At 34.1% G+C, this 142,637-nt stretch overlaps 13 protein-coding genes, 4 long non-coding RNA genes and 1 pseudogene across 29 annotated transcripts; 8 read left to right on the top strand and 10 right to left on the bottom strand.

Annotated features, from left to right (window-relative positions):
• Positions 1-27,416: 27,416 nt before the first annotated feature.
• On the top strand, positions 27,417-39,591 carry LOC144549368 (uncharacterized). Its single transcript, XM_078298070.1, has 4 exons — positions 27,417-27,575; positions 27,685-28,121; positions 28,205-28,215; positions 37,271-39,591. Exons 1-4 carry the CDS (start codon positions 27,417-27,419, stop codon positions 39,589-39,591), a joined length of 2,928 nt encoding a protein of 975 aa, XP_078154196.1.
• Positions 39,592-46,662: 7,071 nt separating this feature from the next.
• On the bottom strand, positions 46,663-48,387 carry LOC144549399 (leucine-rich repeat receptor protein kinase HPCA1-like). 2 transcript variants are annotated; one of them, XM_078298117.1, is made up of 6 exons: positions 47,973-48,387; positions 47,659-47,782; positions 47,305-47,376; positions 47,093-47,171; positions 46,927-46,998; positions 46,663-46,777 (listed from the first exon to the last, which is right to left on the bottom strand). In XM_078298117.1, exons 1-6 carry the CDS (start codon positions 48,061-48,063, stop codon positions 46,769-46,771), a joined length of 447 nt encoding a protein of 148 aa, XP_078154243.1. In that variant the 5' UTR covers positions 48,064-48,387; the 3' UTR covers positions 46,663-46,768. The 2 variants fall into 2 exon arrangements, with proteins under 2 accessions (XP_078154243.1, XP_078154242.1); XM_078298116.1 differs by lacking the exon at positions 46,663-46,777 and having other exon boundaries at positions 46,814-46,998; positions 47,973-48,157.
• An 875-nt stretch (positions 48,388-49,262) lies between these two features.
• On the top strand, positions 49,263-49,603 carry LOC144549689 (uncharacterized). Its single transcript, XR_013509765.1, has 3 exons — positions 49,263-49,308; positions 49,420-49,460; positions 49,553-49,603. It is a non-coding gene; the product is annotated as an uncharacterized LOC144549689 (long non-coding RNA).
• A 12,382-nt stretch (positions 49,604-61,985) lies between these two features.
• On the top strand, positions 61,986-63,341 carry LOC144549612 (uncharacterized). Its single transcript, XR_013509732.1, has 3 exons — positions 61,986-62,118; positions 62,411-62,511; positions 63,110-63,341. It is a non-coding gene; the product is annotated as an uncharacterized LOC144549612 (long non-coding RNA).
• A 1,591-nt stretch (positions 63,342-64,932) lies between these two features.
• On the bottom strand, positions 64,933-66,227 carry LOC144549543 (uncharacterized). The gene is made up of 5 exons (XR_013509706.1): positions 66,213-66,227; positions 65,789-65,904; positions 65,621-65,688; positions 65,268-65,507; positions 64,933-65,012 (listed from the first exon to the last, which is right to left on the bottom strand). It is a non-coding gene; the product is annotated as an uncharacterized LOC144549543 (long non-coding RNA).
• A 3,147-nt stretch (positions 66,228-69,374) lies between these two features.
• On the top strand, positions 69,375-78,409 carry LOC144549254 (uncharacterized). 5 transcript variants are annotated; one of them, XR_013509637.1, is made up of 6 exons: positions 69,375-69,687; positions 74,983-75,048; positions 75,758-75,843; positions 76,157-76,276; positions 76,897-77,528; positions 78,114-78,405. It is a non-coding gene; the product is annotated as an uncharacterized LOC144549254 (long non-coding RNA). The 5 variants fall into 5 exon arrangements; XR_013509635.1 differs by having other exon boundaries at positions 75,758-76,276; positions 78,114-78,409; XR_013509636.1 differs by lacking the exon at positions 75,758-75,843 and having other exon boundaries at positions 78,114-78,403.
• A 416-nt stretch (positions 78,410-78,825) lies between these two features.
• Positions 78,826-82,041, bottom strand: LOC144549507 (Galactosyltransferase family protein). The gene is made up of 12 exons (XM_078298267.1): positions 81,869-82,041; positions 81,728-81,791; positions 81,507-81,556; positions 81,222-81,415; positions 80,884-80,947; positions 80,721-80,793; positions 79,924-80,047; positions 79,756-79,843; positions 79,621-79,671; positions 79,461-79,532; positions 79,232-79,344; positions 78,826-79,149 (listed from the first exon to the last, which is right to left on the bottom strand). The coding sequence occupies exons 1-12, from the start codon at positions 81,979-81,981 to the stop codon at positions 79,127-79,129; spliced, it is 1,029 nt and encodes a 342-aa protein (XP_078154393.1). The 5' UTR covers positions 81,982-82,041; the 3' UTR covers positions 78,826-79,126.
• A 12,257-nt stretch (positions 82,042-94,298) lies between these two features.
• LOC144549656 (Protein kinase superfamily protein) lies at positions 94,299-96,553 on the top strand. Its single transcript, XM_078298428.1, has 5 exons — positions 94,299-94,836; positions 94,913-95,281; positions 95,539-95,709; positions 95,787-96,132; positions 96,240-96,553. The coding sequence occupies exons 1-5, from the start codon at positions 94,379-94,381 to the stop codon at positions 96,345-96,347; spliced, it is 1,452 nt and encodes a 483-aa protein (XP_078154554.1). The 5' UTR covers positions 94,299-94,378; the 3' UTR covers positions 96,348-96,553.
• A 1,984-nt stretch (positions 96,554-98,537) lies between these two features.
• LOC144549522 (DET1 complexing ubiquitin ligase) lies at positions 98,538-99,805 on the bottom strand. The gene is made up of 4 exons (XM_078298287.1): positions 99,645-99,805; positions 99,484-99,544; positions 99,156-99,217; positions 98,538-98,897 (listed from the first exon to the last, which is right to left on the bottom strand). Exons 1-4 carry the CDS (start codon positions 99,732-99,734, stop codon positions 98,808-98,810), a joined length of 303 nt encoding a protein of 100 aa, XP_078154413.1. The 5' UTR covers positions 99,735-99,805; the 3' UTR covers positions 98,538-98,807.
• Positions 99,806-105,771: 5,966 nt separating this feature from the next.
• LOC144549398 (CBS domain protein with a domain protein (DUF21)) lies at positions 105,772-109,960 on the top strand. The gene is made up of 12 exons (XM_078298115.1): positions 105,772-106,044; positions 106,121-106,197; positions 106,312-106,395; positions 106,479-106,592; positions 106,849-106,935; positions 107,288-107,427; positions 107,515-107,602; positions 107,784-107,857; positions 107,993-108,377; positions 108,884-108,930; positions 109,027-109,294; positions 109,681-109,960. The coding sequence occupies exons 1-12, from the start codon at positions 105,870-105,872 to the stop codon at positions 109,729-109,731; spliced, it is 1,590 nt and encodes a 529-aa protein (XP_078154241.1). The 5' UTR covers positions 105,772-105,869; the 3' UTR covers positions 109,732-109,960.
• Positions 109,961-111,149: 1,189 nt separating this feature from the next.
• On the top strand, positions 111,150-112,768 carry LOC144549592 (uncharacterized). Its single transcript, XM_078298369.1, has 2 exons — positions 111,150-111,894; positions 112,383-112,768. The coding sequence occupies exons 1-2, from the start codon at positions 111,410-111,412 to the stop codon at positions 112,546-112,548; spliced, it is 651 nt and encodes a 216-aa protein (XP_078154495.1). The 5' UTR covers positions 111,150-111,409; the 3' UTR covers positions 112,549-112,768.
• Positions 112,769-113,154: 386 nt separating this feature from the next.
• On the bottom strand, positions 113,155-115,748 carry LOC144549367 (anthranilate phosphoribosyltransferase, chloroplastic-like). Its single transcript, XM_078298069.1, has 10 exons — positions 115,548-115,748; positions 115,301-115,447; positions 115,063-115,230; positions 114,902-114,985; positions 114,365-114,553; positions 114,012-114,102; positions 113,821-113,880; positions 113,576-113,694; positions 113,340-113,464; positions 113,155-113,202 (listed from the first exon to the last, which is right to left on the bottom strand). Exons 1-10 carry the CDS (start codon positions 115,746-115,748, stop codon positions 113,166-113,168), a joined length of 1,221 nt encoding a protein of 406 aa, XP_078154195.1. The 3' UTR covers positions 113,155-113,165.
• Positions 115,749-118,781: 3,033 nt separating this feature from the next.
• Positions 118,782-119,629, top strand: LOC144549397 (transmembrane protein, putative (DUF3464)). The gene has a single exon (XM_078298114.1). It carries the CDS (start codon positions 118,858-118,860, stop codon positions 119,422-119,424), a length of 567 nt encoding a protein of 188 aa, XP_078154240.1. The 5' UTR covers positions 118,782-118,857; the 3' UTR covers positions 119,425-119,629.
• An 807-nt stretch (positions 119,630-120,436) lies between these two features.
• AN (NAD(P)-binding Rossmann-fold superfamily protein) lies at positions 120,437-124,232 on the bottom strand. Its single transcript, XM_078298113.1, has 8 exons — positions 123,554-124,232; positions 122,889-123,057; positions 122,666-122,796; positions 122,161-122,557; positions 121,510-121,889; positions 121,360-121,407; positions 120,906-121,022; positions 120,437-120,804 (listed from the first exon to the last, which is right to left on the bottom strand). Exons 1-8 carry the CDS (start codon positions 124,172-124,174, stop codon positions 120,730-120,732), a joined length of 1,938 nt encoding a protein of 645 aa, XP_078154239.1. The 5' UTR covers positions 124,175-124,232; the 3' UTR covers positions 120,437-120,729.
• A 767-nt stretch (positions 124,233-124,999) lies between these two features.
• Positions 125,000-127,486, bottom strand: LOC144549637 (uncharacterized). The gene is made up of 8 exons (XM_078298406.1): positions 127,062-127,486; positions 126,593-126,645; positions 126,393-126,452; positions 126,246-126,323; positions 126,008-126,137; positions 125,848-125,900; positions 125,582-125,764; positions 125,000-125,490 (listed from the first exon to the last, which is right to left on the bottom strand). Exons 1-8 carry the CDS (start codon positions 127,435-127,437, stop codon positions 125,353-125,355), a joined length of 1,071 nt encoding a protein of 356 aa, XP_078154532.1. The 5' UTR covers positions 127,438-127,486; the 3' UTR covers positions 125,000-125,352.
• Positions 127,487-128,652: 1,166 nt separating this feature from the next.
• LOC144549516 (uncharacterized) lies at positions 128,653-129,547 on the bottom strand. Its single transcript, XM_078298279.1, has one exon. The coding sequence runs from the start codon at positions 129,519-129,521 to the stop codon at positions 128,760-128,762; it is 762 nt and encodes a 253-aa protein (XP_078154405.1). The 5' UTR covers positions 129,522-129,547; the 3' UTR covers positions 128,653-128,759.
• A 4,777-nt stretch (positions 129,548-134,324) lies between these two features.
• Positions 134,325-137,122, bottom strand: LOC144549366 (uncharacterized; annotated as a pseudogene). Its single transcript, XR_013509656.1, has 4 exons — positions 137,042-137,122; positions 136,083-136,742; positions 135,621-135,749; positions 134,325-135,139 (listed from the first exon to the last, which is right to left on the bottom strand). The product of XR_013509656.1 is annotated as an uncharacterized LOC144549366 (transcript).
• On the bottom strand, positions 136,742-138,359 carry LOC144549646 (uncharacterized). Of its 7 annotated transcripts, none has more exons than XM_078298413.1 (4): positions 138,095-138,359; positions 137,717-137,808; positions 137,167-137,440; positions 136,742-136,878 (listed from the first exon to the last, which is right to left on the bottom strand). In XM_078298413.1, the coding sequence occupies exons 1-3, from the start codon at positions 138,271-138,273 to the stop codon at positions 137,394-137,396; spliced, it is 318 nt and encodes a 105-aa protein (XP_078154539.1). In that variant the 5' UTR covers positions 138,274-138,359; the 3' UTR covers positions 136,742-136,878; positions 137,167-137,393. The 7 variants fall into 7 exon arrangements, with proteins under 7 accessions (XP_078154539.1, XP_078154543.1, XP_078154537.1 ...); XM_078298417.1 differs by having other exon boundaries at positions 137,167-137,432; XM_078298411.1 differs by having other exon boundaries at positions 137,167-137,340.
• Between the last annotated feature and the right edge of the window lie 4,278 nt (positions 138,360-142,637).

The following is a 142,637-nucleotide window of genomic DNA, read 5'->3' as shown; positions in this document are numbered from 1 at the left end:
CTAAACCCTAAACCCTAAACCCTAAACCCTAAACCCTAAACCCTAAACCCTAAACCCTAAACCCTAAACCCTAAACCCTAAACCCTAAACCCTAAACCCTAAACCCTAAACCCTAAACCCTAAACCCTAAACCCTAAACCCCTAAACCCTAAACCCTAAACCCTAAACCCTAACCCTAAACCCTAAACCCTAAACCCTAAACCCTAAACCCTAAACCCTAAACCCTAAACCCTAAACCCTAAACCCTAAACCCTAAACCCTAAACCCTAAACCCTAAACCCTAAACCCTAAACCCTAAACCCTAAACCCTAAACCCTAAACCCTAAACCCTAAACCCTAAACCCTAAACCCTAAACCCTAAACCCTAAACCCTAAACCCTAAACCCTAAACCCTAAACCCTAAACCCTAAACCCTAAACCCTAAACCCTAAACCCTAAACCCTAAACCCTAAACCCTAAACCCTAAACCCTAAACCCTAAACCCTAAACCCTAAACCCTAAACCCTAAACCCTAAACCCTAAACCCTAAACCCTAAACCCTAAACCCTAAACCCTAAACCCTAAACCCTAAACCCTAAACCCTAAACCCTAAACCCTAAACCCTAAACCCTAAACCCTAAACCCTAAACCCTAAACCCTAAACCCTAAACCCTAAACCCTAAACCCTAAACCCTAAACCCTAAACCCTAAACCCTAAACCCTAAACCCTAAACCCTAAACCCTAAACCCTAAACCCTAAACCCTAAACCCTAAACCCTAAACCCTAAACCCTAAACCCTAAACCCTAAACCCTAAACCCTAAACCCTAAACCCTAAACCCTAAACCCTAAACCCTAAACCCTAAACCCTAAACCCTAAACCCTAAACCCTAAACCCTAAACCCTAAACCCTAAACCCTAAACCCTAAACCCTAAACCCTAAACCCTAAACCCTAAACCCTAAACCCTAAACCCTAAACCCTAAACCCTAAACCCTAAACCCTAAACCCTAAACCCTAAACCCTAAACCCTAAACCCTAAACCCTAAACCCTAAACCCTAAACCCTAAACCCTAAACCCTAAACCCTAAACCCTAAACCCTAAACCCTAAACCCTAAACCCTAAACCCTAAACCCTAAACCCTAAACCCTAAACCCTAAACCCTAAACCCTAAACCCTAAACCCTAAACCCTAAACCCTAAACCCTAAACCCTAAACCCTAAACCCTAAACCCTAAACCCTAAACCCTAAACCCTAAACCCTAAACCCTAAACCCTAAACCCTAAACCCTAAACCCTAAACCCTAAACCCTAAACCCTAAACCCTAAACCCTAAACCCTAAACCCTAAACCCTAAACCCTAAACCCTAAACCCTAAACCCTAAACCCTAAACCCTAAACCCTAAACCCTAAACCCTAAACCCTAAACCCTAAACCCTAAACCCTAAACCCTAAACCCTAAACCCTAAACCCTAAACCCTAAACCCTAAACCCTAAACCCTAAACCCTAAACCCTAAACCCTAAACCCTAAACCCTAAACCCTAAACCCTAAACCCTAAACCCTAAACCCTAAACCCTAAACCCTAAACCCTAAACCCTAAACCCTAAACCCTAAACCCTAAACCCTAAACCCTAAACCCTAAACCCTAAACCCTAAACCCTAAACCCTAAACCCTAAACCCTAAACCCTAAACCCTAAACCCTAAACCCTAAACCCTAAACCCTAAACCCTAAACCCTAAACCCTAAACCCTAAACCCTAAACCCTAAACCCTAAACCCTAAACCCTAAACCCTAAACCCTAAACCCTAAACCCTAAACCCTAAACCCTAAACCCTAAACCCTAAACCCTAAACCCTAAACCCTAAACCCTAAACCCTAAACCCTAAACCCTAAACCCTAAACCCTAAACCCTAAACCCTAAACCCTAAACCCTAAACCCTAAACCCTAAACCCTAAACCCTAAACCCTAAACCCTAAACCCTAAACCCTAAACCCTAAACCCTAAACCCTAAACCCTAAACCCTAAACCCTAAACCCTAAACCCTAAACCCTAAACCCTAAACCCTAAACCCTAAACCCTAAACCCTAAACCCTAAACCCTAAACCCTAAACCCTAAACCCTAAACCCTAAACCCTAAACCCTAAACCCTAAACCCTAAACCCTAAACCCTAAACCCTAAACCCTAAACCCTAAACCCTAAACCCTAAACCCTAAACCCTAAACCCTAAACCCTAAACCCTAAACCCTAAACCCTAAACCCTAAACCCTAAACCCTAAACCCTAAACCCTAAACCCTAAACCCTAAACCCTAAACCCTAAACCCTAAACCCTAAACCCTAAACCCTAAACCCTAAACCCTAAACCCTAAACCCTAAACCCTAAACCCTAAACCCTAAACCCTAAACCCTAAACCCTAAACCCTAAACCCTAAACCCTAAACCCTAAACCCTAAACCCTAAACCCTAAACCCTAAACCCTAAACCCTAAACCCTAAACCCTAAACCCTAAACCCTAAACCCTAAACCCTAAACCCTAAACCCTAAACCCTAAACCCTAAACCCTAAACCCTAAACCCTAAACCCTAAACCCTAAACCCTAAACCCTAAACCCTAAACCCTAAACCCTAAACCCTAAACCCTAAACCCTAAACCCTAAACCCTAAACCCTAAACCCTAAACCCTAAACCCTAAACCCTAAACCCTAAACCCTAAACCCTAAACCCTAAACCCTAAACCCTAAACCCTAAACCCTAAACCCTAAACCCTAAACCCTAAACCCTAAACCCTAAACCCTAAACCCTAAACCCTAAACCCTAAACCCTAAACCCTAAACCCTAAACCCTAAACCCTAAACCCTAAACCCTAAACCCTAAACCCTAAACCCTAAACCCTAAACCCTAAACCCTAAACCCTAAACCCTAAACCCTAAACCCTAAACCCTAAACCCTAAACCCTAAACCCTAAACCCTAAACCCTAAACCCTAAACCCTAAACCCTAAACCCTAAACCCTAAACCCTAAACCCTAAACCCTAAACCCTAAACCCTAAACCCTAAACCCTAAACCCTAAACCCTAAACCCTAAACCCTAAACCCTAAACCCTAAACCCTAAACCCTAAACCCTAAACCCTAAACCCTAAACCCTAAACCCTAAACCCTAAACCCTAAACCCTAAACCCTAAACCCTAAACCCTAAACCCTAAACCCTAAACCCTAAACCCTAAACCCTAAACCCTAAACCCTAAACCCTAAACCCTAAACCCTAAACCCTAAACCCTAAACCCTAAACCCTAAACCCTAAACCCTAAACCCTAAACCCTAAACCCTAAACCCTAAACCCTAAACCCTAAACCCTAAACCCTAAACCCTAAACCCTAAACCCTAAACCCTAAACCCTAAACCCTAAACCCTAAACCCTAAACCCTAAACCCTAAACCCTAAACCCTAAACCCTAAACCCTAAACCCTAAACCCTAAACCCTAAACCCTAAACCCTAAACCCTAAACCCTAAACCCTAAACCCTAAACCCTAAACCCTAAACCCTAAACCCTAAACCCTAAACCCTAAACCCTAAACCCTAAACCCTAAACCCTAAACCCTAAACCCTAAACCCTAAACCCTAAACCCTAAACCCTAAACCCTAAACCCTAAACCCTAAACCCTAAACCCTAAACCCTAAACCCTAAACCCTAAACCCTAAACCCTAAACCCTAAACCCTAAACCCTAAACCCTAAACCCTAAACCCTAAACCCTAAACCCTAAACCCTAAACCCTAAACCCTAAACCCTAAACCCTAAACCCTAAACCCTAAACCCTAAACCCTAAACCCTAAACCCTAAACCCTAAACCCTAAACCCTAAACCCTAAACCCTAAACCCTAAACCCTAAACCCTAAACCCTAAACCCTAAACCCTAAACCCTAAACCCTAAACCCTAAACCCTAAACCCTAAACCCTAAACCCTAAACCCTAAACCCTAAACCCTAAACCCTAAACCCTAAACCCTAAACCCTAAACCCTAAACCCTAAACCCTAAACCCTAAACCCTAAACCCTAAACCCTAAACCCTAAACCCTAAACCCTAAACCCTAAACCCTAAACCCTAAACCCTAAACCCTAAACCCTAAACCCTAAACCCTAAACCCTAAACCCTAAACCCTAAACCCTAAACCCTAAACCCTAAACCCTAAACCCTAAACCCTAAACCCTAAACCCTAAACCCTAAACCCTAAACCCTAAACCCTAAACCCTAAACCCTAAACCCTAAACCCTAAACCCTAAACCCTAAACCCTAAACCCTAAACCCTAAACCCTAAACCCTAAACCCTAAACCCTAAACCCTAAACCCTAAACCCTAAACCCTAAACCCTAAACCCTAAACCCTAAACCCTAAACCCTAAACCCTAAACCCTAAACCCTAAACCCTAAACCCTAAACCCTAAACCCTAAACCCTAAACCCTAAACCCTAAACCCTAAACCCTAAACCCTAAACCCTAAACCCTAAACCCTAAACCCTAAACCCTAAACCCTAAACCCTAAACCCTAAACCCTAAACCCTAAACCCTAAACCCTAAACCCTAAACCCTAAACCCTAAACCCTAAACCCTAAACCCTAAACCCTAAACCCTAAACCCTAAACCCTAAACCCTAAACCCTAAACCCTAAACCCTAAACCCTAAACCCTAAACCCTAAACCCTAAACCCTAAACCCTAAACCCTAAACCCTAAACCCTAAACCCTAAACCCTAAACCCTAAACCCTAAACCCTAAACCCTAAACCCTAAACCCTAAACCCTAAACCCTAAACCCTAAACCCTAAACCCTAAACCCTAAACCCTAAACCCTAAACCCTAAACCCTAAACCCTAAACCCTAAACCCTAAACCCTAAACCCTAAACCCTAAACCCTAAACCCTAAACCCTAAACCCTAAACCCTAAACCCTAAACCCTAAACCCTAAACCCTAAACCCTAAACCCTAAACCCTAAACCCTAAACCCTAAACCCTAAACCCTAAACCCTAAACCCTAAACCCTAAACCCTAAACCCTAAACCCTAAACCCTAAACCCTAAACCCTAAACCCTAAACCCTAAACCCTAAACCCTAAACCCTAAACCCTAAACCCTAAACCCTAAACCCTAAACCCTAAACCCTAAACCCTAAACCCTAAACCCTAAACCCTAAACCCTAAACCCTAAACCCTAAACCCTAAACCCTAAACCCTAAACCCTAAACCCTAAACCCTAAACCCTAAACCCTAAACCCTAAACCCTAAACCCTAAACCCTAAACCCTAAACCCTAAACCCTAAACCCTAAACCCTAAACCCTAAACCCTAAACCCTAAACCCTAAACCCTAAACCCTAAACCCTAAACCCTAAACCCTAAACCCTAAACCCTAAACCCTAAACCCTAAACCCTAAACCCTAAACCCTAAACCCTAAACCCTAAACCCTAAACCCTAAACCCTAAACCCTAAACCCTAAACCCTAAACCCTAAACCCTAAACCCTAAACCCTAAACCCTAAACCCTAAACCCTAAACCCTAAACCCTAAACCCTAAACCCTAAACCCTAAACCCTAAACCCTAAACCCTAAACCCTAAACCCTAAACCCTAAACCCTAAACCCTAAACCCTAAACCCTAAACCCTAAACCCTAAACCCTAAACCCTAAACCCTAAACCCTAAACCCTAAACCCTAAACCCTAAACCCTAAACCCTAAACCCTAAACCCTAAACCCTAAACCCTAAACCCTAAACCCTAAACCCTAAACCCTAAACCCTAAACCCTAAACCCTAAACCCTAAACCCTAAACCCTAAACCCTAAACCCTAAACCCTAAACCCTAAACCCTAAACCCTAAACCCTAAACCCTAAACCCTAAACCCTAAACCCTAAACCCTAAACCCTAAACCCTAAACCCTAAACCCTAAACCCTAAACCCTAAACCCTAAACCCTAAACCCTAAACCCTAAACCCTAAACCCTAAACCCTAAACCCTAAACCCTAAACCCTAAACCCTAAACCCTAAACCCTAAACCCTAAACCCTAAACCCTAAACCCTAAACCCTAAACCCTAAACCCTAAACCCTAAACCCTAAACCCTAAACCCTAAACCCTAAACCCTAAACCCTAAACCCTAAACCCTAAACCCTAAACCCTAAACCCTAAACCCTAAACCCTAAACCCTAAACCCTAAACCCTAAACCCTAAACCCTAAACCCTAAACCCTAAACCCTAAACCCTAAACCCTAAACCCTAAACCCTAAACCCTAAACCCTAAACCCTAAACCCTAAACCCTAAACCCTAAACCCTAAACCCTAAACCCTAAACCCTAAACCCTAAACCCTAAACCCTAAACCCTAAACCCTAAACCCTAAACCCTAAACCCTAAACCCTAAACCCTAAACCCTAAACCCTAAACCCTAAACCCTAAACCCTAAACCCTAAACCCTAAACCCTAAACCCTAAACCCTAAACCCTAAACCCTAAACCCTAAACCCTAAACCCTAAACCCTAAACCCTAAACCCTAAACCCTAAACCCTAAACCCTAAACCCTAAACCCTAAACCCTAAACCCTAAACCCTAAACCCTAAACCCTAAACCCTAAACCCTAAACCCTAAACCCTAAACCCTAAACCCTAAACCCTAAACCCTAAACCCTAAACCCTAAACCCTAAACCCTAAACCCTAAACCCTAAACCCTAAACCCTAAACCCTAAACCCTAAACCCTAAACCCTAAACCCTAAACCCTAAACCCTAAACCCTAAACCCTAAACCCTAAACCCTAAACCCTAAACCCTAAACCCTAAACCCTAAACCCTAAACCCTAAACCCTAAACCCTAAACCCTAAACCCTAAACCCTAAACCCTAAACCCTAAACCCTAAACCCTAAACCCTAAACCCTAAACCCTAAACCCTAAACCCTAAACCCTAAACCCTAAACCCTAAACCCTAAACCCTAAACCCTAAACCCTAAACCCTAAACCCTAAACCCTAAACCCTAAACCCTAAACCCTAAACCCTAAACCCTAAACCCTAAACCCTAAACCCTAAACCCTAAACCCTAAACCCTAAACCCTAAACCCTAAACCCTAAACCCTAAACCCTAAACCCTAAACCCTAAACCCTAAACCCTAAACCCTAAACCCTAAACCCTAAACCCTAAACCCTAAACCCTAAACCCTAAACCCTAAACCCTAAACCCTAAACCCTAAACCCTAAACCCTAAACCCTAAACCCTAAACCCTAAACCCTAAACCCTAAACCCTAAACCCTAAACCCTAAACCCTAAACCCTAAACCCTAAACCCTAAACCCTAAACCCTAAACCCTAAACCCTAAACCCTAAACCCTAAACCCTAAACCCTAAACCCTAAACCCTAAACCCTAAACCCTAAACCCTAAACCCTAAACCCTAAACCCTAAACCCTAAACCCTAAACCCTAAACCCTAAACCCTAAACCCTAAACCCTAAACCCTAAACCCTAAACCCTAAACCCTAAACCCTAAACCCTAAACCCTAAACCCTAAACCCTAAACCCTAAACCCTAAACCCTAAACCCTAAACCCTAAACCCTAAACCCTAAACCCTAAACCCTAAACCCTAAACCCTAAACCCTAAACCCTAAACCCTAAACCCTAAACCCTAAACCCTAAACCCTAAACCCTAAACCCTAAACCCTAAACCCTAAACCCTAAACCCTAAACCCTAAACCCTAAACCCTAAACCCTAAACCCTAAACCCTAAACCCTAAACCCTAAACCCTAAACCCTAAACCCTAAACCCTAAACCCTAAACCCTAAACCCTAAACCCTAAACCCTAAACCCTAAACCCTAAACCCTAAACCCTAAACCCTAAACCCTAAACCCTAAACCCTAAACCCTAAACCCTAAACCCTAAACCCTAAACCCTAAACCCTAAACCCTAAACCCTAAACCCTAAACCCTAAACCCTAAACCCTAAACCCTAAACCCTAAACCCTAAACCCTAAACCCTAAACCCTAAACCCTAAACCCTAAACCCTAAACCCTAAACCCTAAACCCTAAACCCTAAACCCTAAACCCTAAACCCTAAACCCTAAACCCTAAACCCTAAACCCTAAACCCTAAACCCTAAACCCTAAACCCTAAACCCTAAACCCTAAACCCTAAACCCTAAACCCTAAACCCTAAACCCTAAACCCTAAACCCTAAACCCTAAACCCTAAACCCTAAACCCTAAACCCTAAACCCTAAACCCTAAACCCTAAACCCTAAACCCTAAACCCTAAACCCTAAACCCTAAACCCTAAACCCTAAACCCTAAACCCTAAAACCCTAAACCCTAAACCCTAAACCCTAAACCCTAAACCCTAAACCCTAAACCCTAAACCCTAAAACCTAAAACCCTAAAACCCTAAAACCCTAAACCCTAAACCCTAAACCCTAAACCCTAAACCCTAAACCCTAAACCCTAAACCCCAAACCCCAAACGACTGAAGTTGTTTCAATTGTTTTTCAATAAACTTCATTTTTTGGTACATTAATGCTTTCTCCAATACCATCTTCTCCCTGTCCTCTGTAAGTGTCTTAATTTCAAGTGTCAACCTTTGTTTTTGGACTTCTTCTTCCTACAAAGAAAATTAAGGAGTACTGTCAACACAAAAACCTATCTCACATATTTAATCAGGTCTTTTAGTTTCAAAGTGATCATATATATATAATTTTAAGCATCAGATACAATTCTAGTATTTCATTTTAATTATCTCTTTTAAAGTTTAGTGTAACATAATCACTTACCTTAGACATACACTGCTATTCCGCATGATTATTGGGTTCATCTCTTTGAAAGTATAGCTTTTATCATTAATCACTTACCTTTGACAGTTGTTAATTAATTTTAACTCAAAGGCCCTATGAACTTCTTTTTAAACAAAAGCCAAACTACTCTTTTTTTGAAGTATTTGGGTGCTTTAATTTCTTATCCATAGTTACACCTCTATGCAAAGAACAAACTTGAGCATTCTGCAGTGCACACCCTAATATGCTCACTATTTTACCATCACCACCCTCTCCATTGCCTCTACTATATTCCTTACCTTCTCCAACTCTCCAGAACACACAACCTGCACGTCGTACTCCTCTTCCATCTACAACATCCTTTCCTCCTGTTCATCATATGACAACCTGTACCAATCCTCCTATTCATGCATGTGAACAAACAATGGTTTTGAGTTTAAAACGCTAAAACACGGCATTTATTCCATTGACGACAAATCACCAATCTAACAACCTCATATCAACTCTTAAACTTACCAAAATTAATCAAGAAGGAAAGAAAGAATACTAACATGAAGCTGTTCAATGAGATTTTTGTTGCATATCTTCAAATGATCTACTAGCTCAGGTAGGGTTGGATTGCTCGTTGGAGACGGAGGTTGAGGTTGATGTTCAGTCACCAGAAGCGGAGGTTGAGGTACGATCACCGGAAGTTGAGGTTCAGTCGCCGGAGGTTGAGATTCTGTCACCAGAAGCGGAGGCTGAGGTCCGGTCGTCATAGGTTGAGGTTCAGTCACCGGAAGCGGAGGTTGAGATTTGATCGCCAGAGGTTGAGTTTCGGTTGCTAGAGGTTGAGGTTCGGTTACCGAAAGCTAAGGTAAATTATTTTAAAATCTAAACCGATAAATTATAACCTGAAAATTTACAGAAAAGGCCCTGGAATGTTGCAGAATAATGCAGAATTGTGCAGAATGCTGGGATATTACAGAAATGCCCTTAAAAAAACCAAAACAGCATACCAGTACATAAAAGAGACGGGTAATGGTCTGTACCAGTGCTCATAATTCATGAACAACACTTAATTTACTAAGCAAAACACTAATACTCACATAAATTTTTACTATTGCAAATGCTAACGTTGTTACCTCACAATTTAAAGTTATCTAGCCAGTATGTTGTATTATAAATTATTCTAGCGGTTACTGACTGATGCATAACATTAGGGATGTATTTACTACTGATATCTGCAATAAAATTAGGACCTAAATTTAGGACTCTTCAGTAATTAAATTCATAAACACAGGTCAACGGGTAGGTCACCGTCACCTTATCCAGCCACCTTAACAGGTCGGTCTGGCAAATCCATAACAGGTCAAACGCATAAGTTAGCAGCGTCACCTTATCCAGCCACCTAAACAGGTCAGTCTGGCAAATTCTAACAGGTCAAACGCATAAGTCAGCAGCATCACCCTATCCAGCCACCTAAACAGGTCGGCCTGGCAAATTCATAAACACAGGTCAACGGATAGGTCACCGTTACCTTATCCAGCCACCTAAACAGGTCGGCCTGGCAAATTCATTCACAACAAGAACAATTAATAGAACTAAACAAATAATAACCATACCAACATGCCAATCAACCTTAACTAAACAATTCAATCATTCTCATTTATGCAAGAATCAATATGCAGCCTGAATTCCAAAATATGCAACAATTACTCATTCAACATGACAAACGAATAAACAGTTTAATTCCGGAAAATAAAGTATCAAACAAGTCCAAGAATCCCGCACCTTATTATGACGAGCGTACCGCTTAAACTACAAAGAATATAATTACTGAAGAGTCCTAAATTTAGGTCCTAATTTTATTGCAGATATCAGTAGTAAATACATCCCTAATGTTATGCATCAGTCAGTAACCGCTAGAATAATTTATAATACAACATACTGGCTAGATAACTTTAAATTGTGAGGTAACAACGTTAGCATTTGCAATAGTAAAAATTTATGTGAGTATTAGTGTTTTGCTTAGTAAATTAAGTGTTGTTCATGAATTATGAGCACTGGTACAGACCATTACCCGTCTCTTTTATGTACTGGTATGCTGTTTTGGTTTTTTTAAGGGCATTTCTGTAATATCCCAGCATTCTGCACAATTCTGCATTATTCTGCAACATTCCAGGGCCTTTTCTGTAAATTTTCAGGTTATAATTTATCGGTTTAGATTTTAAAATAATTTACCTTAGCTTTCGGTAACCGAACCTCAACCTCTAGCAACCGAAACTCAACCTCTGGCGATCAAATCTCAACCTCCGCTTCCGGTGACTGAACCTCAACCTATGACGACCGGACCTCAGCCTCCGCTTCTGGTGACAGAATCTCAACCTCCGGCGACTGAACCTCAACTTCCGGTGATCGTACCTCAACCTCCGCTTCTGGTGACTGAACATCAACCTCAACCTCCGTCTCCAACGAGCAATCCAACCCTACCTGAGCTAGTAGATCATTTGAAGATATGCAACAAAAATCTCATTGAACAGCTTCATGTTAGTATTCTTTCTTTCCTTCTTGATTAATTTTGGTAAGTTTAAGAGTTGATATGAGGTTGTTAGATTGGTGATTTGTCGTCAATGGAATAAATGCCGTGTTTTAGCGTTTTAAACTCAAAACCATTGTTTGTTCACATGCATGAATAGGAGGATTGGTACAGGTTGTCATATGATGAACAGGAGGAAAGGATGTTGTAGATGGAAGAGGAGTACGACGTGCAGGTTGTGTGTTCTGGAGAGTTGGAGAAGGTAAGGAATATAGTAGAGACAATTGGTATCAGAGCCAGATCGAGTCAGCCCAACCAACTCAAGCCGTGCCGCATACTAGGAAGTCGTGCAGCAAAATGAGAAGGATGGCAACTGAAGTCGATACATTCGATCGAATTGTCTCTGCCTCCTTTGGCCAGTACCCATGTGATCTTCGTGCATGTGACGAGTCAGGTAATATACCAGTACCCATTGTGTGCTTTGATTGCATTACTTTATGGATCTGAGTCCATGGATTTTGTTTAGGATACCATAATTGTCTTAACTTAGACTTTATTTTCAATTGAACATTTTTTTTTCCTGTTATAGACCTCATCACATCTAAAATTTCCAATTTTATTCTGAGAACCAAATGTCCTATTTTATTCTGAGAATCAAATGTCATGTCATCTCTTTATTAGTAATAAAAAAAATTAATACTTTAAGCAAGGTAAAGAAACCTGCAATTGCTTATGGCCTATTAGTGTCGTTTTAATTAATACTGATATAACCTCTTTTTCCATTGCTTAATCCAACTGGTGAAGAAGAACTAGTGCTACGTGGCCCGCTTGATATGGCAAATTGGTGAAGAAGAACTAGTGCTAATTTTACCACCCTTGATAACCCATAACAGAGAATAAAGGATTGAATACAGTTCATGGAGCAAGGACAATCATCTGCATTGCCCGAACGTGAAAATTATTTTGAATTTGAGAGTGAATATGAATTAGGGCTTTTTTTAATGTAATCACTAGTGCTTGTCTTTTGTTGCCAAGTATGTTTCATGTAATTACTAGTTGTTAAGGATGGTATATTGCTTTTTAATCTGTTTTGAGCAAGCTTCTAAATAGCTAGCTATAGCGGTTTTGGACCCAGAAAGCTAAGCTACGGGCTAAAACTGCACTAATCAAGCTACGACCGCTATAGCGGTAATAGCGGTCCGCTATAGCGCGTAGCGGCAATAGCGGTAATAGCGGCCCGCTATGCTACATGGGTTATGATTTTGCAATTTTTTTTTTCTGAAAACATGATTTTGCAATTTTAATGGGCCTTAATATCTAGATTTGTTTTTTTTTTACTTTATTAAGCTATATCAATACAATGGAACATGTGCGGGCTATACCGCTATATCAATTAAATTTTGTATCATGCATTAATATATGGTAGTGGTATATTTTGAATATAAAATATATCGATAGTTTTTGAATTAGGGATATTTTGAATGACAATTTGAACTTTGTATTGGTTTAATATGAATAATATTAGAACTTCTTAATTAATTTGATATTTTTTTTCTTGATGAGACATTTTTACTAGGCAAAGCCTTCTATGGACATAAGGACCTATTTGTAAAATGAACATATTTTTATTTTTAAAGTTCAAACAGTCGATCCGAACCGTTCATCTTGTTCTCCATATTAATATGTGCTTGGAGACCAAATTTTACATTTTTCTGATTTTTTTTTACTATTTATTAAGATGGGTACAAAATTCAATGGTATGAATTTGATATTTTTTATACCCATCTTAATAAATAGTAAATAAATTTAGAAAAATGTAAAATTTGGTCTCCAAAGATATATTAATATGGAGAACAAGATGAACGGTTCAGATCGGCTGTTTGAACTTTGAAAATAAAAATATATTCATTTTACAAATAGGCCCTTATGTCCATAGAAGCATCACTCTTTTTACTATTAGTAGAAATATAAAATATAATTTTTGAAATAAAAAAAATGCTATTTATAATAGCTTTCGCTATAGCTCCGCTATTCGCTAAAGCTTTTTTTTTTTGTCTCCCCGCTACACCGCTATAAACGCTATTTAGAAGCTTGGTTTTGAGACTGGAGTTATTTTCCTGTTAATTTTAATGGTACAAGTAATTGTCATTTTCATCTCAAATTTTATTTTTATGAAGTGATACTGTTGATTGTTGTGGCTTTTCTTTGTTTTTATTAATACTATTTTTTTGCATTTATGTTAATTATGAAAAAAATTCAAATTATTTAATGACTGTGTTAGCTTTTTATTACACATCACTAACTGGAAATTAAACCAAGAAATTTCACTACTGATACAAGTTCAATCCATATGGGTTAAATGTATCTGTTTTTGTTCAATAATTTACAGTTCTCATTTTAATTACCTGACTATGTATAATGCATCTTTTTTTTTTGTTGAATACATGATGCTTTTCTCATTTACATCAATGTATCTGTTTATGCCATGTACCTGTACCAATTTTTTCCATGCAGTAAGTTCACATTTTAAAGAAATATTGTGTTTTTTTGTTGCATTAGATTGACAATTGACAGCAGTAAAAAGTAATTGCTACATTCAAGTTCATACAAGCTGTGATTAACCATTACACTTCAATTGCTGCATTCAAGCTACAATACTAAACCATATTAATGATACATCATCATTACTAAGGTTGAATCCTAAATACAAGCTAAAGCATACTAAGTACAACAATGACACTAAATCTGATTGACTCATATTTTTCATCTTCATTATGTAACCAAAATTTCAACAAAAATATCAAAATAGCCTTCTTCGCCATATAAGTCTGAAGTTTCATCCTTCATGCTTGCTTCAGACACACTTACATTTTCTGCATAAAAAAACCACCAAAATTACCAAAACAATACTTATATAATCTGGATTTGAAGTTGCAGAGTTTTTTTTATTAAGTTTAAATGTTGATTTTACATATCCAAGATAAATGTAACCCATCCTCTCTCTCTAAAAGCATGGACAAACTATCGATATGGTAAATACTATAGAAAATTTGGCCAAAAATTGAAAACCAAAACATACGATCAAAATGCAACTTACAGTGTAGGTGTTCATACAAGGTACTGTTAGATGCATATATGAAATACAACCATTCGGGTAAATCGATTAGATTCTTTGCAATAGCCTTCAAACTTTGCTATATTCTCGTGATTTAGCATGATTTGATTTTCAATAGACTGGGTTATATTGCCGATTTTGCTAGGTTTCAGATTTTTCAGGTTCAGATCAGGATATGTCGGGTCTCATGGGATCGAGCTCATAATCTTATTACTGATTTCTATTACCTTCAAACTGCTAGCGGAGAAGCTTGCGTCACCTTCAAACTGCTAGTGGAGAAGCTTGCGTGAAGGAGGGACTGGCACCGCTGGTGGAGAAAGAACCGACGGAGGAGGAACTGGGGGGGCGAATGAGAGAGAGGCGGGCGGAGGAGGGAGGATCCGTGGTTGTCAGGCGGGCGGAGTAGGGAGGATCCGTGGTTATCTTCTCTTGTCAGGCGGGCGGCAGAGGGTCTGGCCCTGCTCTCTTCGTCTTAGGCAGATCCAACGCAAACAGATCCAAGCAGTCAAAAATTTGATCTACATAATCTTCAGCAGGGGTATTATGGTCACTTTTAAAATTTGTTGTATTTTCAGTAAAATTTAAATAAAAAATCTGAATTATATGTATAGTTGTGGCAATTTTCTTAATTTAATGACTTTGGAGTGGCAAATAACTAATTTCATGTTTTGGGGTGGCAAATAACTAATTTCAATGTTTTGGAGTGGCAAAAAAATAATTTCCCCTATTATTAAGGTTTTTTGAAGCAGGATTAGAGAAGCAATATTGAGATTTAGGTAATCGGGTTAAATTTTTTGTTTGGGTGATCTTGTTCAAGTACCCATTTGCTGCAATTTATGTCTATTTGGATCTGTTTTTTAAGTATAATGTTAGTAGTGAATAGTGTTGAGCTGATTTGACTTTTGAAGGGGTGGACCTTTTTCATGTTTGATATTGCACTTTAATAAATTAGCCCCCAATTTTTGCATTTAATAAATTTTGGATACAAATAAAGATCGTCTAATGTGAGCTTATCTCGCCAAAATAGTAAATTTGTTAGATTAGTTTCAATTGACGAAATTTTTTAATGTGATGATTTAACAGAATTTTAAAAGAAAAATATTTTTATTTAAAATAAAGTTAAAATGTCAAAAAGTGATGAAAAATGAGCATATTAAAATAAACTTTTTAAATTTAATATATTAAAATAAGCGTTTTAATCTTTAATTTCTTTTATGATTTAACTTTATACTTAAAAATATACAAAATTGATATTAGAAATCGTTCGGATTATAACTTAAATTTGTCATTTAAAGTCAATTTTATTATTTATAAAATTTATAAGTGAACAAATTACTGTGGTAAGCTTTTACTTTCCTCTTAAATTATTAAATTAAAAATATCCAACAAATATTCAATGGTGTGTCATTTAGTGTGCACAGGTAGGTTTTTTTTTTTAATCATATTTTCCGGCTATTACTTTACAATATTTCAATTTTAACTCAAATCAAATCTATTTTTTTGACATCTTTTGTTCCAATTTGATCAATATGAGTTTATGATGTAAAAATTTTAATGTTCTAAATAGCGCGCTATAGGAGCGTTATAGTGTTTTTAGGATATAAAAGCTATGGTGCTATTCCACGCTATAGCGGCGCTATTTGGGCATAGCACTGTTTTTTTAATCAGTCCGCTATGACGCGATAAACGCTATTTAAACCTTTGAAAAATTTAATAGCAATTAATATTCAAAATTTGCTAATTATATATGCAACTGGGACGTAAAAAATAAGGCTTATGTGAACTTAATTATTATTACAAAATATTTGTTGGGACACGTACTTTCTTTATGTATAAATAATCAATAAAGTGGAGGGGATTAAATGATTGAATTCAACAAGTACTTCTAACCCAATTAATATGAAAAGACAAATTGGGGCGTGACCCCTATCTCTTTCCTAAAAAAAAAATACCTTGCCATTTGCCAATATAAACCTTGCAATGAGATAAACAATGTCACGGTCCAATTTCGTTCCCTAATCCATGCCATTTGCTCTTCTCCATATGGATACATCCCCTTAATTTAAATTAAATTAATGAGCTCACACTCACCGTCTCAATTTCTAAGGCGACCTTTGAGTGGGCAATATTATTTATTCTATGAATCAAAATCCTATATATATAATAAGACAATGATTTCACCATAGACCATATATACAGAATTATAATCTCTAATCTAACATAACACTCATAATTATAATTTAAGTATGGAGATAGCCTCCACAATTCGAACAGAGACCATATATAAATGGATCACATCTGTTTAAGATTGACGGATATTCTTCTACTAAAGGAATTGGCAAAGGAAAAAGCATTGACTGGATATAAGTGGATACTTCAATTCTATTCTGATGGAGGCAATAAGGATGCCAAAAAAATTATATTCATTTTCCTTCAACTTAAAAGTGAAGGCGCGAACAACTTTCACCATACTTGAACAAAACAATGCCCCCCGAACTCAGAGGCTTTACAGCTGCGGTTTTGACTTTTGAAAGTACCTTTTAATACAGCTTCCATACTTATATTATATATATCTACCTTTTGAAAGTACCTTTTAATACAGCTTCCATACTTATATTATATCTACCTTTTGAAAGTACCTTTTAATACAGCTTCCATACTTATGTAGATGGAAATATTATCTTTGTATATTAATTAATAATATTAATTTATAATACAAATAATATACGCTGGTATATATACACATATATAAAAGAAAATTTATTATGCGACAATAATATATATTAGAAATTATGTCTATTGTATGGATCAACAATTCAATTACAACTAGCGTTGCACATATAATTTCTGAAAATATGAAATCAAGTTATAATTTATTTATACGTTCAATATTATTAATTTGTATTTTATGATTATTTATATATAAAATGTTTATCAAAATAAAATCAACGTGATGAAATATTACAATAAATGATCCCCCACTTACTTTCTTATATACACAAGGCTCTTCATCGCACTTGACAAAATCAAACTTTTTGATCTCTTTGACAAAATGAATGTTCCAACTCCTAGATACTTGCTTCAATCCATATATGCATCGTTGAAGCTTGCATACATTTTCAGCATTGTTTGGATTCACAAAACCCATAGGTTGTGTCATATACACAACCTCCTCTAAATCACCGTTTAGAAATACAGTTTTGACATCCATTTGTCATATTTCATAGTCATAAAATGCGGCCCATGCTAAAAGAATCCTAATAGACTTGAACATAGCAACGGGCGAGAAGGTCTCGTCATAATCAACTCCTTGAATCTGATGGTGCCCTTTCGCAACCAGTCGTGATTTGTAGACAGTCAAGTTTCCATCCATGTCAGTCATCCTCTTGAAGACCCACTTGTTTTTAATGGGTTTGACCCCTTGAGGTGGAACAACCAAGTCCCAAATATGGTTGTCATACATAGATTTCATTTTGGATTTCATGGCTCCTAGTCATTCATCAGAGTTGGACCTATTCATTGCTTCATTGTAGGTCATGGGATCTTTCGGTATCCAACACCGTCACTTCATGAAGACCCATGTACCTCTCAGGTGCACAGACTACCCTTGAGGATCTTCGTAGGACAGGCTCTGGAGCCTCTTGATGAGCTTCTTCTACAACCTCTTGTGGAATAAGCTCTTCTACGGGCTGCGCCTCTAGAGTCTGAGATGGTGGTTAGACTTCTTCCTCAACCACTTGAGGGACAAGTCTTGCCCCCACTCCCACTGTTTCAGTGTCTCCCACTAAAGGCTCATGGTCACTCCCTTGACCCTCTTTAAGGGATATCTCAACCTCACTATTCCTTCTTGAGAGAAACTCTTTCTCCAAGAATACCGCATGCCGAGCAACAATAACCTTGTTCTCTGATGGATAATAGAAGTAGTATCCTCGAGTTTCCTTACGATAACCTATAAAGAAACATTTATCTGATTTTGGTTCAAGCTTGTCGGATATCAACCTCTTGACATACGACTCGCATTCCTAAATTTTTATGCATGTTTTTGCTCCAATATCATTGAAAATCTATAATTCTCTAAACTCAAGTGAAATAACAAAAATGAATCTGATTCTCTATAAAATAAGCAATTGTAACTCATTAAATGACAATAATATAGACTAAGCGATAGAGAAAATAGTGACTTATTTGACCCCTATTAGAATGCTGGTCAAGAGAATTATTTAGGAAATTAAGTTCTTTTCATGAGTACGGGGAGATAACTGTTGCTCAATAACTCTAGATTTTGGACAAGGTTGTCGTTCCACCAGGGTAATCATTCAGACCTGCTCATTTCTGATTTGTCGTTCCACCAGAGTTATCAACATTTTCCTCTTCTTTCTTGCTTCACCCGGAGTAGAAATTGCAAATGATCATCTTTCTAAGCTGTTGTAATCAAGCAGAAAATAAATACTTCTTTTAATATTTTCCTCATATAAATTCACAACAAGATGGCAAGCAACGAAGATTATTCGCAATTAGACATCTCTGTACAGGTTTACACTCTACCTTAAATATTCTCTTCATCGCGTCATGCATTAATTCCTGCACATGACAGTGACCAGACATGTACCAGCTATTGACGTAGGTTTTATCTTTGGTATAAGTTTCTTTGTTTTTCTTTTTCATTGCTTTTATATTGGAGCTCCAATGAATACCACACATTTATTGCTTCTTTGCTGCTAATATCCAATATTTCTCATGTTTGCAATTGTGAAGAAAATTGTACCATTCAACTAAGGTTAAGCAAAAAAAATGACTCCCCATTCTATTTCATATCAAATCAGAAAATCAATTTGGTACGGTGTAATACAGAGGGAATGAACACTTCAACTCACTCTGAGTTAGTTTATGTTGGACTTACTAAAAGAAAGGAGCTTTGTGGGTATAGTGGAAAAGAGTACTTATTTGCCAAATTGAAAGAATGTTGGTATCTATCTGCAAATCTCCTAAAATATGAGGTGTTATTAGCAGAATGAAAGAATGTTCTTCATGGCTCTTCTCTTGTGTCATGTGTGCCTGATTTGTGAAGGTTCATACTTGTGTAAAATGTGTGAAAATTTTAGGAAAAGGACAAGCTGGTGGCAGAGCATTGGAATAAACTACTTATTATTTATTTTATCAATTGTTTTAGTATAATTTAAACTCGATTGAAAAGGTAAAGAGAAAAGGAAAATATTTGTAAACAATTGACTTACTCTATTGAGTGAAGACAATAGCTACAAAGTTCTACTCTAAATTGATTGTTCAGTGAAGACAGCGTCTACAAACATCTCTGTCTCATCTGATTGCAAAGTGAAGGGAAGAAGATTTGCAAATAATGAATTGTGAGCTTACAGAATTCTTATAACTGGATTGTGCTACAAAGGTGAAATTGAGAATTGAGTTGTGCTAGAAAGGTAAAAAAAGCTAAGGAATGATCAGATTTTGTTGATGATAATATGATTTGAAAATCGTACGAGCCTAATGGTGTGCTCTACAGCACGCTTATACCATAGTTGCGCAAGAAAGGTAAATTTGAGAAGAAATTGATTTTTTTCTAAAGTATAGATTTATAAAGGACATTGGTCTAATGTCATGACCTACAGTACTTCAATAATTTGACTATGAAAGAGAGGTGAAAGTGATAAGGAAATGATAAAGAGAGGTACAGATAGGGTTGAAGCTCAAGCCAAAAGGGTGAATGTCATACTTAAGATGAATATGATGAAGACTACACAGAGGATAGGTGTTAAACCGATACAGATTTAAGAGAATAAATTAAATCATTCCAATTTTTCTTAAGAAACCATTGCTTGGCCTTGAAATTCAATGTTAGTGATTTCAATTTACATGTCAATACTCATATCAATTATGCGTGACATAAAACCTCATTTTCTTTTGTGAAGTAAACATATGAATTTTATGAATAAAGAAAAAATACAGTAAGAAAATTTAGAAATCTTAGTAAGATGGCACAGGAGAGTAGAGGTCGGTGACAGTGAAGGAGTTCCTATTTTTTATTGATCCTGATAAGGTGAATGTCAAGAAAAAAAATGAGCATTTAGCAATAGAATAAACACAAATAAGATTAATATCAAGTTGTATATCTCAGCTGAAGGAAATAGGTGTAACCCATACATACTCGAAACAGATCCTTACAATTGCAATTGACTTACCAATATGCAGCAAATACTGGTATCAGTGGAAAGAGAGTTACAGATAGGGTTCAGGCTGAAGTCAAGAGAATAGTTTTCATTCTAAAAAAAAAATATAATTTTCTTGTTACTTTCATTTACTGCAATAACTTCTGAGTTGCCAAGTGTGTCCTTGGTGTCTTGGCTCATAGAATTTAGATCACACCCGATCATAAGTGGGGCCTACAGAGTTCAAATTTAGATAGAAAAAAAATTCTCATAAATTTTTGTTGGTAGTTTTGTGGATTTGGGATTTTATGTACCTTGACCCATGACCAGATGCTAAAATGCGACCGGGTACTCTTCTGTAATCATACCACCATTATCCACGTCAAGCATATCAGGAACTGAAAATAATTGAATAAAGTTAATAATCTATGCCTTCAATATGTATTTTCAATAATTTTACTCAAAATTTTAAAAAATATCCAGAAACTCATAAATTAGTAAGATTTGATTTAAGGGGAAAATTACCATTCCAAGCACTGGGTCCGGCATATGATGCCCATCTGTCATTCTCATCTGCCTGAGATGTGAGACTGCATGAATTGAAAAGAAATTAGTGTTTTTTTATATAAGTGGTTTAAAGAAAAGAAATATGAACATCTCTTTCAAGAAAAGCAATATGAAATAGAACCTGTTCCAGTTGTCCTGGAATCTATCTCCAGTTGTTCCAAATGTTTCCGATACTGCGTGCCCAACACTAGTGGAAAAACTGAAATCAGGATCGGCTGTATGAACCAACCGATACTAATACCTATCTGGATCGGTTTTATCAATAAAACCGATACTAAAAGCTAATGAAAGCACAGCACATGAACTAATTGGATCGGTTCCTAGCTAAGAACCAATCCTGATACTTTTTTTTTCAAAGATGGTTCTGCAAAAAAAAATAAAAAAATAGTATCAGGATCGGTTGTTTATAAACAACCGATCCTCATACTATTTTTTTTTTCAAAGTTGGTTCTGAAAAAAAAAAAAATAGTATCAGGATCAGTTGTTTATAAACAACCGATCCTGATACTATTTTTTTTTCAAAGTTGGTTCTGCAAAAAAAAGAAAAAAAAATAGTATCAGGATCGGTTGTTTATAAACAACCGATCCTAATGATAACTCCCTATATAACCTGCTTAGGGTTCTTCTTATTTTCATTTCGCGCCTCTCATTTTCAACTTAGCGTCTCTCTCTGTCTTTGTATCTCCCTCTCAAAATCCTCATTACTCTTTGTCTCTCTCTCTCTGTGTCTCCATCTCTCCCTCTCCTCCGTGTCTCTCTCTCTCTTTCTCTCCGTCTCTTCCTCTCAAAGCCGAGCCTCTCGCACCTCCGGCTCAATTGTGTCAGTTTTTAATTTTTTGTATTGTTTCAAAAATTTATTAATGGTGTTTGTATATTGTTTTACAGTCTTGAGGACATCTCGCTCAAGTTACTTAATCATCCGGCCGATCAACTATCATGGTATTAGCTTTATCTAATTTTCTCATTATTATACTTTTAAAACACATTTTTTTGTATTTTTTATTGGACAATGTTTTTCCATCTAATTGGTACCTTTGTTTTTGTTTTTAGGGTCTTTTTTAATCTCAAGTGATGTGATTGCAAAAGAGGTAATTATTGATTTTTTTTATTGTTGTGCTTTACATTAATTGCATAAATGTGTGTTAATTGAAGAAATAGCCCAATTAGTCACTTGTATGTTTGTTAATTAATTTTTTTTGGATTTAAATTTCTTGTTATAATATGTAATGCTTCACAAAATGTTGGTTCTTGGAAAAAAAAAAGAATTATGATCGGTTGTTTCAAAGAACTGATCCTAATAGTACTATTAGGTTCGGTTTTTTGAAACAACCGATCCTAATACTATTTTTTTTCAAAGATGGTTCTGCAAAAAAAAAATTTTTAAACAACCGATCCTGATACTATTTTTTTTTTCAAAGATGGTTCTGCAAAAAAAAAAAAAAAAATAGTATCAGGATCGGTTGTTTATAAACAACCGATCCTGATACATTTTTTTTTTTTTGCAGAATCAACTTTGAAAAAAAAATAGTATTATAATCGGTTGTTTAAACAACCGATCCTGATAGTTTCTATTTGGATCGGTTATTTAACCGATCCAGATTATTGTAGTATCAGTATCGCCTTCATCAGAATCGGTTGTATTCCGATACTAATATGCGTATATAACCGATCCTGATTCCATATTTTCCACTAGTGCAAGTAGTCGGATCATTTTGTCCCCTGTATAGATATTCATCTTTGAATTTCTTTTTATAACTTGCTAATTCCAAGGGATATTTTTAATTATTGTGAAGAAAAATGATTATATTTGGAATAGAGAAATTAATGAATCTATATTTGGTAGTTCTGTAGATTTTGGATTTTATGTACCTTGACCAATGACCAGATGGTAAAATGCAACCAATACTCTTCAGTGTTATACTAAGTGCACCTCTAATTGCTTAAAAACTGAAATTAAATTACAATTGAAAGTAAATAGATGAGTTTAGAGAAATTTGACACGCGGAATGTTAACGGAGTTCGGCAAAATAAAGGCCTACATCTCCGGAGCTTCGCAACCTTGAGTGGTGCGTCTTTCTATTACCCAATACGAAAGGATTACAACTTATGAACCATTGAGCCCTTACACACCAAGCGGGAAGTCAAACGGCCAACTCAAAGAGATGAGAACAAGGTATCTTAGTTCAAGCTACTCAAGAGAAACACTCAATAGATCACTCTAACCTAATCTAAGTTGAGATTAGTGAAGTGTGTTTGAGGTTGTTTGAGGGATTTTTGAAATTTTAAGCTCTTACAACAATGAAGTAGGCTAAGCTCTCAGAAAATCGCTTTTTAGAAGATTAGGGTCGGCTGAGTTAATTTGGAAAGAAAGCCCAATCCCCTATTTATAAAGTCAGCTCAAAAATGAGCTAATTGAGCTAAAACGTTACAACGTTTTCCCCTTGCGATTTTTAGGTTTTCAAATTGACTGACAGCTCAACTTAATCGATCCAAAACGTTACATAACGTTTTGCTCTATAAAATCTTGATCAAAAACAGGTATTGTTTGAAGCTCAGTTTTAATTAAAACGTTACAAAGTTTATATTTTGAATTTTAGCTTTAAGACAGCTGTACTTATCATTTTGACAAATTATAAAACGTTACAACGTTTTGTAAAAATGTTACAACGTTTTAATTCGTTTCTGTACAGCTGTGTTTCATCAGCTTTGACAATCCTTAAACGTTATAACGTTTTGTAAAAACGTTACAACGTTTTAAGTTGTTTCTGAGTTTTATCAAGTTGTTTCTTAGTGTTTTTGACAGGGGTAAAACGTTATGACGTTTTACAAACGTTACATAACGTTTGGCTTTGTAAAAACAGCTTCAAACATGCTTTACTAACTACTAAATATTGCAATTTACATTCTTGACGAATATCTTCATGATTTCTTCTGTCCAAGTATTATACATTGCAATTCCAATTCTTCTTGAATCTACATAATCTCAAAGTAGAAGAAATCGTAAAATTTAATAATTGTATGTTTTTGCAAATTAGTCAAATAGACGTAAAAGATTATTGTACGAACAACATTCAGATCCTTTAGATTTGGGATTTTAGTCACAGCATTCCGTGTTCAAACGTGCCGTGATCAAACGTGACTCGCGTGACCATTTGATCATAAATTATGTTAGTTATTAAATATTTATCATTAAAACAAGATTTAACAGTCCTAATCACATGTGACTCGCGTGACTACGTGCCGTGCTGTGTCTTGACTAGATCTTTTGTGTGCCGTGCCGTGCCAAATTTTCTAAAGATTATCACGACACACGAATGTTATGGCACAGGACACAGAGTCACAGCATGTAACTGACACCCGTACCATACCGTACCGTAACTGTGTCGTTCCGTTATGGAACCGGCTTCGTCGTTCCACTCGATACCATCCAATCTGCTCTAAAATATATTTGTTAAAAATCAAAACAGACACAAATTTTAAAATATTACGCACAAATTTTAAATTAAATTATAGTGATTAAATCCATCAAACCAAAGTACGTCCACTAGACATCGAACTAACCCTCAAATCTTGTTGAATTAATCTTCTCTGTACGTATATCAATGGCTAGACCCAGACTACTTCTATGCGCACAATTAATGATCGGGTACGATGGATACTAATTTATGGGCATAGTGTAAATTTTAAATTAAAAATTGATTCCGTGAAGAGGTGGGCAATGTTTAGTTAACTTCTTTCTCCAAATTGATGTCAAATCAAATGAACAAATGAAAAGAATGAATCTCATCTCAGTGCTCTCCAATATTCAGAGCATGCAATGTCAGACATCTGTCATATATATGCAACAGATCACCTTGATTCTAGTTTAATTTTATACAACTCCAGTCTGAGAGTATCCATATATAATCCTATGCCATATGATTTATATATATACAATTTAGACAGTTGAATTTCGTCATTTTGTCAAATAAAAACAAAAAGACAAACAACTAGAATATATATACAAGGGACTTCCATTTTCAAATACAACCCAATCTTTTTCGATACCTCTAAAATATAACCAATTATCCATGGACTAAACTGTAAAAGCTCCTCCAATATGTCATCTCCATAACCATAAGCATTAATAATGTTATAAGAATATCTTAAAAAATACTGTAGATATTGTACATATACTTTGGTATATGCCATACTTTTATGGTTCAGGTTAGTTTCTCAAAAGAAAAATAGCACAATGCTGTACATGCCTTGGTACACTTACCATTTAATGCTAAATTTTGGGATTTGGGAAATTATAAAGCGCTAACCGCTAGGGATTGATTTCTTAATAAAATATTAATGCTAAATCTATGCAAAATCAGATGACAAAACTAAATAAAATAAAAATTAGAACTAAATATCTAAAAATCAAATCTCTCAAAAATTATTTGGCTGAGATTTGTCAAAATGCGCTAAGTGAAAAAATAAGGGTCAATGCCCTCATTTACTTGTAACTACAAGGTAAAAAAAGAAATTAAAATTTTCTTTCCTTAAAATTTAAGTATATAAAAATATGTTATTTTATCTAAATTCTTTTTTTTTTAATCTTGTACATTGTTTAATTTCTAGATTAGATGTAAAATAGAAATAAATATACTGCAATGTTCATTATTTGTATTTCCATAAAACTATATAAAAATTAAAGTTATTCCAAAAACAGAAGATTTTATTATATCATATAAATAAATTGATATTGTATACATTGATTATCGGTCTCCAATTGGTCTTGCATTAAATGTACTCTAGTTTTCTGGTGTCTCCACAAATTTATATTATATTGTTTCATTTTCTGATCACAAGTTGAAATGTTGAATTAATTTGTATTAATTGGTGGAAAACACATCGTAGTATGTAACTTCTGTATAGTCACTGGCATAGTCTGCTGCGGATTGTTGATGAATGGAAACTGTAATTTTGTGCAAAAAGATGATGAATGGAAACTGTGGAACTTCAAAAAAGGTCACAATGATTCTGAGCTAATTTGCGGATTGTTGTGGGAAGAATCATGGTGCTCTAATTTGCTGATTTTTAAATCAACACATCATTATTTAAAAATTGTAATAAATAACAATTTTAGCCTTCTCACTTTCCTAATTTTAACTATTTTCTTTTAAGAATGCCAAATTGAAAATTCACTGACAACATTTTATATTCATTAAATAACTTGTAATTTTAAAATGCAACTTTTGAAATATTATACATATTAAACGCATACGATACCATGAAAATAATGATAGTTGATGCAAGTTCACAGTGACAAGCAACTTAAAGCTTAAGTACGTAACAGGGTATATTAAAAATCATATTTTTGAAATCTGATTACTGATCATGATTGTTTTTATTTTAAACAAGTATCATGTCTTCCGTGTAGTGACGAATATTGTTTTAAAATCTGATTTACAGACTTTGATTTTTATTATTAATTGTGTAAAAAGTGAATCGAATAATATTACATTTTATATCCTAATTTACCTTGAATGCATGTCGGAGTTGATTTATTCTTGACATTTTATAAAACTGGAGTTTAAGAAATTACATTATTGGTTTCATCATATATCTTAATTAATATCTGATATAGAATTCCGATCTTAATTAATTTTGCACACAGAGAAACTAATTATATTTTGAAAGAATATGATGACAGACTAATTAATCTTAAATAGGTCCCATCATGCATCATTTGTGCCAGCGGCTTCCTAAATTGTATGAAATGGCATGATACCATGCTTGTCAGACGTACATATATAACAAATTATCATAACCCATTTTAACGAAGAAATCAGAAGAAGCATTTCAAAAATAGAGAAGCATGTTTAATAAAAATAAAATAAAATTCTCAATATCGATTAGTACATATCTTCTTTTATAATGCAGATGTGAAAAGCATCAGACGTGCTTGATCAAGTTATCGGTTCAGACATTCATTGATCTTTAATTATTTATAAGTAAATTAAATGATATTTTTTTCATGAACCTGCATCACTCACGCATGCATCGAGCAAGATATGTTTGAATTCAAAAATTATCCAAACAATCAGTAAATGCAGAATTTTGAACATTTTGTAAGATAGATCAGTGCAATACTCGGGGAAATCTGAGCTTTTGCAGACATAGCATGATCTCATTCAAACAAATTGAAATTGAGAGGTACTCATATAAACCATTATATATATTTATTTTGTACTATATTTCATACTAAAAAATGAGGTGCTCCGTAATTTCGACATTATAGATACACACGGGCTTTCGTGATGGATCTATTTGGTTCTGTCATGTTCGCTGATTCGAGCGGTGGTTCCATCCCGATTATGTATCTGGAGCTGTTGCGAGACCTTGGGACGTCAAGAAGGTACAACTGGGGTGGGGCTGTCCTAGCACATCTTTACTCCAACTTGTGCCGTGCTTGCAAAGTCAGTATGTTATTGCTGTGTTATTTTGATTATTTAACTTGTCATGTAATTATTTTCTTATTTGAATTATTTAACTTTTTCCTGACGGCTATTATTTTTCAAAATACAGCCTAAAAGTAAGCAGATTTATGGACCGACACTTCTACTGCAGCATTGGTCATGGTCACGTATACCAGTGGCTGTTCCCGTGCCGAATGAGCCCGATGATGCATATCGCCCGGCACTTGCCAAGAAATGGTACGGAGATCACCGCTATGTTAACCAGCCTCACGGAAAGACAGTAGGTATCAGGCTAGTCCGAGGTCAGTTGCAGAGTTTGGGTGACACGCAGGTGAGCTGGACTCCGTACAGTGAGTTATACGATGAGGGGAGGCTGCCGCAGATTGTATCGGATGATGAGGAGATGTGGCTCTACAGGGGTCCGTTGGTTTGCTTCTGGATAGTGGAGCACCACTATCCAGACCGGGTGCTCCGTCAGTTTGGACTTCCTCCACTCATCCCCGCAGATCCAGACATCCCGAGATCTATCATCATGGGACTACACGGGTACGTACAAGTTATGTTTTTCTTGCATTTTGTACTTAATATTAGTTGTTTTCTTTAAATTGAATCTAAAATAATAATTACAGGGTGACCCACGGTAATCATAACGATAGAGATTGGAGTACTTAATATTAGTTATGTTTTTCTTGCATTTTTTTTATAGTTTTATTATGTAGTGTTTTATATTTTATTATGTTTTATGTTTGTGTTTTTAGTTAGCTTATTATGTTTTATATTTTAGTTAGCTTATTATGGTTAGCTTATTATGTTTTATGTTTTATTATGTTTTAGTTTTAGTTTTGGGTTAAACTATGTTTTATGATAGTATTCGTACAATAAAAAAATATTAAACAATTTTGAAAAAAAAACACTAAAAAAATAAGAACACAAAAATACTTCAAAAATAACACTAAAATAAAATAGTACAACAACAAAAATAAGAACAAAAAAACACTAATAAAAATAACCACAAAGTTAAACCCCGGAAGAAAAATTTATCGGTTGGGGCTATTTTTGCGAGCTTATATCTCACGTTTTGTTCAGAGATTCTGAATAAAACTTGGCAGTGCTATTCTAGGATGTTGATACTGTATGTCGGTAAATTTTCATGATTTTTGGAGACGTTTTTCTAAGGAAACCAGAGGTGCAAAGTTGGACCCCGGAAGAAACATTCATCGGTTGGGGTTATTTTTGCGAGCTTATATCTCACGTTTTGTTCAGAAATTCTGAATGAAACTTGGCAGTGCTGTTCTAGGATGTCAAGAATGTATGTCGGTAAATTTTCATGATTTTTGGAGATGTTTTACTAAGAAAACAAGAGGTACAAAGTTGGACCCTGGAAGAAACATTCATCGGTTGGGGCTATTTTTGCGAGTTTATATCTCACGTTTTGTTCAGAAATTATGCATGAAACTTGGCAGTGCTGTTCTAGGATGTCGAGATTATATGTCGGTAAATTTTCATGATTTTTGGAGATTTTTTACCAAGGAAACCAGAAGTGCAAAGTTGGACCCTGGATGAAACATTAATCAGTTGGGGCTATTTTTACGAGCTTATATCTCATGTTCTGTTCAGAGATTCTACATAAACTTGGCAGTGCTGTTCTAGGATGTCGAGACTACATGTCGGTACATTTTCATGATTTTTCAAGCTGTTTTGCTAAGAAAATCAGAGGTACATTTTATTGCAAAAAATCTGAATATATAAAACAATTTGATTTGCAAAAAAAAAAAAAAAAAAAATTCGGACCGCCGAATTTATTGGTGGTTCGGAATTAAAATTCCGGACCGCCGAATTTTGAGGCGGTTTGGGCATTTTTAAAATTTTGTCCGAAACCTGGATATTTTAAATTATTTATTTTTTGTTTTGGGTATTTTTAAAAAAATCGGATCTGCTAGCTAGGAAGGCTAAAAGCTAAAAGCAAAGCCCCATGTAACTGCCTTCAAATGAGGAGTGTTGTCCCCTCTAACTTGGGCAGCAAAAATCGAACATTGAATTATTTGGTTGACTGAACTTTAATTGAATAATCTAATTTGCGAATTTTTCCGAATTATACGAATTATTCCCGAACTTCTTCCGAATTTTTCTAGAACATTTTTTTTATTTTTGCTTCCGACTGAAATCTCTGATTTAGATAATTCTGAATCATTTCCAAATTATACTTGAATTATTTCCGGATCACGAATTTTTGACCCCGTCAAACCGAACCCGAATTATTTAATTGTCACTATCGAAATTCGACTTTCAAGATACGGTCAATCATTTTTTTAGCCAAATCAGACTATAGATAACTGTGAGTATATAGCCAGGGGAGGGGGTCTGAATCTCTTAAAGTAACCCAACTTTTGAGTTTTGAATCGGGACCGTTCGATTTGAATCCGATGCTCGAGATCGTATTGGGATTAGGATTCGTTGCTTGGAATGTGTGCCTCCACTTTGAACAGATTATCATGAATTCGAATCAAACAGTCCTGATCTAAAACTCAAAAGTTAGATTACTCCACTGGATCTGAATTCGGGAGAGGGGGCGGGGTTGTGTGTGTGTGCGGGGTCAAGTTTGATCATTATTTCATTTTTTTCTCAATTTCAGCTCTCAAATGCTAATATTATTTTATTATTCTTTTCAGTGTTGTAAAAAATGTCCGTGACAGCCAATTAGTCGACCGATTAATCAGTGACGGTGGTCAAACCATCACGCATATCCTTAACGGAGGCATGTTTGCGGTGGAAAATGTTTAATCGGCCGTTTTACCGATTAATCGGCCGATTATTCCCGTTTATTCCAATTTATTTCAGTGATTTTTTTGTTCACATTGACTTATTTTTTATGTGATAGTGTGTGATAATAAGTTTTATAAATCATGTATTGCAATTTTGTTTGTGCTTGGACATACATTCGATATTATTTATATATGTTTTTTCTTCTTACTTACTTTAAAATTGATTAATTTTTCTTCTATTTATTTATCATATATTTTTCTTACTAATTACTGATGTAATTTTTTCAATCACTATGACATATTCATTTATGAAACTAAGTTGTTATTATAAACTAAATTTAGTGATATCACGTTGGAATGTTTCATTTCTTTCACATAATATGTTATTAGAATTTAAAAAAAGTTTAAATCTTAAATTTATTATTTCATTAAATAAATGTGCTACTGACACATGTTATGCGTTAAAAAAAAATTAGTGTAGTGTCATGTTATAATAATAAAATTAAGTTAAATTAAATTTATTTGATAAGTTTAATGAGTTAAATAAATTATTTTTAATAAATTATGATATATATACATAAATTTAATAAAAACATTAAATTGTTGGCATAATTCTGATTAATCGACCGCATATCGATTAATCGCTTGGCCGTACTCCGTCCGTCCAACAACTGCATACCGTTATTTACAACACTGATTCTTTTAAACAAACATTTTTCAAGTACAGATCCATGTTGAAACATTGAAAGTTAAATTTACTCGCATTTATTTTCAAAATTTATATACTTATACATAATTTTATATATAATTTAGAGTAAAATATTATATATATTGTAAAATTGATCTCATACTCACATAGAAATTTAGATAATTGATCCCATTATGTAATTGACCTTCATTGCTTCAATGTCTAACATTTGCTCTAATTGTAAAGACTTGATCAGGTACATGGTTATACATAATTTTTATATATAATTTAGAGTAAAATATATTATGTGTATACTGTAAAATTGATTACTTACATAAAAAAAAATTATATGATTGATTTCCAATATGTATTTAATTATGTGATTTGAAAGTCTAGCTCCGTTCTCGATTCCAATTATAGAGTTGGTCATGAGATTATACATAATTTTATATATAGTTTAGAGTAAGATGTTATGTGTACTATAAAATTGATTCCATACTCATATGACAATTTTATATGATTCACTCTTTAAGTGTTGTAAAAACGTCTGTTTAGATCAATTAATCAGCCGATTAGTTATTGGCGGTAATCAAACTGTCACAGATTTTTTGATTAATCGACCGATTATTTCCGATTATAATCAATTATTCTCAATTATTTTCAATTTATTACTTAGCAGTACCATGTCCTTCATCATACTATATTATGTTATTTACAACACTCCATTTGACTCAAATAACTTAGAAAGTATAGACTCCCCTTGAATCCAATCACGGAGTTGATCATGAGATCGTTGGTACCCTGCTGTCACAAGCTTAACCGAACATCACACACACAGCCAACAGCCCAACAGGCAACAGCACCAATCAATTATATAGGGTTGCGCCAATTTGTTCTGTTTTGGTATACGTGTCGGAACTTGGAAGTTACAAACAATTGTTTGTCTATCTACTTATCTAGTATCTACGAACAATTTGGCGTCACGCAACTAGAATTTGAACTTGAGACTTGAGAAGCTAAATGTTGTGAAACTAAAATGAATACATCATGATATGTGTTGGACTCTAAGATTTAAATAAACTAAAATGAATACAGTTGTCTTTCTATGAACAATTTGACTCTTTGAATTTCGTAAAAGAAAGGGACCTCTTTGTAAAAATTTCCTTATAGAATATGTCTACCAAAGAAGAGGACATTGTTTTCGCCTTTTAAAATCTATATATAAAAAAAGAAGTTTTTACAAAATATAAAAAAACACATCTTGCAAAAGGCAAAAATATTACTCACATTCAGGAGCGAAACAAGTATAATGAATATAGTTAATTGATTTCCAATGTTTTTTTTTTAAAATATTCCTAATATCTATATATAATTTTCTATATAATTTAGAATACAGTTGTCTTTGTGCGGCCCTTTGAAACTTTGTAAAAAAAGAACCTCTTAATAAAAACTTCTTTATAGAATGAATATAGTCAATTGATCTTCAATATTTAAAAAAAAAATTCAATATCTAGATATGATTTCTATATAATTTATATAATTTATAATACAGTTATCTTTCTACGAACAATTTGGCCCTTTGAAACTTTGTAATAAAAAAGTCCTCTTTGTAAAAATGTCTTTATCTACCAAACAACATTTAGTTTCAAAGGGCGAGGACATTGTTTTCACTTTTTAAAATATATAAAAAAAATGTTTTTACAAAATATCTGACTGCAGAAAAGAAAAAAAAAAAAAAAAACACATCTTGCAAAAGGCGAACATATTACTCACATAGTTACATTTAGGGGACGAGGCAAGTACAATGAATAGGGTCAATTGATCTCCAATATATATTTTTTTAGTTTTTTAATATCTATATACATTTTTTTATATAATTTAAAATAAAATATCATTAATATTGTAAATTTCGTCCTCATTCTCAACATAAAAACTTTATATAATTAATTTGACTCTTATAATTTGAAAATATAAAACCGCTCCTGATCACATCATAGATGTTCTAAGAAAACAAAAACAATGTTATTGTGATACAAGTTCAATCCTTCAATCATAGATTATATTTTTGCCTTTTTTAGACTGGAATACAAGTTCAATCCTTCAATCATGGATTATATTTTCTAGTAGGTCCAGTTATTTGTTAAAATTCCGGTCTATCCCTCACCGCTCACCGTTACCTCAGTAATCTACCAAAATTTTTATTAATAGAAGAAAATTAATTAAATAAATATCGATAATGGAGAATGAATCTGAGTTTTTTGAGATATAGGGAAAACGTGATAGTTTATAACGTCCTCTGGACATTATGGACTACCACGGTCAGAATTAGCGATAAACTAATTACTGCAATTATTAATTAACTAAAATAAAATAAAATTGCTGGACGTTCTTCATTATCACGTTCAGGCATATTGTGGGTCTCATTTGAACTTTTGTCACAGATCCCTGTGATATGTGTTGGACGTAATTATCAATCATGTCCAGGATTATTATTATTTTTTTAGTTAATTAATAATTGCAGTGATTAGTTTATCGCTAATTCTGGCTATGATAGTCCATAACGTCCAGAGGACGTTATAAACTATATATCACTTTTTTTTCTATATCTTGAAAAAACCCAAATTCATTCTTCATTATCGATATTTATTTAATTAATTTTCTATTGATAAAAATTTCGGCAGTAATCTAAGGAATTTTTTTTTAAATAAAAATTATTTTAATTATTTCAACGGAACAAGCACGCTTTGCGTGGATTTTCGAAAACTAGCCTCCATCGATCCTACGGATTGGTGTAGCAAGAAAAACAAAACCTACATCAGTCCTAGGGACCGGTGGAGCTAATTTCTCACCCCGCCATTATTTCACAATTCTCTCGCCACAGAAGATCCATTGTATACCTCCACCGATCCCTAGGATCGGTGGAGGGTTGATATTAAAATTTGAAGCCCGACGGTTACATTGATTCAATTATTATATATGATTTAGAAAGAGATTTCTAATCTTTATAACTATTGAGATTTATTTTTAAATCTATATATACAAATATAATAATTGTGAGTAAATATGAAAATCAAACATTTATTTCTAACTTTAAACAACGGAATATCTATATTATATGCTTGCTGAAAGTGAACTAAAATATATATATATAAAATATTCTTGATATCGATATTCAATTATTAACATTTACATTATACTAATAAATTCTAGATTTTTGTCTACTAGAAGAAATACTTAATTACAGATTAAAATTTCAGATTATAATATATCTAGATAGAAATATAGAATACTTACTAATAAAAAGAACTTTCAGATTTTTATATAATTGAAGAAAATATGTATTAATAAAGAAAAAAATTCCAGATTTATAATAATCGGAGAAAATACTTATTAATAAGGAATACCTAAAGAAGTATTTAATAATAATCTAAACTTTTCAGATTTTAATTAAAAAAATATTTATTTATAAATTAATGTATACGTTGGTATTTTAATTTAGTACTTCAAATTTGGATATCAACCCTCCACCGATCCTAGGTATAGAACGGATTTTTTGTGGCAAGAAAATGACGGGATAAGAAATTAGCTCCACCGGTCCCTAGGAACGGTGTAGGTTGTGTTTTTCTTGCTACACCGATCCGTAGGATCGGTGGAGGTTAGTAATCCACGCAATGCGTGCTTGTTCAGTTGTAATAATTAAAAGAAATTCTATTTAGAAAAAAAAAATCTAATCTAAGCTGCAAGTTGCTGACACATGTCATACTGTGAGTCTCCACTGGGACTCCATTTTGTTCCCTCTCTCAAATCTCAATGCATGTCATACATGTCCAGCATTTTTTTTTAAAGCATATTTGCGAGATGAATATATATCTATGTAAGAGGCAAATAGATGTAATGTCGGCCTACGGGCTTTGTAACATGCAAAAAAAAAAAAAAAAAAATCCCCACTGCTGCGTGGCTGCGTGATTAAATGATTCAGTTTTTTTTGTTTATATGGTTAGGTTGGATTGAATTACTTCAATTTTTCAGATTTAATTCGATTTAATCTCACTAGTTTTAATTTGACCGGTGTATATCTTGATACTTATTTAAGTATTAAATATATTTTACTATTTGTGCATGTATTGAGCTCTGACCTTTTGAAATTTAATCAATCTTATTTCAATTCAACCAAACAAATCAATATTAATGTTATTCGGATGACAAGTTTAATTCCACTAGTTTGATTAGATTTGAAAACTGAATAAATTTTTATTTGACTATTTTTAACCAAACTGAGAGTTCAAACAGCCCTTGACATTGTTATTACTTCACAAATGAGTTCTTGGTTGGATCGGGTTCGGGCACGGGCATCTGTTGCCCGCATGCAATATTGGTTAGATTAAAGCTCTCCAAAGAAAAAAGAAAGAACAAAATGAAAAAAAAAAACTCTTTACATTTAAAATTAACACAAAATTCCCTCAAGAAATTTACAATTTACTTTGAGTAATACATTTCTTTAAGAACATGGGTTCTTTGTTGCCCTAGATGCCCTTATCTTCAAAATTTTATTATGCGGTTTGTGCGGCCTCCTTGTCTTTTAATTCATTTTTTCTTGATTTCTTATCATCCTCTTGCTTCTTCACCATTAATGGTTGGAACTACAAAAATATTAAAGTACAATAAATTTAATCCATAGTTTTCATGTTTTATGATCTCAATTTGGACTAACTTCAATTTTAACCATTGCATGTACATGTAAGGTGCTGTTCTTGTACCATTCATACACCAAGGATGAATCGCAAGCATTACCAAACCACCTTCACAGGTCCATTTCAGTACCGATTACAATACCATTTGTCACAGATAGATTTCTGTACCAGTTGGTACTCGGTATGTCAACATTGCAGTTGAACCCACAACTTGGAAAAAAAAAAAAAAAAAGGCAATGTTTGAGCCCAAACCAGGTATACTAACAGGGAAAAGATAGTACAGTTCATACCAGTGCTATATATTTCTGAGAACAGGGAAAAGATGCTTGCATCAAATAACACCTGATAAACAACGTAAATAACATTTCTCTGAATCTGCGCCATCATATCCAGAAATAGATTATACCCTTCAAGCTTGTACTCAATAAGTGGGTCCCGCTGTGCATAGCCTCTCAAATAGTCAAACCCACAGCTTGTTGCACGAATTTCAGATCTTGTAAATGTTCTTTCCACAATTTATCAATATTGCTCAAGATCAGGAATCTCTCAACCTCTCTCATCAAACCAGGTGCCTGTTTCTCAATGATCTCCTGAAAATAAAAATTATAAATACCTTTTCAGAATGGCAAGGAAAAAGTATTTCCAAAAAAAAAACCTTGAACTGTTGTAAGGACTTACAGTTTTCTGAAAGTATGCTTCACGCCCCCTGAGACGAAGGTACTGTTGTAATGCCTCGTATGTTGAGCACTTACATGCAATCAACTCAGGCGTCAGGTCATTTAATAGATAGCAATACCTTAATACAATAATGTTCAATTCATCTCAAGACAGTCCACGATAATAAACTAAATGAATATTGCAGAAAAGACTTGCTATTAAAATTATGGAATAGGTAAGGTTTTCAATTTCTTTTACAGCAATACTAAGAACAGGATTGACTAGAATTCAGGTCCTTTTAGAACTTCAAACAGAACCATTGCTAATATTTGCCTAGCTTGCAAAAAAAAAAACTGATTTGTCAGTCTAATAAAACTTTTTGTCAGTCTAAAAAAACTGATTTCAGCTTCTCTAGATCCCAGTTTTCTCTAGGTGTATCAATAGTCAATACCAATATTTGCCTAGCTTGCAAAAAAAAAAATTAACTTTTTAGGCAAGAAATATACATGCCGAAAAACACACAAGGGAAAAAAAGAAAAGAAAAAACCATACAATCCTCATTACAAAACCATAATAATCCTAGATGTCCGTTTGTTTTATATTCTTAAATAAAGAAATTTTAAAATAAATAAAGTAAACAAATCCCTGACTTTAGAAAGACATTGTAGTTTCCTTCTCTTTCAATTATTTGCACAAAAGAAAGTCTGCTTGATTACGTAGTTTTGAGACAATCTTTATGTTTTCTAAGAGTATCCAAGCAAGCTTCGTACAATTTTATATTTTATACATCATTTATGACATTTTACGTATTAATTACCTCTAGAATGCCATCCATGGTAAGCTCTGCATATTCAACAATAAGAGATTGAGACTAACTTCATGTACTTCAATTGTAAGCATTCCTCAACCAATTGCAATCATCCCTAGGCTCCTCTAACCAAGTCTTGAAAGTAAACCTCAAGGCACTGTATCCATCTGAGGAAAACCTGTCTCAGTTGCAGTCACCTTTCACAGTACAGGAGATTGAGACGGCGGTATTTCAGCTGGCAAAAAACAAGTCTTCTGGCCCGAATGAAGTCCCAAATGAATTTATTCAGGCTTACTGGCAGGAGTTGAAGTCCAACATCGTGCAGCTCCTAGCTGACTTCTACAATCATAGTTTGGATCTATCAAAATTCAATCAAGCAGATGTGATCTTGATCCCAAAAGGAGAATGCCCAAAGACGGTAGGAGACTACCGTCCCATAAGTGTACTCAATCTGTTTCCAAAGTTGATATCCAAAATTCTCTTTAACCGTCTCAGAGAGGTACTGCCCGAAATCATTTCCCCTCACCAGACTGCTTTCATTACGGGTAGACAAATCAGTGATAACTTTGTCGCAACAAGGGAGGTCTTACAACACACGGCTGCGTCAAAAAACCAAGCTGTGTTCATACAAATTGATCTTGCAAAAGCTTTTGACACAATTGAGTGGGAGTTCTTACTCAATGTGTTGATTGCTCGGGGTTTCCCAAGAAGATGGGTGGCATGGATTGAATCAATACTCTCAACGGCTCAGTCACGAGTCATTATTAATGGAGTAGCATCGGAATTCATCCCTCACAAGCGAGGGTTGCGTCAGGGCGACCCTCTATCGTCGATGTTATTCAACTTGGTGGTCGACACCTTTCAACAAATGATAAGAGTCATTAACGGGTTCTTAACGGAGCCTATCTCTCAGAAGACAAGGGAATCGGTCTTAGCATTCCAATATGCAGACGATACGGCGGTGATTGCTTCTGCCACGGATACTACACTGGTAACTCTTAAAATGGTAATTAGACTATTTGCAAGCATCTCGGGCTTGAAGGTCAATTACAAGAAAAGCCTATTTGTGCCGATTAACCTGTCCCCGCTGAATATCAGGTGCATAGAGGCCATTTTGGGATGCAAACAGGCTAATTTCCCAATCAGGTACTTAGGCATGCCCCTGACAATTCTAAAACCAACGAGAGATCAGTTCATGCCATTAATAGAGAAGGTTGAAAGAAAGCTAAGTGGTTGGAAAGGAAAATTAATTTCAAGAGGTGGCCGCATGGAATTAGTGCGATCGGTTCTGTCGTCGATTCCAATTTATTTCATGACATGCTTCCGTCTACCTCAGTGGGTTATAAACCGTATTGATCGAATAAGACGTACTTTTCTCTGGGGAAAAAAGGAAGATTCAAGCAGGGGATTCTCGCTCACTAATTGGCAGATGGTCTGTATTCCGAGAAAGTGGGGAGGGATGGGGGTCCTAAACCTACAATTCATGAACGTTGCTCTACTCTTACGTTGGTGGTGGAAGGCATATCATGCTCCAAAATGCTTGTGGACAATAACGGTCACACGATTGAGAACAAGAGGAGGCAGTTCAATCACCCCACTGATATGGCTAATTGGCGGGTCCTTTTTCTGGAAACAGTTGCGCAATATTAAGACCTTGTTTAATTGGTCTGTTAAATGGCATATTGGAAATGGTAATAGAATATCCTACTGGTTTGATATTTGGCTAGATGAGCCGAGAGCAGAGGAGTCTGATAGTACAATCAAACAAAGGAAAATATCTCTAAGCAAGGCATTGCCAATACAGGCCACACTAGAACCAGACAGGCCAATTCAACAATTGATTCAACTGAATAATGAGGAGGATAGATTGGAATGGAAATGGGACAAAACAGGTCAATATACCTCAAGATCTGCTTACCGAAGTCTAACGGGGGGAGGGTCACGATGCCCTTATGTCAGAATATGGAAGGCAAAAATTCCGCCTACGGTAAGGATCTTTGCATATCTCCTACTTAAGGGGAAAATTCTAACTCGAGATATTCTTAGAAGAAGAGGTTTACAGGTGGAAAGGGATTGTGCTATGTGTTCTAATTGCCCGGTAGAGTCTGGGTTGCATCTGTTCTTCCTTTGCCCGTACGCGGTAGAAGTATGGTTCCATACTGGTAACACTCTGAGGAAGCAACTCATGAAGCCGGGTTTAACTGTGCAGGTGATTTGGGAGGGTTCGTGGTCCATGGTTAAAGAATCGGGAGGTTTAAATTATGCTCAATGGATGTCGAGGTTCATATGTGTCATGTGGCACATATGGAAAACAAGGAACAGGTTGATCTTTCAGGCGGAACGACTGCCACCTACAATTCTGGCTGATAGATGTGTACAAGAAATGAGTAATTGGCTAAAATACTGCTGACTGGCTTAGTTACTTAATTGGTTTTCTTTACTGTATGCATAATGGTTTGCGTAGTTGCTTGTAATATGTCTCTTGCTGCTGACCTGATGATGTGTCCATCACAGTGTCAATACTTGTGTAATCCTTTCATGATTAATTCAAATTCCTAGCAGCCTCTGCTAGGCTTCAAAAAAAAGAGATTACCAGTAAACAAACCACAAAGAGGGAGAAGAACAAAGAGCCAAGTAATCACCTCTTTGCACAAACCATAGCTGGTTACAAAGTCCCCAAAGCATACGAACCAGCAAGGGGCAAAAATACAAGAAAATCCCTTCCAAAAAGCAGTACCAGAAAATACTGTTACAAAACCGAAATTACCTTGCAATCATGACATATCAACCTGAAATTCTTCAACAGACAAGAAAGTTGATCGATTTTATAAGAAGAAATCAAAATCATCAAAAGCCTAAAGAGAGGCGGAGAAGAAGAGAGATGTGGTAATTGCAAGAAAATCGGGCACAGGAAGGAGGGTTGTTGGTTTCTACACCCCCATCTGCGACCAGCCCGGAGAGGCGATCGAGCAGACAGAGAAGGGGAGAAGAACGGTGACATCTCAAGTGGAAGAGACAGGAGAAAAGTTTCTTCGCTGGGAGAAACAAGAAAACCCTCAGGGGGAGTAAATGGTGCCTCAGAGGGAGAAAATGAGAAACGTGAGGCGGGTCATGCCAACCCGCTGAAGAAGGAGCAGGATCTGATGCAATTGTTAATTCAATGCCTTTCCATGCTGCTCACCAAACTAAACAATCAAACAAGGACATGTGGTATTGCTTTGAACTCTACTAAATTTATTTCATCTGACAAATTAATCGTTGATACAGGAGCAACTGACCACATGATTTGTAATAAAAAATATTTTTAACAATCTAGATTTGTCCCAAAATAATCAACATATTTTAGTTGCAAATGGAACAAAAGTATCTATTAATGGAGTTGGAACTATTAATTTATTCTCTAAACAAATTTCAAATGTTTTATATTTAGAAACATTTACAGCAAATTTAATTTCGGTAAGTAAAATTACTCAAGAATTAGATTGTGATGTTATCTTTACAAAAACTAATGTAAAATTTCAAAATAGGAAAAATGGAAAAATAATCGGTGAAGGATTTTGTGAAAATGGACTTTATATTTTGAATTATTCAAAAATTAATTTGTGTGCTACAAAAGAAATTAATGAAAGTAAATTATGGCATAAAAGACTTGGGCATCCCTCTGATAAAGTCTTAAAGTCGTTACTAAATTTTTCTAATATAAATTATGATAGTTGTGATATATGTAAATATGCAAAGCAAACTAGACTCCCATTTAAATTATCTAATAGTAAAAGTCAAAAGCCTTTTGAATTAATTCATTCTGATGTGTGGGTTCAAGCTCCTATCATATCATATAATGGATATAGATATTTTGTTCTATTTATAGATGATTTTTCTCGTATCACTAGGTTATATTTACTTAAATCAAAAAATGAAGTTTTTTCATGTTTTCAAGAATATGTTAATTTTGTAGAAAATCAATTTAATGCAAAAATTAAAAATTTTAGATCCGACAACGGCACAGAATTTGTGAATAATAATTTTTCACATTATTTAAAATATAAAGGCATTTCACATCAAACAACTTGTGTAAATACTCCCGGGCAAAATGGAATTTTGGAAAGAAAAAATAGACACCTTTTAGAGAAAACAAAATCACTTTTGTTCCAAAATAATGTTCCAAAGGAATATTGGTCGGATGCAGTACTTACCGCCGTATATTTAATTAATAGACTTCCTAGTGTTTTATTAGGAAATAAAAGTCCAAGAGAAATTCTTTTTCAAAGAAAAATTAATATTGATCATTTAAGGGTTTTTGGGTGTGTTGTCTTTGTTCATAAAAAAAAGAAATGATAAACTTGATTCCAATTCCATTAAAACTATTTTCTTAGGATATTCTTCTCAAAAAAAGGATATAAATGCTATGATCCTATTAATAAAAAAATGTTCATTTCAAGAGATGTTATTTTTAATGAAAATGAACCATATTTTAAAGAAAAAGAAGAAATAGCAAATTCATTTACCATTGATCAAACTAGTATGGTTCTACCCCCAGATACCTACAACAATTTCTTATAACAATGACCAAAATATTATGATTTTACCTCAAACATCTACACTGGAAAATGACAACCTGGAAGCCGAACAACATGAGGTAAATGACCAAACAAGAGAATTAGATAATAATTATATTGAGAATGAAGAGGTGACGGTAAGGAGATCACCAAGAATAACTCAACCGTCTACGAGACTTAAGGACTACATAACATACAATGTACAATATCCAATACAAAATTTTATTTCTTATGACAATATTTCATCTAATTACAATGCCTTTCTAACTTCCATTGAAAAGGAAGAAGAACCGCATAATTACCATGAGGCCAAACAAAATCCAATTTGGTGCAAAGCCATGAAAGGAGAATTAATGGCCCTTGAAAAAAATAATACTTGGAAAATTGTACAATTACCAAAAAATAAAAAAACTGTTGGTTGCAAATGGGTTTACAAAACCAAATACAATTATGATGGAACCGTAGAACGATACAAAGCAAGATTAGTTGCCAAAGGATATACCCAAACATATGGTATAGACTACCATGAAACTTTTGCACCGGTAGCAAAAATGAACACCATTAGAATTTTATTTTCAATTGTGGTAAACAATGGTTGGAACCTTTACCAAATGGACGTTAAAAATGTCTTCCTTCAAGGAACACTTGAAAAGGAGGTGTACATGACATTACCCCCCGGTCATGAAAAAGAAAATATTTCTAACTTGGTATGTAGATTAAACAAGTTAATCTACGGATTAAAGCAATCTCCACGAGCATGGTATGGAAAACTAAGCTCTTATCTATTATCTTGTAATTTTTTAATTAGTAGTGCCGACCACTCATTATTCACCAAAAAAAGTAAAGACTCCATCACTATAGTTTTAGTGTATGTAGATGATATAATAATTACCGGTAATAATTTAGAAGATATCAAAAGTGTTAAAACCAAATAAAAAAATAAATTTGAAATCAAAGATCTTGGACACCTAAAATATTTTTTGGGAATAGAGGTAGCATACTAAAAAAAAGGACTTTTTATTTCCCAAAGAAAATATATTTTGGATCTTTTGAAAGAAACTGGTAAATTAGGTTGCAAACCGGCATCCACTCCAATAGATAACAAATGTAAATTAAATAGTGAAGAAGGTGAGCCTTTAGAAAATATAAATCAATTCCAAAGGCTTGTAGGAAAATTAATTTATCTCACGGTGACCCGTCTGGATATTTCTTTTTCCGTAAGCCAAAATAGTAAATTTATGCACTCACCTAGAACACCACACATAGAGGCCGTAAATAGAGTTTTAAGATACTTAAAGAAAACCCCCGGTAAGGGAATTTGGATGAAAAACAATAATTATAATGCTATATGTGGCTATTCCGATGCAGATTGGGCCGGAAGTTTTGATAGAAAATCGACAACCGGTTTTTGCACATTTGTAGGCGGAAATATAGTCACATGAAAAAAGCAAGAAGCAAAATGTTGTGGCTCGATCTAGCGCGGAAGCAGAGTATCAGGCGATGGCATCAACAACAAGTGAATTGATTTGGATAAAACAATTGTTAGCGGACATGCATATCATAAACCATGAACCGATGAAGATGTTTTGTGATAATCAAGCTGCTCGACATATTGCATCCAATCCGGTATTTCATGAACGAACAAAGCATATAGAGGTGGATTGCCACTTCATTAGAGAAAAGATTCAAGCCAAAGAAATAGAAACACCATTCGTAAAAAGTGAAGAACAATTAGCGGATGTCTTCACCAAAGGATTGGACCCGAGACCATTCGAAGAGATTATTAGCAAGCTAGGATTGATCGACATCTACAATCCTAGCTTGAGGGGAGTGTTGAAAATAAAGTTTGAACTTAGAGACAATCTCATCATTGATCAATGGCTCAGATCGAATCAAGTATAACACTAGATTTAGAATTATATCCAACGTTATCTTGGTATATTCTTTTGTATTAAACATACCAAAAATGAAAAATAGACAACGGTAAAATTAACGGCTATATTAGCCTCTGTAATATAAATAGCGATACACACTGTACAGATTAAAGTATTAATGAAATTCAATCATATTCATCATTCTTGCGCATACTATTCCTCAAAATCTAACAGAGGCTGTCAGAGACAAGAGCCTGCCTCCGGTCAGCATAGACACAGTCTCTCTAGCTGTTGAAAACAAACCTCATCAAATTCAAAGAGCTGCTTAATTTCTGATGTCAAAGAAGTAATTCTTGACTTGTTCTGTGGGACTCATCCAGGGCTTTTGTCAACATCTGTGATTCTATTGGCAGATCTTCTACTCTAAAAGCACGCATTAGACCCTACGTAGTTAATAAAATTAAATATCGTGTACCATTCTCTTCTCCATGTATGTGTTTCGTGTGTGTGACTTGTTCTACGACTCATTATTACTTTCTATGATGATTGGCAGATTATATACAACTGACCATATCTAAGGTGCTACCTAGGTAGCACTGATATATATGCTGAAGTAGGGGTGGAGACCAGTCTGGCCAGGTTGGTAATATTTTAATAAAATCAGGCCAGGTCTAACCCAACCCATGCATCACAATTCACAAGGTAAAAAGAAGTGCAGCACAATCTCAACCTAAAGGGACAGGTCCACATTGTCAATTTAGCAAGCATCTGATACTCGTTAGAGATTTCTTTTCTTTTTCTCATTTATTTATGGATAAATTGGGAAGAAGTTACAATTAAGCATTGATGAGTCAGGATGGACCCCACCCGATACACCAGAAGATTAATAAGATTCCAACCCAATTTAACTTAACCATCCAGGTGAATTTATTGAAGCTTAATTTAGATCGATCGATTGCACACATGCATGTAAACAAATACAATACATAAAGGAGAGGGAAATTTAACAAACCTGAATGCGGTCTGCGGTCTCCACCGAAGATACGGAACATGTAAGAGTAAGAGCTTCTAGGGTCTCCTTCCCTACCGCTTCTACCTCGAAGCTTCGCACAACAACCAAAAAGCAAACTATTAATGGAATATTTCTATAAATTCGATTTTAATTGAATATAGCCATATATCCTATCATTTTAAATTAGGTGCAAATAATTTATTCATTTTACCATAGTTGCTGTATATTTTTTATTATATTGTTATTTTTTTATCATAAGTCAATTGTCATTGACTACGATTATTTGCATTCAGTATATTTTACGGTCAATTCACGTTTAATTTATATAAGTAATAATGTCATTTCCTTTTCTTTAGTGATTTTGTAAAAATAAAGATAAATATTAATTTCCAATTATTTTTTTAAATTCAATTGTCAATAATATTTAAGCATAGATAAAATAAAACAATATACAAAATGTTAATATTTTTTAATAATATAATAAAATAATTATCTGTTTCATTATCTATACAAAAATTAAAGACATGACGAAATAATTAAGGTATGTTGACAACCAAATTTTGTGAAAGGGTTTCAATTGATTTTTTTTTTTTAATTGTAGTGTGGTGTGTTCAGTTTATAACTATCAGGAATTTGAACTGTTTACAAAATGATGGTCGGTGCTTGTACTTTTTATATAAATTTCCTTTGAAGTCACACAATTTGTTCAATATCATAAAAATGTAAAATTCAATCTTTATATGTTTTGCAAATTATTTAATTACTTTTAAAATATATTAAATATATTTTATTAATGAAATGGATAAATTTGTGAGTTTCAAAAGTTTAGAAGGAAAAATACGTAATTTTAAAGTTTAGATTGTTGGGTCATTAGAAGCAAAGAGACCTACAGGGTTAGTAAAGTCTTAGACCCATTGATGTTGGGAATAGGGCCAGCAAAATTATTGTTGTCAAATATCCTACCAAAATAGTTACAATAAAAAAAAGTCAATATGTGAAGTGACGATTTGTTAAAGATTAAAAAACAAAGAAGTCGACTCATCTTAGAGCTAAAAAGGGTGCGCTGATTGTACCAGTTAACTGATTCTTATTGAAATGGCTGTTCATTAATTATTAACAAATTGTGTTAGTTTTTATGAGATAGAAATAATTGATTTAAAGTAATTATGTCACTATTGGTATTTTCTTTGAGAGATAATTGTTAATTAATGTTGTAGGCATGTTTTATCCTCTTTAACAATTATCTCTCAAAGAAAATACCAGTAGTGAACAGCCATTTCAATAAACGTGTAAAGTAGGCTTAGACCTACATCAAAAAAAAAAAATAATATTCTTCTTTCCCAGTTTTTTACAACAAACTCTTTTAATTTTTTTTGTTTAATAAACGTGTAAAGTAGGCTTAGACCCACATTAGTGTTTTAAAATGCGGTTTTGTTCATGCATGCGGAAGGTCACTGCATACCGCATATACGGTATGCAGACGTATATGCGGATTTTCATGCGGATTTTAAAATAAAAATTCACGTATATATATATATATTTATATTAATATATTTGAATTTATTTTCACATAATAACATAACCAACAATAATTTTTTGATTTTTTTAATATAAATTTTAATTAAAATCCAATCAAATTATCAAAACCGCATGAGAAAACTGCATGGCCGCATATTTCAGTCTGCATGGCCGCATATTCAAACCGCATGGCCGTATTTTTAATCCGCATGACCGCATATTCGGACCGCATATGCGGCCGCATGAAAAAACCGCATGAAAAAGCCGCATGAGCATTCTGAGCACGACTGCCGACCGCATACGCATATGCGGCCCATGCGGCCGCATTTTAAAACACTGACCCACATCAAAAAAAAATTATGTCACTAGTAATGAACTCAAACTAGTATGATACAAGAATTAAATTTTAAAATTCATATTTGAACAACTCAATCTAGGAATGGGATTAATGCAAAAAATTAGCATTAAAATTTAGGGGAAAAATTGTAAATTAAAACATAGAAATGTGTTGTCGAGACAGGAGAGATAGGAAGGGGTCCTGTAAGCTGGTTATCAACTAAATCAAGCCAATTCAGATTTACGAGTGAACCAATTGTGGAAGGTATGCTCCCACTGAATTTATTTGAGTTAAGGGCCCTACAATTTTATCATAATTCAAGTCATAATTAAAAGACCAACATGTAAATATGAACTACTGTACCTAAAGTTTCATATTTATTATTTAATAGAAAATTTGAATTGAAATTTCCAATAATAAATCTAAATCAATGGCAAGTAATTCTTACAAAAAGGTTAAATTTTTCAAATTCCCGATTGTAGTCGGTATGGTGCCAGTCAAGTTGCAACCTAGTAGTGAGCTAGACAAGTCAAGAGTATAAATACATAAGACCTTCACCTTTATTTTTTGTCTTTTTGTTCAATTCAAATTGTATTAAAATTATAATTAATTACAGGCTTGTAAGCTTTTGTAGTTGGCCAATGCTTTCTGGCAGCGAGCCAACAATTAAGGTCAGGGTTTGAAGCAAGATCCCTGAAAACCAAAATCGAGTAATTAATTTTGAATTTCTTCATTGTCATTCGATAATAATAATTTTGAAAATTTAACTACAAATCAATGCAATTTCATATGTATATCGATTTCCAGACAAATTTAGTGAACTCACAAGATTGTCAGTTCAGTTAGTAGGCATATGTCAACACTTATCTTGCCTTTGATATTCATACCAGGCAATGACCTGCAAAGTTTACAAAAAAAAAAAAAAATCATATTTTTGAGGGATGTGTGAAAGACTCTATAGAAAGTTAATTGGTAAACAAACCAAACTAAGTACAAAAGTCTATAATAGACTAGATCAAAAAGAGCACACCATACAAAGTTAATACTTAATATTAGTCAAAACTAGATCTAGAGGCTAGTTTGGTGGTTATCTGACAAAAAATTAATAAACAAGGGGAAAATATAGTAGCATTTTTATTTTCTTTGGGAAATGGGAATTGAGATAGTGAGAAGTACATACAGAGATGTTACTCTTCCTTTTGAACATTGAATCACATCCCATTGATTGTCGCATGGATCAGTCGACTCATTCCAACTTAACGGCAAATTTTGCCATTGGCTTATTAATGATTTCAATGCCGAAGCTACGTACAAAAAAAAAAAAAAAAATTTGAAATCTCTGTTATCAATGTGTCTTGGATAATAACTTCAAATTATTTTCCTTGTTCTGCTCAATGAAGTACAAGGAAGATATTCAGAAATATAACAAAAAGTAATTAAACTCAAACTGGTACAAGCAGGTGCCATGATACCAGAAAACCATAAACAACTAACCATCTTGAGAATTGGTTACACCAAACACCACTTGAAGACTAGTTACAAACAAAAACAACATCACGAGGCTAGTTGTACCATTGTCTGCCATGTCAGCACCGGTAAGTTCTCGAGAATCCAACAACAGAAATGGAGAGAGAACGCCAAGCGTATGAATTAGCTCAATATATGTTTTATCAAGAAAAAATATATAAGTATGAGAGAAGATTAGAGGTAGGGATCAAGAGGGGGAGAGTGGCTGTTTGAATAGATCAATATTAAAAAATATTAAGGGTTTTGACTTTTGAAGTTCTTTTTTTTTTTTTTTTTTTTTTTTGACAATTGACTTTTGAAGTTCCAACAACTATAAATGAAACATCTGTACATGACATGATACAACAACAAAGTCTTTAGTCCCAAACAAGTTGGAATAGGCTACAAATGAAACCCAACTGGAAATTCGTGAGGGTTTCATTTCATAAAACATCTGTACATGACATGATACAACAACAAAGTCTTTAGTCCCAAACAAGTTGGAATAGGCTACAAATGAAACCCAACTGGAGATTCACGAGGGTTTCATTTCCATGAAAGGGCTGTATTTTACGTTGGTTCGTCACACCTATCACAACCCTCCTCCTTTATCCTGGCTCGGGACAGACTGTACATGACATGAAGAGTAAATTCATAGCCATTGGACTTGGTCCCCGTTAGGTACTCTTTTTCATGAATTTATTTTTGGCAGCTTGTTTGTAGTGCCGTTGCAAAACTAGCCTTTGTCAGGTATGATCATAAACCAGTGTATTAGTTTCTGTAGAGAAATTGGACATACATACCCTTCATAATGGCCATTGATTCCAGTTCTAGACTACTAGCTGATTTGTACTGAAACAGTCTAGTATATCAATTTTCGCAACAACAATATATCAATGATACAGAAGAGGTTGATGCAAAAATGGGTATTCATAAAATTATTAGCTCAAAAGCTGAGGCTTTGTTTGCAAAAAAAGGACTAAATTGGCCTTGGAAAGGAAATGAAACTGTCATCGGTACAGGGCATGATGCAAAAAGCAAGTTTGTATGGCCTTGGTTGCAAAATGAGCAGGAGAATAACCAAGTTCATTTAGCAGGTCTAGTCTCCAATTCGGATCCTAGTCCAACCTGAAGTTGTGATAATATTATGAAAATGCAAAATTTGCACACACATACGCATAATACAGGGCCGTGGTCATCATGTAATGCGAATAGCACAAGTAGTATTAGCAGTAGTGGGAGTACCAGTGGCAGTGCTGTAAATAAGGTTGATTTGGAGAAATTTTGTGGGAGGATCTCACTATAGGCGAACACATTGGGTAAGGTGATTTATTTTAATTTACTATTGTTCTATTTATCAGGTGTTGTTCATTAAAATCAATTGACAGACTCAGTCAGGTACCAGTTGTTCATTTAACTCTTTGTGATTGTGCAGGTTCTTGTGGTACAGTGTATCATGCTCTATGGTACGTCTCGGTATGTGTTTTTTGAACTGTGAACATGAAGTCTTTCTTATACATTTATTTTGAGCTGTTAGAATATAATATTGATAATTTTGTTTATTACAGGATGTGGCAGTAAAGCTGTTTTCAAGACAGGAATATTCTGATGATGTCAAGAGGTACAGTACAATTTCTAAAATTTACCATAATGTACAGGTAATATGAGTGAGTCTATGGTACTATGCATATCACGGGTTGTTACCGTGCTACGGCTCTATATTCGAGTTTTCAAATCCTAACGGTCGATCCGAACCGTTCATCTTGTTCTCCATATTAATATGTGTTTGGAAACCAAATTTTACATTTTTTGAAATTTGTTTACTATTTGTTTTTATATTTAGAAAATCACTTGATCTGAAAATTATGGACCATCCAAAAATAGTGATTTTCAATAAATCACTTGTGCATATATGGCAAGTATTGTACGGGGGTTCTCGCTCGATCTGAATTAACCAACTGTATATTTCATACATGCACAAGGAAGGAAGTAGGAAGCAGGAACAGTTTTATTTTTCACATTTGTCTAACAAGAAATAAAAGAAAATTATTAAAAAGAATGCATATATGCATGCCCTAAAGATTATTAATAATCTATGTGCTCTTGAAACATCCAACCATAACAGTCCGGATCCACCACAAAACCTATTGCAAAACAAGACCAAGTCAACAACTCTATTTTGAGATTTTAACAGTTGAGGCCAGTAATAAAATGATAGCCTTTAAAATTTTCAAGTTCCTTAGTCAGTGTCTTCTCGGTTTGAATTGAACCTGATAATTAGTAAAATCATTAAAATTAGAGCTCATAATACAAGGATCGAAATCTGAAAGAATGAATATTTAAAGAAAGACAGTAATTTGTCCAAATAGCATCTCATTGAGAAAATGATCTCTTGAGACAAGTGCATATATGGCAAATATGGCATATATGGCTTGTTAATTCAGATCGACCGAGAACCCCCATACAATATATGTCATATATACACAAGAAAGGAACTAGGAAGTAGGAATAGTTTCATTTTTCATAGTTGTCTAACAAGAAGTGAAAGAAAAATATAAAGAGAAAACTTATCTTGAATAAAACATGCTCTAAAGATTATAATAATCTATGTGTTCTTGAGACATGCAACTATGACATTCTGGGTCCACCACAAAACCTGTTGCAAAAGAAGACCAAGTCAACGACTCTATTATGGGATTCCAATAGTTGAGGCCAACAAGAAAATGATATTGAAAAAGAAAAAAAGGAAGATAAAATTCATTACAGTGTTTTTCCGCGTCGAGTGAAAATACCAATGTCTTTCAAAATCTTCAAATTCCTTATTCAGTATGGCATCGCTTTCAATTGAACCTGACAATTGATAAAATCATTAAAAATAGAACTCATAATACAATAATATAATACGAAATTTGGAAGAAAGATTATTTAAAAAAGACGGTAATTTGTCCAAAAAGCATCTCATTGAGAAAATACTATCTTAAAACTTGTGCATATATTTGTAAGTATTGTACGAGGGTTCTCGCTCGATCTGAATTAACAAACTGTATATGCCATATATGCACAAAGAAGGATCTAGGAAGCACGAATAGTTTCATCTTTCACAGTTGTCTAACAAGAAGGGAAAGAAAAATATAAGAAAGAAACTTATCTTGCATATATGCATGTTCTAAAAATTATAATAATCAATGTGCCTTTGAGACATGCCACCATGACAGTTCGGGTCCACCACAAAACCTGTTGCAAAACAAAGACCAAGTGAATTACTCTATTTTGGAATTCTAACAGTTGAGGCCACTAAGAAAGGAATATTGAAAAAGAAAAACGGTAGACAAAATTCATCACAGTGTTTTTCCGCATCGAATGGACATACCGGCGACTTTCAAAAATTTATAATTCCTTATTCAGTATCGCATTGCTTTCAATTAAACCTAACAATTGATAAAATTATTAAAATTAGAACTCACAATACAAGGTTCAAAATCTGGAAGAATGAATGTTTAAAGAAAGACAGTAATTTGTCCAAATAGCATCTAATGGAGAAAATGATCTCTTGAGACGTGTGCATATATGGCTTGTTAATTCAGATCGAGCAAGAATCCCCATACAATACATGCCATATATGCACAAGGAAGGAACTAGGAAGCAGGAACAGTTTCATTATTCATAGTTGTCTAACAAAAAGGAAAAGAAAAATATAAAAAACAAACTTATCTTGCTTATATGCATAATAATCTATGTGCCTTCGAGACATGCAACCATGAAAGTTCGGGTCCACCACAAAACCTGTTACAAAACAAGACCAAGTGAACTACTCTATTTTGAGATTCTAACAGTTGAGCCCAGTAAGAAAAGGATATTGAAAAAGAAAAATGAAAGAGAAAATTAATCAGTGTTTTTCCGAATCGAGTGGAAATACCGACAGCTTTCAAAATCTTCAAGTTCCTTATTTAGTGTCGTATCGCTTTGAATTGAACCTAACAATTGGTAAAATCATTAAAATTAGAACTCATCCAACATTGTTATTATACAAAATCTGGAAGAAGGAACATTTAAAGAAAGACATTAATTTGTCCAAATAGCATCTTATTGAGAAAATGATCTCTTGAGACATGTGCATATATGGCATATATGGCTTATCAATTCAGATTGAGTGAGAACCCTCATACAATACATGTCATATATGCACAAGGAAGGAACTAGGAAGCGGGAATAGTTTTATTTTTCATACTTGTCTAACAAAAAGGAAAAGAAAAATATAAAGAAGAAACTTATCTTGAATATATGCATGCTTTAAAGATTATAATAATCTATGTGCTCGTGAGACATGCAACTATAACAGTCCGAGTCCAACACAAAACCTGTTGCAAAACAAGACCAAGTCAACGATTTTATTTTGAGATTCCAATTGAGGTCAGCAAGAAAATGATGTTAAAAAACAGGAAGATAAAATTCATTACAGTGTTTTTCCGCGTCGAGTGGAAATACTGATGATCTTCAAAATCTTTAAATTCCTTATCGAGTATCGCATCGCTTTTAATTGAACCTGACAATTGGTAAAATTATTAAAATTAGAACTCATAATACAATATTATTATACTAAATCTGAAAGAATAATTATTTAAAGAGAGACATAATTTGTTCAAAAAGCATCTTATTGAGAAAATGGCCTCCGACATGTGATGTCATGCTCAATGCCATCAGAGCTGCTCTTGTTATTTGGCATCAAAAAAGGAATTATGTTATGATCTCATGCTCAATGGAAAAAAGAAGAACAACTAAGTCTCAGTAAGTTTGTGCTTATTTGAATTATGTTATGATCTTTCGTAAATAGAACAAAAAAGGAAAATTGTATGGCATTAATTGTTACAGCAAAGTAGGTTTCAGACTTGTAGTGAATCATTTTTTGACATTTGAATGTTTGATTGAGTTGTTTAATGTTAAATTTATTTAATGAGAAAATCAACTTTTACATATAAATTTATTTATTATCCCTAATGAAAAAAAGAGAAGGGTTTGAATGCCTTCAATTTTTTTGTCTCCATTATTAAAAAAAAATTATAACAAAGTTTCTAAAAAATTATATATCAAAATAAAACCGTTAGTTATGAATATTATTAATATTATTTTCTCCACATGCACATAAAAAAAATCTCACTTTTTGGTTTCGATTTTATATGAATCAATAAGTAGAAAAATTAACGTTCAGAATTTATTCACATCAATGTATTTTTTCCAAGCTCTTTATACTAATCAAAATAAAATCGAAATATTGTGATCTTTTATGTGTGCATAAAGAAAATAATATATATTATATCTAGAGATTTTATTTTGACATTTAAATTTTTAATTTTTAATTATTGTGGCTTTAAATTAAAAGCATGATGAGGCAAAGCATATATATATTTATGTGAACCCTACAAAAAATAATTTTAAAATTTGAACAATCCTGAAACAATTATAATTATTTTTTCCCTATAAAAAATATAGAAGTATAAATATCCCTTTATAAGATTTAAGCATAGTAATCGCATTGAGTGGGTAGGATCTCAAATACGAAAAAAGTTTAGCTATAATTTGATCGATGCTATACTTCTATCGCGGTTATGATTTTTTTTTTTTTTTTGAGAAACAGTCCAGTTGTACAACAAATTTAATCCACGACTATGGTATTTAAATAAGCATTAGAATGAGTAGTAGTAGTTTTGTATTTGTAGTTGCAGTAGTTTGTTGTCATTATTAAATCATGAATATTTTCTTTGTGATAAAATGTGAAGTATATTATTTTAACAAACATATTTGCGTTTTCAGGGCTGGGTTCAATTAATGCACTAAAATAAAATAAAAAATGTATGGAGAAGAGAAAATAAATAATTATGTGTCACACCCCGCGGCCACGGGTCGTAACAGTCCCCCGCCGTAAGCATACAACGCCATGTATGCTTACAAGGCAATTACACAGTTCAAGCACAACAACAAGCAATAGAAACAAGTTTCTAATATATAATCAGAGTACACAGTCTGGACAGAAAATAGTACAACAAAAGTATCACATCCGGATACCAACCCAGAGGCCTACCCTAAATCTATACAACAAAATATATCTAGGGTCATGAAGTGGTAAGCTACTAAAGCCTACTACTCTCGTGCCTCTCCGGAATCAGTCGCACCAGTACCTGTAAAGTAACCCGAAGGGTGGGGGTGAGAATAAATTCTCAGTGCGAAAGTTGCCACAGTTAAATTATTGGACTTGCAATCAAACTCTATATTCAACAATGAAACCCAAACCATAACAGTTCAAACAGATATATATTCATAAATAACAGAATGCCAATGCTAGACAACAATTAATCAGATGAATCACAGTTTACAGAGTTTCCAAGATGAATTTCAAACACAACACAAATGGCTTAACTCGACTCATTAGGGCTTGTAGCAACTACAGATGTTCTTTCGAGCTGGACCCTTTATCAAACCCTCGTCTGTAGGGTTACTGACACCTACAGATGCTCCATCGAGCTGGACCCTTTATCTGACACCCATCTGCAATTGCTTGGCTTAACAGTTATTAAGGTCTGGTTCAAGTCACATAAAGAAAATTATCATTCGAATCGTTTCCAATATTCGCAATATTCAATTAACCGTCCAAATGCATTAACACGTAGGAGAATGCCACCGAGCCACAGACGTTACACACTAGTCACCCACGATTCCAATTCACACATCATAACATAATCACCCTCCCTCGTCCTAACCGGTACTGGGAAACATTGAGGGCCGTTCACCTAAGGCCATTAGGATCCTGGGAATCAAAGTCAGCATACAGCCCGACTTTGCAAATTCATTTTGATCCAAGTGCTTAACTTCGTAAATCCATTCACATACATAGTTCGTGGTGACTTTCAATCAAAATCAGATCATAATAGATCAACACAACCTATAACCATACCAGCATGCAAATCATTCACGTCACATCAATTCGAGTTTAATTTGATTGGGCTATGCAAATGCTTTACACAAATCAATGATGCAATCAATCAGATATTCGACATGACAAACGAATAAACAGTTTAAGTCCTGAAAATAAAGTATCAAACAAGTCCAAGAATCCCGCACCTGATTACGACGAGCGTACCGCTTAATTAAGGATCGGACGTCTCGAATTGCCTCGCGAAGTCTTGCTCGACCGAGGCTACACCTATATTACACGTATACTAGGTTTTTAACCTTGGTTCATGATCGAGGAGTTTACTCGAGTTGTATTAGGGCTCATACCTTAACTAATCTCCTATCATTTGGTACCAATTCGTTCGGTTCATTATTTCTCACCAAAATCCTCTAAAACCTCACACAATCTCATCTAGGTCCTCTGGACCATACAACTCTCAATTGGGGTAACAATTCACTTACTAGTTCACCAATTTGGTTCTCGTAACAATTCGATTTACCGATTGGTTAAACCCTAATTTGGTCAAAACCTCAAATTAACTGTTAAATGTTCTAGAAATTCAAGATCAGGGGGTAACCCTACCGATTACAAGTCTAATCGGTTGGATTAAACAAATCAATTCACGATTATGCCCGATTTCAGTTTTGGCACGAAACCCTAGAAATCAAAATCCACGAATCGGAAGGAAATCGGGAAAAAGATTGACAAATAAACAAGCAAGGAGTGTAGAGGAACTAATCCTCGAGCAATTCGAACACAAATCTCGAGTTTAAAATGAAAATCTGAGAAATCGAGAAAATTCGAGGTTTTGAAAGAGAGAAGGAGAGAAAAAGAATACCGAATCGGAGAGTTAGGAGAGATTCATGGGCGCTTACTCGGTTCCAGCTTCGATTTCTCGCAACAATCGGGTGTTTGAGAGGGACGGGAAACTCTCTCGCTCTTTTTCTCTCTCTTGGGTGAAATTCCACTTAAAATGGGGAAAGGAATGAAGTGGGAGAGAGAGAGAAAGTTGGATTTGAGTTTTAGGGTTAAAATTACCCTGAGTGCGGACGCACCCATCCGCAGTGCGGGTGGCTTCACCCGCACTCGGCACTTAGTCGGTTTTCAGAAAATGAAATTTAACACAGAAATCATCCGCAGTGCGGGTCACTTCACCCGCAGTGAGGATCACTTCACCCGCAGTGAGGGTCACTTCACCCGCACTCGGAACTTAGTAAATTTTCGACAGAATTTTAGAAAAAGTCCTAGCGTAATGCGGACGCACCCACCCGCAGTGCGGGTCAACCCATCGCACTCACAGAAATTTCAAAAGAAATTTTAGGAAAACAGAAGCCAGTGCGGGTCAGTCACCCGCACTCACCACCAGTGCGGACGCACTTGACCTAAAAAGGTTCAGAACTTCGAAATTTCGACGCGGTTTCGATTCACACTTAACTTACTTATTTAGATGAACCTTAATTAAGGTTTAAACTTCCATTTTGTTAGCACGATTTTCGATTCTTGCCTTTAAATCATTAAAAATTATTTGTAAAAGTTTCGTAACGTAACATTATGTTACACGTTTAGAAGGACCGAGATGGAATATTAATATATTATTGATTATTCAGCAATTGTTACAATTGTCAAAAGTAATACATATTATATATATATATATATATATATATATATATATATATATATATATATATATATATATATATATATATATATATATATATTATGGAGATGGCTAAAATGAGCCATGGTATAAAACGCGTTGGTGCTCCATGGCACTATATTTTTATTTTGAAAAGCCAAACAACCGATTCAAATCGCTCAACATGTTCTCCATAGTGAAATGTACTTGGAGACCAAAATTTACATTATTTGGATAAAAATTTACTATTTATTAAGTCACATTGAAAATTGCAGATCCGATGGTCCAGAAATTTTTACTGTTCACAGCAAAACAGCAATTTTCAAAGTGGCTTAATAAGTAGTAAAAAAAATTCAAAAAAATATAAAATTTAGTGTCCAAACACATTTCAATATGGAGAACATGTCGCAAGGTTCGAATCGGTTGTTCGATTTTCAAAATGGAAATATAGCGTGGAGTACAAACGCGTTTTACAGCATGGCTCACCCAAGTCAATCTCTCTCTCTCTCTCTCTCTTTTTGAAAACTTGGTAGTAGCTACCAAGGTTCGTGAGGGGGAATCGAACTCTCGACCTTTGGATATAACAACTCTAGGACATTTTCCTAGCACTAGTGGAAAATATGAAATCAGGATCGGTTATATACACATATCAGTATCGGAATCCAACCGATCCTGTTGAAGGCGATACTGATACTATCAGGATCGGTTTTATATTTTTTAAATAACCGATCCAAATAGAAACTATTAGGATCGGTTTTTTAACAAAACCGATCTTAATAGTTGTTATCTAGATCGGTTTTTGACTAAGAACCGATCCAGATACGTACTATCAAGATCGGTTTTTATATAAAAACCGATCTTGATATTTTTTTTCGAATTTTTTTTAATTAAAAATTACATATCAAGATCGGTTTTTATATAAAAACCGATCTTGATAGTACGTATCTGGATCGGTTTTTATATAAAAACCGATCTTGATAGTTTTTTCGAATTTTTTTTTAATTAAAAATTACATATCAAGATCGGTTTTTATATAAAAACCGATCTTGATAGTACGTATCTGGATCGGTTTTTATATAAAAACCGATCTTGATAGTTTTTTTGAATTTTTTTTAATTAAAAATTACATATCAAGATCGGTTTTTATATAAAAACCAATCCAGATACGTACTATCTAGATCGGTTTTTATATAAAAACCGATCTTAATAGTATTTTCGATTTTTTTTTAAATTACATATCTAGATCGGTTTTTGAATAAAAACCGATCCAGATACGTACTATCAAGATCGGTTTTTATATAAAACCGATCCTGATGTTTTATTGAAGCTAAAAAAAAATTTTTTATTTATTTGACCAGCTTCCATATATATTTTGCTGGCCAGCATCCTAAATTTTTTTTTTTTGCACAATAAGAAGCAATAATCAATTAAATATCATATACACATTCTAAATTAATTATCATACACATCTTAAACTATTACAAAAAATTCATGTACTTCATAGAAAGTTTTGTGAAGCATTACATATTATAACAAGAAATTTAAATCCAAAAAAAAATAATTAACAAACATACAAGTGACTAATTGGGCTATTTCTTCAATTAACACACATTTATGCAATATACACATTTATGCAATTAATGTAAAGCACAACAATAAAAAAATCAATAATTACCTCTTTTGCAATCACATCACTTGAGATTAAAAAAACCCTAAAAACAAAAACAAAGGTAAACAATTAGATGGAAAAACATTTTCCAATAAAAAATACAAAAAAATGTGTTTTAAAAGTATAATAATGAGAAAATTAGATAAAGCTAATACCATGATAGTTGATCGGCCGGATGATTAAGTAACTTGAGAGAGATGTCCTCAAAACTGTAAAACAATATACAAACACCATTAATTAATTTTTGAAACAATAAAAAAAATTAAAAACTGGCACAATTGAGCCAGAGGTGCGAGAGGCTCGGATTTGAGAGGAAGAGACGGAGAGCAAGAGAGAGAGACACGGAGGAGAGGGAGAGACGGAGACAGAGAGAGAGAGAGACAGAGTACTGAGGATTTGAGAGGGAGATACAGAGACAGAGACGCTAAATTGAAAATGAGAGGCGCGAAATGAAAATAAGAAGAACCCTAGCTAAGCTGGTTATATAGGAAGTTATCATTAGGATCGGTTGTTTATAAAGAACCGATCCTAATAGTATCAGGATCGGTTTTTTATTATAAAAAACCGATCCTGATACAATTTTTTTTTCAAATTTGGTTCTGCAAAAAAAATAAAAATAAAAATAAAATAATCAGGGTTGGTTTTTTATAAAAAATCGACCCTGATTTTTTTTTTTTTTTTTTTGCAGAACCAACTTTGAAAAAAAAATTGTATCAGGATCAGTTTTATTGCTAAAAACCGATCCTGATAGTATCTGGATCGGTTTTTAGCAATAAAATCGATCTAGATAGTTTTTTTCTTTTATTTGGAAAATATTTTCATATGGTTATGTTTAAATAAATATAAAAAATTACATATTAGAAATATAAGTTAATTATTTAATAGAAATTTTATTTAATTTTCAAATTCTACTTAAATAATATTAAACAACAGATAGGTACTATTTGACATTGATATTTCATTAATGTAATTTTGATGAAAATTAATATAATTTATATTATTAAAATTTATGTGATAATATAATTAATTATTTGACATTGATATTTCATTTTGAAGTCATTTTGACTATTGAATTTTTTTATACAATCATGCATGATGCATCAATGACTTGTGTCATATAATAATATACATAGGACTTGAACCCTTGTTGTGTGGGGTTGTGAAGGAACGAATACGAACATTAGCATTTGGTCGATCGGAACCGTTAAAATGAAAGAATGTCATATTAATTTCACCATTATAAAATTTGATACAATTCGGGATTCATTTACTAGTTCATCAAAGCAAAACAATATAGCAACATCGCACGGCCGTAAATAGTTTACGTTGGATCAAGACTTACAGTTGTCGGGCCTTCGGCACTTTTACGTTATTAATGTTCCATGTTATATCTTGATCATTTTAAAAATTATTACATGTCATTTAATTATAGACCCACCGTTGGATGATCATGCAGAAATGAACGGTCTGCATTCCATTTAACTATATGGATCAGTTTTATTGCTAAAAACCGATCCAGATACTATCAGGATCGGTTTTTAGAAATAAAACCGATCCTGATACAATTTTTTTTTTCAAAGTTGGTTCTGCAAAAAAAAAAAAAAAAAAAAAAACACAAAATCAGGGTCGGTTTTTTATAAAAAACCGATCCTCATAGTATCAGGATCGGTTTTTATAAAAAACCGACCCTGATTATTTTTTTTTTTTTTTTTTTTTTTGCAGGACCAATTTTGAAAAAAAAATTGTATCAGGATCGGTTTTTTTATAAAATCAATCCTGATAGTATCAGGATCAGTTGTTCTAAACAACCGATCCTAATACTATCATGATCGGTTTTTCTAAACAACCGATCCTAATAGTTTAACTATTAGGATCGGTTTTTTAGAACAACTGATCCTGATAGTTCACAAATTAGGATCGGTTGACTAAAAAACCCGATCTAACTAGTTTTTAGGATCGGTTTTGTTCAGAAAACCAATCCAGATAGGTATTAGTATCGGTTGTTTCATATAACCGATCCAGATAGGCCGATCCTGATTCATGTTTTTCCACTAGTGTAGCCAATTGTGCTACCTCCCCTTTCTTGTCTCTCTCTCTCTCTCTCTATATATATATATATATATATATATATATATATTATGAGTAGGGTTAATACACTATTGATTTTGTGCCCCCACATCTTTATTTATATTCTTAAACTTTAACTTTAAATAGTCGATCAAAACTGTTCTATGTGATTTCCATATTAAAATGTGCTTAGAAACTAAATTTTAATTTTTGTAAATTTCTTACTATATATTTTGTTAGATAGATACAATGATTTTGTACCTATCTATAAAAATAGTTAAAAAGTTCTAAAAATAATATAAAATTTGATCTCTAAGTACCTATTAATATGAATATCGTATTGAACGATTCGGATCAACAGTTGAAAATTTAAAAAACAAAGATAGAATTATAGGGCCGGGTATAGCTGTCATTCTTTTTCTACAGAGTCATGTGAGTATGTAATTTTTTTTTTTTTTTTTTTGAAAATATGCATGCCACCCTGGTAGGGGTGAAAACAGAGCAGATACGGAGCGGATAATGCTGATACTATATTCGCATCCGTCGGATAATGAGCGGATACGAATACGAATACGGATAGTAAACGGATATCAAAATTCGAAACCAAATCCGCCTTAAACGGATACGGATACGGAACGGATAGTCCACGAATTCGGATTCGAATACAGATATAAAACAAATAATTGTCGGATAATTGCCTGTACCCTGTAATCGGTCACAGCTGATAGTCATAGTAGTACTTGCTGAGGTCTTTGCTTTGTTCTAAGATTGGGTATGGTTAGTACGTTTGTACATTTAGTTCTGGTGTATCATGGTAGAGTTTAATCTGGTTTTATTAAAAATGTTAACTACAAATGTTTTTTGTTTTTTTTTTGAAGATTATTAAGTAAATGAATAAAAATACAAATAGTATGCATATGTTCTTGAATTTATGTTCTCATTAAAATAATTAAGTAGAAATTATGCTATATTCTTAGCGTAAAGACTTGTATTTTGTTAATGTTCTTTTTCCTAATTTAACTAACCAATTTAACTACTAGAATTTGGTGTCAACAGGTTAAGTACACCTGAGCTTGTAGTCAATGGCAGCTCTTTGTTACTGTTTTAGTTGAGGTTCTTTCATCAATTACTGTATAATTATATAAGAGGTTCGGTTCGGTTCGGTTCAGTTCGGTTCATTTGCAGGCCTAGATTCATCTATTAAAAAGTTATAGGCAAAGTATAAATAATCCATCAATTTCTAACCCTCACTCAAACCCAAACCCGCTAATTATAACTCAACCCGTTTCTCTTTTGGACAAACGCGTGAAGAAACCCTAGTGAATCTGGCGCGTTTCAATATTCTGAACTCAATTCATGTTGAGGTATTATGTTTCGTGATACTAGGTCTCTTAAAATATTCAATTTGCTTTTGTTCATTGGCTGGTCTGGTAAAATTATCTAATATGACCGAAAGAATGAAATCTTACCTTGATGCGGGTTGCACTCATTCCCACCATATATAACATTCAAAATATCTAAGCCAATGTAAGTTTTCTTTTTCTTTTTCTTTTTTTTCAAACAAAATTATCCTGATCAATTGTAGTTTCAATTATTCAAATATTTAACTGTAGTGCACAATTCAAATCATTTCAAAATTCCATAAAACTGTGACTTTTCTGATACCCTCCTCTTCCCAGCCAAAACATCACTAGACGAGATTGAGTGTCTTGCAGAGGATGCATACAAAGCTGTGATTGAATCAGAACAAAGTACTTCGAGATTCGTACAAGGGCACGTTGACAAACCCTTGATGAATCAAACCGCATCTCCTGAGGTATAACAACCCAATGAAACTTCTAATTCTAGAAACATATATGCTTTTGAAAGGACCCCGCTTCCAAATGAGAAGTATTATTTTCTTTTTCTTTTTCTTTTTCTTTTCTTGTGTAATTGCCTGATGAAGTTGATTACAGTTCATCTGTGTACCTCCATTATCTGTTAAGAAATTAATAAAAATATTTCAATTATGGTGTTTATTATTTGGCCCATTATACTATTTTAAGCTCACAAGTTCCCCATTTTATACTAAATTAGTTGTCTGATTTGCGTAATTCAAATAATGATAGGATGAAGCAGAGGCGTTTGATGTAAAAGAGAAGTCGGTCTCATATGCTACCATGATGACGGTCATCTATATAACATGTTAAAGCTTGATTATACAATGCAGGTTAGATCATTAAATTTATTTTTAGGATCATTTGCAGAGAACATACGGTAGACATTGTTTTTTCAAATAATATAATAACCGGCAGTTTTATATTGTATATTGCAAGTTATAACTTATATTGTGAAGATAACTGCAACAAGATCTACACGACATCTCTTTTTCATCCCTAACTGCATAGTTTTTAAATGATACCATGTCCTAGCTAGCTACCTGTTTCTCACAAAAAAATAAAAATAATAATAATAATTAAATAGATACCAAGTAAAGCATATTTAAAAGTTTGGGCCATTGAATACGTATTAATTAAATTTATTTGTTTGAGTTAGTATGAAAATTTAGGGTTAATTTAGTTAGTTTTACTTCCCGTCACCTTGATTATGTTGTTGGGATTTGGGATAATATTTGAATTTTTCCATAATACTAATAGTGCTAGTTCTAATGTGCAAATGTCGGTTGTTTTGTTCGATGCAAGTCTGGTACATTTTCAGTGTTGTTTAGAAAAGAACTTTGGCGCCTAAGGGCATTTCTCCACCAAAAAAAAGGGACCTTTGGTAAAGTTAAATTAAAGTAATTTGTTTGCACACATATATTATTTCAGGAAAAAATAGTATGGTTCTAAATACTTCATTGTCAGAGCTAGAGACCTACTGTCAAATGTGGAATTTGCGGCCTTATGTTGATGATGATATGATGCACCATGCTTGGAAATCCGTGCCATGATGATGTCATCACTGCAACCAATTTTCCTTTCTCGACTTTGTTGTTGGCCACTGACTTATTTGGTTATATGTGTCATTTATGCTTGTTGTAGCTGCATGTCTTGTATATTGTAAAAAGGCATATATAAATGTTAAATCAAGACACAAGTATCACCTGTTTGCTCATAGTTAGATATATATATATATATATATATATATATATATATATATATATATAAATAATGGGCTGATTGGACGATTGGTATGGTAAGAAAGACCTTGTAATCACCTACTTGGTTTCTCTACTTTCTCCTTGCGTGAAAGTGAAACTTGATTTTTATCTTCTTCTACTTGAGGTTTATGCTTAATGATTTCTGGGGACTCAGAATCATGCCTGGAGTTGTTTCCAGATATGTCTCTCTTTCTCCAAGCAGAGAGGTGCTTCTTTAATATGTTTTTGTTCACAAACTGCTATACTAGCATCATTAGTCTCTGCTTTTCTAGATTCTCCCTTGTTGGCACTATGACCTGTCACTAAATTGATTTAGCTGAATTTCTATTCTCAGTCTTCAGTCTTCTGTTTTAAAGGTGGTATGTAATCTATGGTAGGAAAGGAAAGGAATTCAATTCACTTAAGGATATTTTGATCTGATTACAAAATTTAAATGAGCATATATATATGAACAAGCTATCACTATGTTGTACGTACATTTTATTTTATTTCTCAAGGAAATTAAGCTTGTTAACTCTATAGGAATGACTAAACCAATTTATGACCATCTAATCTAATTCCTCTTGAATGGTGTGTACGTACCTTGCAACTCTTTTTCTCCTATCCTCGATTGTGTTGGTGTTAGTCTTAGAGTAGTAGGATCTTCAAAAGATGCATTTCTCTTGCACTTCTTCTTTTTCTTCTTTAAAGAAGTATTTACAACTTCAGTTGGGCTAGCAAAGTAAACAACTGGTTGGTTATCAGTATCAGTATCAGGCCACACTTGATTTCTATCTTCTACTTGAGGTTTATGCTTAACCTCGGATAGAAGGTCAGAACAGGGGCCCTTTGTCTCTGTCCTGTCCCCTTTGCTTTTTTTTCTTCTCTATCAAAACTACTGTACCAATTGTTTGAGTCACCTCTAACAAAGATCCATCCTTCTTAATTATGTCGCCATCTTTTCTAACTACTTTCTTGTTTGCATCATCATTTTTAGCTTTTTTCTTTGCTGGTCCTTCTATACCACACACACACACACACACACACTTTGGTCAATTAACATCTTTAATCACATCTCATTACTCATCTTCATCCCTTCCTTGATCAGCAATTTGGTTCTACTCATCAATTTGGTTGAATTTGGGTGTATTAATTGTACTAGGATTGCAGAAATCAAAAGGTATTGTGTCTAAAGCGTAATTGGGCTTTAAATGGGATCTGGGCAAAAGTCAAATTGGTAAAAATCAATACCTAACTTTTGATGTAAAATTTCATTACCGGTCAGTGCTTAGAATTCGCATAACAACCACAGACAGGCAATTCAAAATGCTGTTTTAGGCTTTTGGTTGTATCCGGTTCAAAAAAAAAAAAAATTGTGTTTTTTAGATTAATAATTGTAGTTTATAACAATCTTTGACCTAGAATTTCAGACTCAGAATCATGCCTGGACTTCTTTCCAAATATGTCTTTCGCTTTCTTCAAGCAAAGAGGTGCTTCTTTAATATATTCAATATCATTCCCCTCTGCTTTTCTAGATTCGCCCTTCTTGGCATCACAATAGCCATCATTTGATGGTTGCTTTTCACCATGACCTGTCACTATATTGATTTAGCTGAATTTCTATTCTCAGTCTTATGTTTTAAAGGTGGTATGTAATCTATAGTAGGAAAGGAAAGATATTCAATTCACTTAAAAAGTTTTTGATCTGATTACAAAATTTAAATGAGGATATATGAACAAGTATTAAATTGTACACTTAATTTAATTTCTCAAGGAAAGTTAAGTATAAGTCTATAAGAACGACTATATCAATTTATGACCATCTAATTCCTCTTGAATGTGCTTACCTTGAAACTCTTCTCCTCATCCTTTCCTCGATTCTGTTGGTCTTAGAGTACTAGTATCTTCAAAAGATGCAATATTTCTCTTGCGCTTCTTCTTCAAAGAAGTATTTATTTCAGTATGAGGCCCCAGTTGAGTTACCACCAAAGCTTTGAGAAAACGGCCCCCCTCCATTTGAACTTCTGAAGGACAACAGAGATCGACATGGTTTCCGACAAGTGGTACTCTTTTCCTTGCCAAAGTGTCTGCAAAGCCAAGCCAAGCCAAGCCATATGTATATAAATTAAATCAAATTACATCTACAGCACAACATAGCACAGCTTAAAAGGTAAAATAAAATAACATAAATATGACCAACCGTAAGAGCCTTTATGTTGATTTGTCCAACTTCAGGGAAGCAAATTTCATGCTCACTTACAAACTTTCCTGATCAAAACAACACAACAACTTTCTTGTTAGAGATTCTGAGACTGAAATTGGTTTGTTTATAATGAGTAGAGAGATTGTGAGAAGAAGAAGTGGGTACTTTTGACAGAGGCAATGGTGTCATTGGGAGAGACAGCTATGACCGGATGAGTGTCGAGAGAGATATCAACAAAAACCAGGACAAGACCTGGCCTCGCCATCAGCCTTCTTGGAGTGCTATAGAGAGAGAGAGAGAGAGAGGAATTTAGATATATGGCCATCATAACTCAATGATTTAGATATTTCCCCATGAAAACTTTAAAATTAGTCACATATTTTATTTATATACCCAAAATAAATAAATAAAATGTATAGTAATAGAAGTTAAAGTGAGGATTTTGAAACTTAGAATTAGAATTGATGATAATTAGAGAGACATAAGAAAGATGCATGTGTTGAAGGAAGGTGAATTAGAGTTAATAAAGTAGAGCAATATATTGCAGATGGAGTTTGAAAGTGCTAAGTAGAGAGAGAGAGAGAGATACCTTTGTTTGTTTAGGGTTTGGGATAGGAGCAGGAACAGGAGCGGGACGGCGAGGGAGGCGGAGGAAGACCAGCGGAGGCTCGAGCAGGAATTGCGAAAACCCTATTATCGGGTTAAGGGGTTTAAGGGTTTAGCAACTCGGAGATTCGGAATCCGAGAGAGCAAACACGGATCGGTCGGTTGGGGTCCGCATGTAAGAGAGAGAGAGAAAAGGGTTTTATTGGGGGTGGGAGCCAGCTGTAATACAAATAGAGAGAAAGAGAGGTTAATTCCATGGAGTTGCCATTACAATGTACAATTTCATTGATAAAACAAAGATTTTGTGAAAGGATAAAAGAAAAAACTCTTCTTTATTGATGTTATGAATTGAATCAGTGATCTTAATTAATTACTATATCTTTCATCTTTTTAACCGCTTGATTTGATAATAAATAAATTTGAAAATTTAAAAGTTTTATATGAAAACAAAGTTCTCATTAAAGAGACTGGTTTGAACGGTTTAAATTTGTCATTTGAAACCGATTCGATATATTTTAATAGTCGGAAGCATATTGTTGATATATTAGAGGAATTGCGTGCGTTAGCCGTACTCGTAGTTTATATATGTATAATAAATTTTCAGTATCAGAAATTGTTCCGTAGCTGATTTCTCATGAAAATGTTCAATAGATTTAAAATTTTTGCAAAATAAATAAAATTGAAGTTGTGATATTTTACAACATTGTAAAAATTATGATAGTAGAACCCTCATCTTTTTTCAATTGAGTTGTATAAATTGTCATGATCATTTAATTTGTTCAGCTATAGAAATTAATTGTCGATTCCTCTTTCATTGTGAAGTTTGTAGGCAAGCTAAGTTTCAATTAGCCCCAAAATAAAGTGCACGAATTTCCTTAAATTTTTGGTTCCTGACAAGGTCTTCTATTCTAATATAACTGCACAAAAATCAGTTACAATTTTGTAAGCTTCTATGAAGAAATCACAAAAATATAATATTAATCTTTATATAGAATCAACATATGCACACATACATTGCTAATTCATATAAGGACAAAAGTAAATATTTTATTTTAACAGAAATTTCCAAGTGCAAATATATTTAGATTAACTTTCTAAATTATCTTCTTTGAAGAGAGATCAGAATCGTCTTTCCAACTCCCCAAGCACCAATCAGAAAACAAAAATTACCAAACTGTAAAGCAGCATGAATATTAATTTGTTGCTTCTTCACCGTCTCACTTGACGATGATGATAGTGGTTTTACTTTATTTAATATTTTCTTAATTATAAAAAATATAATAGCACAACAGATACATAAATTACAACTTTTTGGTACTGATTATGAACAAAAACTCTTCAGTCAAGGTATCCTCTTCCAATTGTTGTTCAAAATATCCTATTCGAGACAACAAATTGGACTTAGCTCTCTTCTTCTTCCCTCTTAAATTAGAGCTCCATCCTCGTAATTTTTTTCGGAAATGTTGCATTTTATATTTCCAGCTAAATCCAATATCCTCAGTAAAAGGACATTCCAACCACCATTTAACTACCAGATCATAAAAGCCATCAATGGCAAGCCAAGTTTTATCAAACTTTAAAGATTTGAAAGGTAGAATTTGAACAAAATGAGTATCTAAGATGAGGGGGGTATGATCATAATAGGCTCTAGGCAAGGAGGTTACTTTGGCAAAATTGAAATGAGAATTCCAAGAAATAGAACACAATGCTCGATCTAATAAAGCTTGAGAATGAGAGTTTAAAGATCTAGCCCATGTATATTTTTTATCTAATAAAGGAAGTTCTATAAGTGCATTATCTCTAATAAAATTATTAAAACGATTACTAATGACATGATTAAAGGACTGGCCAGATCTTTCAGATCTACGTCTAATCATGTTAAAATCACCAATAAGTAGCCAAGCATCAATTCCCAAATTACCAATATCAGTTAGTTCTGAGAGAAAAGATCTTCTAGTGTGTGTTGATAAAGGTCCATACACAGTTGTTAAACACCATTCAAAATTATCTAATTTATTACACAGATGCAAAGAGATAGAATATGCCTTAATATAGGTGGCATGAACAGTGAACAACAAAATATACTTTGTTCCGGAGAAAAGAAATAATTTGTTTAATATATATAATCAACTAAGGCATCCATTTTGGTGATAATGATAGTTCTATTTTATATTAATTTCTTATTTTTATTCATCAAAATTGGGTCAGAAGAGAAGGCAATTAGTCCCAAAATTTGTGGGATTACGGTTTAACTCTTGATATTTTATGGAACTCTTTAGATATGCAAAGCACGAATCTCAGAGCAATCTATGCGCTCAAGAGCAAACCATGCCATGTTTGATACTGATGCCTCAAGAATTAATTAATTTGATTAATAACTAATACACATAGATATACAAATAATATTCAAATTATGAATTATACTAATAAAAAATAGAAGTGAGAATAATATAATTACTTATTTTTACTATTTTTTATATATAATTTGTTGTTGTTATTGTTTATCATTACTCATTACAGCACAAACAATAGAGACTTAGAGAGAGAGAGAGGAGAATTCAATGCTTGTTTGAAAGCAAAGGGGATAAGATTATGAGTAACCTTTGCAACATCAAGTGGGTTGACGATAATAGCAAAGACAAACGCCGCCCCCGCAGCTGAAAGAGCTCTCTCCCAAACCTAAACCTGAATCCAGCGAGCCTCCGGAACAACTCAGACGGTGGAAGGTCAAGAGATGTTGTCAAAGTCGAGGCATCTGGTCAGGCTCATCCAACCATTGATGCTTCTTCCATCTCTCTCTTTTATGTTTAAAGTTCTTCTTCTTACTATAAATCAAACTTATGGGGCTGTTATTATAATACCTTAATTTTCAATGAGGTGTGACCTCAGCAATGAACAGTGACACCCTCCTTGTCTACCGTCTGATGGGCAATGTACAGCTTCAGATTTGTTTCGCTGACATCAAATGGCGTCATTACATTGCGCGATCCGTCGGATCTATATCTCACACATCTCATGGCTAAAGAGAGCGCCTTCCTCGCACCTACGTGTCTTCCCTCATCCGCTACGTGTTGCTCCTTTTTTCTTTTTTCTTTTTCCTCTGGACACATGTTCCTCATCATCACCGCCTAAATTTTATTATTCTATTTTCATTCTGTCCCACATCGTCCCTCTTCTCCTCTTAGACCGAACCAAACCATTTCTCTCCTCGCTCATTGCTCTGTCTGCCTACTCTATGTCTCCTCCCTCTGCCACCTTCCTCTCCTTCTCCTCTCTCCGTCGAACCCTTCGCACCATCCCCAATTTCAAATCTCAGTCTTTCCGCCTCTCATCCTATCATCCCCCCTCCTACTAAATTCTACCTCTTCCAGAAAACAAAAAAGGATGTGAAAGAATTCAAGTTTGAAGTTCAAGAGGCTCGCCATAATGCAAATTCGACACTTGATGCGCCCATCTAGGTACCGTATTGATTTTCCTGAGATTCTTTCTATTACTTCATTTTTTTTTAAAATGCCAATTATTTGGTTAAATTGTGGTGCCTCCATGTTCGTTTTTTGGGAAGTTCTTTGGTCTGATTTTGCTAAATTTCAGTGCTTTTTAGCACTGTCTCGTCAGTATATTATTTTGGGGCATTGACTTTTACCAAATTCGATCAATGAATTAGATATATTTGGCACTATTCCTGTTGAAAATAAATAGAATAAGTGTTGAAAATAATAAATAGGATTAGATAGGATTAGGGACTCGATTAGCCTCAGCGGACCCTTTTTTAGGGTATAATCATCATAGGCTAAATTAAGGCAATAAAGGGAGCAACTAATTATAAAGTTACTCAACCTTTTTTCCTTTACAAAAAGTTACCGTTACTTTTCTTTCCAACAGCCCTTTTTCACTTTTGACCATATAAATACCCATTGTAACAACTCAGCCAATATTAATAATATACAGAATTTTTCTCTCAATTATTTTATCTCAGAATTACTGAAAAACATCATGGTATCAGAGCAGGATTAAAATCCCGACTCAAGAGAGAAAAATCAGCAACAGCACAAGCAGCTGTAAATCAAAATTTCTGAAATCAAAATTCTCGCAACAGCACAAGCAGCTGTAAATCAATACCAGCAACAGCACCAGTGGCTGTAAACCGAATATCACAATGTCACAAAGTCATGAGAAACTCACAGGGGTAATGCTAGATGGCAGAAATTACCATGTGTGGGCAAGGCAAGTAATTTTCTCCTTAAGTGGCCGAGAAAAGAGTGAGCATATAGATCCTGAGGGCAAGGCTCCTAAACAATCAAATCCCCCAACTGAACCCGAAAAGAGAGCACTTGCAAGATGGAAAGTGAGCGATCATACCGTCATCACTTGGTTACTTGCAACAATGGAACCAAAGGTATCTGAGTTGCTCTCTTTTAAAGATACGGCATTAGAGATATGGCAAAGAGCCGAACAACTATATGGCCATAGAAAAAATTACTCACATATCTACCAAATTCAACGTGATTACCAACAAGCAAAACAGCAACAAGGGCAACCAACAATGGAATTATACGGTTACCTTCAAAAGAAGAAAGATGAACTTAGGGTATACCGGCCTCCCACAACCGATCTCGCTGAAATTCAAAAGCGAGAAGAGCAAGATGATATTTTTCAGTTCCTAGCAAGCCTCGATTCCACATATGAGGCAGTGAGGTCTCAAATTCTGTTACTAGCCGAATTACCAACCCCGGATGAGGTGGCAGCCATGGTAGATAGGGAAGAAATGAGAAGGGCTGTCATGGTGGTTCAATCCCCCGAAAAAATTGAAACCAAGGCATTCTCAGTAATGGCGAGACCAAACCCTAGCCACAGGTCGGAGGTAAGAGGAGACCAAGCACCGGTGAGGTGCGATCATTGCCGAAGAGAGGGACATAGCAGGGACCGATGCTGGTATCTCTACCCTCACCTCCGACCCAAGTGGCACAAGAAAGGCGGAGCCGGAGATCGAAAAGGGGAAAGAGGCGGCTGGGAACGGGGCATAGGCGAAAGAGAGAAGAGAGGGTTTTTAGCGGATGGAGAAGGGAGCGAATGTGTCGCTGGGAGATCTGGACCATCCGCTGAAATCACCACAGCTTCAGACCCACGGGATCCCATGAGGCATTTGATCCAGCAGCTCTCCATGTTGCTAGATCAAAAACAGGAAAAACAAAAGACCTCTGGTATGGTTTGTGTTACAAATCTAACTTATTTTTCAAATAATTCTAAATGGATATTGGATTCGGGTGCCACAGATCACATGACCGGAAATAAGAAATTATTATCCTCTTTTAGGAAATACGAAACCAAAAAATTTGTAACTGTGGCAAATGGTGATGAAATGGAAATTATTGGAGAAGGCTCAATAATTATTTTCTCAAAAATAATACCAAATGTCTTGTATTTAAAAAATTGCTCATCCAATTTATTATCCATTAGTAAAATCACAAATGAGTTAAATTGTGAACTCATTTTTTTGACAAAAAATGTGATTTTTCAGGATCGGATAACCAAGATTATGATTGGTGAAGGATTTCTAGAAAATGGGCTTTATTATTTGAATGAAGAAAAATTCAATCTTAATACTACCAAAAATGAAGAATTAGGCGTACTTTGGCATAGAAGAATTGGGCATCCTTCCGACAAGATTTTAAAGAATGTTTTTAATTTTTCAAAAATAGATAATAGTAATTGTGAGACTTGTAAGCTAGGAAAGCATACTAGATTGCCTTTTAAATTATCAAGTTGTAAAAGCGGGAAACCATTTGATTTAGTCCACTCGGATGTATGGGGACCCGCCCCAATTAACTCTTATAATGGATACAAATATTTTGTCATATTTATTGATGATTTCTCTAAAATAACTTGGTTATATTTATTGAAAGATAAAAGTGAAGTATTCTCACAATTCTTAGATTTTTATAAATTCATAGAAAATCAATATGAAGCTAAACTTAAGATTTTTAGATCCGATAATGGAACGGAATTTGTAAATCAAAATTTTTCAAAATTCTTTAAAGAAAAAGGAATTGCACATCAAACAACATGCGTTTACACACCTCAACAAAATGGTGTTTCCGAGAGAAAAAATAGACATTTACTTGAAATGACTAGAGTACTCTTATTTCAAAATAATGTTCCAAAAACTTATTGGTCGGATGCCGTTCTTACCGCTACATATTTAATAAATAGATTGCCAAGTGTTAACTTAGAATACAAAAGCCCATTAGAAATCCTTTACCAAAGAAAACTTAATATAGAGCATTTGAAAATTTTTGGTTGTACATGCTATGTACACAAAAATAATAAACAAGACAAGTTGGATCACACCTCAATTAAGACCATTTTTTTGGGTTATTCATCACAAAAAAAGGGATACAAATGCTATGACCCTAAGAACAAAAAATTATACATTTCAAGAGATGTAACTTTTGTAGAAAATGAGCCATATTACAAAGAAAAAATACATGAGGAGCCTATTAGAGAATCTTTCGAAGAGAATATTTTACCCTAATCCAATCCTTTGATAGAAGAGGTAAGACCAATTGAAATTGGAACCACAACCGAAAATGAAAATGAAAATGAAAATGAAAATGAAAATGAAAATGACAATGAAAGTGAAAATGAGGAGGAATTAGAAGAAATTTCATCAAGTGAAGAAGGTCAAAATATAGAAGGAACACCTTTGAGAAGGTCCGTCCGAACAAAGAATCCTCCAACAAGGCTAAGAGATTTTATAACGTACAAGGTACAATACCCTATACAAAATTTTATTTCGTATGGTAATGTCTCCTCCAACCATAAAGCCTTCTTGACCTCAATTGAAAAAGAACAAGAACCAAATGTTTAACTTGAAGCCGTTAATAACCCGGTTTGGATCAAAGCTATGAAAGAAGAGCTAAAAGCTCTTGAAAAAAATGAAACATGGGTAATCGTACAATTACCACAAAATAAAAAACCCGTAGGGTGTAAATGGGTATATAAGATTAAATATAATAGTAATGGAACCATAGAACGGTACAAGGCTCGCTTGGTGGCCAAAGGATACACACAAACCTACGGTATAGACTACTATGAGACGTTTGCACCCGTTGCCAAAATGAATACCGTACGAATTTTATTTTCAATTGCGGTAAATCAAAATTGGAAACTATACCAAATGGATGTCAAGAATGTCTTTCTTCAAGGAAGTCTTGAAGAAGAGGTATACATGAACTTACCACCCGGCCATGAAAAAGGAGATGATAAGAGCTTAGTTTGCAAGTTAAACAAGTCAATTTATGGATTAAAACAATCTCCAAGGGCATGGTATGGAAAACTAAGCTCCTATTTAATTTCTTGTAATTTTAAGATGAGTAATGCCGATCATTCCTTATTTGTTAAAATTATAGGTACTAACACTACTGTTGTACTAGTATATGTTGACGACCTTATAATCACCGGAAATAATCAAGAAGAAATTAAAAGAATAAAATTGCAATTAAAATAAAAATTTGACATCAAAGATTTAGGTTATTTAAAATATTTTTTGGGAATAGAAATAGCATATTCAATTCAAGGGCTATTTATCTCGCAAAGGAAATACACCTTAGATTTGTTAGAAGAAACCGGTAAATTGGGTAGTAAACCGGCCTCCATACCAATAGATGGCAAATACAAACTAAATACCGAGGATGGTGAACCATTAGAAGACATAAACCAATTCCAACGACTTGTAGGAAAATTAATTTATCTTACGGTAACTCGTCCGGATATTTCATATTCCGTAAGTCAAATTAGCAAATTCATGCATAATCCAAGAACACCACACTTAGAGGCCATTGAGAGAATATTAAAATATTTAAAAGGAACCCCCGGCAAGGGAATTTTTATGAAATGCAATAATTCTAATGAAGTGTGTGGCTATTCCGATGCAGATTGGGCCGGAAGCTTCGATAGAAAATCGACAACCGGTTTTTGCACCTTTGTATTCGGAAATTTAGTCACATGGAAAAGCAAGAAGCAAAATGTGGTAGCAAGATCAAGTGCCGAAGCGGAATATCGTGCCATGGCATCTACCGCAAGTGAATTAACATGGATCAAACAATTACTTTCGGATGTTGGAATTCAAGCTCAATTGCCAATGCAAATGTTTTGTGACAATCAATCGGCTCGGCATATTGCATCCAACCCGGTGTTTCATGAGAGAACTAAACACATTGAAGTTGATTGCCATTTCATTAGAGAGAAGATTCAATCAAAAGAAATTGAGACTCCATTTGTAAGAAGTGGAGACCAATTAGCGGATGTCTTTACGAAGGGTTTAGATCCTAAACCATTTCAACAAAATATAAACAAGTTAGGGTTAATTGATATTTATACGCCTAACTTGAGGGGGGTGTTGAAAATAAATATAATAAGTGTTGAAAATAATAAATAGGATTAGATAGGATTAGAGACTCGATTAGCCTCAGCGGACCCTTTTTTAGGGTATAATCATCATAGGCTAAATTAAGGCAATAAAGGGAGCAACTAATTATAAAGTTACTCAACCTTTTTTCCTTTACAAAAAGTTACCGTTACTTTTCTTTCCAACAGCCCTTTTTCACTTTTGATCATATAAATACCCATTGTAACAACTCAGCCAATATTAATAATATACAGAATTTTTCTCTCAATTCTATTATCTCAGAATTACTGAAAAACATCAATTCCAAACAATAATATTTGATTTTTAATTTGGATCATTCGTACAGTCTATTTGCTTTTGACCTACCGAGCTTCATGTTTTAAGAAGAACAGCCCCTTCAATGGTATACCAGGTATTCCAAAAAATTTCCATCCGACTACTTTTGAATTTCCAGTAAAAATGGATGATGGGACTATTTGGTGATCTATAATCCTATAAGGCCCTTTCATTCTTTGCTCAGCTCAAATCAGGTTTTAGGAGCAGCTTTATTAGATGTAATTGCTTTCATCCGCTAGTAGGATCTGATGCAAAATTGCTTTGATGCTTTCACCTCTATAGCTGTTTCTGAACCCCAAATATGAATTTGATTTGAGTGAGAGAAGGAAAAGAAGAGAAAGAGATTAAATAAACATGATGGAACAATGACGAATCTGAGCCTTATTCTCTTTTTGCCTTGGTCACCGAATTTTTTTTCTTAAACATATATTCTATTGCTGTCTGTTGATGACCTTTTGGGATTCAGATTGTCAGTCTATTTGAATATGAAAATACCAGCTCCTTAATCCTTCTGTGAGAAATGACACCCAACATGGTAATAAACATAAAACGTGGCCCGGTTGTGATCCGTTAATCTGTTCAATATAAGTTGGATATATGCAGCTTGAGAGAATTATGTATTGTTTAGGGTTCAATATGGTAACAGTTATGTAATTCTATTGAATTAGGTTTACAAATGAGGGTAAAATGTCAACTATTGTATGTACTGTTCAGGGTTTTCATTTTATCAGAATTGCAATTCACATTATAATTTTATCCTTTTAATTTTTTTTCAATACATGCAGTGAGTAAATTGAGAACAAAAGTGCAAAGGGCTTCTTATAGACCTTGCTACTAATGTATTTCAATGAAATTTAGTACACATGAGTAGGTAATAAATTCTTCATTTGTAGTTTGCCAGTAAAGCAACTCAGTACCTTACACGCCATCCACTTGTTCTCAATTTAATGGATATACCAGCTTTATTTGTGCTAGGCCAGCCTTCTATTGGTAAATGAGTAAATTTTTCTCCATTTGAGGTTTTTACAATTGCAGTTTTCCTTTTTTTTCCCTTGGTACATCATACGTACAAAAAATAAACAGAAGAGTCAGTGTACTGGGATTTGGCATCTTGGCACTATTTTTTTTCCAATTATCGTTTCAATTTGTAATATTGCTTAGAGAGTTGGTGTATTTAATTTCAGGGAGGAGGTTTTTCTCCAAAGAAGATTAGAGAGGTGCTTCTTGGTATAGAGAAAAGAAGGAAGAAGAGGAAGAAGAAATTGAGTCCAAAATCACTTTAAAATCAGAAATTGATAACAGTAGTAAGATCTCTTCCCCATCACTGCAAAAAAAAAAAAAATTACAGAGGACAAGAAGAAAATTCTCAGACTTAATTAACTCCAGTAAGGGCTTCTGACCCTATACCATTTCCTGGACACTAATGAGATTAAAATGCAAAAAACTGTCTGTTGTAAATTGGGGTTATCTTTCACTTTAACCTTCGTGTCAACCATTGGTGTCCCTCTTAAAAGAGGCATGGTACTGTACTCCTCTGGGATTTCATAAGGAAATCTATATATCATGTCTTCTTCTACACTTCACTGTATGGTCAATTTCAGGGGCATAAATGAGATTGACAATTTCCAAAAAAATTTAGTCCCTTGCAGCAAAATTTGGTATCCATGTTTTATACATAAGTGGGCTAATACATGGGAAAAATAAATCATTTGGTAAATAACCAAATGAAGGTATGTTTTTCGAGTGAGGCTATGGTACTGTGCATAGCCCAGATTGGTCCGTACTATGGATCAATATCTCCATTTTCAGAGTCCAAACCATACGAATTTGTACTTGCAGTCTAAATTTTAAATATGTTAATATTTTTTTTTAATTAGGTAGAAAATCACTACTTTAATGTGTTGACACCAATAATTTGTTTCAGAAAATTGCAATTAGCTGACACAAAAAGAGGTTTGTATGTGCTTGTCGATTGAATGAGCGATTTACAGTAGCCCTTGGAATTCTTCACAGGTATTTTCCTTCGCTCTTTCTATTCTCTTGGCAATGTGTACAAAGACCTCTCCTTTTTCATTGTTTACTTCAGCTTCATCTTTGTGCCTGGTATGGTATACCAGTACTCCCTGTTTGGGGAGTTGCCTTGCCATAATATTATAATTTCACAAAAAAAAAAAACGAAGGACCGATCTTCAGTTTCAAATTCTAATAGCCATAAAAGGCCAATGATAACAATGCTGGTATGTCTATTCAACTTAGTTTAGTCCTGTTGAATAAGACTTTTTCTAGATCTTTGAATGATTTTACTAGCCACCTCATACTTATTGGAAGGATAGAGGTCATACAATTAACAGAAAGTCAGAGGGTCATTTTGAAAAAAAAAATACTCTTATTTATCTTATTAATTTCAGGGCTTGAAGATCAATTTTTCTATATTACAATGTGTTAGTTAATTTTTGTTAATTAATCAAGCAATTTAGGCTACTAACCAACCTATGATTTTGTTTTATATATCCAAAGAACTGGGAAGGCAAGCTGATCGTCATCTATACATGGCAGGTTAGTGCAATTATTTACATAGTCCTTCATATTTTTCAGCACTACTTTTTCTGATCTCAACGTTCAAGTAGTCTTTTGTGTTTTAACTGTGTGGTTACTGGCACACACACGTCTTCAATAATGACCATCAATTTGTACCTTTATTGTGTGTTTACTGGCACATCAATTCCTGACTATGATATTGCAAACCTCATCAGTATATTGTTGCTAAAAACTATACTTGCATGTATTTAGTATACTTGAACTTCGATTTAATTGTTTATTCAGAGGATATTTACATAGCCACAATGTATTGTTAGTCAATTCGTTTTACCAATCTTAATAGTTTTTCTACTTCAATTTTACTACTGTACTACTCATTGAAAGTAAGGTCAAATTCTAATTTTACACTTATTTTTCAAATTTACATTCTTTTCACAGAGTGAACCCCATTTTGCAAGTGTTAAACAAGTTACCTTCATTATTAGTATTACCTCATGTGACCAAATGCAAAATTCAGTGCTGCTTATTTGTGCTAGCTTGCAAGAACCTTATTTTGAGAAAGCGTAAATGAAATAAATTGAGATAATACTTCTTTATTTACAGGTCTTATGAAGCTTCAATCTCACATACTTTCCGACCCATGAAGGGAGTGAGTGATGGAACAATGTCGATATAACCTTCATGTCATACCAACGAACTCACATCTGTATTGGCCCAATATAACCTTGATTTTCCGAAAGATATGTGCTCATTTGTTGATAGATTTGTAGAGAAGAACATTTTGGATTTGACTCGCTAAATAATTGATGAATTGGATAAACTTGAAAAATAAAATGATATCCTGCAGTTCTTGAAAAATATTCCATCGTATATTTCATTTGGAATCAGAATTTGAAAGAAATCGATGCACCAACTCTATTCCCATTCGAAGGGAATATCTGCTATAGTAAGTGAACATAATAATATAAAAAAAAAGTCACCTATGTACACGAACATTCATAAAGAAATAGTTGCGGCGGAGCCGCAACAATAATGCACCTAGTGAACAATATTATTTTTTACATGACAGGTTCTGGTGCTTTATTTTTTTTTACTGTATGCTACAAGTCAAACTTGCACTTTCTAATTGGAGAGAAGTGAAAGTATTTTCGAAAGATCTGTCAAGGCGTCATCACAATTCTCATGCGAGATCGTTTAAAACGCATACGTGAGTAGTGTGATGACGCCTTTGTTTTTCATAGCATTTTCAACTTGGAAGTCCTTACCTTTCAAAATTCAAACAGTTCTTAAAGGGTAAATAATATAAGTTCTTATATTAGTCAAAAAGCCATCTCATAAAACTATCAGCTAAACAAAGAATCAAGCTATCCCACTACAACTGCAAAAGCCACATCAAAAAAATAATAATAATAAAAAAAAAAAAACACAATGCAAATATTTATACAAGTCGATGAATAGCAAAAAACCGGCACTTGTTAGCTTTTTCGGAGGCAGCTACTGATTTGTTCGAGCATCTTTAAAATAGACAAGGCATTCAATACGCCACCAACACAACTCAAAAACTTCTATTCCAAATTTCAACTCATTGTGTGCAGTAATGCTTCCTTGAGGCCCTGTCACAATGCCGAACACACAGCTCCTACAGGAAATTTGAATTTTGAAAAATCAACACATAGCGGATAAAATAAAAAAATAAATAAAAAATGGGAGAAAAAGTGAACCTGGGGTCCAAGAAGAACAGCAAAGTTTTCCTTCATTGACGTGTTTTATATCAAGACCTATCATCCATGACCCGACGCTGACATCATCATGCGCATAAGTCCGAAGAATTAACCTTTTTATAAGAACCCAAGAAAAATTATCAAATCACAAAAGTGAGGGTTTCTTTGTGCTTTCAATAAACCAGAGGGTATCATCGGAAACTTTCTACCTTTGGATTTCTATTCTTACCTATTTATAGAAATAAACTGTGCTACAGCTCGAGATATAACCACCATTTCACCAGATGCATGCCGAAAGTATCTATAAAGATATCCAAGTATATGAATATACAAATAAATAAAAGATACAAACTTGTTGAAGAAAACCAAATATATGAAGAACTGCTTACGTTTTTCCATCACCAAATTTCCACCAATCAGGCTCGTACCACTTGTGGCTCCTATTTATTTTTTTTAAATAAAATGTTTTTAGCACACTAATAATATAAAACACAAAAACCAAGTTTTGTTAAATAATAACTCACGATTCCGAGAAAACTTCGCCAGATTTCATACACCCCATATATACACGTGGCTTATCCCAATGTGTTGATAGCATTCCTCCTAATGCATCTATAGAATAAATAAATATTCATCTCTTTTTTCCATTATAATATTTTTTTCTGACACAAACATAGATTGAATCTACTTACCGACATTAACATAAACATCATCATTAATCCTAGCATAAAATTCAGCATCAAATGTATCTGCCGCAAGGCCAAAAAATCGTTTTGTCTTTTGAGGTTGCTCCTCAGATCCTTCCACATGGTTTTCCTAAAAGTAACCCCACAACACAAAAAAGAAGAAGAAAAAGAAAAAACAATCAGAAAGAGAAAGACAAAAAAAAAAAAAAAAAAAAGCAAGAACAAAATTTTGTTTAAGTATATTCCACAGATGGTCCTCTATTGGTCCCTAAGAATTTTCATTTGTTGGTATCACTTTAACTTAACCTGTTAAAATATATTTAAAAAAATGTGGGGTGGGGTTTTTGTCCCAAGGGCTTTGGACAAAGCCTCATCCAAAGCCAGGCCTAAGGTCCGATCCATGTAAAAGTTCATGTGAACGGTTTAGATTCATGGAACTGTTTAAAGCTATAAGTTTGAATTCCGTTTGCACAAATCTTGATGCAGATTGGATGGTTTAAGCCCTCCTTGGGATACAATGTGTCCAAAGCCCTTTGGACAAAACCCAATTCCAAACCAGTGGATGGAAAATTGGCAATCCTTGTCAAAACCAGTGGATTTTCGCATCCATATCTAAAGAGTGTTAATTAATAATAGAAGGGCCAATTCGGTAAATGTTGACAATTTTAGACACCAAAACAGGAACTCTGACACTTCACTGAAAAAAATAAGAACACAGTGATACTTATAAGGACCAATTGTGCAATTTACTCTTTTGTTCCATTTCACGGAACCAAAAATAGAGAAAAGAAAAGAGAACTCACTAGAATTAAGAAGTCATTGGTTTTCCTATTTTCATCATCAATTGCTCGGTCAAAATTATCCCCTTTATTTGCACTGACATTAGACTAGAAATCAGTCGTGAAAGTCATATGAGAAATTTTCACTATGAAGAAACTATACAGATAAAGAGAAGAAGAAATGTACCTTCTTCCAATCACAAACCGCACCAAAATGCCTTTCTCTTGTTCAAGTTTCTTTAGTGTAGCTCCTGCTCAAATAAAAGTGGGAAAAGTACATTTCAAAACAATAAATATCAAAATGACACTATCAAGCTTAATTAAATAGATTGCAATCAAATCAAATTTATTTATGCAAAATGCAAAATGCAATATGCAAAGACTGTAACTATCACAGCCAGTAACTGGATTCTTCAAGTTCCTCGTTTAAATAATGTACCGTTACGTATAACTTTTTATTTTATTTTTTCTTTTCTTGTTTGAGTGTGTGTGTGAGAGAGAAGAGAGAGAAGAGAGAGAGAGTACCAGAAGGAAGCCAGGATTTGCGAACAGCATCCCTATAATTTTTTCTTCCAAAGCCAGTCATTATTCCTATCACAGCCAGTAACCTTTTCCCATTGCGGGTCCCATTTGAATATGATGAGTATTTACTAATGTACCCGGCATGCTTTGCATGGGCCAGTTCCATCTCTAGTGCTTCCAATCTCTTATGTTGGTGCCTATGCAATATGCAAAGCAAGTTTTATTAATTTTAGTTTCACAATTTTCAAAGTTTAACATTTTAAAGAAATAACTGTGATTTTTAATTACCTGCATGCTACAACCTTTAGAGTGTCATCAACTGATATAGAAGTGTGCCCCTATAATTGCATCAAAAAACAATATGAATTGAAAAATATGCTGGTAAAATAGATATACCAGTAAATTAAATATACAGATTTGAATTATACAATAAAAGAGAAAAAAATTGTTGAATTGAATTGAATTGAATTGAATTGAATTGAATTGAATTGTAAGGAAGGAAGAATGACCTGTCCTGTTCTACGATCAAGTTCTTTTATCAAATACACCCTTGTTTGAGCATCCTGCCACAACCTAAAGAGAGATTTGAAAAATTAAAGAAAAATGAAGAAAGTGAAGAAGGAAGAAAGTGATCGCAAAGGTTGGTTTACCGGGCAGCGACATAGAAGGAGGACATGCAAGCGAACATGGCGAGGATGAGAGCTGTGACGCGAGATCCCAGTCCGGGCCCGACCTGTCGGTGAGCTGAACCTCGGATCTGCATCACTCTTCTTCTTTCCTCTTTCCTCTTTCCGCTTCTTCTTTTCCTCTCAGCAGTGACCAATTGAGGATTCTTCTGTAGAGAGAGAGAGAGAGAGAGAGAGAGAGAGTTGGTAGTACTTGGTACCAAAATCAATCAATGGAGATTGGAGACATTAATTCTCTATCAGATCTGACAGTGGTGCCCACGCTTTTAATTTGACCAAGGAAGGGATGGTCCCACTTGTCGGTGACTTATATTTTATTAAGATTGGTGAAAAGGAATCTTAATAAAATATCGAATCGAATGACCGTGCTTCTCCAGCCATTTTAGTTGGATTGGACCTGTTCAATTTTACAAGATTAATTGTACCCGGCCCACTGTGTCCACTGAATAGGTGTGTTGTGCACACATGTACTCATGTACTTCTCTAATGTTACATGTCATTTTCTGGCTCTCTCTCTCTAAAATCTAAATTGATATTTCTTTCTTCTTTACATTGTTTTACAGGACGTAATATATACAATTACAATGTTTTTATGACATATTGTTATTCTAGATTATATATATATAGCATTTGTTATAGTGTCTTAATTACATGGTTTATTATTGTTGTTTGCAGATTTTATACAATGGATTTTGACTTAAATTAAGATTTGGGAAGTGATAGTTTGATAACATATATTGGTGCAGTTGATCGAGTCATGAATATGATTTGAATATTATATGTGATAAAGGTAGATGGATTTGAAATTTCTAGATGGGGGAGTTGATCAATCCGGGACAACACTTGAGTTTCAAAGGAGTAAGAAAGTGAGTTTTGGTACAAGGATGAGAACAAGAACAACAATAACAATAGAGCTCCAACAGAGTGAGAGGGAGAGTCATGGATGAAGAAGGTTAGGTGATCATTAACAACTCTTGAGATCTAATGGAGTGAAATGGAGATTAATGGACAAAATAGTTGATCTAGAAAAACAATAGAGCAACCACGGAGTGAAATGAAGAGTTTAATCAACACTCAACACTCAAATAAAATTATACAATGTCATATTTATTTATTTATTTATTTATTTTTGTTCTAACAACAATATATATAGTTCAGAAATGATGAACAAACAAAATAAATTGAACTTCTTTAGCAAAATAATTTTCTTAATACTGACAATGATGATAATTGTTATAAAATATATTTATGTGGATGTTCATTCTATAACTTCCAATATTAATTCTCATTTCATTGCTCACTACCTCCACTACCTCCACTATCTCCACTACCATGGACATTTATTTTCTCTTTTATTATTGTAACATCTCTTTCTAGCCTATAAATAGAGGCTTTGTAAATAGAGAATGGACACAGATATTATACACAATAGTGGAGAATAAAATTATGTTATTGCTCTCTCTATCTCTCTTGTTATTTACTTTACTTTTGCTGCAACTTTATCTTAATTTTACAACACGTTATCAGCACGAATTGCTCGGAAGAAGTTGCAAAGTAATTATGTAAGTAATTTGTGTGATTAATTATTATATCTTTCATTAATTTAAATTTCATTTAATTTTTTGATTATATTTGTTTTAGTTTATAAGAATCATTCCTTGAAGTGAATGATGAAATAATAACCTAAAGTTATTATCACAACTAAAATTTTATCAAGAACCCGAAGTTCGTATTACTTGAATAAAATAATAACCTGAAGTTATTATTAGAATTATTTACAACCTGAAGTTCTATTATAAATTTTAGTATAAAATTAATATAATAACCAGCAGTTATTATGGGCCACTGGATGAATAATAACCTGAAGTTATTCTCAATTAAAAACCTGAAGTTTTATTAGAAATTTTCATATAAAATCAATATAATAACCAGAAGTTATTATAGGTCATCGGATGAAAATATAACCCGAAGTTATTTCAAATTAAATTATACAATTGTGCAGCCAAGCAATTTAATAACTAGAAGTTATTAAATAAAATATTTTATTATAACCTGAAGTTATATAATATTAACCTGAAGTTATTAATACATTTAAATTTATTTATTTATTCATACAATTTACATATTCTTTTATTTATATTTATTTATCTCCCTTTTCATAATATGAAGTTATGATATTAATAACCTGAAGTTATGACATTGATAACCTGAAGTTACGACATTGATAACCTGAAGTTACGACATTGATAACCTGAAGTTACGACATTGATAACCTGAAGTTATGACATTTATAATTCAAAATTATGGCATTCATAACCCGAAGTTATGGCATTCATAACACGAAATTATGGCATTAATAACCTGAAGTTAATGCGTATATATTTTGTAGTGACAAATCTCACAAAGTTTGAATTTATCTCCTTTTTTATTTATCATAACTTGAAGTTATGGTAGTAATAACCTGATGTTGAAAATACATATTAATGAGAAAGAAAAACGTCCTGAAGATGTTTGTTTCAGATGTGGGATGATAAATCATTGGTCGCGTACCTGTCGTACGACAAACATTTTGTAGAGCTATATCAAGCCACAATCAAGAAATAAGGGAAAAATGTGAAAACTAACTTTACTGAATATGACCCCAAAATGAATGCCATATGGATACACATCTTGATGTATCAGATTTCTTCCATAATGTCAATGAAGAAATATATATTATTACTTAGGGAGAAAATATAGTATAAAAATTTATATTTATGTTTAATAAAAGTTTAGTTTACTTTTTAATTTTTTTTATGAAAATGAATAAAAGTAATTTATTTTTGCATTTTAAAGGAAAATGGCTGACGCAATGATAAGTAATGAAGATCCATGTCTGGTAGACAGTGGAACAACTAATACCATATTGAAAAGTAAGAAATACTTTTCACAATTGTATCTTGGTGAGACTATATCTGGCACAAGTAATTTAATAGAAGGCTCCGGAAGAGCTTGTATTTTGTTACCTGAAGGAACAAAATTAATAATAGATGATGCATTATATTCAAGTAGATCCAGAATAAATCTACTAAGCTTTAAAGATATTCGAAAGAATGGTTATCATATTGAAACTATGAATGAGAAAAATTGCGAGTATCTTCATATCACATCTATTAAGAATGGCCAGAAGATCATAATTGAAAAGATGCAAGCAATGTCATCTGGATTATATAGTACTTATATAAGTAAAATAAAATCAAATATGGTTGCTAACCCGAAGTTAACCGTTACTAACCAGAAGTTAGTTGATCCAAAATTATTTACATTATGGCATGACAGATTGGGTCATCCAGGAAATATAATGATGAGGAGAATAATTGAAAGTGCAAATGGGCATCCCCTAAAGGACCTGAAGATCATATTATCAAAAGATATGACATGCGAAGCATGCTCTCTTGGAAAACTAATTATTAGGCCATCTTCAAATAAAGTTGGACCTGAAGCTCCTTCATTTTTAGAAAGAATTCAAGGAGATATATGTGGACCTATTACACCTCCATGTGGACCGTTTAGATATTTTATGGTGTTAATTGATGCATCAACACGCTGGTCACATGTGAGTTTGTTAGCAACAAGAAATGTTGCATTTGCTAGACTATTAGCACAAATTATTCAATTGAGAGCTAATTTTCCGGATTATCAAATCAGAAGAATCCGGCTTGATAATGCAGGTGAGTTCACTTCTCAAACTTTTAATGATTATTGCATGTCTATTGGAATTACGGTAGAACATCCAGTGGCCCATGTTCATACACAAAACGGTCTGGCAGAATCGTTGATTAAAAGATTATAATTAATTGCTAGACCATTACTCATGAGGTCTAGTTTACCGTCTTCCGCATGGGGACATGCCATATTACATGCCGCTGCACTAATTAGATTAAGACCAACTGCTTATCATAAATATTCCCCATTACAATTGGTCTCCAAAAGAGAACCAAATTTGTCCCATCTAAAGGTATTTGGTTGTGCAGTATATGTTCCAATTTCTCCTCCACAACGCACAAAAATGGGACCTCAAAGAAGGTTGAGAATTTATATTGGTTTTAACTCTTCTTCTATTATTAGATATTTAGAACCATTAACAGGAGATGTTTTTACAGCAAGATTTGCTGATTGTCATTTTAATGAATCAATATTTCCAAATTTAGGGGAAGAAAAACAAAAACTGGATAAACAAGTAACTTGGAATTCATCGTTATCTTTTCTTGATCCCCGAAGTGGTCAATGTGAACTCGAAGTTCAAAAGATCATGAATATGCAAAGAATTGCAAATGAATTGCCTGATGCATTCACAGATATGAATAGAGTTACTAAATCACATATTCCAGCTATAAACGCACCTGCTCGAATTGACATTACAAAAATATCTAATGAATCTAATGTGCGTAGAAAATGTGGAAGACCACTTGGTTCTAAGGATGTAAATCCACGTAAAAGGAAAGAGCAGAATAAAGTAGTTGGTCCAATGTCACACCCCAAATCCACGGGGGTCTGACAGCCTGCCGCGTGTATCTATCAGGCGTCACATATACACGCAAGGCAGTGGATCTTTTATATGAATTACCAATATCCTCATCTGCTGCGTCCGAGCAACAAACCTGAAAATAATCGGGAGGGTGGGGGTGAGAATAAATTCTCAGTGCGAAATTTGCCACAGTTTGAATTATTGGACTTGCAATCAAACTCTATATTCAAAAATGAAACCCAAACCAATAACAGTTCAAACAGATATATATTCGTAAACATAAATAACAGAATGCCAATGCACGACAACAGTTAAATCAACCTGTAACACAGTTTACGGAATTTCCAAGATGGTTTTCAACACACAACATATATTTTGGCTTAACTCGATTCCTAACTCAGTTCAATTGGGCTTGTAGCAATTACAGATGTTCTCTCGAGCTGAACCGTTATCAAACCCACATCTGTAGGGTTACAGACGCCTACAGATGGCCAACCGCTGGACCCTTTATCAGACACCCATCTGCAATTGCTGTTTGGCTTAACCATTTCCTAAGGTCCGGTTTACAAGTCACCAATACAGGTCAACTTGACACAAATGCAAACACACGGAATCAAAGTTACCTATACAGGTCAACTTTGCTAAATCTCAAGCAAATATATATATCAAAGCCACACATATAGGTCAGTCTCGCAAAATCATAACAGGTCAAACGCATAAGTCAGCAGCGTCACCCTATCCAGCCACCTAAACAGGTCAGTCTGGCAAATTCTAACAGGTCAAACGCATAAGTCAGCAGCATCACCCTATCCAGCCACCTAAACAGGTCGGCCTGGCAAATTCATAAACACAGGTCAACGGATAGGTCACCGTTACCTTATCCAGCCACCTAAACAGGTCGGCCTGGCGGATTCATTCACATCAAGAACAATTAATAGAACTAATCAAATAATAACCATACCAACATGCCAAGTAATCTTAACCAAACAATTCAAATCATTCTCAGTTATGCAAGAATCAATCTACAACATGAATTCCAAAATATGCAATAATTAATCATTCAACATGACAAACGAATAAACAGTTTAATTCCTGAAAATAAAGTATCAAACAAGTCCAAGAATCCCGCACCTGATTATGACGAGCGTACCGCTTAATTACGGATCGGGCGTCTCGAATTACCTCGCAAGGTCTTGTTCGACCGAATCTACACCTATATTATACGTTTACTTGGTTTAGTTCGGTTACATTATTGAAACCTAAACTTTTAAAAAGCCGTCAATTAACCCCTTAAATTATGCTCCTCAGTTTAAACTGCGTCCACAATTTTTCTTTTAATTTTCTGAATCCGAAATCCTATTTTATTCACATATGCATATCTTGCCATATTCACTCAACTATAGGTCCATTTACACAATTCAACCCAATGCATAATTACAACAATTCATTTCAAGGCCATGTCATGCCAATTAAAAGGCCCATTACTTAAGCAATTCAATTCAAGTCCAATTCCATCTTAATAGACATAGGCCCATTCATAAAATATGTACATGGCCGGCCATAATATCAATCAAGTTAACTCTTTCACTTTGGTCCCCCCCCCTACTTAATGTATTTACATAAACAAGAGTAATTAGCACAACAACCCTTATACTTAATTTATTCGAGCAATTCGATCGAGTCGGGAAAATCAACAACCCGTACTTCGATAATTAGTCAATTCAAGTGCTACGACATTAATCGATTCATCAAAACACAAATCAAGAATTTTAGAAATTAACCGAAAAAGAAAAGGTCGAAACAAGGGATCGGTTCCGAGGGTTTCGTCCCGCCTTGCGGCCACCTCACTCGAGCACTAGGAATCACCATAGCACCCCAAGATAGCACCAATCGAGCACCGAGACAGCACCGAGCCTAAACCCTAGTTCCTAGGGTTTCAAGGGAGGGAAGGAGAGGCAGAAACCGAGAGAGAGAGGGGGCGGCTGTGGCTCTCATGGGCGGAGAGGAGGAGAGGAGAGATCAGAGATGGGTCCGGTGGGGTTCGCCGGCGACGGGAGGGGGCGGAGGGGCGGAGCCCCTCTCCTTTTTTTCTCTTCTTTGGCGTAACAGAGAAGGGGCGGGTGGGGGGGTCTGTTGTGGGTGTCGCCAACAGAAAGGGAAATAGAGGAAAGAGAGTGGGGAGAGGTTTATTTGGGTTGCTTTGAGATTGGTGCTAGATTAGATCCAAGGGTTCACAATTATATGAATTTTCAATATAGTTCCATTTAATTGATTTATGGTATGTTTCTTTTATAAATTTGAATCGAAGTTTCATAATATTTTGCGATTAATTTCGTGTGAATATTTTGTACTTTTATTTCTCTATTCTAATATTCAAATCATTCGGTATTAATTGTACATCTTTATTTATATATATTTATTTAATTAAACTTCTATAATTCATTAATAAACAAGATTTATAAATTTCATAATTTATGTGTACAAATACTTCGTATTGTTATATTTTATTTTATGTTTAAACTCTAAATTTTAATATACATAATTTTATACTTCCTTTATATTTCGAAATTTTAGTTTCGTTTTAGTCGGTCAGAAAATTTTCTGAACGATCGTTAATTTAATTAAACTTTTTATTTAAGCAAATTGATCGGTTTATCCATTTAATCAAGTTTTAAAATTTCTGAATGTAACATCCAACCCCAGAAGAGGTTGATGGTAAAACTCCTGAAGAAGTCAATAAAATCCCAGAAGAGATTGATAGTAAAACTCCTGAAGAAGTATATAAAATCCCAGAAGAGATTAATGGTAGAACTCATGAAGAAGTTGATAAAACCCCAGAAGAGGTTGATGAAGTTCCAGAAAAAACTCAAGTACCAAATGATTATGAGATTTCTATAAATTATGTAATAAATGGTACTATATTAAATATAAATAAAACACATGTTGATGAAATCTTTGCATTCGCTATAGCAAGCGATGTTATAAACGAAGAAGATAATGTGCTAAAAACTCTAGAAGAGTGTAGACATAAAAATGATTGGCCTAAATGGAAAGATGCCATACAAGCATAATTAAGTTCATTAGACAAGCGGCAAGTATTTGGACCTGTAGTCCAAACGCCCAAAGATGTTAACCCTGTAGGTTACAAATGGGTATTTGTCATAAAAAGAAATGAGAAAAATGAGATTGTGAGATATAAAGCAAGGCTAGTGGCACAAGGCTTTACACAAATACCTGGAGTTGATTATGAAGAAATGTATTCACCTGTAGTGGATGCGATAACTCTCAGATTCCTAATAAGTCTCACAGTTGCAGAAAATCTAAAAATGAGACTTATGGATGTCGTAACAGCCTATTTATATGGTTCACTTGACAGTGATATATATATGAAAGTCCCAGAAGGATTGAAAATGCCTGAAGCATATAAGTCAAAACCTAGAGAGATGTACTCTATAAAATTAAGAAGATCTTTATACGGACTAAAACAATCTGGTCGAATGTGGTATAATCGACTGAGTGAGTACCTTCTAAAAGAAGGATATAAAAATAATGTAATTAGTCCGTGTGTTTTTATTAAAAGATCAAATATAGGTTTCACAATCATTGCAGTGTATGTTGATGATTTGAATATTATTGGATCTCCTGAAGAGATTGAGAATACTGCAAAATTAATGAAGAATGAATTTGAGATGAAAGACCTTGGTGTAACAAAATTTTGTCTCGGCCTGCAGATCGAACATCTAAATAATGAAATATTTATCCATCAATTAAATTATGTTGAAAAAATATTAAAGATATTCAATATGGATAAAGCTCATCCTTTGAGCACACCAATGGTCGTACGATCGCTAAATGCAGAAAATGATCATTTTCGCCCACAAGAAAATAATGAAAAAGTGTTTGGTCCTGAAGTACCATACTTAAGTGCAATGCATTATTATATCTTGCAAATAATACGAGACCCGATATCTCATTTGCAGTAAATGTGTTAGCAAGATATAGTTCCAAACCAACCAGAAGACATTGGAATGGAATTAAACAAGTATTTCGGTATCTCTGCGGAACTAGAGATATGGGGTTATACTATAAAAAAGATACAAAATCCAATTTAGTTGGATATGCAGATGCGGGGTATTTATCGGATCCACATAAAGCACGATCTCAATCGGGATATGTATTCACCTATTGTGGAGCTGCAATTTCATGGCGATCGACAAAACAAACTCTTACAGCTACATCTTCAAATCATGCCGAACTGATCGCCTTATATGAGGCGGGTCGAGAATGTGTTTGGTTACGGTCAATGATTCAAAATATTCAAGAAGAATGCGGACTTGAAAATATCAAGGTAAATCCTACTCCGCTATATGAAGATAATGCAGCATGCATTGCACAAATCAAAGAAGGATATATCAAAGGAGACCGAACTAAACATATTGCACCAAAGTTCTTTTCGACACATGACCTACAAAAGGAAGGCGTAATAGATGTTTGCCAAGTCCGATCAATCGAAAATCTGGCAGACCTATTCACAAAATCTTTACCGACAAAGATTTTTGTACAACTCACAAAGAAGATAGGTCTACATCGATTGAAGGATATTCGATGATATCAAAATGAGGGGAAGCATTATACGCACTGTACTCTTTTTCCCTTAACCAAGTTTTTATCCCAATGGGTTTTTCTTGGTAAGGTTTTTAATGAGGCAGTACATGGTCCTGAAGTATCATATTGATCCTGAAGTATCATGTTAATATCGATCCTGCAGTATCATATTAACAGCGTATAATGAAAGATGAACATCCAAGGGGAAGTGTTATAAAATATATTTATGTGGATGTTCATTCTATAACTTTCAATATTAATTCTCATTTCATTGCCCACTACCTCCACTACCTCCACTACTATGGACATTCATTTTCTCCTTTATTATTGTAACATCTCTTTCTAGCCTATAAATAGAGGCTTTGTAAATAGAGAATGGACACAGATATTATACACAATAGTGGAGAATAAAATTATGTTATTGCTCTCTCTATCTCTCTTGTTATTTACTTTACTTTTGCTGCAACTTTATCTTAATTTTACAACAATAATTTAATAATTTTTCTGAAATTAAAAATCTCAATTTTTTAGCTATCTATAGATTTACATGTACAAGAACATACGACCTTGATGATGAGTGCCATCTGACGCTCTTTTATTTCTTTCTTCTTATGCTTTAGCAAAACTACATCTATCAATTAATATATGTTGTCAATACATCAGAGAAATCACGTACTGCTGACTTTTTTGGATTTAGAATGAAGAATTTTTTTTTTTTTATAATTAGTTGATTTACTCTGATATCTAATATTAAAAATTATGATGAATATATCAATTATGGCTAACAATATAACATTAACTGTTTAATTTTCACACACATTTCTTTTAAAAAACTAAAAATATATATTGATATTCTATTATAATTATCATTATAATGTGGATATAATATAAATATTTATCTAGTATTTTAGCTGATAATAATGATAGGAGTAATTTATTACAAATTAAAAGTTCGAAAGACCGAAATTATAAATGAGTGTGGCTGTGTACTTGTTTTTGTAAAATATTTTTGGCAATTAAATAAAAGAAAGATATCAACTGAGAATATATAGGAACCGGAAAAGAAAAAAAAAATCATACAACGTCGGAATGTAGAGTAGTTAAATATTACAATTGATTAATGATTTCATTGAGTTGCGGTTTTCTTTTGTTATAAATTTACGCTAGCTTCTTAATTTGTTTTCTTTTCTTTTGTTGAGTGGACGTTATCAAAAGTAACGTCTAGTGTTCGTTATCATTTTAAAAAATCAAGGGGATATCATTTTTTCGCCAAAGTTATTGTCAATTTTGTAATAGATATTTCAGTTCACAAGAAATTCTTAACATGATACCAATTTGTCATTTTGACCGCTTAACCGTGTAGCAAATGAACTCGAAACATTCAAAATTTTGTATGCACATGCATCACTCGTGAAGCACATGGATTTCAACGGTTTAGATTCGGCATTTGAAGTGGATCCGATGAACTTTTGGAGTTGTGCTCACAAAACTATCTTGGTGAGCACATCACACCCTAGCTTTACTCTATATATATATATATAGAGGAGGGTTCAAATGCCTCCATGTTTTTGTGCCTCCATCATGCGTCCATCTCTCTTCATCATTTTCAAAGTTCAAACAGTAGATCCGAACCGCTCAACCTAACCTCCATACTAAAATATGTTTGGAGACCAAATTTTATATTTTTAGAAATTTTTTTACTATTTTTTTAGATAGGTACAAAATCAGTAAATCTGAACCGTCTAAAAACAGTATTTTTGTACCTATCTAAAAAAATAGTAAAATTTGGTCTCCAAACATATTTTAGTATGGAGGTTAGGTTGAGCGGTTCGGATCAACTGTTTGAACTTTGAAAATGATGGAAAGAGATGGAGGCACAAAAACATGGAGGCATTTGAACCCTCCTCATATATATATATAAATATATATATATATATATATATATATATATTTATATATATATATATATATATATATTTATATATATATATATATATATATATATATATATATAGGGTCTGTCTAAATTGCTGCTGGCAGCAGTTCTGCCCAGGTGCTGCCGGGGCTATTTTTAGCCGTGTGATGTCCAAACAATAAATCCAAACCGTTAGATGTTTAATCTATATTATAATCTACTTGGAGACCAAATTTTATATTTTTTGGAATTTTTTTACTATTTATTAAGCTGGTTTGAAAACCGCTGATTTCAATGCTGCAGAAAATTACTGAAATCAGCGGTTTTCAAACCAGCTTAATAAATAGTAAAAAAATTCCAAAAAATGTAAAATTTGGTCTCCAAGTAGATTATAATATAGATTAAACATCTAACGGTTTGGATTTATTGTTTGGACATCACACGGCTAAAAATAGCCCCGGCAGCACCTGGGCAGAACTGCTGCCAGCAGCAATTTAGCCACAGCCTATATATATATATATATATATATATATATATATATATATATATTATGACTAGAAATAGGGTGTTTCTAAACTCACTATGTTTCTTGTGAACTCAATTTTAAATTCTATCGGATTAACTTCAAATGATAAATTTGAACCGTTGAAATCTGTCTACCTTACGAGTAATGTGTTATGTGTCTATACATAAAAAATTTAAATTTTCAAATTAATTTTATATAGAGTAAAATGGTCAAAAAAATGTTAAAAAAAATAAATGCATTAAAATTAATTTATAAATCTTCTAATTTTGACCACTTGATTCTATACAAAAATAGACAGGTAGACAGTTAATATTGATTACTTGATTCATCACTCGTAAGATAGATGGATTTAAACAATTCAGATATATTGTTTGAAGTTAATCCAATAAATTTTAGATTTGAGTTATACAAAAAAATAGTGAATTTAAAAGAAGACTCTAGTTCTACTCACATATTATTGTATTGTTAATTTGTTATGTTACCAATAGAAAAAAAAAAGTTTTGAGGATTTTGGTGTTTTACCCAGTGGTGAGTGGCGAGTCCCACTTGGATTTCTTTAGAGAAAAGCGGAGTCCAAGCATAATATAAATAAATAAAAGTTAAAAAAGTATAGAAGGACGTAAATAATTATTAATTATAATATAATATACATAAAAGATGGAGTCCCGAAATTGAAAAGCACACCCACCAAGTGACCATCTTTATTCTATTCTTTACATTCTTTGCAGAGGGAGGGAGGGAGGGGCAATGCTATTGCTATTGCTATTGCTATTGCTAACTCTATTCTTTACAAATTATAATTAATCTCTTCTCTTCTCCTCCTCCTCCTCCTCCTCAGACCTCGATCCCTTCCTTCCAATTCATGATCTCAGTCTCTCTCCAAAAAGAATTATATATAGTTACATTAATTAGTAAGTAAGTATGTCAATTTTGTCTGAAGGATTTGTGAACAACTGGCTCTCAAAAAGGACCTCCATTTTTGGCCTGCGCCTTTGGGTCGTCATCGGGATTCTTGTTGGCGCCACCATTGTTCTGCTTCTCTTCCTTCTTTCTCTTTGTTTTACCTCTCGCCGACGCTCTCCTCGACTCGTGTCTCACTCTCCTACACGCACCTCCTCAGCAAAAGGAAAGTCTCTCAAGCTCCATCTAAGGGACCGGACTCCTCCAGTCTCAAAAGATATACGAGAGATTGTACATCACAATACCACTTACCAGTTGCCTCTGCCCCTTCCTCAGGTCCAGATCGTACATCCTCCTCCTCCTCCTCCTCCTCCTCCTCACTCAGGTTCAACAACTGGTACTGTCAGTACTGTGAGCGGTTCAACAACTGGAACTCCATCGAAGACGCCGGAGGTTTCACATCTTGGATGGGGTCATTGGTTAGTAATAATTAATTTATTTATTTATTTATTTTATTAGATTTGTTGAAATGAATGAATTAATGAATTAATTTAGGTACACGCTGAGAGAGTTAGAAGAGGCAACAAATGGATTAGATGAGGAGAATGTGATTGGAGAAGGAGGATATGGGATTGTTTATCGAGGAGTGTTGCCTGATAAAACGATTGTTGCTGTTAAGAATTTGCTGAATAATAGAGGTCAAGCAGAAAAGGAGTTTAAAGTGGAGGTGGAGACAATTGGTCGTGTTAGGCACAAAAATCTGGTTAGATTACTTGGATATTGCATAGAAGGGGCTTATAGGATCCTTGTTTATGAGTATGTAGACAATGGCAATTTAGATCAGTGGTTACATGGCGATGTTGGCCAAGTAAGCCCATTAACTTGGCAAATTAGGATGAATATTATCCTAGGAACTGCTAAAGGGTACGTCATTAATTACCTTTAATTTCAATTTCAATTTCAATTTCAATTCCTTCCTTGAGATCCACTCATTCATTCAGTGCATGGATAGCAAGGCATCTTAATTAATTAATTAACTTCTTCTTCTGCAAACAAGGTTCCTTAATTTAATTTGATTCTGTATAAAAAGAGTACGAATGACTCATGATCAGCTTCCTATGAATTCATTCTGGTATGTATATATGCATTAATTTTAAATATATATTTATATGATTTTGAAGGCTAGCATATCTCCATGAGGGGCTTGAACCGAAGGTTGTACATCGTGATGTGAAATCTAGCAATATACTTGTTGATCGACAATGGAACGCCAAAGTATCAGATTTTGGGCTTGCAAAATTATTGTGCTCTGAGAGAAGCTATGTCACAACACGTGTTATGGGTACATTTGGGTAAGTAAGTAATTAAAGATAAAGATAAAGATAAAATTAATAAAAAAATGAATGCATGATTGATTGCGTGTACGTAGGTATGTGGCTCCAGAGTATGCGAGCACTGGGATGCTTAATGAGAGAAGTGATGTGTACAGTTTTGGTGTTCTTATAATGGAAATTATTACTGGTAGATCTCCAGTAGATTATTCAAGACCACCAAGTGAGGTGAACTTGATAGAGTGGCTGAAGAAGATGGTGGCAGAAAGAAAGGCAGAAATGGTGGTGGATCCAAAAATAGGAGAAGGAGAGAAGCCATCTTCCAAGGCATTAAAGCGTGCACTTCTTGTGGCATTGCGATGCGTTGATCCCGATGCTCACAAAAGACCCAAAATGGGCCATGTCATCCACATGCTCGAAATGGAGGACCTCATTTTCAAAGACGTATGTGTATGTGTATGTTTATGTTTATGTTTATGTTTATGTTTATGCTTAATTACTTTATTCTTGTTTGTTAGGATTCCTACTTATTGACTATTAATTAATTTTAGGAACGACAAATGGGACGAGATGCATCTTCTCTCTCGTCAGATCGGTACAGCACCAAATTAGAAGAAGGGAGCTTCAGAAGCCGTGACAACCAAACGAGATGGAGGTAGACTAGACTAGACTAGATTAATGGGTTCCATCAGTTAATTATATTAATTAATTGTATCATCTTGTTTTATCATACTGATTAAATTATTTTACGTTATTTCTTTCTCAATTGGATTGGTTAGTCCTTGTGTAAAAATTATTGTGTGTTAAGTTGGATACAATTTATAATTAACTATAGTTGATAGGGAAAGAAGAAGAACAAGTTGTAGATCTGGCTTTGGTTTGGTTTATTTATATAGCAAATTAAAAAGCATATTAATCTGTGATGCATGATCCAAGTGCATGCTACAAGGCACAATTATTGTACCAGTCACGTGCCAGTGCCACGTGCCACGTGAAACAGGGTGTTAAGAGCGAAGAGGGCCGAGTTTCTTTATTCAAATGACAGCTTTTTAATTGCTATATTTATTTATTTATTTATTTTATTTAGCTCTCATTTAAGTATCTCATGCAGTGTTTAATTTTTATTTTTGCAAAATAATTCCCTTAGAATCAGATAACATATATAGTTTTGAAAAACCTGCAAGTGAAATTAATCCTAATAATTTATTTAGCAAGAAAATCAATTTAATTTGTTTATGAAAAAAGAAAAAAATAGAGCACAGCACAGCACAGCAGAGCACAGTAAATAGGTGTGAGTCGGGATCACATATTCACATGCATGATTTGCAAACATTTATTTGAATTGTTACTTTGACACCTAATTTCTGTGACACCGGACGCCATTTTAAATTTCAATAAATTCTCATTTCATGCTGCAACGGCTAGCTAGGTTGGGTATGGCCTATGGGACTATGGCCTTGTTTTCAAATTCAATATTAATTAATTTGTTTTTACTTTTTAGTGATAAATATATAAATATGATATAGAAGAGAATTGGCAATGGCAATGGCAGGTAGCGAGATAATATGAAATGAGAATTGAATCCGGACAAATCCACGTGTCTACTGACAATAGAAGGTTAAGATGCCAGCAACACTTGTCGTCTTCTTTAATAAATATCATAATGTAATTTATTATATATACAACTATAGATTAGAAGCTTTGCTAGGCTGCTCCAACACGCAGCAACTCCATATATTAATTAATAATAATATTAGGCTCCTAATGAAATTAATCACAAACTTTTTACTTGCCAACTAGATCGTAAAAGTGCAGCTAGTCCTTTACTTAATTAAACAAACTTTATATATATTTAAATTAAAAGTATAAGACTACATATATTATCTATAATTTAGTTAGCTTAATTGTCTAATTTTCGTGCAAATTAAAAATTCCACTGATTATTTATTGTGCAGTATAAATAAATAAATCTTTAATTTGTTTTATCTGCACTTGATCGGCGATGGAAGGTTAATTTTTAAAATTTACTGTATTGATATTGTAAATAATATGTTTACAATTAATTATTTTGAAGTTTTCAGCATCGTCAACCAAATGTGGTTGCCAATACTTTTTTTTTTTCCCATCAGATTATATGTAGGGACGGAAGAATTAAGCAAGTCTTACATTACATATGATTCTTTTAGCAGTGTCTCAATTTTAATAATGCAATCAGAAAAAGAAAAAGAAAAAAAATAAAACTGTCAAACATTACCTACCCTAATTAAAGAGTGTTTTCCGATACAAGAATATTCTTAAGTAACTAATACACAATTCAGCTAACTTAATTACGGTTTAAAACATAAGATAACTTCTTTCCTTTCCCTTTTCCTTTTGCTTGTAATAAAAAAATAACTCAAATTTATTCAGTATAAGATTTATCTGATCCGTTCAACATGGATCTCCATATGTACATAAATGTACGTATTTGCAAACTAATTTTTAGAATTTACTAGCACTAGAAGCAGTGTTCCTTCAACTCTTCATCTACCAGAAATATATGCATGATGTGTGTGTTAGTGTAGACAACAAATATTAATATTAATCAAGTTCAAAGAACTCTGCATCTGTAAGAGATAGAATGATCAAATACCAGTCTAGTCTAGTCTAGTTTAGTCTACCAGACAGAGAGTTTCAGCTGACTGATGGACCCCCACCCACTGCCACTAGGGATGGATGAACCAATAATCCCTAATCAGTTAATATATATATATGAACCAAGGATAGCTGGATAGGATAGTTTAATTAGCCTCTTTACATTACCACCACCCCTTACAAATATAATTACGGTAATGTGAGAGATGATAAAATAGAACAAAGTGAAACAATATTCATTCCAGAATTCAATTTCAAACCAAATTCAGAGCTGATGGAACAAAACCATATATTCCACCTTAGTTATCCACAAAAAAATTATAAAATCTGCAAAGTAAAGTACCAATTTGCATTGAAAAACCTTTGCTTACTTGCATAATAGATGATAGATAACATATCCACTAAACAACACAAAACCAACCCTGACTGAAGCTACATCATAATCATAATCAAGGGCCACCCATTCGTAGAAATTTAAAAATCAGTCAGAGACCAGAGGCAGGGCCTCTTAGTTGCTTGCAGCTGTGCTCTGGCATCAGATTTTCTGAAGCAGCTCTTTTTGTTTTTGGTCTCAACTATGGCACACAAAATTGATTCATAGTAATCAAAACAATGTAAAGGAAATTATAAAGCTATTTTATATCACCCACTTGAATGAGTACTGGTGCCATTTTTTTTTTTTTTTTTCTTCTCTTCTCTGGTACTGATCCAGTTTAGTTTAAGTAGAGAAGCATAATATTATTTTTTTTGGATGTTTCTTCTTGAATGGACAATAAGCAAAAAAAATAAAAATAACATTATTGATAGTAATAGATGAATTTTGGACAACTTACCTTCTCTTCTGACTTGTGGTAAAACTGTCTAAGAAGGATATTTTTACTTTCAGTTGTTATAACTGCAACATGGAAACAAAAAAGTTACATTAATGGAACCAATAAAACATAATAACAAGCCAAAGTAATATTAATATAATTATATGAGAATATCGATCATGCACTTGTAATAAGCTGAGAAAGTTAATTAAATGAAATTTGAAAAGAAGTAGCTACTAATTACATATAAGTGTCAGTAAGAGGACCTGACTCATAAGAAACTTGTCAGCAAACAAGAAGAAACAAAAAGAAGTTAAGAAGAAGTGATTAAAATGAAAAAAAAAATGACCTTGATTGGGAGGAGGAAGTGTCCTGTTGTGTGTTGGATGATATGTAACAGGTGTCAATTTCTGAAGAAGAAGAAGAAGAATTAGCTGTAAGTAAATAGAAAAGTGAAATAATAATAATAATAATAATAATAATAATTGGTAAAAGTAAGAAAGAAATTACAGAGGGTTGAGCGGTGGGTTCGAGCGGGCGGAGCTGAGTGAAATTGTGTGGATCGAAACAAGGCCAATCGCCAACAACACAACCCCCCATCTCTTCTTTCTCTTTCTCTTTCTCTTTCTCTTCTGTTCTCTTCTTCTTCGGAAATCGGAACTACTACTCTCTATCATAGTAACAAGGTTCGCGTTTTATTCGCGAATAAAACGTTTTTTAGATATTACCGAATCGATTCGCGAATAAAACAGTTGACCGAAATTTTACCGATTTATTCGCGCACAAAACGCGAATAAAACGTTTTTTACGAATTATTCGCGTTTTATTCAAAAATTCGTTGCTCTGTAATCCGTGCTGTTGAGTTTTGAGATGAGGCTGAGGCACCACGTGGATCATTTGAGGCAGATTTTTTGAAATTTGAAAGACATGTGGATCCCACCATGTGGCTAAGTACTTATACTCACTTTAGATTTCATGTGGCAACTACTTTATGTACCGTAATTTGTTTTTTTTTTTTTTTTTGCAATTCTTATAAATCAAGATCTCTGGTTCGGATTCAATGTACGATCCCGAATCATTCCCGAATTATACCCGAATTATACCCGAATCACGAATTTTTGACCTCGCCGAACCGAACCCGAATAATTCATTTGTTACTATGCTCTCTATCATCTAAAATGAAATGATACGAGGACCGACTCCGACTGGAAGGTTCCAACTCCATCCTCTGATCTCTGCATTAATGCACCGTTTCAGTTAAATCTCCCTACCGTCCGATCAAATACTGTCCCGCACTGCTCCCTTTAATATTCGTGCATATTTAAAGCTGCTGATGGTCCTGATCTTAACTCAAAATTTGAGCTAACTTGGAGTAGAGTATACGATACGAATTCATGATACACCAACCTTTATAATTTTTTATTTGTTAATTTATTTAGAAAGCCTTTATAATTTGTAGTCTCTGGTGTCTGGTCTTGTCGCTACTCGCTAGTCAGAGAGGAAATAGCGGGCCGGCCCCGCCCAAAGAGAAATCTAGAAGGAAACCCAAACCCAAATCCAAACCCAACCAAAAGAGAAGAGAAAGAAGCATAGCAATAGCAACAGCAATAGCAATAGCAATAGCAATAGCAATAGCAATAGCATACTTGGGAATGGTAATGGATCTCCTATATTTATTTTATTTGATTTTGCACTTTGAGCATCTTGTGCTAGTGCTGTTGTACGCCTGTACCAAATTTAATCACTTTCGATCACCATCATGTTCAGTTGAGTTCATGGAGGTAATTTAGGAGATTTTTGTTTGTTTGTTTGGACTTTGGACTTTGGAGTGGGAAGTGGGAACTAGTTCATTCAGTTCGGCTAGCTACACCTACAAGTACCTGTACTGTACTGGACTCATATTGGAATTGGAATTGGAATTGGATACAATTACAATACATATATGATATATCGAGCTCATGACAAGAACCCAACTTTACAAACCACATCTCAAAAGTCATCACCAAAAACCATTTTTATTTAATTTTTATATCTCAGGATCTTTTTTTCATCAAATTTCTTCCAATTATTGCCTATTCTGAAATTGACAGGGTGTATCCAAATTTTGACGAAAAAAAATTCCACACAAATAACTATTTTATTTGTCACCAATAGAATTAATTAAGAAGACGTTGACATTAATATTCGGTATAGATAGCTACGTCCATGGACAACCCCGCCCCTTCTCTCTCTCTCTCTCTCTCTCTCTCTCTCTTAAAGTTCACAGTGTTTCAATTTTAATGGAGTTAAAGGGATTCTGATTATAATTATTTTAATAGTTTTCATACTTTAAATTAAGTTCAAAATAACAGATAATAAGTTAGACATGTACAAAATCATTAAATATACATTATTATAAGTTTTAAATTGTCTGATGAGCGATAAATTAAGCTTCAATCATATTATATCATTTTAAAAATAAATATAATATAGATCATATTTCACATGTTTTAATTTAAAATTGTGACTTTTTTTTATTGTCAAGTGATCTAGAATATTTAAATGAAGTAATTTTCTATCTATTTAAAAAAATTAGTACATAATAATTTAAAAAATATAAAATTTGATTTCAAAGTATGGTTTCATATAAAAATCATAATTAACGATTCATAACGATTGTTTAAACTTTGCAAATAGTAGTATGAATTGCACGAGTTGATACTTAATATGCATATTACCATATCTTCATTCATAATATAATATAGTAGATATAAACAAAATTTATTAATTCGATCTAATACCTGTTATTTGATGAAAACCATTTTTTAACAAAGGATGTTACTGTAATTATACATCTTATTAGAATAAAGCCTAATTAAATAAAAATTTCATTTTCTTATTATTTTAACCATTAAAATAAAGATTGTAATATTTTATCAACTATCACATTTTAAATTATAAGATTTGTAAAATAAAAATGTGTAGTTATCAAGGTTATAAATAGCGATTATAGCGGCATAGCGGGAAGACAAAAAAAAAGCTATTGCGAATAGCGTAGCTATAGCGGAAGCTATCATACATAGCGTTTTTTCTTTTTCAAATTTTATATTCTATATTTCTACTAATTATCAACATAATCAATACTGGAGAATTGAGGTAACAACTAAATAACAACTAATTTAAGTCAATACTTTTTATCAATTACACAAATAAGAAGGAAAAAAAAAGATCTAAAAAGTAACATTATTTGATAGTTCATACTTCATAGTATTACATATTATAATAGACGAAGAGAAATTAATTTTATAATGTAAATGAAGTCAGTATACATATTTAAATATTTTATATATTATAATAATAATAATCAAAATCAGCTTTCAATTGAAATGAACGATAATACTTTTACAAATGAATACTATACGAAGAGCAATCAAAAGGAACAATTAATATTTGAATATTTTTCTATGTAGAATGAGAGAATAAATCACAAATAAAAACATAAGCATATAGTTTGATTTAGCATGCTTATCGTAGAAGACCATGTAGTATTAGAAATAGAAATAGAAGTACATGAGCCCATATAAATTGCAAAAAAAAAAAGTCCATGTAGCATAGCGGTAGCAATAGCGCGTCACACATAGCGATAATAGCAGTCAGCTATTACAGCTATATATAGCGGTCGTAGCTAAGTTAGCGCACTTTTATCTCATAGCGTAGCGTTTATGGTCCGGAAAAGCTATAGCGCCACTATAGCTAGCTATTTAGAACACTGGTAGTTATACAATGTTCTTCGTGTAAAAGATTGCAGGTTCGAAATTCAAATAAGAGTTCTTAGTGGATATTAAAAACAGTTGGGTGGTTTGATCCCAACTTTACTAAAAAAAATGTGTAGCTAATTATGGCTTTTCGATATTTTTGTTTTATATGATCAAAATCAATTTCAGAAGTTCATAGTAGCTTAAGTGTATCGGAGTAAATTTGTTCGTCTAGCCATAGTGACAACTTAATGATTTGAGAAAGGTTATGTGAGATAAAAATTTCGTGATTCCGGAATAATTCGGGTATAATTTGAAATTATACATTGAGTCCATACCAAATATCTTAGTCCGAAAAGAGAGCAAAAAAAAATCGAGAATAATTCGTAAAATTCAGAATTTTTTTTTATAAAATTTGCTAATTATTCACGAATAAATTGGGAAAAGTTCGGAAAACCGAATATGAATATTTTCACTATGAGCTGGTTGATTAATTACGGGAAATTTTACAAAGTATCATTCTTTTTCAAAACATAGAACAAAATACCCTCATTCCAAAATTCTTAACAAAATACTCTTGTGGACCCCACTTGTTCCCTCTCCTTCCCTCTCTCTTCCTTCTCCCTATTTACTCTCATCTATTATTTGCTTATGTAAAATATACAATTGTGAATTTAATAAAGTTTTGAATATTTTTTTTATTTTTTATGCGTATAAATGATTTGGAATAAAAAAAAATTAAGTGTGAAATTTTATTTGTTGAAATCATTAGTATATCATTAGTATATATGTAGAATATTTCCAACCTATGAGTCTTTTAAAAAATTACTATAAGACATGGTATTAACTTATTTTATAAAAAAAATAGTATCTAACATATAGATGTTTTTAACGTACACATTTTATCTAATTTATTCGGTATAAAATTTTATATTCTTAGTTTTCACAAATTTGTGAATTTTATCACATCACATATTAAGAAAATTTAGCGAGCTACTTATGCTTCAATAAAAAATATACTAATTATGTATATGATATAATCTTAAGAAATTAAGAAATAAATAACCAATGCAAAAAATATTGAGTTCGAATACTATAACAATGAGTGGTGTAGATGGTTTGGAATACATTTTTTACACCTTTGAAGTATATATCTAGTCCGAATAATTACCAGATTCTACAAAGTTTAGTTTTTAATTTTTCACTATAATGTATTTACTGGAGAGTCATATTGCTTGCATTGTAACTGATTCAAAGCTGCTGAAATTATTTCTTGCATTGGTAATTTATATTCTTAATTTCTTAATATTATATCATATACATAATTAGTATATTTTTATTGAAGAAGTATCTCACTAAATTATTCTTAACATGTGATTGATAAAATTCTTATAATTGTGAAAGCCAGGAATATAAAATTTTATACCAAATAAACTAGATAAAATATCCTATGTTAAAAATATTTATATATTAAATTTTATAAAATAAGTTAATACCATGTCTTATTATAACTTTTAAAAAGACCCATATATATATTCTTCAAACCAAAAAAAAAAAATTCTACATATACACTAATACAGTAATACTATACTTTCTGATTTTAGCAAATAAAATTTCACACTTACTTTTTTCTTCTAAATCATTTATACAAATAAAAAAAGAAAAGTTATTGAAAACTTAAATAAAATCACAACTGTATATTTTTACATTAGCAAATAATAGATGAAAGTAAATAGGGAGAAGGAAGAGCGAGGGAAAGAGAGGGAACAAATAGGGTCCACAAGGACATTTTGTTAAGAATTTTGAAAGAAAGGTATTTTGTTCTATATTTTGAAAAAGAAAGACACTTTGTAAAATTTTCCGATTAATTACAGGATAAGTGAAGTAAATTGTGGCCTAAATAATAATGAGTGCATAGTGATGGATGGTTTATTAATTTACCTATAAGTGGGGATAGCTAGATAATTAATTAATTAATTAATTAATTAATATGAAGACGGAAGGAAAGGGTATGGTATGGTTACGACCTAAAGAGAAGGTTCGATCAGTTTGTTAAATATAAATATATTGTTTGGAGATTAATTATTGTTGAAGTTGTTATAGTTCCTAACTTACCCGCCCACATGAATCTTTTGTCACTATTGAATTAAATTGCCTCAACTATATATCAACAAGCAAATTATAATGTGATTGAATAAAAAGAGCAATAATTAATTTGTTGAAATGTTGTTATTTATAGAAAAAAAAAAATAGAACATAAACAAACATGCATGCATACGCTAAAGTGTGATTGAATAAAAGAGAAGTGAGTGAATGAATGAATTAATTGGGAGGAAATTAACATGAAGAAAAAAAAAAAGAAGTAGAAGTAAGAAGTAAGAAAAATGAAGATCGGAATTAGCCTGCTAGTCAAGTACTTGACCAATAAGAAATTAAGAATGAAGCTATGCCTATGCATGCTATCACGATGGCTATGACAGTATGACTAATTGACTATGCCTATCATAAAAAACAAAATGACCTACTTTACTTACTTACTTACTTAAGCTAGCTAGAACTAGAAGATAGATAAGAATTAAGCTAATCTGGCAGTTGCAGTGGCAGTGGCAGTTGCAGTTGACAGTCGACGGTCGACAGACACAACACAACACAACACAAGTCGGAAAAGAAAAGCCAACCCGGAACCCGGAACCCGGTGGGAGTGAGTCCATGTCCATCCACTTGCCACTTTGCCAGAAATGAAATGAATCCCACTTCATATTTCACAGTAATAATTAATAATAGAAGAAGTGGAATAGAATAGAATAGAATAGAATAAAGTAGTTAGTTCCTTACCAAACTTGCTCCTCCTCTTCTGTTCTCCTCAGTCCTCCCCTCCCCCTCCCCCTCCCCCTCCCCTAAATAGAATTAGAATTAGAATTAGAATACCCTTCCTCCCTCCCTCCCCTAGTCCCCCCTCTTTCCCTCTTTCTGCTTCTTTGGGAATAAATAAATAAGAATAATGGCAGAGTACCCATGCTGCGGGCCTATGTTCTGGCTCTATGTGCTGATATGCTTTTGCCTGGTGGCCTTCGCTGGAATCATGTCCGGACTCACCCTCGGCCTCATGTCCCTCAGCATCGTCGACCTGGAAGTTCTCGTCAAAGCTGGAAAACCTCAAGACCAGAAATACGCGGGTACAAATTTCAATTCATTCCCAATTCATTCCCAATTCCAATTTTATTCAATTAATTTCATTCAATTTAATTTCAGCGAAGATTTTGCCCGTTGTTAAGAATCATCACCTGCTTCTCTGCACCCTCCTCATCGGCAACGCACTCGCCATGGAGGTACTACTTAATTAATTAATTAATTGCCCTCCTCCTACTACTACTACTACTATACTACTACTACTACTACTACTACTCCAACATGGTCATTCATTTCATTTCATTTCATTTCAGGCTCTTCCTATTTTCCTTGATAAGCTTGTCCCAGCATGGGGAGCAATTCTTATCTCCGTCACTCTTATTCTCGCATTTGGTGAGGTACGTACACCTTCCTTAATCCTTATCTATCTCTTCATTTTACTTTATTGTCACACTTATTCCTTCCTCCAATCCTCCTTCAGATTATTCCTCAATCTATATGTACCCGCTATGGCCTCAAAGTCGGAGCCAAGATGGCACCCTTCGTCCGTGTTCTCGTCATTATCATTTTTCCAATAGCTTATCCTATCAGTAAGGTACAATTTTCAACATTCATCTTTCTAATCCTATTTTCTTTTTCTTTCTTTTTTACTTTAATTAAACTTTTCTCCATATATTTGGTAAAAGAAATTCCAAAAATGATAAAACCAATTCAAAATAGAAAAACAAAATAACCTCACAATTACTTCAATTATACACTGCTCAATATTCTTATTTAGTATACAAAAACCCTTTCTTCTTTAGGCTCTTCAATTATGTACTCTTCTTAAATTCATTTTCATACTTGTCCAGTTACTGGATTTGCTTTTGGGTAAAGACCATGTTATGCTTATGAGAAGATCTGAGCTAAAGACTCTTGTTGATATGCATGGAAATGAGGTTTGTTTCTATCTCTTCTCACCAACACTAAACAAATTATACAATCCAATTCTTCTTATGTTTTAACTTCTCCATCACAATATTTAAGGCGTCAAATTTGTTAATTCACAACTTACCAGTGAGATTTTATATTCATAACATGAGGAAAATGGTATCTTTTTCTAATTTCCTGTTACATGTATATCAAATTTTTGGCCATTGATTTCAAGTTTCATAATAAATGTCTCCACATATGTTCTTCTACAAGATGTATGTTGGTAAAATTGGGTTATAATTGTACACTGTGAAGGAGAAAAGAGAAAAATGTTAAACATTAAGCTGCTGTCTTTTTGTTTTTTCTGAAACATTTTAGGCTGGGAAGGGTGGAGAATTGACCCATGATGAAACTACTATAATTTCAGGAGCTTTGGATTTGACCCAAAAGACAGCCAAAGATTCAATGACACCTATTGTGGAGACATTTTCTCTTGATATAAATGCTAAGATAGACATGTATGTGCTCTTTCAAGATCAACTTGTTTCTAATGAAACAGTATGGTGATTGTGAAGTTTTTATTTTTTTGTTTTTTCTTTTGCCAGGGAAACCATGGGTTTGATAATGAGAAAGGGACACAGTCGTGTGCCTATCTATTCTGGCAGTCCAACAAATATAATTGGGCTTATCTTGGTAAGAATTTTCTGTTATGTTTCAGTTGTGATAAAAGATCCTAATATTGTATAGATCTTAATATGTTAAATTCAAGGAGAAAAAGACATATTGTATAGATCTGCTTGATGTTTAAAATTTAGCTATATAGTGAGTCAGTGACTATGTACTAAGATTGCAATCATCTGATGACTCTTTAAAGGTAAAAAATTTGATCACTTGCCGACCGGAGGACGAGATCCCTATCAGAAATGTCACCATTAGGACAATTCCACGGTACTTGAAGTTTTTGTTGCTAACTTAATGCTATAATTTTTTTTTTCGATTGATATTCTGCACTGGTAGATGTTAGTTAGTAGTTGCTACCATATTTGTCTGTACTGACTAATAAAAAAATGTGTTGGTATTCAGGGTATATGATGATCTTCCCCTCTATGACATTCTAAACGAGTTTCAGAAAGGCCACAGCCATATGGCCGTTGTAGTTAAACGCAGTAAATTGGCTGTGGGTCCCACTGAAAATAATATCCAAAGTAATCGAAGCGGAAATCACACCCCAGTCAATGGCAATGGTATGATAAACCCTGGAAATAGTCCTCTTGGCAGCAGGAGTAATATTAATATTAATAATATTAATGGGGGTGATGCAACACGTCAGCAGCAAATGAGAAGGGGGGGTCGTCAGAGCAAAAATATTCTAGACATAAGCAATACTGATGCACTTCCAAGCTACAATTTGGACGAGGAGGTCGTTGGTATCATAACCATGGAAGATGTCATGGAAGAGCTATTACAGGTTTTTATATCTGTTTGTTTTGAACTTTGTTGTTTTTTAGCAAAGAGCCCCCTGATTTTCTTCATTTTGCAAAGAGCACCTGAAATGTCTCATGATTGCCAAAAGTTATCAAACTTGGTGTTATGTAAAGTAGGTTGATCATGTCATCAAGTAATAGATTGAGTCGATAAGTGCTGCTTGAAACCACATAAAAATCTAACATTACATTTGTATTCTTTTCATTAGGGTTCATTTCTACTTTGTTTATTAGAATTTCTCTGCCTAAATAGAGGAAATTTTGAACAATGAAACCATTGTCACTCAATATATTTGGTGAGGACAGGATTGATTGTTTTCATGTGTAGCTGAGCAAACTTGATATTTTTTTGGAGAAATGAAGTACTAGTTCTAATAATAGTTCTGCAAATGAAGTAATTCTGGTGCTTTTGCAAAATATGATTTAAATTCTAATGGATGTGAGGATTGGGTAACAATAACGATGCTTTTTAAATTATTCTATTTTGTAGGAGGAGATATTAGATGAGACTGACGAGTATGTTGACGTGCACAACAAGTAAGCAAGATATATAATTTCTGCTGCTCTCCTTTTGCACTGAATGAATTAACCTAACTAATGCATCTATATTTTGATACATCTGATATTTTATAGGATACATATAAATATGTTGCCGCCAAAGAAGTTATCAGCAAGATCAGCAGGGACTACGCCTCTTTCCCAACTGATTCGCAAATCTCCATCAGCTTCTCCTTTCTCTCCTAATCACACTATTACTAACAATAATGACAATTCTAACAACAATACTAATAGTAGCATTTTACATTCTCCGCCAAGTAGAACATTTAGTCTAAAGAAGTCTCTTCCAAGTTCCCCTGCAAGAAATTCTCTTTCTGGTCAAAGCTCTCCCTTGACTCAAAAGGTACCTTCACTATGACTTTGGTCATTGTATTATATTTATATAATCTCTTGTCATGTTGCCTTTGATATAGTCTCCTTTGACTAAATTGACTTGAATTGTACATGCAGCACCAATTATCAACAGAAATGATAAACAAAAGGTTGAATAATAGTATGTGCTAGCTAGCTCTCTAAATAGTTCCCAATACAATACAAATCAAAGAACATATATATAGAGAGTCAGTCCGTCTGTAGTCTGTAGTCTGTAGTCTGTAGGCTGTAGCATATACTATACAAATGTGTTGCTTCAATTAAACATTGTTTTGGAGTTTGTTATATTATTCATATTCTTATTTTGTTTAGTTGTTTCTCAAAAGGAAAATACTGTTGATAGATTTGTTCATGCAGGTATCGAAAAAACCTTATGAGAAGCTTCAAAAAAGTGGAGATCCTAGCTAACAAATGGCAGACTAGAAAAATGATATCTTTCTTGTGGGGGGGTGTATTGGAGTGAGTTTAAGGTTATATATATATATGGATAAAGAGAACTGCCAACTTTGTTATTGTTTTTATTCCTTGTGTATATAAGTAGATCCAAAATGCAATTTATCTTCCTCAAGACATGTCATTTAAGATGTGTAATAGGAGATAAAAATAAATAAATAAATAATATATGCAAGTGTATATAGAAGTACTGAGACATTTTGGTAGTGCTTAAACAAACACGAACATTTATTTATCTTTTGGATTCAAATTATGTGAAGAGATGTAGCAATTATCTATTATCTTATGGTTGTGAAGAAAAGTTAATTTATGAAGAATTTTAATTAGCAATGAGGCCATTAAAAAGCTATTCTAGTATTAGGTTGGATCCTATTCCTATTGTACTGCTACAGGTTTCTGTGGAATTGTTTGCAGCAATATGTGTTTTGTGGTGGTGCGATAAACCCGGTTGTTTATTAAGAAGTTGATTAACTTATGGAGAGCAAGTTGCTTGCAAGGCTCTAAAAAACTTAATTTTGCAGAATTACCGTTGATGCTGACACAATATTCTATATATATATATATATATATATATATATATATAGTTGTTGTTGGCTTGTTGCCAATGCTAATGTTATGTTGTATTGCATTGTGAATTGTATGTATCATTGTATCCTCATTCCTCTTGTGGTTTCTTTCTGACGCTACTGGATGGAACTGGACATGTCAATTTGTCTGATTTGATCGGTTTCTAGATGGTCATGGACCCTACCGTTTAAGCTCTGATTGAAGTGAAATGACACCTGTAAAATAGTATCCTTTGGTTTTTGTTTTTTAGACAATTAATTAAAACAGTCACAAAAATCTCTATAAAATAATAATAATAATAATAATAATAATAATAATAATAATAATCATGATGATAATGTTGCCTATGTTGACCACGACTTGAGGACCACTTTTGAGCGAGAGGTCATACACTTTAACACTGGTGTACGTTGCTACGATGGATCAGAAATTATTTTTGACCAAGTATCCTTTGGTTTTTAAAACCGAAGACTTAAGGTTCCTGGATTGAAGGCTCTTGCTTTGGCCTTTGTGACATATATATATGTCGCTGTGCACCTAAATAAATAAATTAAACTCCAAGTTATTATAAATTGATATGAACTATTCATAAATCATAATTAATTACAAGGATAATTAATAGAACAATTAATAAAATTAGTTGAATTAATTATTAATTCCTGCAGTGCATATATATTTAATTTGAGTAGAAGAAGAATTACATGTGTACCAACCACAAAAGATCCTAGATTAATTGTTGACTAGAAGAAGAAAGACATGTACAAGTCTTCTAGATGAGATGGATCATATATACTTATTTTCATCCATGTCTTGAGACTTGAGGTTGAGGTTGAGGTTTTAGGGAATTATATATCGAGTTATAGAGATCGAAGCAAAGAAGTATATATATTAAATATATCTTCTCCTTTCCACAATTCCACCGATTGATTGATTTCTTACCATATCTCCGTGTCAACAAAAGTACAATAAAACCTCTCAAGTCTCAACTATATATTATTGATATCTACTCTAATCTAATCTCTATCTCTATCTCTATCTCTTAATATAGATAGATATATGCATATGCATGTTGCTCCAACCAAATCCAAATCCAAATCCGGAAGAGAGCAGTACTCTCAAACATCCTGTCAACAAAATGGAAACAACACGCATATCAATATCGTCATCATCAGACAGAGCAAAAGAAATAGCAAAGAGCAAAGAGGAGATGTTGAGTCTGTTGCACGACATGCCGGAATCAGAGTACGAGTTGTCTCTAACGGATATTGTGGAGAAAAAATCATCAGGTGGTGATTATGATGAGAAGGAGAAGGAGAAAGAGAAAGAGAAAGAGAAGAATTTGCATAAAGGGATATTGAAGGCGGAGCGAAAGAGGTCGAATAGCGGCAAAAGCCTTCGTTGCAGCAGTGATGGTGTCCTTCTCAATTTCTTCACGCCAACTTCATTGACACGGAGTTTAACAACACCAAGACCCAGCAAGACATGTAAAATCATGCAGATGCCTCCCACTCCCACAACTCCAACTAATTCTATCAATTACAGTACTAACAGGTACCAATATCAATATCAATACTTAATAGGCTAAGATATATATCATGCTCAATTGGGAAGGAATTTTGAGGTTCTTAATTTATTTTACTGTGGCAAACTATTTAATTGATTTATTATTGAAAATTGCGTCAGAGGAGATCATTAATTAAATTAAATTAAATATATGTAGGCATGTAGCTAGCTGAAACGTAGTAGGTCTAGCCCTTGTTCGTAATTTCAAGAAAACATTATTAATTAATTAAATTTGTTTGTTTGTTTGTTTGTTTACCAAACAGGCAAACATTAATAATTAATTAAATCAGTAGCACAGATTGGAGGCCAGGTCACGTCCTAGCTTCATTGTTTTTCTTTGACTTGAACTTGAAGTTATCATTTCTATTGGATTCCATTAACTTACTTGCTAACTACCTATTCCAAAATAATCTAAATTAATTAATTAATTAATTAAGAATATATATATATATATATATATGATATGTTAATTGCAGAGAGAATGAAAGAATATTGAAGTTCATGGGATGCTGGTCGTTGCTGTGGGACCGGCGGGGGAACAAGTCTAAAAGACAAAACCAACACCAACCCCAACCCCAATTTTCCCAATTTCAATTTCATAACAAAGCAGAAGAAAATTCAAAAGGCACCAAAAAAAAGTAGCTAGTAATAAATACTACTTACTAGTTACTACTGGCGGTTCGGCTGGATCTTCTGTGGCCCTCAATTGACTACTCAAAGTTTTGGAGGAGACAGGTGTTGAAAGTTTTTGTTTCTGTATTAATTTATATTATTAAGAAAATGGTGCAAGTCTTTTTGTAACACGTAATGAATGTATAATTTAATTAATGAAGATTTGGAAGCTTGATTCAGGGCTACGTCACGTGAGAGTTGCAAATATCTTACCAATCACATGATACAATTTTTATTTTATTTTATTTTATTTTATTTTTATAATAATTCAGAGACAAGATGGACATTTTCTTAAGAAATGTCAAATGTGCATGCAGTTCACGAGGATTCAAAGATAAGAAAAGGAAAATAAAAATTCGGAGATTATTGGAAGAGCTTAATTATTATTTGACTATGCAAATTAAGAGTTGGAATCTAAATCCTTTAAAAAAGAGAAAGAAACCCAAAAATCTTACAATTTTTTTTTCCATTGACGTACAATCAATTAATTAGAATAGTAAATAATAAATTCATTTAATTTCCCAGCCACATCTTAAATTAAGTCGAGACAGAGACAGAGACCGAGACAGAGACAGAGACAGAGACAGTCAAATTAAGTCTGACAGTGGGTCATTCCTGGATGCCCTGCAATGAATTGCATGACAAATAAATTAATAAATGAATATATGAATTTGCAAGAGATTTTGCAGTAGAATATATATAAATATAATTAAGGCAAGGCAAGGAAAGGAAAGAATGAATGAATGAGGTAATATATATACATAATCCATGAGTTCAATGTATTGATGGGGTTGGCAGAGCGTTGAGTCTCTCTTGCTAACATGACTCCATCTCCTAAGCTGCTCACCTTCCCACTGGCAACAAGCGCTGCCCCCGCATTCAGAATCTAAATATATACATATATATATATATATAACATAACATCATGCAAATATGACTCCATATGGCCATTCATTCATTAAATTATAGCTAGGCCTAGCTAGGCAACTTAACTTACAACAGCATCACTAACGGCCCCCTTTTCACCAGAAAGCACATCTCTCAGAATGTTTGCATTTACTGAGGCACCTCCTCCTCTCAGGCACTCAATCTTGCACCGAGGAATGCCAAATTCAACTTCACATGCAATTCAAACTATATTATTTATTTATTTATTTAATTAATTACCCATGCACCTTTTTTATTTACTTGTTTCTTATTAATTCTTATATACATAAAATAACAAAAAAAAATTATGCTTACGCGGATCATAGTACAACTTCTCTATCTTTTTAGGAGTAACATCAAGATAATATCCAGGTCCTGTAATATATTTTCGAGTTAAATAACCACCATCATTCATCAAATATTAAATTAAATTAAAGTTTTCTGAAAACAGAAAAAAATAATTTACAAGGAAATTAATAATATAATTGCTTAATTAGCATATATACCCAGGGGACTTATCTCGTCCAATCCCTTCGAATGAACGACAAGTGCTCGTTTCATTCCAAACCTTTGTGCTGCTTTAGCCATTGTCATCACCTATAATTTAATGATGTCCTCCTTTTAATTTGGTACATTTACTTGATAATGATGTCCTCCTTTTACTGTTGTGTGGAAAGGGTATCAGAAAAAAAGAAGAAGAAGAAGAGCAAATCGATCATGTCTAACAATGGGGATCTCGGGAGAACGGTACTGACAAGATGGTACGCTTGATACTACCAATTTATTTTTGTGGGTCATATATATATAAGAAGAAGAAGATAGATATATATTTAAAATAAATAAATTTAAGAAAGCTTACAATGGCTTGGTCATACACACCAATAACAGCAAATGGAACTCTTGCAGGATTTAACAAAGGGCCAAGAATGTTAAACACCGTCTTTACTTTGAGTGTCTTTCTGACCTGCCTCACAATCTTCATTGCTGCATGGTACTTCTCTGCCATCATGAACCCGATTCGCGCCTTCTTTACGCATTTCTTCACATCCTTTATTAAATATATATATATATATATATATATATATATATCATCACATCACTTATTAATTTAATTTAATTTAATTTAATTCTGTCAACTGATCGATCTCAGATCTGATCTGGTAAATCAAATCAAATCAAATCAAAGGTAACAAACATAGCATTAATTAGCCCATCTTTTTGTAATAAATTCCTATTTCAATTGGATGAATGAATGAATTAGTCAGTCCCCACTCCCCAACAAGAAATTAGTAAATCTACCACATATATATCATATAAAGAAAATTAAATTTAGTTATTTCAGGGGCAAATTAATTAAATTAAGGTAAAATGTGAAATTAATTAATTAGTTACGTACCTCAGGTCCTAAGTGTATATTCACCCCCAAAGCTTCCAACACGTCAGCGCTCCCGCAAGCAGAAGAACTCGAGCGGCTACCTTGCTGCAACAATTCCTCTAATTATATATACATAATTAAGAATGAAATAACTTAAAAGGAGTTGAAAATGGCAGCAGTACCTTTGCAACATTTGCACCAGCAGCTGCTGCCAAGATGGCAGCTCCGGTTGATATATTGACGGTGTTTGCGCCATCACCACCAGTCCCCACAATGTCCACTGCATCATCATCATCCAGCCCCTCCACTTTTATGCAACTTTTCATCATACCCCTGGCCAATCCTACAATCTGCATGCATGCAAAATTAATCCTACAAATAATCAATACATAATTTAAGTTTAATTAATTAATTAATTACCTCTTCAAGGGTCTCTCCTTTGGTGCTAAGAAGAACGAGAAAAGCACTGATAAGCGCCTCATCTGCCTCTTGGAGCAGCATTAAGTCTACTGAGGCCTCAGCCTCTACTTGTGTCAGATCACGTCCACTTAGCAACCACTCTATCAACTAATTAATTAATTCACAAAATACATATATGAAATTATGAATCATATATACTATACTAATTACTAATTAAATTCAATTCAATTCAATTCAATTCAATTACCTCTTCGAAGGATGATGCGGGTGAAAGGCTACTGGAATGAAATTTTTTTGGTTGAACGGTGACCATTGTTCTCCATCTGAGAGATCCTACAAACTTGTCATTCAATTTTGATCTGAACCTAATTTTGGGAAGATCAATAAGATGCTTCTTCACAGAAGAAGGGAATGAAAGTAGGCGTAATTGCACTGCTGCTGCCGCCATGACTCAACAAGCTCCCTCACTGCGCGCTTCACAGAAGAAGGGAAAACATTTTTGGATCGAGAGGAGTGAGTGTGTGTATATATTAATGAGCAATAAATATTCATTCTCCAACTACTTTTGTTAGCTGTGTTACACTTAATTAACCATTAAAATACGTTAATAAATTTCAGCAAATTCCAATAAAATCTAGACCTTCGAAACACGTATATATATATATATATATGTAAAATAAATGTGCACGTTTTAATGTTTTATTTAGTAAATAATAAAATAATTATTATGTTAGCATTACTCGTTATTTACTTGTTATCGTTTCATTATTTGACAATCATAATGAATAAGAGTGGGATACGGATAAGAACAATTTATAACGTCGGTACATGTGTATGAAAATACTTCACCCGATACCTATTGATACGTACCCCTACCCCCTTGAATTCGCATCCTCTGAGCTAGGTTTCTCAAACTTTGCATGACTTTTTAGGAAAATTTCGACCGTTCAAATACGCTAATGCACGAATCTTAAAAGCATAAATAATACTTGCCCCGGACAGGTTAGGTTAGGTGAGGTCACGCAAAAATTGAGATATATCAAAGGATGTGTAGAATTCATTCCATTAGGCCCGCCTGGGTACGTAGCTCCGCCCCTGGTGCTCGATCGGCGTACTGAAGTTTTACAAAGGGTCCTTCCTATATATATTTCATTTTCAAAAGTTTATTTATTGTCATGCTTGTTCAATGAAAAGTTACGAGAAACTCGTGATCAAATGCATTTCTTGTGTTTCTTCTTGTTATATACATAATATTCTCAAAATATATGAGAGAAAAAAGTATGATTATATTTCAGTAACTTTAAACCTAGATTTTTTTTTTTTAAATTACATATATTGATCGTTTAACAAGATATTTGAGTAAACCAAAATACTTGCCAATTTTTCCGGCTTTCATTAAAAATATCCAAACCGTAATCTAAATTTACCGTTTGGATTAAAAATTTCAAATCGTGAATTTAGGTCAAGGTTTGAGGATTGTTGTTTTTGTTTTTTAGACGAATTCAAATTTTTGGATATATATTATTTTATTTTATGATTCTTTTTTATTTAAGACCCTAAAAATTTAATAGTCGATAGTCCTAAATTATTTTTTATTACAAAAAAATCTAATTAAATATATTTTATTTTGTGGTTATTTTTCACCGAAGACCTTAGAACTTTAATCGTCGATAGCTCTAAATTATTTTTTATTACAACGAAGTCCAATTAGATATATATTATTTTATTTTGTGGTTATTTTTCACCGAAGACTAGAGAAATTTAATTGCCGATAATCTTAAATTAATTTTTTTATAAAGAAATTCAATTAGATATATTTTATTTTATTTTGTGATTGTTTTTCACCGAAGTCCTTAGAAGTTTAATTGCCAATAACCACAAAATAAAATATAATATATCTAATTAGACTTCTTTGTAATAAAAATTAATTTAGGGTTATCGGCAATTAAATTTTTAGTGCCTTTTAACATTTAATTTAGAGCGTTATTGTGAGCTTGGTTGTAACTACTTTGATAACAAGCCGAAATTTTTAAATCTACCATAATCCAAAAAAAGATAAACCAAAACAACACGATTTTCTGAAAATTAGAAAAATAGCATGGCCGCATCCTATAGAAGCGGGCACTAATACGTGGGCCGCATCTAGGCAAAGCTGACCAGGATTTTGGGCCACATCTAGGTCCAGCGACCGTGGCCGCATATAGGGGAAGCGTTATTGTGAGCTTGGTTGTAACTACTTTGATAACAAGCCGAAATTTTTAAATCTACCATAATAAAAAAAAAGATAAACCAAAACAACACGATTTTTTGAAAATTAGAAAAATAGCATGGCCGCATCCTATAGAAGCGGGCACTAATACGTGGGCCGCATCTAGGCAAAGCTGACCAGGATTTTGGGCCACATCTAGGTCCAGCGACCGTGACCGCATATAGGGGAAGCGGCTACCCCAGCATTAAACATTTAATTTTTGTTTTCAATGCATCTAAGAAAAGCATTAAAAAGAAAGGGGGAATTTCATTTATACCCCTCAAAAACTTGGAAATGATGTATTCCTCCCATAAAATTCATAATATCATATATATCCTTCTAAACTTAAAAAACTCACAAATTACTCATTTTATGTCTTCTCTATTAAAACTCTCTTTAAATTTAAGAAGTATCCATTTTATCCCTCATTAAATAATTTTTTTAAAAAATGCAGCATATTTTAGAGAAATATCAGTCTTCTAATTAGACAAATTGTTAGGACAAATTGTTCATTTCTCTAACGCTTTACATAGTGCAATTTAGATTGATTGTGTAGAAATTTTTTTAGAAACCATAAATAAAAACAAAAAATTTTACCAAGCCAACTTGATTGTTTTGTTTTTTACAAAAACCATAAGAACCGAGATGCCATTTTGATCCCTTTTTTTGGACCAAATTGTCATTTCGATCCTAGCCATTTTCACAGATTTTGAGAAATAAATTGTTAAAATATCTGGGACTGAATTGCCATTTCGTTCAAAAAAAAAAATTTCGGGACCAAAATAACATTTCGGTTCTTATGATTTTTGTAAAAAAAAAAAGTAATCATATTGGTTTCATAAAAATTCTTTTTCTAATTATGGTTTATAAAAAAAAATTCGATTGTGTAAGTGCCAAAAGTAGAAAAAATACACATTTGCTTCCGGAAACTGTCTAATTAGAAGACCAACATTTTTATAAAACATGCAACTAAATTTTTTTTAATGAAGAATAAATTGATACTTTATAAATTTAAAATGAGTTTTAATATAAAAGACCTTAAAATAGGTGAATTAGTGATTTTTTAAATATATAAGGGTAAATATGATATTATGAATTATAGAGGGTATACATGAAATTTCCCCAAAAAGAAAAGTTTGGAGGCAGATATCTCATTCCTAGATTGTTAATGGGACCCAGCCAGCATTGCAAAAATCTCATCTCCCCTTAGCCTGTAGCCTGTAGCCTGTAGCATGAAGGGTTGAGGATAAGGAGCTCACTTGCTGTCAGTGCTTGGTTGGTTGCAGCTGCACAATTAATTAATTAAGCCATGGAAACTCTCATCTCTCAACTATGCTTTCAACCAAACTCATCATTACCTTTAATCCCTTCCACAATTAACAAACCAAAATCAAGAACCAAACAATCGCAATTGAATGCTAAAAGGAAAAAATCAGGAGGTGGAGGCGGAGGCGGCGCCCCACCCCCACCCCCACCCCCACTTTCTGTTTCCGTCTCTCAACTCAAAAGCAAATTACAAGAAGAAGCAACTCAATTGAATGGTAAAAGTGAGGAAGACAGTGATGAGATACCTGAAAAGGTGTTCGACAGGATGCTGCAGCGCATATCTATCTCGGTCGGGGTACCCATCGGGTCAGGAACGACTCTGATTTATGTGCTTGATAAGCTCACCAAAGCAAACATCTATGAGCCACCACCATGGTTACCATTCTTCATCCTACTTGTTACCTTCGGTTCTGGAGCTCTGGCAATGGCCTATGGAACACTCTCTACCAGCTGGGATCCTGACAAAGAGGGCTCTTTTTTTGGATTTGAACAAATTGAGAAAAACTGGCCAGTTCTTTGGAAGGAGGAGCTCGACAAGAAAAACATGTAAATTGCAGAGGAATGTATGGTGCTTTTTTACTAGTATTTCTTTCTTTCTTTCTTTCTTTTTTTACCTGTTAATTACATGTTATGTTACTCCATACTTCATATATCAATACCTGTATCATGTATCAATGTGATACAATTCTCGTATCCATGCAACATAGATTAGATGTATCATGTATCATGTATGGAAGACCATGTGATGTCATAAATTATCTTTTTTGATGATACAAGTCAATTAGGATGATTACATTTAATTGAATATGTGTAAGATAATAACTTAAATATAATTTCTAAAAACTCTGATGATTAACCAAAAATACTGTAGAATGTACGAGTCATGAGCAAACTTCTATGCATGGGATTTCAGGTTAAAAAGCGTTATTAGGAAGAGGAGGGTTCAAATGCCTCCATATTTTTGTGCCTCCATCATGCCTCCATCTCTCTTCATCATTTTCAAAGTTCAAACAGTCGATCCGAACCGCTCAACCTAACCTCCATACTAAAATATGTTTGGAGACCAAATTTTATATTTTTAGGAATTTTTTTACTATTTTTTTAGATAGGTACAAAAATACTGTTTTTAGATGGTTCAGATTTACTGATTTTGTACCTATCTAAAAAAATAGTAAAAAAATTCCTAAAAATATAAAATTTGGTCTCCAAACATATTTTAGTATGGAAGTTAGGTTGAGCGGTTCGGATCGACTGTTTGAACTTTGAAAATGATAGATAGAGATGGAGGCATGATGGAGGCACAAAAACATGCAGGCATTTGAACCCTCCTCTATTAGGAATATGATCTCTAACATAAATGACCAGTGATATCAACATTTTTCCATAAATTCAAATCCCACAAGACGTAAGAAATGTGAGAAATTTTTATGAAGTTTCACTAGGGAGACAATAAAGTAGGTAGAAAACATTAGATTGTATGGTTAAGAACTATGACATCTTCAAATAATTGTTGAGCCAGCAAAGTAATAGTAACATCAGAGACACGCTCTCTTCTCAGACAATGATCCAATAAATCCACAATAAGTTACACAGGTTTCTACATTTGGCAGATTACCATTCTAAATCTAAATTTGTCATTACTAAGATCAACCATGTGGAATCCAAATAAATTACAATGCCATCCAACAAATTCAATCAGAAGAAAGAAAGCCGGGTAAAACGTAATACCAATAAACCTTAACTAAACTACAAATTTTCCAAAATTTTACGTTGTTACCAAGAAATGTGTACGTAGAAGAGAACCCAAGCATGAACATAAGTTCTCTAAGTTGAAATATCTAATGAAAAATTAGGATCAATCAACCCAACGAATAACGCCATCTTCTTCACTCACTACAGCAAGAATATCAACACAGATATCCAACACAGCCTACAATCGGAATCAAAATAGATTGTTATACGAATTCAAGTTTGTAGAACATGCTGTGTATAAATCTAAGACGATAAAAAGGGGATTTAGTGAGTACTGACCAAAGGATTTCTGCAATTAACAAGCCTGCACTCTTCCAAAGAAGAACCTTCTAGCATCCAGCTCTCCCATACATCAAAGCTATGACTTGCAAACACAAACTCCATTTTTCTATTTATCTGTGTGCATGCAAAATTTCAATATATAAGCATCATTTGCATTTTGCTTCATTAAATTAAACAATGACATTATGCCCTCTGATAGTATGCATAAATACTATGATAACATATGAGCATCTAGAAAGAGCAAAATGAGAGAGAGAGAGAGAAAACACTTGATGCCCACGACATGTGTTAGTGGAAGGTGAGAAGAACAGAGCTCATAAAAATAAATAACATTTTTGGGAGGGGCAAAATACAAAATCAAAATTTGTATTTAGCAACCCCTGCATAATACCAAACAGCAACTCTGCAATTCCCCAAGTAATTCTAAGATAAAAAAAAAAAGAGGTCTTACCTGCAATAGTTTCCCTCCAGAAGCAAAAGAACGCAATCCGATGGCATCCTGGTTTTAAAAAAAAAAAAAAAAAAGAACAATGGAAAATATTAGTAGCAGTTGGGAAATAAATCTATAAAATGAACCCAAAAATGAATTAAAAGTACTAACCTTGCTTCTGAAAGTAACCAAGAACTGAGCAGCTGGGTCCCGTTTAGTGATATTGGACAAAACATCAAGGAACCAACCCCCACCAGGCAAACGTTGCCGTGCCACATGAAATCCTGGCCGGTCCCTAGCACGTAGTGAAATTACAGAACCATCCCTCAGAAGGTCAAGACTGGAGTTTTTATTCACCTCCTTTTCTGAAGAAGTGACTTCCATTGTGGATTCAACTGCAGAAGACTTGCTCTTGCTTTTCAAATCCTCTGGTGAAGCAAACCGAGAACTGGAACTAAGAACCTGATCCCGGCCGCTGACATCATCTGTTTCTCGGGCAGATGATTCATCTACCTTCTGTTTTGATCTACGACGTGCTGGCCTTTTCTTACCTAAGTATCATCATACAATTAGCCAAATTGATTGAAAAATATACACATGAAAATCAAGGAAATGTGCAGATCCAAATACAAAAAAAATATTATTGAAACATAATAGATGCCTGTGAGACAGGTAAAGAGTTTACAAAAAAATACCTCTTTTATATTCAAACAAAACAGGTTAAGTGCCACTTTTATCTGTTTCACAAGGCACACAGATTTCTACCAATGACATGAAATTTCAGAATATTATTATTGAGTTGCATAGTAAATAATGACATACCCTTCTTGCGGGACCCACTACGGCGTCCTTCAGATCGGGACACTGAAGGGACAGTATGAGATTCCTTCAACTGAGAGATGCCCCTCTGCTTATCATACTCTGAGCTGAGCTGACTATCATCTGTCTGCAGCTGTTGGTCGCTAGGCTTGGATAATACAAATGGTGGATCTTCCTTCATTCTCTTATCAAGTTGAAGTGGGTCATTCTCAACCTCAAAAACTGCTTCATCTAATTCTTCTTCTTCTTCTTCCTCTTCTGATACTGCGTTGCTAGGCATGACTCCGTCTAATAAATAAGATTGCACAATGCTAATTGCCTTCTCTCTTATCTCCATCCACACCTCTTCACTGTAATCAGCACTACGAGGCAGGATCAGCACATTCGGCATCTCTCTTACCTAAATAAGTTCATCAAAAGAGATGTCCCAAGCTATTACCCCAACATATGTTCATGTGCTTTTTCTAACTAATAATTGACAACCTGTAAAATTACTTAGTTCTCGTACCCATGCCTCCATCCACTGTGGGCCTTCAACGCCATCCAATGCACAGCCAGCTATGCTTCCATCAATTAGGAGTTGCTTCAGTGCACAGTCATCTATAAGCTGACAGCTACCTGTATTTACTATGAATGCCCCTATAAATGTTACAAATAAACATAATTAGGGAGAGATATATACACAGCTTTTGTTAACATGAACTTAGTCAATCTATGAATTGTGAGAGTACCAGGCTTTATATGCTGCAAGCATTCGGCATTAAGTATATGCATTGTATCATTGGAAAGAGTACAATGGAGAGAGACCAGATCACTGGCTGCCAATAAATCATTTAATGTGTCCATTCTTCTAGCCGCAGAAGGAAATACAATTGTAGGCCTGCTCACTTTTCCTTTTCCCTTCACAAAAATTCAATTCCAATAAACAACAAGTTCACACAAAGGAGCTTCATCTCAAAATTATACTCAACTTTTTCAAACACGACACTGATAATAGTGCCCCTAGGTAAATTGTTGCCCAAAAACCCACCTAGCCATACCAGTATTATTTTGTGTGGAATATGTATATCAGTTTCACGTTATACCGGGTAAAAACCATTCCAATACATCAAAAATAGGAGCAGGCGCATCAAAATGTATAACCATATTCATAGAAAAATAGCTATGACAAAATTACCACAAAGCAGAGACAACAATCCCGTAAATAAGATATGAAAAGGTCACATCATACAGTCCAATTATGCCAAACCCTACTTAAACTTATTACTAGCTTGAAACCAACAAACTTGAGAACAGTATTGTCCTAATTAATTAATTAATGGAAAGAAGTCTCACTTAGGTGTTCAAATTCTCTATTTAACATGACTCCTACATTACATGATCTCATATGAATTACCTCAGGATATCCTGGATCAAAGTAAAGAACACTCATCCTAAAAGCAAGGCTTCTAGTAGCAAGACACCTAGCAGAAGCAGAGCGACCGATAATTCCCATCACAAGGCCTCTACACCTCCTCATTCCTCGACAGAGCGGCTGGATGGAACCAAGCCAGCCTGACGCAGCTGAAGAAGAGGAAGAATACCTCGAGAGAAGATGCGTTTTCCTCAACAACCCAAGAATCAGCGCCATAACTGTATCTGCAACCTCCTCAGCCCGGTTGGCATCAACGTGGACAAGTCGTAAGCCTAGATCTGAGGCTAAAGCAGAGTCGACAGCCCGGTCAGTGGAACCAAGACAGAGAACGAGCTGCCATGGGCGGAGACGGCGTTGCACGGCGCGAGGGAGAAATGTTAGAGAGTGGAGGAGAATGACGGAGGCAGATTCGATCCTGCCATCGGAAAGGAGAGAAAGAGGGACATGCTCCACCGTAGCGACGCCAGACAGACTTTCTTGCTCGATGGAATTATCCTCTATGCAGTTGAGATAGACGACGAGGGGTGAAGTGGTGTCGAACTGGCGATGGTCGGAAGAGGATATGGCGGAGGAGCCGGCGGTGGTCGCCGGGCCGGCGAGCATTTTGGCGATGGTGGATGGATCTGATTCAATTCAATTCAATTCAATTCAATATTGACTCAAACCAAGACAGAGAGCGCAGCGCTGCGTGGATTGATTTTTGTCGCTCGCTCGAGCCTCGGGGTCGGGGTTTTAGACATTCCATTTTTCTGCTTAAGCCCCTCCCTTTCCCTTATTCTCAATCATTCGTTTTTCACTTTTCTCATTACAACCATGCAAATTTAATGCATTTTGCATCTGTCCTTGCTCATTTTCTTTTCAACATCTCTGCAAATTTACGTTAAGATTCTAATACTTACAAGGTGTATAAGTGATAATTGAGGAGAGTTATGAGATACGGAGCCTATTTAGCTGAAACAAGTTATTTCTCTGGTTATGTTTGTTTTGATTGAACTCACAATTCATGATCATAATCATAATCATCATCATCATTATTATCATCATCATCATCATTATTATTGCTTACTTATTGTTGTTGTTATTGTAGCAATGTGATGCTATTGCTAATTGCTACTTAAGTACGGCCAAAGACCAAAGTGAAGGCTATATACACTGCCATGTTCCAATTGTAATCCCCTTAATTAATTTATCCCTTTTGTCATTAATATAATTTGAACATAATTAATTAACTAATTGCAAGGATGCTCAACAGTCAGCACTCTCACCACATATATACATCACAAGGTCTACAAGTCAACGGCTAATTGATTTACCAAACAAAAACTTCATACGTACAGATGATTAACCCAACAGCATGCAATATCTTTAATTTAGAGCCCCAAACATTCTTTCACATACTTGTCATTATTTTAGGCACCAGAAGGAAACAAAAAAAAAAAAAAAAATGCCCCTGAATTCAAGCATGTTTTACCAGTTCCTTACATTAGAAGGCATTCTATTTATTGCTTCTTTCAACGCCATCCTGGTAGTAGCTTACAAAATTTAGTATGACAGAATTCCAGCTGTTTCAGAAGCTACAATATCTGACATCAGTAATTTGAGATTTACAAACCAAAAATTAGCCCAAAATACCAGCATGTATGTATGAACTATGAACCAAAACCGTAATGCTTAATTTTTCTCCATGCAAAGAGATATGTACCAAGACAGACGAAATATGTTAGAAGTTGGTATGAGAATCAACAAATAAGATGAAATTAACCAGCATAAATTAAGACTATTCATACACGTTGCCATAACTTTACTTTGGTACTCAATTTTGCTGGAACTAATGTCGACCAAGCATCCAAGTCAGGAAGCGGGCCTGTCAGTGCAAAATAATTCTCACACTCTGCTTCTTCCACTAGCTTCCAACATACCTGCACAATAATTAATTATATGAGCAATCTTAACTAGATTAAAAATCTGTTTAGGATAATTATTCTAATTATGTAATGTAATGTAATGTACCTGTCCAGATGGAAGAGCATGTGAAAGTGCCTTTATAGCAGAGTTTTCCATCCAAGAGTGTTTACACTTTGGAGGTGCTATTTTGTTATCCCTGTAATATTGATAGTCGTCCCTTCCACTGCAATTCACCATAATTCTACCATTTGGCATTAGCTTCTTTGCTAATCCAACCCATGTTTCCTCCTGTTTAAACAAAAACAAGTTTTATATATATTACCATAATTTCACCTTAAATTAATTATGATGTTAAAGTTGTCAGTTATTACCTCAAGCAGTTCTGGTAAGATCTTCCCATCAGCAAACAAATCCACAATAATTCCTACGAGAAAAGTGAATATATTGGTCTCCAAAAGTAAAATAAAATAACAAATGAATTTAAATATTGTGAACCATTTACCATAAACAAAACAAACTTATAAAGTTTACCAGCAAAGCCTCCTTCAACTGTAGCATCAGGAGAGAGTGCATCTCCAATGCAAACAGATAGGTAACCACCATGCTCATTTTTTTCCTCCAATTTTGATAAATGAAAATATTTTCTTGCCGCATTAATCAACTACAAGCATGAACATTAGCAGAAGCGGGATAAGAAATCATATCGTGAGAATATAGTACGTTCCATGAAATTAATTAATAGTATAATTAATTGTGAGTATTGACTTGCCAACTCATCGAGTTCCCAGCCAATGATGTGAAATGAAGGATAATATTCAAGTATTGAGTGAGCAGCAGTCCCAGCTCCCTGTCAGCAATTAGTTGAATTAAACTATGTAAAATAAACTTGCAAATAGAGATTAGAAGAGTTTGTTACCAAGCCTAACATAGCAATGGGGCCGTGTGGAATAATAGCAGGAAGGGAAGCAAACTCATCCTATCAATGATGCAAGAAATTAAAAAAAAAAGAAAAAAAAAAAGTAGTTTTAGATTGATTGGGAATTAAGGCAAAATGAATGTAGTCCAATTATATGTAATAGTATAAAATAAAGAATGAGGAGAATTAATTAAGGTTACCCAATAGGAGCCGGTCCATACTTGGTCCTTCTTAATCATGCTGTGAACATTGCCTGTTGATTTGAGGGCATAGCATGTTATCAAAAGTAGCTAGTGTGGTATACCTAGCTAGTTTATAGTATGTTATCAGACTTTATAATACTAAGTTAACAGTAGAATTGAAAGCATTAAATCACAGACGGAATTAATTATACATATATATATATATATATATATATATATATATAGTGTGGTTAGGCATTTCAGGTCTTAATTTCTTAGTGAGAATTTATAATTTGGGAGCAGAGCAATAAGAAGTGAAGTCTCATGAGAGTATGATTACACGTTTAGTGTTTGGTGAAATGCCTGAGAGAATAGAGATGCAATTTGACATCCAGGCCTGAGATTTATTGAGAGAAGAGAATGAATGTAGATGTTAGATGTATAAATTGTTGAAATGAATATGAGAGAGAGAGAGAGAGAGACGTACGGGTGGAGTCGAGGAGGAGAAATCTGGCGCTGGGAGTATCGATGACCATTATGCTGTCGTTGTACTTGCTACTTAAAGCAGTGAGAATGGAAAAGGGCTCCTCCTCGGCCGTCAGCGGTGCACCTGTGCCCTGGCTGTCGGGTGCGGATCTGGGTACAGCAAGGCTGAGCGAAGAAGAGCGAGAGAGAGAGAGAGAGCGAGAGCGAGAGCGAGAGCGAGAGCGAGGGATAGAAAGAATAGTCCTAGTCCTGGAGGGCGATAGAGACTGAGCGAGAGAAGATGAAGATGAAGATGAAGATGAAGATGGGTGGAGAGTTGTGACGGTGCTGCCCATGCCCATGACCATGACCATGACCATGCCCATGCCCATGCCCATGGTTGGAGTTGGAGTTGGAGTTGGAGTTGGAGGGAAACGCTATCTATCTCTATGATATCTATCTATAATCTATCTATTGCATTTGCCTAGTAATTAGTAAAGGAAAGGTAGGAAAAGGCAGTGGTGAGACTGTTGTCTGCACCTGGCCAGTCCATGTCCAAAGGCCCAAAATTGTATTAACGGGCCGATAGTAGGGTGATGGTGATCCTAAGTCTAGTGGGCCAGTGGGGGCTAAAATAAATTGATCAGCTTTCGAAAATGACAAAAATGGCAGCTAGGAAAATTTCATAACTCTTTGAGTGCTGCCTGCCTGTTCATCAGTTCATGTCACTTGACAGTTGACATCGGTTCTTCTCTTCCTCTTTAGCAGCTAAAGGCTAAAGCTAGCTAGCTCATGAGTCCCAAAAGAAGTGGCCAGTTACGACAAATTAATTAAATCTCGAGCACTTGAGTACTTGACACTTCACAGGAGTAGCTTACACTTACAGGTACAGCTCATAAACCGTACGTACACTGTAACACTGGAGCTGGGCTGGGACACAAATAAGCTAAGCTAGCTAGCTAGCGTGCAATTATTAGACAATGCGATCTCTCCCTCTTCTCTTCTCTTCTCTTCTCTTCTCTTGTCGTCATCCCCAACTCAGAGTCTCAGTCTCTCAGACTACAATTAATAATTAATAATTAATTAACGATCGATCGATCGATGCATATATAATCACTCAAAACGAACGGCCGTTGTTTTGTTATGCTAGCTAGCTTCCCGTGTCTCACGGGTGACATATATATATATATATATATTTATTCATCCATGATTTTGCCATTTCTGTTAACACCGCTAGCTTATACACTTACTTATTCACCTAATGTACCTACAGGCTACAGTCACAGTCTCTTTCTTATCACGATTCACGAGCGAGCCTCCAGCTTTTTCAACCACCTCTTCAACGCCATCTTCTTCTTTTCTTAACTTTAATTTGCTCTTATTCTTTTTTTCTTTTTCTTTTTTCCTTTTAATTTGCTTTCTCCTGAACGGTAATCTAGCTAGAATTGCTTGTTAAAAATGTGACGCACATATATATATAATTTACTAACCATCCAACAAAAAATATATATATTATACTCAATTTCACGAATTCGACAAACCATACATGGAGGAAAATTAATTAAAACATCTTACCAAACAAATTTAAGATTCACATGTATACAACTCATAAGAAAAACAACAAATTAATTAATATATAGTCGAACAGTAATACTTATTATTTATTTATTTATTCCACATTAATTGATTCCCGGAATTAATTAATTAAGTTCTCTAGATCTTAGAAGCGCAGAGGAGAAGGATACCGGTGGCTGCGAGGATGATGATGAACTGAAAATTGTGGCAATGTGTGGTGCTCTGCAAAAATCTCCTCCCAAATCTCAGCAAACGCCTGTAGGATGACATGATGATTTTGAGGCGAATTGAGCGCTAGAAACTGTCTGAGCAGCTCGCAAAGCTCCTCTTTGTCTACAATTTCCTTCTCCACTATCATTTGCAGCATCGACCGCCTGAAGTCGCTGAGCGGGTCATCAGACTCCTTCACCACCACCACGCTCTCTTCTAACACCCGCATTCCACCCTCGCTCATGCTCCGCTTGTGTATGTGCCCCTGCCCCTTCATCTTCATGGCTGATTTCTTTGTTTCATGAGTTTCTTTTTCTTTTTCTTTTTCTTTTTCTTTTTCTTTTTCTTTTTCTTTTGTACATGTGTTGTGCGGCCAGGACATGACCGTGTTCTCCAGCTCGTTGAGCTGGCGCAGGAGGCCGGAGAAACTTGGTGTGCTTGAAGAACTGTCAAACTTGTCGGCATCAATATCATCATCGTCCCATGGAGAGGGAGAGGAGGTAGAGGCAGAGGTGATGGTAGGAGTTAAGGTGTTGGCGGAGGAGAGGTTTTTGGCGGATCGAGAGGTGATAGTGGTTGTAAGTACTGTGGGGGATTTGATGTCAGAGGAATCAGAAACGGAGACAGATTTTGAGCTGCCGCAGCCGCAGCCGAGGGAGAAGATGGAATTGGAGGTGCTTCTCTTCTTCCTCGCCATGGTAGCTCTAGTCTAGTCCTAACTGGTTTAGTGTGTAGTAAATGTACATGTATTGCTAGCTGTAGCATGCATGTAGAGCTTGACCAGGCGGTTACTTGTGTAGTTGTGTGTGGGAGACTGGGAGCGTGTTTTTTGACCGTTTTGTCACTTTATATTTGTGACGGAGAATTAAAGGGGACAATTCATAGATCAATTGAGTGAGTGCATGCGCACTTTGGCTTTGGGATGTTGCCGTGGTGGCCAGGGCTCCTCTTGTTGTCTTTATATATACATGACTAAGAGCGCATGCGTTTAATTATTGATGGATCTCAGGAGTGTCAGGACTTATTCGTATACACACGAATTGAACTGAAAAGTATTGTTTTTGTGCAAAAAAAAAAAAAAAAAAAAAAAAAAAAAATTCAATTGAACTGAAATTTGTTTCCGTGAACTGAATTTTTTTTTCCACGGAAACAGTAACGCAGCCGAACAGGACCTCAATGGTTACGATACAGGTAGAGTGAAACTATTTTCATACTCATATCCATTAAGAATTGGTCATACGTACTCATATCCTACCCATACTCGTTAACAATTTACCTTATCCTACTCTACCCATATCCGTTAAGATTAGCGGATAACGAAACGGTAGTGGACGAATAACAAATAATACAAGTTTTATTAATTTTACAAATAAACCATCAAAATTTATAATGTCATACATATGCAATCACAATTACTAATATAAAGTTAAAATATAAATATGCAATTAATTCTAAGTAATAGTTTTCTATTAAACAAAAAAAATCAAAATCACAAATATATCATCTAACAAATTCAATTCCTTAACTAAATAATAAAATATTCAAATAAAAAAGTAAAATATTTAGCACAATATTTTTCTTATGATATAATTTATTTTATATAATTACCTGTTACCCAACAGGTATGAAATAACCTTTACCCGTACCCATATCTGTTTATCTAACAAAAAAAAAAATCATTACCCATACTCATATCCAATAAATTAACGAAAAACAAAAAATCTTATCCTTACCTGTCTTATTGAATACGATACGGGTAGGGGTAAACGGGTGTCATTGACACCCCTAATCTCAGGATGTATACACATGTAGTTAATTAGTGCGGTGAAAAAATTAACACACTCGATCATCAATATAATATAATTAATGCTTCAACCGACAATCATATTCATATATATCCTTCAATTTAATGAGTGGGCTGATGAAAGCGTGAAAGAGATCAAATGGGGATTATATATATATATATATATATTAATTAAGGTGAACGTACGTACCAATTATATGATTTATTATTAGTCATTTTACAACTGCTCACAAACATCAGTATCGTCCTACTTGTATTCATTTTGGATTATATATTCATTGATATCTAATTCATTTTGCCATATATATATATATATATATGAGTAAAGCTAGAGTGTGATGTGCTCACCAAGAGCGTCCTACTTGTATTCATTTTGGATTATATATTCATTGATATCTAATTCATTTTGCCATATATATATATATATATATAATTGTTGCTTACTGCCTTAAATATCAAGTTAGGTGAGGACGACAAAAATAATATATCCGATTATCATAGATTTTTTTTTTTTTTGTAATAAATCGGATTTTTCCTTTATTTCTACAATAATGTAATGTACCGCATGTTGTCTCGACATCTAATAAAAAAAATAAAAAAAATAAAAAGGTGAGACTTACCATGTGCCATGGTACGGAACAGGAATAGTCTTTAACTATACTCTTACATGTTATGTTAACAAAAAAACAATGAGTGATTATATGGTATTATGCATATTACGATTTGGCACCGTGCTACAGCTCTATATTCGAGTTTTTAAATTCTAACGGTCGATCCGAACCGTTCATCTTGTTCTTCATATTAATATGTGTTTGGAGACCAAATTTTACATTTTCTGAAATTTTTTTACTATTTTTTTGGATTTATTGAAAATCACTGTTTTTGGATGGTCCAAAATTTTCAGATCAAGTGATTTTCTTAATATCTAAAAAAATAGTAAAAATTTTTCAAAAAATATAAAATTTGGTCTCCAAACACATATTAATATGGAGAACAAGATGAACGGTTCGGATCGACCGTTAGGATTTGAAAACTCGAATATAGAGCCGTAGCACGGTAACAACCCGTGATATGCATAGTACCATAGATTCACTCAAAAACAATTACCCGTAGTTGATAAGCTCAACTAAAAAAAAAAGAAAAAAAATCTTACATATATATATATCTCTCTTATCGAATACCGGTTCGCATAAAAGAGTGAAAATTAAGATGTCATTGACATCCCTAATCTCTCTTCTAGTACACGATTTGCTCTCTTTTTTTATTACATAATTCGTTCATTTTGGAGAAAAAAAAAAGTGAATCATATATTGAACAAAATCTGACCGTTAAACAATTAATCATTAACTAGTACAGAGCTATTTAGAAATCCATTTTGTCTGACTTGGTTAGAAATTAATGATTGATGGAGTGACATCAAAAGCAAAAATATATATAGGTTAGAATGTCCATTTAAAAAGTTAAATTTCTTCCAATAAATTAGTACGATCCGGCCCATATTAGTTAGAATTGAATGATTAATGAAGTGATTTGACCAGAAGATAATTAATTAAGCAGATTTAGCGATGATTGTATGAACTGGTTTCTTGTGAAGGCACAGAAATGAATTGTTTACGGGACAATTAATAATTTGTATGACTCATGTAGGACCAGTAGCAGCAGTCTCAAAAGCATTCTTCATGTAAAGATATGCAAATATCTTGCTAGACATTTAGGAAGGAATCAATAATCAATTAATTACCGAATTTAACGGTGTATCATGGATCTTTTTTTTTTTCTTCTTCTTAAACTCCAATCACAATTCCAAAACCAAAAACTAAGAGAAAAAATAAATTAGTCCACAAACTTTTCTTTGTTACATGTTAGACATATATTTGAATAATATATCAATTATTATAGCTTGGATTTCTATAGAGTAATTCAAATTGAATAATTGTCAAACTTATAACATATGTGTTTTTTCTTAATTCATATTGGATTTGTATGTTCAAAACATTGATCATTGCTGATTTCTTTTTTATAACAATTGAGATTTGTGGCTCAGTATATTTTTATTTAAATAAAATTCACTTATTCTTATAATATTTTTATAATATATAAATGACTTCTTTATCATTAATTTTAGTTAATATGTTCATTGGTAATTCACATGATGAAAAATTACCTTAGAAATACAACTTCACGAATTTATGGTTTAGAGAAATATATAACGCATACATAGTGAGCTTATGGTACTATGCATAATTTTGGACTACTATAAACTACTATCTCCGTTAAGTACAAACAATCAATCTAAACTATTATACAAGGTCTGAACTGTTATATCATATCATTCATGAATCTTCATATTAAGATGTGCTTGATGACCAAAATTTTATAAGTTTTAGATATTTATTAGTTTTTACAAACTTTTTAGATAATTACAAAATTACTGATTTTGACTGGTCCAAAATCTTTTGAAAACAATAATTTTGTACCTATCTAGAAAATAGTAAAAAAAGTTTCAAAATATAAAGCTTGCTCTCCAAATACATCTTAATAAGAAAATTATATTGAACTTTTTCGAATTGCTTGTTTAGACTTTGAAAATTGAGATAACAATGGAGCATTTTAACCCTACTTATTGACTTATGGTTGTTTGGATTTTTAATACTTGTGTATATTAAAATTAAAAGACAAAATTGTCCGCAAAAAAAATGATTAATCAGTCAATAATTTTAAAACATACTAATAATTAGTAGTATACTAACTAAAAGCACTTACAGAAAATTATTATTTGTAAACAACAGCAATTTTCTTCTCTTGGTTTTAATGAGGAAAAATATTATTTGTAAACAACAGCACTTACAGTAGTATATTAAAATTGCTGCGTACTTTACTAAAAGTATTAGTTAAAAAAAGGGGGAGGCATTTGATTATTTTTCATGTCTGGGGTATTTAAGAGGCATTAAAGATGAGCAATTTGGCCTCTGACTTCCGGGACCCACTTTAATGTAATGTAGGTAGGTAGGAAGAACTTGGATTTGTGTGGGGTCACTTGTCAGTGTATCTACAGCACTAAAAGCAGGATGCTCCTCATCGCCATACCTCTCCCTGTTTCTAATAGCTACACTACACAATGTAATCATAGTCATTTAACAATTATAGCTACACAATCTTAGTTTTGTTCGGTACAGTAGTTCAAGTTGTGAATCAAAAAACATGGATGGGCCAAGATGAGACTTGAATTTTGGCAAAGGGAAGGGAAGGGACCATCTATCCTACTTGAATTACTTTAGATCTTTATATTCAAACCCAGTGTAGCCACTAAATTTACTCATACTTCATAGATAAGAACTGATTAATTGCGGCTAAACACATACTGGACTGGTACCAGTTCTGTGCTATTTGAGCTTTCTGTCGTGCGCAGGGTAGGCATAAGAAATAAAACAAAGAAAAGGGGAAAGCTTGGGGAGGCACTGCTATGATACCTTCCTAAACGTACCGGTGCCAGCACCTATGATTTGAATTGTTGCAAGTCTTAGTTTCGAGTTATAAAGGTTCAGAAGTCTCAAATTATAATTTTTGCTCATGAATAGTAAGCATTGATTTGACACCTTTTTTATTTCAATAAATTAAGGATCTACCCAACCGATTGAATGACCTATTTTAAAATTAATTGCTGCTATATTGACTTGTGTATAAAACCTCTACAAAGAGAAAACCAAAACTACTGCACGAAAACATTATCGGCTCCTAAAATTTCACATAAAAGGGAAAAATAAATACATGAACCAAAATGCCACAGAAAAGGAAAAAAAATTAAAATTACCTTCCCTTAGTGGCATGGGTGAAACATTATGTGCACAAACAAAAGCCAGCACGGTAAATGTACCAAAAGCAGGTAAAGATAAGTGGCACTAAAGATAACTGGAAAACCAAATAGTGCCATGGCCAAATTGCAAGTCAAAACCATCCCCTGGATTGGAGAACTATTCACTTTAGACCTGATAGGCCGTGCAAACAAGCACATGGGTACCACAGACAAAGCCCCAATTTGTTCAGTCGCAAAATTTATTATAGACATAAGACAAAGCCTGATAAAAACTGAGGCTATCATGACTGCCTTTAGAAGCCTCCATTCTACCATTTTAGAATATGGTGACCCCAAAAAAGTATACATAATCACCAGGGTTAGTAGTGAACCCCCAGCCCATATAAGCATGCATTGGGTCGAAGGTAAATCATTAGTTTTAGATATATAAATTGGTAATAATGTAACAACCACAGACCATGTGTGTGTTATAAGCAAGGGTTTTGCAGTATGAAGCCACCTCCATGGATTGCGGTTGGAGGTGAGGTTGAATAGGGATGCAGCTATTATGGGAAGTGGTGCTACAAGAAATGCAAAGGGAATCATGTACACACCAACAGACACAAACTTGTTCGGGGAGGTTAGGAAGTAGAGGAAGAAAGATTGGTGAAACTTCTCTAGGAGGTTGTTCACTGATCGAACCGTGCCTTCCATTAACCTGCAATAGAATAAATATATACCACTATTTAATGACAGTCAAAGATTTAACCCAAGGGCATCTTCTCTAGCAGGAAATTTTTCAACATTTATTTATTTATTTTTAGGGTTTATATAGCAATTGTGGGCTATTGAAAGTTGAAACACCTGCTATGGTATTCTTGAGGTTAAATGAACTATACCAGATAACCACTTTCAAATTGGTTCGCAAAATTATCAACATATAAAATATTAAGCCTATTGTTGAACTCCAAGAAGTATTAGTTTAATTGAGCCTTGAAAAACCTCAATTGTGGAATTGAAACTACAAATAACCAGATTCTACACTAATTTGCCAACATTTATGCTACTATGAACAAAAGCATGAAAAAAATAAAGAGAGGCGGATTGAAGAGTCATACTTGATCAACCCTATGGGACATTGTAAACTTTCTTCTTTCTAGTGAAAAGAGAAATAAACAAGATTCAATTAATAAAAAAACCTTCCTCCTTTTAGGAGAGAAGCGAGTATTTTCATTCTTCAAAGTGTATCTTGGAGATAGCTCCAGAGTTATGGCATCAACTTGGTAATCACAAAAGGCACCATGTGGCCCTGTTGGCACTCCGAGGGCCTAAAAGAAAGTACATATTTGTTTAAGAAGCTTATTTCATGCCAATTTGGTTGACTAAATATCAAATTTTAGTAGCCTTAAGTAAACAACGAACATGCCAACAAACAAAAATTTATAATGTAGAAGAATAAAAAATACATTCAAGGCAGTACTAGCTTCATCTCAAATTTGATTGTTTTTTTACATTTCTTGTTAGCTTTCGTCTGTTTTTTACACATTGTTTGTCATTAATGTTTAGTCAAAGATCAGGGTCAATTGAGGATTAAGCAACAAGAATAGATTAAAATGATGCAATTAATGTTTAATAAATAACAAAAAACAAATAGTTATCACCTGAGAGTATATAGAACTTGCAAGTGTGGCAGCCCCTTCAACATATTCACTACTCGTCATTTCAAACCGCCAATCAGGATTTAAACTCCTTGCAAATCTTCCAACCTGCTGCATCACCTCGCCCAAAACCTTAACCAGATGGGACTTAACCAACCCACCAAACATCCCAACCCTAACCCTAATTCCCTGTTGATGTACAGCCAAATAATGCACAACATTTAACAAGTCCAAGTTTGGCATTTGATGCCTCAGCATACATGGTGACCACATCTCTATTCTGTGTCTCTCCCTCTTCTCTCTCTCAATCACCTTAACAACAATACCACAAGCCATTGTCCCAGCACGTTTGAAGATACTGCTAGTAGAATCATCACCTAAAAAGTTAGGGTTATGGTAATCATTCAGCCATGCAGATACTGACGTGTGGTCCCCAAACTTTGAGTCTGATGCAACCCATATGATGTCCTTTGCTAACCAGGTAGCACGGCTTAGTAGTGAGAAAACTGAAAAGGCAAGACCTAGAGATGAAGCTGAAGCTGAGGTGTCAATCACTCCGGTATTTTGTGTATTGTAAGGGCTGACCAAAACAATGGCCTCTTTGCCATCACCACGTGGTGCCTGAATTATGCCGACAGTACTGGTGCCATAGCTTAGGTTGGCCTAGGTGTGAGGGGGACTTGGAGTAGAGGATAAGAAATGAAGAGGATGGAACTGATTTTTGGGTTGAGAGAATTTGTGGTGGTATGTTTCGGCTCCTACGGCTTCCATGTATTTCACAATCACTTTTAGTATTTCCCTGCAAAGTTAATAATGAATAACTATTAGAAAATGAGAATTTCCCCATTCAGGAACAAACCAAATGGTCAGATAAAGAACAAAAACAAATTACATTTGAAAAAAGAAGAAGAGGAATCATGAAGAAATGCATAGTACTCAAACTAGATAATATAATCCAGTACCAACAAGTTAAAATTGATGTATTGTTTACCAGTAGATGCTGTATCTTTCATGGTAACACTCTTACAACCATAAGCATGCATTGTGGAAAAAAAGGATGAAAATTCTTTAAAAGTAGAAGACATACATATCTGTTGCAACTCTGTCATCAGCGGCGGTTATAATATCCATAATTAACTAGTTTGCATCTGTCACATCTTGATATGAAAGGACAGGATTGGCAGAACTTGTGAACCGCATTAATTATATTAGTTAAGAAAGAGAGTCTCAGGTATAAAACCTTGCTGGTTGTCTTTCGTACCTGTATGTACACTGCAATATCAATCCTTGCATCTGAATTCATTCTCAAGAAAATCAATTTCCTATAGATTTCTGGGACCTAGTTTGTGTTTGCTGGAATGCTAGAAAGATGTCAAGACTTAGTTCCAGCTTAGAATTTAAGTATTGACCATTTGATTTTTTTTTATTTTTTTTTGAGTAAATGTTGGAGGTCAAGCCACCCAACTATTAATATCCATGTTATTAGAACAAAGGATTTCCCCCGTCCGGGTTTCGAACCCATGACCTACCACATCAGAGACCATGTGCACTATTTCTTTTGACCAGTTGATTATTAAATAGTAGAGAATAAGAATTAATGAAATGAAGCAATTTAAAGTAAGAAAAAACTGTCTAACCTGGCAAGAGAGCATTCTCTGAGATGTAGGTGTTCTTGGCCAATACTGGGAGAAGAGCCAGTGCTATGAGACCCGCTACACAGCAAATTACACTGAAATATTTTTGACAACACAGTTAGTCATCCCTAATGAACACCAAATCATTGTCCCTAGCATTTTAGTTTTGCAAGACATATAGAGGGCAGGGCTTAGGGTTTAATCAAAGACATAGAGAAGTCTAAATTTAGAAATTAAAATAATGAAGCTGATGAGAGGAGAGGGCCCAAAATATAAGTAACTAAACTTTAAACCCAAATATATGTATATATTATGAATCTGATTGAGATGGCATTGGCAAACTAAGCAACAATGTTGAAATCGGAATGAGGTGATTTATACCTGACTAGACTAGAGTGCTGTGGGAAACGAGCAACCCACCGAGGCGAACAATAAGCCGGGAGCCGGGATCGGGATCGGGATCTGGAAGTGGTGGTCTTTGCTTTCACAATTGACGGATCCTTCTCCTCCACCTCCACCTCCGTCGTGGCCTCCGCCAGTTGATCCACCTCCATCTCCATGGCTGACAGAGACAGAGACAGATGGTGAGGTGAGGTCTCAAGAATTCATTTGGTAAAAAATCAGCCAAACCCTAACCTAACCTAACCTAACCTAACCTCACAGAGGAACGTCAGGGGAGGGGACCTCCAACTCCAACACCGTAAAATTGTGAATTCGTATCCTCTGAGATATCTCAAACTTTGCGTGACTTTATGGAAAATCCAAACCGTTTAGTTGCGTTATACACGAATCTCAAAGCACACATAATATGGCCCCCTACATCACCACCGAATAGACACTGGACACGTCGGTCACGCAAAAGTTGAGATATCTCAGAGGATACATTTATGATTTATTTATTAACAGAGTGCCACGTCATACCACTGTGAAAATTGTCTTAGGTAACAGAATATTCTGTTTAAATCATAACCATACGATTCAAAACCAGATCATTAATAATCGTCTGTATTCCAATCGGACGGTTAAAATCTACAATGACATATTTTGAATTGTGATTTGGAATGGGCCTGTAGCGCTGGACTTGTTGTTTTGTGCAGAAGGCAATACATTTGGTGAGCTGCAATGAGGGAAGAGGATCTCATGAGAAGATATTTTAATTTTTTTTTTTTTTTTGGTATTATGGATGTATGCCTGTATGGTGATTCGTGCATGTTTGCTGTTCAAAATTAAAAAAGAAAGATCTGAAATGTAGACTCTGGAATCCGAAATTTTTATTAATATCAAAAATTAATAATTAATTTCAAAAACTATCCCTTTGAGCTGGAATTTGAAATCTACCCAAACTGGTATTTTTTTTTTCGGTTTCTAGTTAACTTTCCGGCAAAACAAATTCCGATTTGAAACCGATCAAAACCGGCAAAAAAATCACCGGTTCTAAAGATTTTTTTCTTACAAAACAGAATTTTTTTTTATTTTTTATTGAAATATTAAAAATATTTAATATATTTCTTGAAAATAGATGTAATACTATATAATTTGATTTATTATAAATATTACGATAAATAAACCGGATCAACATTTTTCATGCCTGATTTTTTGTGGCTGTAAGAAAAATTAATATACTTCTTTGTGTGTTATTGAAAAAAAATATGCTTTTAATTTGAGTTATTGATCGCGGTTCAAAAGTCACTTCTAGGTAATACAAAAAATATTGTGATACTTCTAGTACATTTGATTTCTAAAAAGTTGTATCTATTTTGGAAATTATTTTTGAATAACAATCATTAAATAACTTTTAGTTTTTGTTTTTGTTTCAAAAATAGAAGGATCACAATATTATTTGTAATTACTTAGAAGTGACTTTTGAATCGGGATCAATAACTCAGAATCCAAGTATATTTTTTTTTCAATAACATACAAAAAAATATATTAATTTTGTCACACCCCGAGACAACCCGCCACGTATCTATACGTAAGGCGTACACACATCACATACATTATCAATAAAATTCATAAATGCCATATCAATTTCACAAATAAAAGTCTTACAACAATAGCTAAAATAGTTCAACGGTGGTCACGACATACATGGTTACAAATACGATAACAACCATACATGTTGAAGTGTACCAATTTACTGAAAAATAAACAAACGAAAACAAGATAAAATTAAGTGGCATTTATCATAAACATGGATCCTTCCACTTTCTTTTACTCACGAACTTGTCCATAGGCCTCCTCTTCATTACCTGGAACCCATATAAAAAATGGAACGGGTGAGAGATCGAACTTTCTCTCAGTGCGGGATTTAGTTCCAGCCCAGAGTTTATAAAACTTTTACTTTATTCTCACAAACATGAAAAGAAATATAATGCGTATGTCTTTTCTAAATGCAATGCATCTTTTATCATTACTTCTACTTTCATATACTTTCACATTAAAACCTGCCTATCCAATGGGAAATCCATCCAACATTGGAAGGCCGCCACCCCACTGGGAAATCCAACCAACAGTGGGAAGCTGTCTCACTAGACGGGGAATCCACCCTACGCTAGGTCTTGACCCGCGACGGGAACTCCAACCAACGCCACGTTAACGAGGGATCCAGTCGAATACCAGACCCAATGTATACATCCCAATATGCAAGCATATCGGCCCTTGTTCACTTTCCTTATCCATTCATTTCACATACAATCATTTAATCACACAATGCATGCTATGCTCAACACATCCTACTTATGCAAGTCCATCGATCAATGTATGAATCTTATCCTTTCATGCAATTTATGTTCTACTCATATCATACGAACGTTCGAAACAACATGCATAAATCCAACTAATGCCATAATGATAAACAATTTAATGACAATAGACAAGTAAGGTAGTATTATAAAGTGTAGGAAGCCCGCACTTGTTTGCGTAGTAATTTCTTGACCGTTATCTACGTCTCTTAGTTCCTCAAGAATCGAACCTAAGAAATGAATATACCTCTAATTAATAAGGTTTGAGTTCACGTATTCTTATTTTCTAAGTTCCCTATTTATTATTATAGTCTTAACATCTAAATTTAATTTGTTTAATGTTTTGATATTATAATACTATTAAGTCAAGCCCATTTAACAATTAAAAGAAGGAAAACAACCAAAACAATTTGACAATTTATGTTACGGATCATTTTAATTCACTTATTATATATCTTTGATAATTATAAATAAATAAACTAAGTCAAAATAATTTGGATGATAAATCTAGCAACAAGTTTTCCACATGTATGGAGTGCAGGTCCTTGCAGAACTCAGCTGACTGGTTCAGCTCGGTTTTCTGGTTTGAGTATGAATAGCAGCCACGGTTTTGGCCATATCTCGGTGGTGGAAGCTCGGATCGAGGTGAATCTAGCGCTCATTCGTCCGTATCTTCGATCACTACAATTCCCGTGTTGAAGTCTAGTTCATATTATGAACGTACGGATGGTAGTTCTTCGCGGAAGCTGACTGGACGGTTTGGATCCACCAGAGGTTCGGATCTGATTTGGGGGAGAGGGGAGGGGGCAGTGGAGGCTAGGGTTTGAGGGGGGGGGGGGGGGGGGGTTATATACATGTGAGATTGGGCCTTCCACTTTTGGGTTGGGCTGAAATGGGCCTTTATGGGCCATAGTCAATTTAATTTTGTCAATTTGGACTAAGAACATAAATCTGTTTCTGTTGCTTTAAATTTGCATCTTCACAGATTGACAATACTGGAATTATGGATTCGGAATATGGAATTATTTTCCACATAAGAGTTGTAGGTTTTTTTTGTTATGGTTCTAACGCAACTGGTTTCACCTTAATCGGAATTTCCAGTGATGAGAAATGATAAAAATGGTCGATGAAGGTCTGCAGTTTCCGGACAGTAATGTTTACTGATTTTACAATTTTATGGAGAATCCTATGTTCGGAATTTTTGGTAGACTTCTACATGAAAGTTGGAAATCATGAAGTTATCTTTTTAGGTATTAAATTTCATTCAAATCCTAATAATTATGAGTGATCTGTGATTATAACACTAACGGTTGTTCATCTGAAAATTTCAATTGAAGTTAATTTCGGAAGGTTGTCAAAAGAGATATTTCATGCAGTTTTTAAATAAGGTTTTTATTAAATATCATACCTAAAATAGCGTGGCGTTACAAATTTTTCTTACAGCCGTGAAAAATCTAGCATGAAAAATATTGATCCGGATTATTTGTCGCAGTCTTTCTAATAAATCAAATTATATAATATTCCATTTATTTTCAAAGAAATATATTAAATATTTATAATATTTCAATACAAAAAATAAATAAATTATAAAAATTTCTATTTTGTAGAAAAAAAAAATCTCTAGAACCGGTGATAAAATTACCGGTGAATAAATCCAGTGATTTTTTTGTTGGTTTTGACTTGTTTCAAACCTAAATTTTTTTTTACCGGAAAGTTAGTTAGAAATAAAAAAAAAAATATCAGTTGGACAGGTTTTGAATTTCATCACAGATGGTAGTTTTTTAAATAAATTATTTTAATAAAAAATTCGGCCCTGGAATCGCCAGTCCATTTATATTAATTTCCACCGACCGGAGAGAAGAAAAAAAAAACGTTGTTTCCGAGGAGAGCAGGGGGGATATTAATAAAAAAAAGAAAAGAAAACATGCGGGAATATTTTATTGTTATTAATTAAAATTAAAAGGCAACATTTTCATAAAGTAGGAATTTAAGTTGCTCCAATATGTGATTACAAAAGAATATAGGAATTAGGAAAGTAGTGGATTGATTGATTGATTGATTGATTGATTACAAAGAGAGCGAAAATGTCTAAGGCTTGAGGTTATTAAGTTAATGCATTATTTTGTTTAGTTGATCGATTCGAGGTTGGGGTTGGGTCGCACACCAACAAGTTAGTTAGTTAG

Source organism: Carex rostrata, chromosome 35 (assembly GCF_964058835.1).
Source record: "Carex rostrata chromosome 35, lpCarRost1.2, whole genome shotgun sequence".
NCBI lineage: Eukaryota > Viridiplantae > Streptophyta > Magnoliopsida > Poales > Cyperaceae > Carex > Carex rostrata.
Note: the sequence above shows the minus strand (reverse complement) of the source record. Positions and strands in the feature narration are given on the sequence as shown.

What these genes read in the sequence shown, in the direction of transcription:
- LOC144549368 (XM_078298070.1), top strand. Translation starts at nt 27,417, where the DNA reads ATGGATCTATTTGGTTCTGTCATGTTCGCTGATTCGAGCGGTGGTTCC. An exon ending in ACTTGTGCCGTGCTTGCAAA is followed by an intron (nt 27,576 to 27,684) that starts GTCAGTATGTTA and finishes TTCAAAATACAG; the next exon opens with CCTAAAAGTAAGCAGATTTA.
- LOC144549399 (XM_078298116.1), bottom strand. Translation starts at nt 48,063, where the DNA reads ATGGCAGACAATGGTACAACTAGCCTCGTGATGTTGTTTTTGTTTGTA. An exon ending in TGTAACCAATTCTCAAGATG is followed by an intron (nt 47,783 to 47,972) that starts GTTAGTTGTTTA and finishes TTTTGTACGTAG; the next exon opens with CTTCGGCATTGAAATCATTA. An exon ending in CTAACTGAACTGACAATCTT is followed by an intron (nt 47,172 to 47,304) that starts GTGAGTTCACTA and finishes TTTGGTTTTCAG; the next exon opens with GGATCTTGCTTCAAACCCTG.
- LOC144549507 (XM_078298267.1), bottom strand. Translation starts at nt 81,981, where the DNA reads ATGCAGATCCGAGGTTCAGCTCACCGACAGGTCGGGCCCGGACTGGGA. An exon ending in CGGTTTGTGATTGGAAGAAG is followed by an intron (nt 80,794 to 80,883) that starts GTACATTTCTTC and finishes GTCTAATGTCAG; the next exon opens with TGCAAATAAAGGGGATAATT. An exon ending in CTGTTCTTCTTGGACCCCAG is followed by an intron (nt 79,150 to 79,231) that starts GTTCACTTTTTC and finishes AATTTCCTGTAG; the next exon opens with GAGCTGTGTGTTCGGCATTG.
- LOC144549656 (XM_078298428.1), top strand. Translation starts at nt 94,379, where the DNA reads ATGTCAATTTTGTCTGAAGGATTTGTGAACAACTGGCTCTCAAAAAGG. An exon ending in CATCTTGGATGGGGTCATTG is followed by an intron (nt 94,837 to 94,912) that starts GTTAGTAATAAT and finishes GAATTAATTTAG; the next exon opens with GTACACGCTGAGAGAGTTAG. An exon ending in AGGACCTCATTTTCAAAGAC is followed by an intron (nt 96,133 to 96,239) that starts GTATGTGTATGT and finishes AATTAATTTTAG; the next exon opens with GAACGACAAATGGGACGAGA.
- LOC144549522 (XM_078298287.1), bottom strand. Translation starts at nt 99,734, where the DNA reads ATGGGGGGTTGTGTTGTTGGCGATTGGCCTTGTTTCGATCCACACAAT. An exon ending in ACTTCCTCCTCCCAATCAAG is followed by an intron (nt 99,218 to 99,483) that starts GTCATTTTTTTT and finishes TCCATGTTGCAG; the next exon opens with TTATAACAACTGAAAGTAAA. An exon ending in ACCACAAGTCAGAAGAGAAG is followed by an intron (nt 98,898 to 99,155) that starts GTAAGTTGTCCA and finishes TGTGTGCCATAG; the next exon opens with TTGAGACCAAAAACAAAAAG.
- LOC144549398 (XM_078298115.1), top strand. Translation starts at nt 105,870, where the DNA reads ATGGCAGAGTACCCATGCTGCGGGCCTATGTTCTGGCTCTATGTGCTG. An exon ending in TTGATATGCATGGAAATGAG is followed by an intron (nt 106,936 to 107,287) that starts GTTTGTTTCTAT and finishes GAAACATTTTAG; the next exon opens with GCTGGGAAGGGTGGAGAATT. An exon ending in TCATGGAAGAGCTATTACAG is followed by an intron (nt 108,378 to 108,883) that starts GTTTTTATATCT and finishes TCTATTTTGTAG; the next exon opens with GAGGAGATATTAGATGAGAC.
- LOC144549592 (XM_078298369.1), top strand. Translation starts at nt 111,410, where the DNA reads ATGTTGCTCCAACCAAATCCAAATCCAAATCCGGAAGAGAGCAGTACT. An exon ending in ATCAATTACAGTACTAACAG is followed by an intron (nt 111,895 to 112,382) that starts GTACCAATATCA and finishes TGTTAATTGCAG; the next exon opens with AGAGAATGAAAGAATATTGA.
- LOC144549367 (XM_078298069.1), bottom strand. Translation starts at nt 115,748, where the DNA reads ATGGCGGCAGCAGCAGTGCAATTACGCCTACTTTCATTCCCTTCTTCT. An exon ending in CTGGTGCAAATGTTGCAAAG is followed by an intron (nt 114,986 to 115,062) that starts GTACTGCTGCCA and finishes GAATTGTTGCAG; the next exon opens with CAAGGTAGCCGCTCGAGTTC. An exon ending in ATATACACTTAGGACCTGAG is followed by an intron (nt 114,554 to 114,901) that starts GTACGTAACTAA and finishes TATTTAATAAAG; the next exon opens with GATGTGAAGAAATGCGTAAA.
- LOC144549397 (XM_078298114.1), top strand. Translation starts at nt 118,858, where the DNA reads ATGGAAACTCTCATCTCTCAACTATGCTTTCAACCAAACTCATCATTA.
- AN (XM_078298113.1), bottom strand. Translation starts at nt 124,174, where the DNA reads ATGCTCGCCGGCCCGGCGACCACCGCCGGCTCCTCCGCCATATCCTCT. An exon ending in CTTGCAGCATATAAAGCCTG is followed by an intron (nt 122,797 to 122,888) that starts GTACTCTCACAA and finishes TAACATTTATAG; the next exon opens with GGGCATTCATAGTAAATACA. An exon ending in CACAGTGGATGGAGGCATGG is followed by an intron (nt 122,558 to 122,665) that starts GTACGAGAACTA and finishes GAACTTATTTAG; the next exon opens with GTAAGAGAGATGCCGAATGT.
- LOC144549637 (XM_078298406.1), bottom strand. Translation starts at nt 127,437, where the DNA reads ATGGGCATGGGCATGGGCATGGTCATGGTCATGGTCATGGGCATGGGC. An exon ending in CCATTGCTATGTTAGGCTTG is followed by an intron (nt 126,324 to 126,392) that starts GTAACAAACTCT and finishes AATTGCTGACAG; the next exon opens with GGAGCTGGGACTGCTGCTCA. An exon ending in TCTTACCAGAACTGCTTGAG is followed by an intron (nt 125,765 to 125,847) that starts GTAATAACTGAC and finishes TTGTTTAAACAG; the next exon opens with GAGGAAACATGGGTTGGATT.
- LOC144549516 (XM_078298279.1), bottom strand. Translation starts at nt 129,521, where the DNA reads ATGGCGAGGAAGAAGAGAAGCACCTCCAATTCCATCTTCTCCCTCGGC.
- LOC144549646 (XM_078298411.1), bottom strand. Translation starts at nt 138,273, where the DNA reads ATGGAGATGGAGGTGGATCAACTGGCGGAGGCCACGACGGAGGTGGAG. An exon ending in CAGCACTCTAGTCTAGTCAG is followed by an intron (nt 137,809 to 138,094) that starts GTATAAATCACC and finishes AAAATATTTCAG; the next exon opens with TGTAATTTGCTGTGTAGCGG. An exon ending in AGAGAATGCTCTCTTGCCAG is followed by an intron (nt 137,341 to 137,716) that starts GTTAGACAGTTT and finishes GTGTACATACAG; the next exon opens with GTACGAAAGACAACCAGCAA.